The 143,613-nt window shown below is 48.4% G+C and overlaps 1 protein-coding gene and 2 long non-coding RNA genes across 4 annotated transcripts in view; 1 reads left to right on the top strand and 2 right to left on the bottom strand.

The window, feature by feature from the left end:
* Window positions 1-33,527: 33,527 nt before the first annotated feature.
* LOC132676292 (uncharacterized) lies at window positions 33,528-80,143 on the bottom strand. Its single transcript, XR_013550605.2, has 4 exons — window positions 79,321-80,143; window positions 48,518-48,646; window positions 48,349-48,411; window positions 33,528-34,079 (listed from the first exon to the last, which is right to left on the bottom strand). It is a non-coding gene; the product is annotated as an uncharacterized LOC132676292 (long non-coding RNA).
* Window positions 80,144-95,854: 15,711 nt separating this feature from the next.
* On the top strand, window positions 95,855-127,397 carry GLRX3 (glutaredoxin 3). Its single transcript, XM_060641179.2, has 11 exons — window positions 95,855-95,986; window positions 101,963-102,071; window positions 110,770-110,844; window positions 111,583-111,784; window positions 116,645-116,817; window positions 117,057-117,118; window positions 119,207-119,264; window positions 120,996-121,048; window positions 123,695-123,734; window positions 123,829-123,921; window positions 127,147-127,397. Exons 1-11 carry the CDS (start codon window positions 95,898-95,900, stop codon window positions 127,195-127,197), a joined length of 1,005 nt encoding a protein of 334 aa, XP_060497162.1. The 5' UTR covers window positions 95,855-95,897; the 3' UTR covers window positions 127,198-127,397.
* A 14,160-nt stretch (window positions 127,398-141,557) lies between these two features.
* The window catches only part of LOC132684744 (uncharacterized), a 3,888-nt gene continuing 1,832 nt past the window's right edge, over window positions 141,558-143,613 (bottom strand). Inside the window, exons 3-4 of one of the 2 annotated variants that reach the window (XR_014135407.1) lie at window positions 142,445-142,801; window positions 141,558-141,778 (exon numbers count right to left, since the gene is read on the bottom strand). This is a non-coding gene — a long non-coding RNA (uncharacterized LOC132684744). Of the gene's footprint in view, window positions 141,779-142,294; window positions 142,802-143,613 lie in introns of those variants that run through there. The other variant, XR_009612770.3, reaches the window with a different exon arrangement.

Raw genomic sequence — 143,613 nt, 5'->3', positions numbered from 1 at the left:
CACGTGCTGCTTTGGGCATTACAGGCATGACGCGGGGAATGAACCACAACTTCACACCCATCTGGGACAAAGGGGGCTGCTCTTTTTTTTTAATGTGTATTTATTTTTGAGAGAGGCAGAGACAGAATGCGAGTGGGTTGGGGCAGAGAGAGGGGGAGACACGGAATCCGAAGCAGGCTCCGGGCTCTGAGCTGTCAGCACAGAGCCCGACGCGGGGCTCGAACCCACAAGCTGTGAGATCCCGACCTGAGCTGAAGTCAGACGCTCCACCGACTGAGCCACCCAGGGGCCCCGGGGCTGCTCTTTTTAACAAACTTCCTGAATGGGGTTGAATAGTCCACCCAGAACCCTGGACTGTGACTTTACTTGGACACAGATCTTTGCAGGCGTATTTAGTTAAGACAAGGTTATGCCAGCTGAGGGTGGGCCCCAAATCTAGTGACTGGTGTCCTCACAAGGAGAGGAGAGGGCACAGAGAGAGAGGACAGAATGCACAGGGGCGATGGCGGATGCAGAGGTTAAAGGGCACGCAGCCACAGGCCAAGCAAGGCCAGCAAACACCACAAACCAGGGAAAGGCGGGGACCCCCTGGAGCCTGCGGAGCAAATACCCTGCCGGCACGTTGATCTCCGCCTTTCGGCCTCCACACCGCAGAAGGATACGTGTCTGTTGCTTTAAGCCATCCAAATCTGCAGTGATTTGGTAAGGCAGCCCAAGAAACTAAGGCAACGTCCATTCCAAGGAAAGAAGCCCCTTAGTCGGGTGGTCACCCTCTGCAGGGTCCCAGTGCCCACCCTGTGCTCTGGTCTGCTCTTTCCTACTGGCCGGCGGCTCCCTCGGCACAAAACCCTCTCTCCGCCTCATGCTTCACGGGCCTCTCGCCCTCCTGGAGAATCCCCTCTTGCCCTGGGGGGCCACCCGTGGGCCCCGAGAGCTCCTTCCTCAGGGTTCCCTGTGCCCACCCGGAAGGCCAGTCTTACGCTGATCTCAGAGGCTGCCTGTGTCTGCATCTGCCTCCCTCTCTGCAGCGAGCTCCAGGAGGCCACCCAGGGCCCCGGCCAACTCCGCGCCAGCCCGGAGAGGCACTTCATGAATGGATCGCCAAGTACGATCACTCCGTAGAGCCAAACCTTGAATGTACATAAAGAGGCAGCAGCTGGGGCTTTGCTGGCAAAGCAGGGATTTGAGAAACAATCGTTCCCATTGACCACTGGCTTGCCGTATATCAACACTGCACTGAACTCTTGTGGCCTGGACGGATTCATTTCTCCTCACAGCACCCATGGGGATATGCTCGGATCTTACCGGATGGGTGAGGTGACTGGGGGCACTGCGTCCACGGGTGGCCGGCATCCCCGTGTCGCACCCCTGACTCTCCGGGGGCACCCCTGCCCACTCGGGCACACGAAGGATGAGGCCAATAGCGGTTTCCTCTCTGAAGTATCCAAGTCGCCACCAGAACCCCCCTCGCTGTGCCAGTGGGCAGCTGGCCACGGCCACTCACACCTACGATGTCCAGCGTTTGGATGTAAACCCAATTTCCCCAAATGCAGACAACTGAGCATCATATCTGTGGAGTGCAGTCAGCTAGAACAGGACCAACTTGTGCTCACGTTGGGAATTCCTGCTCCGCTGGTGGAGGACGCACGTGAGGTATCCACAAGCTCACTTTTCTATCCATTGCACTAAGGTTGCAAGCCGTCTTCTACAGATAGTGACCAACGCAAACTGACCCTTGGGGTGTCCGCAGAAAGCATCAGGGACGTCCCATGCCCACCGGCATGGTCACCTGACACCACCTCCAGGACCGTGAGAGCACCTCACGTGTTTGTCTCCTGCCGACAAGCCCAGGCAAATGGCCTTGCTCCCTGGAGCCCCGGTTCCACCACCTGTGAACAGGAGCTCACCTCGGGTCTCGCAAGGCGCCGTCAGGATCAAAGTTGGGTGGGGAGAGCCCTGGTGGCGTGGCTGGCACACATGTGGCCCTCAGAACAGGGTCACTGGTTATGCTCCCTGTCTCAGAGTGATGGAAGCCTCTCTTCTAGGGATCGATGACCGAACCAAAGCAGAAAACTTCACCGAAATTCAAGCCAGTAGGAAGAGCGAGTTATGGGTGGAAATGGGTCCCCTTAAATTTCACAGGGTGAAGCCCTAACCCTCATGGGGCTATCTTTGGAAACAGGGTGATTCAAGTTATAGGAGGCCATTAGAATGGGCCCTGATCCCATGGGACTGGAGTCCTCACGAGAGAGACTCCAGAGATGCGGGTGCACAGAAAACAGACCGTGGGGGACACGGAGAGCAGACGGCCATCTGCAAAGCAAGGAGAGAAGCCTCAGAAAAGCCAGCCCTGCTGATATCTTGACCTTGGGCTTCCAGCCTCCACCAGAACTACAAGAAGACAAGTTTCTGGCTAAGGCCTCCAGACCTCCTGTACTTTGTTACAGCTGCCCTAGCAGACAAATACAGCAGGCATCCCTCCCCTCATTTATTGGTCCTTAAAATTCCATTTTCAAACTTGACTCGTTCATTGGTACCCTGCCATGTTCCAAGATGGACACAGGGTCTCAGAATCTATGTTTCCAGGTGAGTGGGCCCCGTGAGCGTATCCGGGGGGCCACCCGCTAAGCTGTGAGGACAATTTGGTCACATTTATAGGTATGTGGTTCTGCAAGCTCACGTTCCGCCGGGTGATCTCACAGAGTTAACCGTACTGGTTTGCAGCACTGATGATGACCTTGCCGGTGGGAAGAGGCCGTGACATGTTTGCTGGGCAGGACACTGGTGCTGTGTCCAGAGCCTTGTCAGTGTTTCCACCCTTCACGCCGCTTGGTGCGAGGTGGTCGGTTTCCACACTTCACGCTTGGCAATGCTAAAGAGGGTGCCAACCTCTGAGCTCTTCAGACCCTTCTCCCAGAGCATTTGGGACACACCCATGTGTCTCAGCAGAATATTCTATGCTGGACAGATTCAAGGGATGTTCAGAGGATTTTTTCCTCTCTTTTAAAATGCATTTAGGAATGACTATACTGGTGAGGTTGGGGATTCCAAGTACTCCCAATTACTGGAATGTTCTCCCTAATTTGAAATGTTTTCCTTGCACGGCTCCCAAAAATTTGCACAAACGATCCCACTGTTCGGGTTTGGATCAGAGCTCCGGCGCTGGCTGTTGTGGGAAGGAGTGGAGCAGGCAATTTAGACACCCCATTAAGGCGATAAAAACCTCTCTCTGCATACTGAAATATATAAAAGGAGCAGGGAGCCGGCAGTCGGCAGCATGAAAGCATTTGCTTGTGGGGCACCAACGAGGAACAAGTCCAACGGTTGGTCCAACGGATGAACCAAAGTGGTTGGGCGGGTGACCTCAGGGAGTCTGGACTCTGTGGGAGAGCCACTGGGCCCCCTACCTATCCGGCCAACCTGCTGGGCACCAAGAACAGTGCCTGGGGACTTCCCCACTTCTGATGTTTGTTGGCCATAAAGGAGGTTCTATGAATCCTGAAACCACTGAGGAGGAACAGGTGTCCATGGCCAGGAATCCAGGCCCAAGGTGCTTCAGGCAGTAGAGCCCTCTGCGAGCAGCCACATGGGGGCAAGAGGCTGTCGGTGCTGTGACGTCGGCCAAACACCGCTCCATAGGCTGTGCCCCCGAGCACCAGAAGCAAATGAGTGAGCCCTCACTAATGGCTCCCAGGCCCCGAGGGTCCTGAGTCCTGAAAACAACTGCATTTTCATGGCAACAGCCGTCTCCTCTTAGGGCCAGATGCTTCGGGCACTCTCCACCGTGCACATGTCACCATCTGCCTTGACAAGCAGCAGAAATGATGACCCCAGACCAAAGACTGGGACTCTACCTCCCCACTGACGTGCCAGGAACTCCCTTCCTCGGGCAGCCCGGACTGTGCTCCGCTGGGCTCTGTGGCCATCGATGGCGGTGCTGTGAGTGTGGGCAGCACCCCCGGGAACTCAGGCTGGTCGGTCCAGCCCAAGGGCAGCACCCCAGCTCACTGGCACTGCCCTCCATCCCTCCCAGACACACGGCCTGGTGGGAGTGAGAAGAGGGCTCTGGGCAAGTCCTTGCCAGCTAGACATGGTCTCCTGGGAGCGGTGGCCTCCACCCAGCCTGGGGAACCAGAGGAGGACAGAGGCGGGGACACTCCCTGTGGACAGGCCGAGCCAGTGCGTGGGCCCAGAGTCCACACAGCCACCTCCTGAGGCCTGGGTGACTGCAGGGTGCTGAGGGGCTGCGGCCACCGACGAGCCCCTGCCTCGACGGTACTTATCACAGCAGGTGTGATGCCCCAGGCAGAGCCCATCTCAGGGCCTGGGCCCGCGCCCAGCAGGGGACTGACACAGAAGGCCAGGCCAGCCTCCGGGAGGTTGAGGGGAGACCACTCATGTCTCAGGAGTGTCACCGGGCCAGAACGAGTGCAGAGGAGCATAAGAAGGAAGCCAGTGTGATTCCCGGTGTCCCCCTGCTGTCAGCTGCTGCTTTTGCCAGGCGCTCCCTGGAGTCTTTGAGCATCTGCTTCTGGTTGTAATAGCTCAAAGGACCGACACACTGAGCCTGGTGTGGTATTGGTGGCCTGGAGCTGCCACAACAAACTCTCACCGACCGGGTGACTTAACACAACAGAAGTGGACCCTCTCACTGCGCTGGAGGTCGGAGGTCCGGATCAGGGTGTCGGCAGGGGTTTGGTTCCTTTGGGAGGCTCCAAGGGAGAGTCCACCCTAGGACGCCCTCCCGGCCTCTGGTAGCTTTGCCCACAATCCTCAGTGTCCTATACTTACAGATCCTTCCCTCCAACCTCTGCCTCCGTCTGTCGCCGTGTCCCTACTTTTGTTTCGTAACAACCCTCCCATTGGGTTTAGAGCCTGCCTTGGTCATGATCTCATCTCGATCCTTGATTACATCTGCAAAGACCTTTTTTCCAAATAAGGCTGAATGAATTCTGAGGTCCGGAGTGCACATGATGTTTTAGGGGCCACTATCCAAACCACTACAGTGGGTATGGGGACTGGCTGGTCCAGTCAGCTGTGAACAGTACGGACATCGCTGTCCACACGAATTCGGGGCTGGGGGAGGGAGGCCCAGGAGGAAACTGATTCGGCCTCTCCTTCAAGACAGACTTTCCCTTTATTTTATAACCTCCTTCAATTTTATTTTAATTAAGTCCAATTACTGTAACAACCCCAGTGAATTGAAATCAAGGGTTTTATTAGTTTTCTATTGCTGGTGTAATAAATGACCACAAACTTAGAGGCTTAAACCAACCCACACCATTGTACAGTTCTGTAGGTCAGAAGGCCAACGCGGGTGTCAATGGCCTCAAGTCAAAGTGTGCCCGCGGAGCTGAGTTCCTTTCAGGAGGCTCCAGGGGAGAATCCATGTTTTTGCCTTTCTTTGGCTTCTCGAGGCTGCCCGTGTCCCTGGGCAGTGGCTCCTCCCTCCATCCCCAAGGCCAGGAACGGCAGGCTGAGTCCTTCACTCTTTCTCTTCGGCCTCCTTTTTCCGCTTAGGACCCTGGTGATGACGCTGGGCCACTGAGGCAATCCAGGATCGTCCCCCTGTCCTAAGGTCAGCACATTAGCAGCCTCAACTCAATCTGTAATCGACATTCCACTTTTCACTTAACGTGTATTCACAGGTTCCAGGGATTGTGATATGGACACCGTGTCCAGGGGTGGGGGATTTATACATTATTCTGTTTACCACAGGGCTTTTCCTAGATATCTTCCTGCTGTTGGGATCTGACCTAATTCCATACTTGTCAGTGTACGTTTCCTGCATTAATTCAATTTTTTTTAATCTAGGAAGACTTGTTATGTGGCCCAGCATGTGGCAATCCACCTTGCAGAACATACCACATACTCTGAAGTTGCAGGAATGGTGTAGGTATTGATTAGGTCAAGGCAGTTGACAACGTTTTCATAGTACTTATGTTTTCATAGTACTTATGTTTTAACTCTATGTCTATCAATTGTTCAGCAATGGCTATTAAAGTCTCTAAGATCATAGAATATCTACTTCTTATTAGGTGGGTATACATTTATAATTATTACATTTTCCTGATGAATTGACCCTTTTATTATTACGAAATGCCTCTCTTTTATCTTTTTTAATGCTCTCTCTCTGGAGGTCTACTTTGTCTGGTATTAATGTAACCATTCCAGCTTTCTTATGCTTACTGGTTGCATGATATACCCTTTTCTATGTATTTATGCTCAGCCTATCTGGGTTTTCATATTTAAAGTTATTATTTATTTATTTATATTTTTATTTATTTTTTTAAATTTTTTTAACGTTTATTTATTTTTGAGAGAGAGAGAGAGAGAGAGAGAGAGAGAGAGAGACAGAGCATGAACGGGGGAGGGGCAGAGAGAGAGGGAGACACAGAATTGGAAGCAGGCTCCAGGCTCCGAGCCATCAGCCCAGAGTCTGACACGGGGCTTGAACTCACGGACCACGAGATCGTGACCTGAGCTGAAGTCGGACACTTAACCGACTGAGCCACCCAGGCGCCCCTATATTTTTATTTTTTAGAGAGAAAGAGTGTGCAAGGAAGAAGTGGGGGGAGAGAGAGGGAGACAATCTTCAGCGGGCTCCTCGTTCAGCACAGAGCCCAACACGGCACTGATCAACCAACGGTTGATCCCACAACCTTGGGATCACGACCTGAGCCAAAATCCAGAGTTGGATGCTCAACCAACTGAGTCACCCAGGTGCCCCTAGAGTAACATATTTAAAAAATAACTATTGCAGCTGGGTCTTGCTATTTTTAATTTTCATTTTTAACTGTGGTAAAATATGCATAAAATTTACCATCTTAAATGTACCATTACCATCTCAAATGTAATTTACCATTTTTAAATGTACAGCCCAATCATGCTAAATATATTCACACTGTTATACAACCAATCTCCAGAACGTGCTTATCTTGCAAAACCGAAATTCTATACCACTAAGCAACTCCCGTTTCTCTGCGCCCATCACCACCTCCAGCCCCTTGGATCTATCTGTTTACTCTCATCTCTGTGAGTCTGACTATCCTAGGTACCTCACATAAGTGGAATCATCCAGTATTTATCTTTTTGTGACAGGCTGGCTTATTTTACCAGGCATAATATCTTCAAGCTTCATATATATTATAGCTAGTTTCAGAATTTCCTTCCTGTTTTAGGGCTAATATTCTATTGAATATATTTACCACATTTTGTTTAACCATTCATCATTCACTGATGGCCACCTGGGTTTCTGCCATTTCTGGCTACTGTGAATAATGCTGTTATGAACAAATGTCTGTTCATGTCTTCGCTGTCTTTTTTGCTTGCTTTCTCTTTTGGTATGTACTCAGAAGAGGAAGTTTATTTTTTTATTTTTTAATTTTTGAGGAATTGCCATACTGTTTTACATACGAACTGTACCATTTTACATTCCCTCTAACAGTGTGCAAGGGTTCCAATTTCTCCACACCTTTGCCAACACATGTCATTTTCTGTTTTTTTTTTTTTTTATAGCCTCCTAATGAGTAATGGTGTGGGTCTTGCTTTTCAAAATCCATTTTGACAATCTGTGCCTTGTAAGTGGAATACTCAGTTCAATACCGTTTAATGTAATTTTTGAGATGGCTGGATTCAGATATGCTAATTTATTATTTGTTTTCTGTTTGTTCCCTCTGTTTCATGTTCCTCTGTTCCTCATTTTCTGCCTTCTTCTGGATTATTTGAATATGGTTTAAAATTCCATTTTTATTAATCTATTGTATTTTAGCTGTATCTCTTTACATTACACTATTAGTAGCTGCTTAGGGGTTAAAATAATTATACAACTATTAGTTATTAATTATTGTTATTAATGATAATAAAATATTAATAAAATATTAATAATTGTTAGTTATCAACTATTAAGCAAATAATTATTACTTATTAAATTAATTAATTAATAACTAAAATAATATACAACTTTAGCTTTTCAGTTTACTTAGAGTTAATATTGTTCCATCATATATAAAACATAGAAACCTTATAACTGTGTAGGTCCATATGCCTCTGAGTCCTTTAGGCTATAGTTGTCATGGGTATTATATCCACATACATAATAAATTCCAAAAGACAATGTTGTAATTTTTTGCTTTAAACAGTCTTTCATATTTTAAAGAAATTAAGATTTTAAAAGTCTTTTATATTTGCCCACACATTTCATTAATTCCCTAAACTCTGAACTTCCAACTGGTATCCGTTCCCTTCAAATAAGTTCCTTTAGCATTTCTCATGAATAGCAACAAATTTTCTACATGTTCTTTAATCTGAAAATATTTTCACTGTTGAAGGATACTGTCCCTGACGGTAGACTCCTAGGAGGACAGGCTTTTCTTCAAGCACTCTGAAGACATTGTTCCACTGCCTTCTGGGCTCCATAGTTTTGGATGAGAAATCTGCAGTATTTCCAAATCATCTTCTTCCAGTATAGTGGGTATAGTTTTTCTCTGGCTACTTCAGAGATTTTCTCTTTCTTTTGACTTTCAGCAGTTTGATCATGATGCTCAGATGTGGTTTTATTTATATTTATACTGTTTAGGGTTCACTGAGCGTTTGCAACTCAAATTTACGTGTTCACCAAGTTTAGGAAACTTGTTGGCCTCTATACCTTTAGACACTTTTTCTGCTACGTTCTCTGTTGCTTCTCTTGGGACTCAAGTTGCATACGTGTTAGACTTTCTGGTATTGTCCCTGAATCTCTGTTTGTCATTTTCAATGTTCTTTCTTTTCTCTTCTTCAGATTGGATCATTGATACTCATTTATATTCAAGTCTGCTGACTCTTATCTGTGATCTCCATTCTTATAAGAACCCGATCCACTGAATTATTTTGTTTGAGATATTGCACTTTTTTTCAGTTCTAGAGTTTCAATTTCTATTTTTCTGGAAAACCTCCAAAAGCATGGAGGTTAAAGAACACCCTACTAACGAATGAGTGGGTCAACCAGGCAATTAGAGAAGAAATTAAAACATATATGGAAACAAACGAAAATGAAAATACAACAATCCAAACGCTCTGGGATGCAGCGAAGGCAGTCCTGAGAGGAAAATACATTGCAATCCAGGCCTATCTCAAGAAACAAGAAAAATCCCAAATACAAAATCTAACAGCACACCTAAAGGAAATAGAAGCAGAACAGCAAAGGCAGCCTAAACCCAGCAGAAGAAGAGAAATAATAAAGATCAGAGCAGAAATAAACAATATAGAATCTAAAAAAACTGTAGAGCAGATCAACGAAACCAAGAGTTGGTTTTTTGAAAAAATAAACAAAATTGACAAACCTCTAGCCAGGCTTCTCAAAAAGAAAAGGGAGATGACCCAAATAGATAAAATCATGAATGAAAATGGAATGATTACAACCAATCCCTCAGAGATACAAACAATTATCAGGGAATACTATGAAAAATTATATGCCAGCAAATTGGACAACCTGGAAGAAATGGACAAATTTCTAAACACCCACACTCTTCCAAAACTCAATCAGGAGGAAATAGAAAGCTTGAACAGACCCATAACCAGCGAAGAAATTGAATCGGTTATCAAAAATCTCCCAACAAATAAGAGTCCAGGACCAGATGGCTTCCCAGGGGAGTTCTACCAGACATTTAAAGCAGAGATAATACCTATCCTTCTCAAGCTATTCCAAGAAATAGAAAGGGAAGGAAAACTTCCAGACTCATTCTATGAAGCCAGTATTACTTTGATTCCTAAACCAGACAGAGACCCAGTAAAAAAAGAGAACTACAGGCCAATATCCCTGATGAATATGGATGCAAAAATTCTTAATAAGATACTAGCAAATCGAATTCAACAGCATATAAAAAGAATTATTCACCATGATCAAGTGGGATTCATTCCTGGGATGCAGGGCTGGTTCAACATTCGCAAATCGATCAACGTGATACATCACATTAACAAAAAAAAAGAGAAGAACCATATGATCCTGTCAATCGATGCAGAAAAGGCCTTTGACAAAATCCAGCACCCTTTCTTAATAAAAACCCTTGAGAAAGTCGGGATAGAAGGAACATACTTAAAGATCATAAAGGCCATTTATGAAAAGCCCACAGCTAACATCATCCTCAACGGGGAAAAACTGAGAGCTTTTTCCCTGAGATCAGGAACACGACAGGGATGCCCACTGTCACCGCTGCTGTTTAATATAGTGCTGGAAGTTCTAGCATCAGCAATCAGACAACAAAAGGAAATCAAAGGCATCAAAATTGGCAAAGATGAAGTCAAGCTTTCGCTTTTTGCAGATGACATGATATTATACATGGAAAATCCGATAGACTCCACCAAAAGTCTGCTAGAACTGATACATGAATTCAGCAAAGTTGCAGGATACAAAATCAATGTGCAGAAATCAGTTGCATTCTTATACACTAACAATGAAGCAACAGAAAGACAAATGAAGAAACTGATCCCATTCACAATTTTCATAATTTTTCTACGACGTCGTAGTGCTTCTTTCACTGCTGGCATATTTTACTTCATTGAATACAGTTACAGTAGCTCCTTTAAAGTCCTTGTCTTCTAATTCCAACATCTTGAGATCATCTAGGGTTGTTCTCAGTTAACTTTCTTCCTGAGGCTGGATCATATTTTCAAGCAAGTTTAGATCGTATCCTGGAATGTCATGTATTGGGAATGCGATGCTGCAGAGATTCTGGGCTCTTTCAATCCTCCAGATAATGTTGACTTTTTGTTTAGTAGCCAATTAATATGACTGACCTTAAACTGTCTCTTCTGTGTCAGGTCAAATCACGGTTCAGATCTTATTATCTTTTAACTGCTGTGAGTCCTGCCTAAAAGCATGTGTAGTTCAGGGCTTTGCCAGAGACTTGGGTAGAGTTGGTTTCTGTTTGGTTGTTTGTTTTCGTACAGAGTTTGTAGTTTTTACGTCTAAGAGGGCTAGGTCCATAGGAATTTACTTGGCCACACCCTTATGCTTGTTTCTAACACACTAGTGCTTTTCCCACCTGTCACAAAGCCAGGAGGCCTCTGAACAGGTGACTTGGTGACAGATAAAAACACCTTCAGAAGAGACTGAGGAATAAAAGGCCACCTGTCCTAGGCTGAAGGCAGAGGCAGCTGTGGGCAAGCCTGCCTTCATTTGTCTGCTCAGGCTGCCATAACAAAATACCATAGACTCTGTGGTCTAAGCAACAGAAATCTATATCTCACAGCTTTGGAAGTCCAAAATCCAGTCGTCAACACATTTGGTTTCTTCTGAGGCCTCTCTCTCCTTGGTATGCAGGTGGCCACTCTTGCCCTGTGTCTGTGCCCTGATCTCCTATTCTAATAAGGACAACAGTCATATTGGATTCGGGCCCACCCCATCACCTCATTTAACCTTAATTACCTTTAAAGACTCTGTCTGCAAATACAGTCACATTCAGAGGTATGAGAGGTTAGGACTCCAACATAGGAATTTGGGAGGAAAACCATTCACCCTGTAACACGGCCCTGTACAGGCTGAGGGCTGCCCTCTCTTCAAGGCTAGCATTCATCATTGGATCCACTCCGTGGCACCCATGTAATTACCATATTCTGATGAGAGACCTGAGGCTCGCACAGTCACAGGGCCAGTGAGCAACGTGTCTGATGCCCCCTCCTACGTCAGGCCCATCTGACCAGGAGCCCGCTTGGGCCTCGGGCTCTGGTCTTCCAAGCCCAACAGGTCATGGGCACCACTCACAGACCCTAGGACCTCCCATCACAGGACCAGAAGCACCAGTGAGGGCAATGATCACGTTGCACGGAAGGCACTAGATGATTTTGGTGGGCCCGGTCAGTTGCTCAGCACCGGCTCCTGGCAGCCGCAGGAGCCTGGCCCTCAGGTAGACGCTTTTCTCTCCAGGCCCCCCGACGCCCCACCTAGCACCCCACCTGAGGGGCACCCCTTTCTCATCATCAGCTTCCTCATGGCTGCATGTTGCTGCAGATACCCCACATTTCAATGGCCTCTGGTTTGACGAAGGGCGAAGCAGACACTGCTCCATAAGTGGGGTAAATCATGAAAGAACGTGTTCGGAGTCCCCCACGTACAGCACGGCTGCAGAACAGGCGTGCGGCCCACCTGAGTATGCACTGCCATGCGGTTCCTCTCCAAGTGGAGGGCAGGGGTCCCGGGGGACGATGGCGCCTAGCAGTCTACAGTCCCATCCCGGAGCACCCAGCATCCCACGCTTGCCTCTCTCCACTGGGCGCCACCCGGGAAATGGAAACTTCTGCAGAGATGCGTCCCATATGAAACGGGTGGGCTCTTCCGAGGTGCAGCCAGAGGAAGGAAGCAGCACCCCGAGTGAACAGAATTGAAATGGCCTGGAAAATATGGCTTCGGTGTCATTTTAGAATGCAGGGGATACTGAAGAGTGTGCGTGGAACCGCCCTGGGGCCATCAGAGCGTCTGGGTGGAAATAGGAGGGGGTGTGCCGGGCAGGGCGATGCCCCCTGCACCATGGGAGGGGGTGACAGACAGAGAGGCTGCTGGCCATTACGTCGCTGGCTCAGTGGCAGTTCACGTGTCAAAGACTTTTACCCAAGCACTGCTACTTTCCCTCTGCTTCATTCATGCCATTATACTCATGCAGTATATTCACGTAATCTGCCTCAATTACACTGTCTGGGGAACCACTTGGCAGCCATTAATCCCCTGGCAAAGTATTTGACAAGCAAACAAATTCAGAGAAGGATGGCTGACGATCCTGAATTTCAGCAGCTCCCCTTCTGCAAAAGGTGTCAGAGCACTTGACCTCCCGGGGAAAAGCAGGTGGCTCGGGTCTCTGTCCTGTGTTCTGAGAACTCGCCCTTCCCACCGTCCAGCCGCTGGCGGTTCGTCCCCCAACCCCCCGCCCCTGCCTCGGGGAGACACCACAGCACGGTGGGCGTGCCCCGCAGAGGAGGGGCGGCACATCTAGCCATCAGGTAAGTGTGCTCCCCACGCTGCCCAGTGTAGGGCCACAACAGGAAGATGTGCAATTACAGGGACAAAAATACCCCGAGGAAATCAACACGGGACTTATTAATATCAGATCCATAGGTGACAACTGTCAGACAATCGGTCAACAAGGCCCCGTGTCTCTGTGATCCTGGCTAACCCATTACGATCTTTATGAAGTGTCCTTGCGGGGGGTCCGGATCTTCAGATATGAGGGGAAGCCCCTGCCCTTTTATTAGCAGCTAAGCTCTTTATACTTTGACCATATTGCAGCAGGTTAGATGTCTAAGCTTTATTGTCTTATGTTATTGAAAATCCAGATTCGGGCAGGCTTCTCCCTCAGGTCATGCTTTGTCTGCGAATACATCCTCATTTCTCCATGTACAGAGACCGTCTGGAGAGAGGCAGAAAAAGATTATGACTGTAATATACTTAAATCCAATTTATTTGCCTGGCCAGAAACTTCCACCCTCCACGATAGCTTCCTACCCGAGATGCTGTCCTTAATTCTTTGGTGACAGGGAGGAACCCACGGCACTGGCTTCCAGCAGGTATGGGCACGGAGGGCAGGCGTGGGTCCCCGGGCGTCCAGGCCAGTGGGTGGTGGCAGTGCCCCCGTCCAGCACGGACTCAAGTTTCTGGCTCAGAACCTCTCATTTGTCTATTGGGAATAAATCCTCAGCTGCATGCTGCCCCGGAAGAGAAAGACATCCGGTGGAGAACAACAGTCTAGGAAAGGTCCCTGGCCCCTCGACTTTTGCCACAGGTCCCACTTCTGTTCCAAGATCCATCTGTTGGCTGCCAGCTCCTGCCCAGGCTTCGGCCCCTTCAGGCTGGTCCTTACAGCCACAGTTAGGGTCTTTATTAGCCTGTGTTAACATTTCCTCCAGACTCTGCCTCTGGACGGAGTCTTGCAGCCTTTGAGGAAAATAATTTGGGGGAGGGGAGGGTTGTTTTCTTAATTAGTATTTGCTCGATTTTATTTTTTCTTTTTTTTTTTTCTTTTTTTTTTTTTTTTTGCCTTTTTATTTTTTTTTCAATATATGAAATTTATTGTCAAATTGGTTTCCATACAACACCCAGGGCTCATCCCAAAAGGTGCCCTCCTCAACACCCATCACCCACCCTTCCCCCCCCACTTTTTCTTTTTTTAATGTTTATTTATTTTTCAGAGAGAGAGAGAGAGAGAGAGAGAGAGAGGGAGATACAGAATCCAAAGTGGGCTCTAGGCTTCGAGCTGTCAGCACAGAGCCCGATGTGGGGCTTGAACCCATGAACTGTGAGATCATGACCTGAGCCGAAGTCGGACGCTCCACCAACTGAGCCACCCAGACACTCCAGTATTTGCTCAATTTAAATGATGGGATGCGGAGACCAGCCAGGGCAGACAGGGGATATGGGCAGGGTCCACTGCCTGGAGGGTGCCAACCACAGCCCTACTCCCTTCCCACCCCTGCCCTGGCAAGGCAGCGCTGGTGCCTGCCTTGGCCTCGAACTGCCCACTTCATAAATTTGGCATGGGCTGCCCTCCTGCTTATCACGTGCAGGCCTTGCCCACGGCCCCAGTCCATGTGCCCTGGAACATGACCAGTGGGCATCAGCTGTGTGTGCTCGTCCGGGACAGGCCTTGACAGAGGGAGGAGGCAGGGACGGCAACCCAGGATGAAGCGATGAACTGGACGGGTCTGAGCTTGGGGCAGGGACGTGGGGCCTGGAGACAGGGTCCCAGTCGGCACGGAGGACCCAGGAGTAGCCAGAGAGGCTGTGCGGAGTGATGAACGGCTGCCAGCTAGCCTGGAATGTTCCCACGTTAGCGCTGAAAATCACACGTCCCAGGAAACCCTGCATCACAGGAAAATGGGGCTAGCTGGTCCCCCTAGCAGCCAGGAATGGTGATGTGCTGCTCTGTCCCCTCTGGGTGACCCCGCAGGTCAGCTTACAATTTGGGCCTGTGGTTCATTCGTAATCCACAGATGATAAGGATGCCTTTTTACCTCCAGAAACCTGTGGCTTCTCATATACGCCTTTGTTTGGGTCCAGGCACTTCGGATGACCGTGAATTTGCTGTTCCCAGAGCTAATGGCACGATCCATTTAAAGACGTGGCAAACTCCAGAGCATGGATGGCAGAGGGTTTGGGATAAGAAAGCGGCCTGGCCGGGAAGCCGGCTCCAAAGTCAGCAGCGGTCCTGCGTCCAGCCTCCTGACAGTGGGGGTGCTCCATGAAGGGGCCCCTGTCCTCTGCCGCTCTCCCCTTCCCTGGGATGACTGTGAGAGTGGATGCATCCGTGGGGACGCTAGGAATGCTGGGAAGTCTGGCTGTCAGCAGCACCAGCAGGCTCGGGTCCACAGGCCCCAGACCCCACGCCCTACTGGGCTCAAGATGCCCCCGGGCCAGCCAGTGGTTGCCAAGCCGACCACAAAGAGTTCCTGGAACCGCATCATAACATCTGGTCTCTGCTGTGCAAGGCACCTGTGAACATTTGACCCTCTCCAAGGCGAAGGCCACATCAAGGCTCCTCTGGCAAAGCACCTGAGGAAGTGGGTCATTCGGTTCACGGACGCTGAGGACTGGTGTCAAATTCTTCCCCCTTCCCAGAAATGAGACAGCAGGGAAAGTCTTGGGGAATCTCTCCCGCCGCGCCGCGCCCTGCCTGCCTGCTGCCGTGAGCACCTTCCTCAAAAGAACAGAATGAAGAGGCCGCCGTGGTGGGGCAGGAGGCCCAGCGACAGGGGGCACCAGGGGCTGTGGGGGCTCTGGGAAACCGCACGGGCCTCCTTGCTCAGGGGACCACTCCTGGGCCCTAGCGAGGCCCCCACTGCCACCCCCAGACCCGCTGAGGCGGGTGGGAGGTGCTGTGCGGCCCCAAACGGGATCACCTCCTTCCGGTCACTGCAGGGCAGTCTGTGACGTTTGCTTCACGTGGAAGGAGACAGAGCTCCAGAACGGACGTCGCGCCGGGGCGAAGCTGTGTTAGAGACAGAGCGTGATGCAGCACACACCTAGGTACTGGTGCTTTCGCTCCTGAGACACAGGGCTCCACAGACTTAAGTCTTTAAGGGGATCAGTTTCCATATATGAAGTTTGAGCCGGGAAGGGAGAGAAGACAGTGGTGTTTTTAGTAGGTCCAGGGAGCAAGGCTCAAAATGCACTTTTGGGCATAAATCTAAGCACAGAATCAATTCTCAGGAAAGCAGCTAATTAACCAAAGAGCGGAAACATTTTACACGTTAATAGGTTTTGCCAAACTGTCTTCCAAAATGACTGTGACACTTTTTACAGCTACCAAGAGTGAGTGCATACTTTTTTCCACATCTTCACCAGCACCGAGTATTACGCCTTTAAAAAATTCTTGCCAAACCGACCGTAAACTACCTAGGTCAGATTTGCATATTCTCACTTACGAATTTTAGCATTTTTCCTGTAGCAAAAATCCAAGAGCAACCCAAGTGTCTACCAATAGCATGCTGGCTGTGTGATCTTAACATGACTTTAACAGGATGATCCGGGTCTGTGCCTGTGAGTTATGTTCACAGGAAAGGCCTCCAGGACATGGTGAGTGAAATGAAAGTTGCAAGGCCTTTGTGTATAAGTTTAACAGGCTTTCCCCACACACTCATATGCATACCTGTGCACGTGCACACTCACACACACACACCGACACCCAGGCAGAGTGTTGTGGGCAGGGGGGTGGCGAGATTGGGGAGACAGGAGACGGAGGCACTTCCTGGGTTTGGGGGCTGGGCCTGGGTTGGGGTAAATCAGACACGGCGACGCCTCCAGGTAGATGGAAAGATCATTCTGCAAGTGTTAGCCACTCTGGACAGTCTGGATGGAACTAAATTAACTGACCAAGGAAATATTAGAAAACAAAAAATCTGCTAATCGGATTGAATTTACACTCTTAGCAGAGTTTATAAATGGGTATGAGCTTTCTTTAGCTCATCTGTCCAGGACAACACTGCGATCCACTTTACTCTGCATTTTCTAGAATAGTCTTGGACCTGTGTGTCTCGGGGCTGATGTGTTTCAGGCTGAAACGGAGCTTCTTGGAGCTTCTCCCTGCAGCTGCCCGAGCCACCGAAACCAGCCCGTCCGTGCCCGCCCCTCCGCTCTCCCCTTGGCCGTGCTGCCCCCTCACCTCAAATGCCTGAATTCATTCTCTGTTCTGTATCTACTCCTGTGTCCTCAGACCCATAACTACCCAGAGCCACATGCCGTCTTCGTCCTTCTGACCAAAGTTAGAAAGCCTACGTCTGGCTGGGGTGACAGGCACCGGAGGGAGGGAAAGAAGGTCTCGGAAGGAAGGCGGGCCTCGTCACCTGAGGAAAAGTCACCTGAAGGGGTGTCGGATGACATTAGGGAGTCACTGTTCTGTAAACGACGATAAAAGTGATGCCGAGATGCCTCACCTGCTACAGGCACGTGCAGGAGTATTTTCAGATGACGTGAAACAGGGCCTTGGTTTTGCTCAGTACACCTCAGGACAAAAGTCCTCAGAGGGCGAGGAACAGCAAGACTGGCGGAGAGTTCATACTTGATAGAGGCTGGCGGCATGCAGGGACGCCTCATCTCCTGGTCTGAATACTTTTGAGCACGTTTGAATTTCCCCCAGCGCTAAGTTTCTGTAAGCGCCTACCGATAGTAAAGAAATAAGAAGAACAAGGGAGTTGAGGGGCCAATATACTTAAAATCGGTTATCATTATTTACAAACATGTTGGTATTAGCAAATCCAGGAGAATTAATTTGTTCAAACATTAAAAGCTAATGGGAAGGTTTGTCAGCTGGCCAGATCGAACATAACTATGGAGATCTAAAACTCCTCCCAAAAACCAGCCATGGGAAACACCACCGGAAAAGATTTTTTTAAATGTTTATTTATTTTGGAGAGAGACAGAGAGAGCATGAGCAGGGGAGGGGCAGAGAGAGAAGGAGAGAGAGAATCCCAAGTAGGCTCCACGCTGTCAGAGCAGAGCCCGGAAGTGGGGCTCGAACTCATGAACCGTGAGATTGTGACCTGAGCCGAAATCGAGAGTTGGATGTTTAACCGACTCAGCCACCCAGGTGCCCCTGGAAAACAGGTTTTTTTAAATACGCCATTTATAATAACTGCCCACTATCAAGACAGTGCTGGGTCTCGTGTGCGGGTAGGAGAAAGCCCCCCACCCCTGCGTTGCCCTTTGCCTTCTGGGTCCCTAAGCAGCTGAGCCATGGCATTCTCCCCACAGTGCTTCTGATCTCCCAGAAGATGCCGCGTCTCCTTGCCTCAGGGGGTGCTTGAGTCCTGCCTCTGCATAACCAGGGCATCCTACCCACTGGTTAAATAAAAATGATGGACCGCCGGCCCCGGGGCAGTGCAGAGCTCGGCCCCCTACAGGTGGGTCCTGCTTGCAGCTTGTAGATGGCAGGGAACCTTCTAGTTCACACGTGATGGACTTGAAACTCTGAGGTTTGGGGCTCAGCCTGGGTACCTGGGCAGTGCCCGGTGGGCCCTCACAGTCCATAGCATCCAAGGGCACATCAGCCGCGTGAGGGGCAGAGCCCCTGGGGCCTCCCCTGACCAGCACCTCTCAGCCTGCAGACTCCAGGCGCAGGGATCTTACCTGCGACGCTCCACCCTCAAGAGCCTGAGCCTAGTGCGAGATGGCCACACCCGCTGAGATGGGCACTTCCCCACAGCCGTGCCCAGGGACTATGGGCCCCTGCAGGTGAATGAGACCCAGGGAGTTTGGTTTTCCTGGAGGGCAGGGACCAGATTCCGGGGGGCTGTGCAGGTGTTTCCCGGCCGGGCAGGCTCTGGGGGAGGCATCGGGCCATGAGGCAGGCACTCCCAGCTTCTTCCCTCTTGCCGGGGAGGCTACGCTGTGGTCTGCTCTTGCCATGCCCATCAGATGACTTCCATCCAAAATCGCCACACCTGTTACCGGCTGCCACAACTTTCAAGAACAGAACGGGAAATCTACACGTGTCAGTTGTGCTCAGTCTGACACCGGCAGGTGAAGTGCGCACCCCAAGACCGGGCCAGCGCAGCCCCCGAGCCCGGGATTTGGCATTTCTGCAGCCGCCGCTGGGCCGGGCACCCTCGTCTAGAGGCCACAGCGCTGTGCTCGGCCCTTCGTTCCAGACACACTGTTATCCTGCGGCATTTTTGCGTGAAGCAGAGGCCGCAAAGCCTCACAGACAAGAAATCGTCTTGAGGCGGCCGCGGCGTGGCCAGTCACACCCCACACTGACGGAGATGAAGCGGTGACTCGGAGGGTCACGTCCTGTCACACCCGCGTGGTGCGTCCGTCAGCCCAGAGGCGGGGATGCAAATTCGAGGCGGCCACCGTCCGCTCCCCTCGGACGCGCTCCCCGGGCCCCCGGGGCAGGCTGATCACTCAGCCTGACACGAGTAAGTCGTAGATTAGATTCCACACATACTCCCAGGAAACCCGACTGTGCCTACTTCGGTTTCCGGGCGGCATCCGTCACCTGTGACGGGACACGGGATGTGTGCAAGCTGTTTGCGCACGAGCCGGTGAGATCCCGGCGGACGCGGGCGGGAGGAGGCTGCCCTGGGGACCGGGCAGGGGGGCGGCCCAGGGAGGGCGCGCGGAGGTCCCGTCCGGGCTGGCCGGCCTGTCCCCTCCACCTGGTGCCCTCCCGGCCAGGACCCGCTCCGGAGCGCCCGCCCGCGGTCCACGCGCGGGAAGGCGGGTGTTTGGTGGCTCTTGTCGCAATTCGTTTTAATTATGTGCGTCATAAAAAGACCACCTGTGGATGAGGCAACGCCGCCGTAAGAGGCTCAAGGTTGCAGCAGGGAATGCTTCATCACCGAAGTGTGTTTTCCCCGAGGAGTTCTACGACCATTTGATTTAATTTTTAATTTTTACATTTTAATCAAAAATAGCTCAAATGGTGGTGGTCTCTCCGGGGAAACATACTTCAGATAGGAAGCCGGCCACGCTCCTCTCAAATATGTAAAGCTGCCATCTCTGCGTGAGTCACGGGTGGCCCCGCTGCCAGCCGCCCCTGCTGGGGGCCCGGCGCGTTTCTGGAGGTGCGAGGCCGGCAGGCGGCTCCCGGGCTCCAGCCCCTCGTGAGCTCTGAACGACGGACCCCGCGTGCATTTCACACAGGTGCCTCCGCACCGCACGGGGCCCAGGTCTCCCCGCACGGCAGGCCCATCCCCCGGGGGGTCCCCTTACCTCTGCAGGGTGGGGACGGGGGCAGTGTGGGGTGCGGCTCAGGTGCGTGCGTCTGTACGTCCGTGCACAGTTGCCTCTAATGCTCTGCTCCGTAAACAGCCAGCAGGGTAACCGCTGGGTCACAAGGAAAGGCACATGCGTCCTCATCCAGGCGCCTGCACAGAAGACGGCCCCCCGGCTCGTCACCGCGGGACTCGGGGTCCGCCCCGGCTCCTGCTGAGGTCCGGGTGGGCTCTGAAAGCAGCCGCTGTGTGACCCCAGGTGGCGTGCCTTGTGCCTTCTGCAGCAGCTTCTCTGGCTTGGTGTTCCCATCTGTGAAGTGGGGACGAGGCCGGGCTGAGCCCCGGGTGCAGTCGTGGGGACCAGGAGTCCGTCGAAGAAACATGTCGGAAAATCCTGGCTGCACAGAAGTGGCCGCTGTTATTTTGTCCACGTCATACTGTTGCACGGGGACGAGAGGCAATCTGCTGTCTCATCATCCAGAGAGGTCTGAGGGTCTGAGGCATGAGGCTCTGGGCGCGTGGTGGGGAAGCAGCCAGGGATGGAGACCCGGGGCCTCCAGGAGCCCTGCCCCTGCAGAGACAGCACCCGCAGCTCTGCCAGCTGCCCTCTATCCCAAGGACTCTGATCTCCCCTCAACGAGCAACCCAGGCATCCAGGCGCCCCCACTACAAAGCCAGCAGATCCCACAAAGTTGGGGGAGGGGCTAGGGGAGCAGAGGGAGAGCCATCCACTTTCTCTGACTCCCGTCCCTACCTCGGCTGAGATGGCTGACACCTCGGCCACATCCATGTGGCTCCTGGAGACACGCCTTCACACGTTTATAGTACAACCGTTGCCTCGGCCTCTGGTGCCCCGAGTGGGGGATGTTCCCCACCTCCCATCAATGACGTTTACATAAAGACCCACTGGAAGGATTCTTTCTGATCTGGCTCCGGGGAAATAATGCAATTTCTCTCCAAGAAAAAGTGTGCTGCTTCCTTTCTCCAGGCCACGGGGATATACATCAGTCTGTCCTTGTTGTTGCCTTAGAAGTTCAGAGAAGTGTGTGCTCAAATCTGGCGGCTGGCTTTTTGGTCTCGCCGCCTCTCCTCCAGCGCAACATAATTTGTTTCTCCTCCACCCCTGGCTCATCACTGACATGCTCTGCAGGGAGCTGCCCAGCTCCCTCTCCGCGCTGTGGGACAGTGGGGCTAGGGAAGGGCTGCAACGGCCATGTTCCCTCCCTGGACCCACCCACTGAGGCCGAGGGTGGAGGATGAGCCCGTGGGCACCTTACCCACCAGCCAGGGGCCAGTGGGGCAGAGACCCAGCTGGCGGGGGCTCCCTTTCCTCCCCACTCTGTCTTGTCTTCGCTTTCTTCCTTCCCATGTGCAGAGCACACCCTCCGGGGCAGGGCTGTGACTCCCTGAGCATGGTGTGCGACACAGTGGGCAGGTCCTGATCTCCCACGTGGGGGCCAGGGGACCCTGCCCAGGGATCTGCTATTCCCCAGCTCCTGGGAGGTGCTCAGGCACCCTGTGGTCGCGGCTGGAGGCTCCCTGCAGAGGCAGCCAGGCTCAGGCTGTCACCAAGGACAGTTTCTGACTCCGCAGTCATCCTTCGTGGCTTGGTGCTTGTGCTGCCAGAGTGACAAGTCTTTCTCAGGTAACACGCAGTAAGTGCCTCTTTCAGTTCTGGGAGGGAGGGCCTCCCTCTGGCTGGGCTGAGTCTGGGGTTTAGACCTTGAGGACTTCTCTAAAGTAACACAGAGAATCTGAAAGTCGTAAGAAACGTTTAAAATGTTAAATGAAAAATTCAAGATACTCAGTTGTGTGCTGCTCAGCACCAAAGCTGAGAAACAGAGAAACACATTAGAAACCGACTACTATCATTGGTGATAAAATCGGGGGCGGGGGGGGGGGGTTCAAATGTCATGGGAGGTGTTCTGTGGTCTCTCAACATGCACGTGTGTCTTTCACAGAGGAGAGGGGTCATCAGGACACGGGAGACACGGCTCAGGGCAGGTTCAGAAACAGGGAGCAGGTGGTGGACTCTGACCTGGGAGAGATACAAGCTGGGGGCACAGGTCCAAGGAGCCAGAAGGGTCCCTCAGACCCTCACACGCCTCGCAGAGCTGTCTTGGCTGAGCACACCGCAGGCCTCACGGTGTGGGGGCCTCATGGTGGCCAGAGCTCCTGAAGCTCTCCAGGCCACTCTCAAGGGTCATTAAAATCAGCTCAAAGTGACCCTGTGGGTGCCAGGGTGCCCCTGCCCAGCTCTGGGCACCACTGAGCAAAGCCCATCCCTGCCTCCTGCTCAAGCCCAGCACAGACCTCGCTTGGCTACACCATTCAGTTTTATGAGCCACACTTTCTCATCTCCAAAATGGATGGCGGCACCTTTCTCAGGGCCATGGGGGCGGGGGGGAACGATCAACGGAGCTACGGGTGTGTGGGATGGAGTCCTGGCCCGCCAAGGCCGGCCTCCCCCAGGGTGTCCGGGAGAAAGACGTGCGTAGACAAGGGCCTGATCCCACGGGAGCTCGAGCGTGCTCTAGCACCTGCAGGTGAGGGAGAGGGGGTCTGTGGACCCCACACAGGTCAGTCGTTGGCTCGGAGCTGCCCATGGGAGGCAGGAGCACCAGCCAAAGCCCCCAACATTCAGTGCCTCCACAGGATAGTCAGTGGAAGGAGACAACGCCTTGGAGGAAGCGACCAGGACAAGTCGGATGGAGCCGGGGCTCCAGGCCTGGCCTGGCTGCAAGGAGGCCCCGAGCGAGTGGCCTCAGGTCTGCACTGTCTCATCACAGATACCTCTCCCTATTCCAATATGAGGAGCATTCTTACAAGGATACAGGATTACAGTAGGAGTTTAGACCAGGTCACCTGAGGATCAGAAGGGTCACCACAGCCTCATGGACAAATTAAGCATCGGCAGAGCATTTGACAATTCCTGCACTAACTTGGAGAAAAAAATACATGTACTAAGAATCTTTTCCAAACACGCCTGTTTGTGCCAGTCCGGTATCGGTGGAGCTCGTTTGTGTCACAAACATCCACCAGCAAATCCGAACACCGTGTCTGGGGGCAAATCAGAAGATCTTACAATCTGAACGAGTTGTATCAATATGTCATTTTCTGTTAAGACCCAAAGGTTCCTGGACTGATGCACAGCATGACAGCAGGTAAATGCTGGTCCGCTGCTGTGGGACTTCTGAAGTCTGCAGAGGCCACAACTGCCGTTCTTGGGGGTTTTCGGGGACAGTGAGTCAGATTTTCTTGGTCTAGCCTCTCTGTCCAGGGTGGTGTTCTCCAGGATAAAAGCCAGGACATGCCGGGGCCTCCTGGGGGCACGTCCACCCTGTCAGGACTTTGCTGTGGGACAAATGGCTCACTGCAGGAATCTGCGGTCTGGGCGGGACAGCAGCCAGCATGGGCATCTCTGAAGCCTCAACTCCGGGCTCACAGGTCCTGAGCGCATCTATCAATTACCCGGATGCCAGCGAAACTGTGCTGTAAGTGGAACCACGTGGGGAGACAAAGGGTCCTTGTGAGGAGTCTCCCCCTCCTCTGTTGTCATGGTGTTTCCCTAACCTCCCTGGCTGTGGCGGGTAGCAGAACAGCCTCCAGTGGTAGCCATAGAACAGAGGACCCTCCCAGGGGAGCGGCAGCATCTGGACCCAAAGGGAGAGACCGAGAGCGAGCACAACCCTCTCTCCCAAGCGCTCCTGCTGCAACAGGTCAGTGTGTGTTTGTTAATTTTACTGTGGTTAGATACTTACCACGAGATCTAGCCTCTCGGATCTTCAGGTGTGCAATACGGTACAACATCTACAGCGTGTTCATCTTGCATAGCTGGAGCTGTACCCCATGGGCAACAACCCCTCACGTCCAACCACCATTTTATTCTTTGCTTCTATGAGTCTATTTTAGATACCTCACTTAAGCGGAACCGTGCACCATTTATCCTTCTGTGACTGGCTTGTTCACTCAGCATAGTGTCTTCCAGGTTTATCCATGTCGTTGGATAATGCAGGATTTCCTTCTTTTCTAAGGCTGAATAATATTCCACTGTATGTGTATACAGTATTTTCTTTGCCCGTTTATCTGCTGATGGACATTAGGACTGTTTACGTCTCGGCTCTTGCGAATAATATTGCTATGTATGTGGGTGTGCTAAAATCATTTCAAACTCCTGATTTCAACTCTTCTGGGTATATACCCAGAATCGGAGCTGCCAGATCACATAGTAGCTGTATTTTTAATTTTTTGAGAAACTTCCGTACTGTCTTCCACAGGAGCCGCACCAGTTTGCGTTCCCACCAACAGTATATAAGGGTTCCAATTTCTCCGCACACTCGCTATCCCTTGTAGTCTCTTGGTTTTTTAGTAACAGCCATCCCAGCAGGTATGAGGTGGTATCTTGTTGTTTTGGTTTCTATTTCCCTGATGATGAGTGATGTTGAGCATCTTTTCGTGTACCTGCTGAAGCCATCATACTCCCTGACTTCGAAATATAGTACAAAGTGACAGAAACCAAAAAAGTATGCACTGCTATAAAGACAGACATATAGACCAGTGGAACTTCAGAATTGAGAGCCAGAAACAAACACATATACAGTCAAGTGATGTTCAACGAGGTGCCAAGAACACACAACAGGGATAGGAGAGTCTCTTCAGCAAATGGTGCTGGGAAAACCGACAGCCACATGCCGAACAATGAAACTGCTTACACCACACACAGAAATCAACTCCAAGTGGATTGAAAACCTACAGATAAGACCTGAAGTTCAAACTCCTAGAAGAGAACACAGAGGAAAAGCATCACGACATCGATTCTGGCCGCGATGTGATGTGGCGTGGACCAGACGCTGAAAGCATGGGCAGTAGAGGCAAACATAAACGAGGAGCACCACGTGGAACGAAGAAGCTTCCACACGGCAAAGGACGCCGTCAGCAAGGTGGAAAGGCATCGTGCAGAATGGCAGAAAGTATTTGCAAACCGTCTGTCTCATAAGAGTTGATTTCAAAAAATATATAAGGAACTCCTGTAACTCAACAGCACAAAAGCTAATAACTCCATTTAAAAACGGGCCAAGGACCAGAAGAGACACATCTCCAAAGGAGACACGCAAATGGCCACAAGTCCTTTTTCATGATCGACAACTTTCAGGGACTAGAAAAGACACTGATGACCCCAGAGGTGAAGTTTCTTGTGTTAATTCGAATTAATTATTAAGGAGCCTGTCAAGAACGTTTTTAAAAATTAAGAGATTTAGATCGTCACTGAACTGGGTTTCTTGAAACAGGAGTAATGGGCCTCACCACGAGAACGACCAAAAAGATCGCTTCAGTTGATGTATACGTTTATGTTGATGGCTACGTCTTTTCTTGTAATTTTATTCTTTTTTCTTTTTAAGTTTATTCATTTTGAGAGAAAGCACACAGAGGGGAGGGGCAGAGAGAGAGTTGAGACACAGAATCTGAAGCAGGCTCCACGCTGTCAGCACAGGGTCTGGTGCGGGGCTCGAACCCATGAATCCTGAGATCATGACCTGAGCCAAGATCAAGGGTCATATGGTCAACTGACTGAGCCACCCAGGAGCCCCAATTTTATTCCTTTTTACAGAGGTCATAACTAAACCTGATTTAAGTTTTTATTTGTGTAATTATTTTCATGTAAGTAAATTTAGATGCCAGTAAACAACTTGTCTGTTGTTGTCTGCCCTGAACTTCAGCTAAAAAGTCACTGTATTTTATAAATGTACAATTACCCCTTACTGGCCTGAGCAAGCCGTTCCGAGTGCTTGGGCTCCTGTCCCCGAACGAAGGCTGCTCCCCGCGCCCCCAAAGCTCCCCTCTCTCTCCTGTCTACCGGGATGAAGGAAGCAGGGGCGTGGAGAACCACACACATGCAGTTCGCACGCAGGAGCGTTTATCGCGGACACACTGGGCGCGGCACCTGAGCTGGCTCACGCCTGTGGCACTGGCTCTGGGAGGAGATGTAGACCCTGGAATGCAGGGCCCGGAAGGGATGGGCGGGCAGGACCCTCGGCCGAGTCCGCGAGAGCGGGAAGCGCAAACCCACCCTCTGCATCCGGCCCCAGCAGTCACCACAGAGGGACCCAGTCACCTGTCCCGGGCCCCCCACCCGCCCTGGTCATGCGCACGTGGCCTCCACCAGCCCAGCCCGGCCGTCCAGCTGCTCAGAAACGGCCGGTACATCAAGCCGACCCGCCGTCCGGTCCGGGCTCCGCTGGACATCGAGCTGTTTGCCCACGGGGGACTGGGAACTAAGGAGCTCAGCTTTGGAACGGATCCCGGCGCTCACCTAGAGGGCGTCACTGCTGAGGTCTTGAGCCAGACGGTTACTTACACTCGACACCAGCGGCAGGGCCCGGTGGCAGGGGGCGGGTCTAAGACGAAACATTAGGCGTCCGAGGAGACTCCTTCCTAGCAGAAATGTACACGGAGCTCAGCGCTCCGAGTGGACTTTCCATTTTGTCTTCATTTGATCGGCCGTGCCCTGTGCCGTTCCCGCGTGTCACGGAGGGAAGGGCCAACCTGACCCACGCCGCTGCTGCCTGTGACCCTCCCCTGCGGCACGATACAGCACACCCCTGTGTGACGGGCATCACTGGGTCACTGCCACTGCCCCTGCCATCCAGCCAGCCTCCCCCAGTAACCCCTGCAGGACGTCGCAGTACGGCCAGGAGGAGTGGTGCCCGTCCAAACCCCCGTCAGGGCTGTGTGCCCCCAAACGTGGGGATGAAAGAGTCAGCCCAGCTCTCTGTACCGATAGGACTGAGGATGAGGGCTTGTCCAGTCCCCAGGTCACCCCAGGGTCCTCAGCGGCTGGAGGAGGAAGAGGAAGTAGGAAGTGAGGGACTGGGGTTTGGAGCACCACAGCTGATGACTCATGGGAGAGAAGAAATGCCTCCATGTCTCACAGAGAAGAAAAAGACTGAGTCATTGTAAGTCTTGACTGGATTTGTTTTATTGTGTAAAATACACAACACATAAATTGGACTGTTTTAAGTGTGCATTTCAGCCGCATGAAGCACGTTCACCCTGCTGGGCATGCATCACCTCCATCCATCTCCAGAACCGTTTTCTCTTCTCCAGCGGAAATTCTGTCCCTGCTAAGCAACTCCCCGCCTGTCCCTCTGCACCCTACTAAGTTTGCGCCAGACGGCCCTGTCTTCCTGCCAGGCTGCTGAAGTGATCATGTAAGGTGGCTGGCTGGCAATCCTCCCCAGATATGCATGTGTACTGCTAAGGAACCGACGGGCCAGACGTTTCCCAAGGTGCTAAAGTGCACGCAGAAATCACGAGTCCTGGTCATGAGCTGGCAGCAGGTCCTGGGATGACGTCTGGAATCGCGGTCTCCACGCGGCCTGCCACCGGGGGGGAGGGGCCTTCACCACAGTTTCGAAGTCAAAGGCAGAGAGAGCGAGGCTTTTCAGCTCTGTCGCTGACATCCTGGGACCCGGGGCGTTGGGCTCCAAGGCCCCACGCATGTGTACGCAATCACGGTCACGAGTGCCAGGCCCCGTGCAAAGCACCTAATACGTCATGCCATCGCTCACTGCCCACCGCGAGTTAGGAGGTGGGCGCTGTTGTTGTCCCCATTTTCCAGATGAGGAGGCTGAGGCACAGGGTCAGAGTCGGAAGCAGCAGGGGAACCCCAGGCAGGTGCCCACCCCAGGCCCTGAGACGCGCCAGACACCACTACTTCCGGTAGTGGGCTTGCGGGCTGCCTAGTCCGGCGAAGTAGACTATTCGACTTATTCCAGAACACTGGAGAGACTTTCCACATAGCACAGAGGAGCCGTCTGCCCCAAAGTTCCCATGTCCCAACCTAAATGACTCAGGTATGCCCAGATTTCCGGAACGTGGCGGGCGGCATTTCCTGGGAGCTACGGAAATGCAGAACGCGGGGACCCTCCCCAGACCTGGTGTCTGCATCTGGACAAGACCGCCCCACCCCTGGGATCCACGTGCAGCCTGAGGAGCTGGGGTCTGGAGGGGCCCGATTCGGACCACAGTCTGGCCGTGGGTGACTGACTGGGCCTTGCTCAGCCGCTGTCCTTATTAGTACAGTGAGGGTACTCGTTTCCTCAAAGGGTTTTGGATTATTAAAAACGATCACTCACTACACTGTTTCTTTCCCATTGCACTTGGGGGAAAAAAACTGCACTATTCAGTTTTAAACAGCCAGTTTCCAGGAAATGATCTGGTAAGACAGTTATAATCAGAAAATTTAATGGGAAAAAAAAAAAAAAAGATACCCAGGGTTGAGTTTAAAGTACAAGACCTGTGCTAACAAAACAAAAACCAAGAACAGGGAGAAAAGGAAGCACGTACACACACAAGAGTGGTGATCGTGGCACAATGCCGTGCCTCTGAGCAGAAGTCTCAATACCGGAAAGTGGCTGCTTATCCTGCAATTAATAGCAAATTCAGCAGAAATCCAACTGATGTCTCATGTGGCTTTTATTTGTGAAGTCTGACCAAATGATTCTGAAGTCGGTCTAGACGAATAAGCACACAAGAACAGTCAGCAGCATTCCGACAAATGACAGGCGGTGACGGAGAAGTAGCCCGTGCCCAGGAGAATGGGACCCAGGCCTGGGTCCTGGCTTTGTCACCTTTCTGCACGTGTTATGTCTCAATAACAAAAGTCACACACACACACACACACACACGCACCCCCCCCCCCCCAAGCACACGATGCCACAGCCAGCAGATGAGAAAGATCAAAGAACAAGACAAAGCACACAAGCAACCCCACACATAGTAGAAATGGAATTTATAGTCAGTGGAGGCAAATGTGGTTAGAACAAATGGTTGATGTCAGGGAAGAAATCAAGGTAGATATATCACCCTTTGTGCAACCCCCCCCCCCCCCAAATTTTTAGCTACAGCAAAGTTTTAAATGTTACAATGACAGGAGAGTCATGCAAAGCTGTAGACGCATGATGTGCGTATCAATTCAGATAATGTACAGAATTTGGGAGAAATGAAGGCCTCACTTGAATGACTCTCAGGCTAGAAACCAGAGGAAAAGAGGCTGACAGATATGACCATTAAGTCTTCCGTGTAGCAGCAAATGGTACCATAAGCATCAGTGAAAAGAAACTGAAAAATTATCAAGTGGGAAAAGTATTTGTAATATATGAGAGAAAAACAGACCTACTAGCCTTAGTATATGAAGAATTCTTAAAAATAAATAAGACACGGGTCCCAGTAGAAATATGGGCAAAGATGGAAAGTTCACAAAATAAGTGGCACATGGCCACTAAATGGAAAGCAGGACAAAGACCAGAAAGGCAAGGATCAAAAAAGAAATTCTGGGGGTGCCTGAGTGGCTCAGTCGGTTAAGCGTCTGACTTTGGCTCAGGTCATGATCTTGCAGTTTGTGGGTTTGAGCCCTGAGTCGGGCTCTGTGCTGACAGCTCAGAGCCTGGGTTAAGCTTCAGATTCTGTGTCTCCTTCTCTCTCTCTCGCTCTCTATCCCTCCCCCACTCATGCTCTGTCTCTTAAAAATGAATAAACATTAAAAAAAAAAAAAGAACTTCTGCCAAAAAATCAAAATCAAATCTGATCAAGCCTTGGGATCATCTACCAACTTGCAGGAGATACAGAGGTCAGAGGAGCAAGTGAAAACATGACTCACAATTAGCAAAATCTCAACACAAGCGCGACAAACAAACCAGCTTCTTGAAAATACAGTCCAAGGGGGAACAAAGGAAGGGAGACCCTCGATCAGAAAAAACAGAACTCATCAACCGGCCGGACACGTGGACCTTATTTGGATCCCAACTCAGACAAGCCGTAAAAAAACAGACAAAACAGAAACAAACGTTTATGAAATTGATAAAGCATGCAGAAATGTAACCAGAGACTAGAGATTTCCTAATCTGTTTGAGGAGGAACCATCATAGTGTGGCTCTGCTTTTTAAACATCCCTGGGGAGGCTGTATGGAAACTATTACAGGTGAATGGATACCTGGGACCTGCTTCCAGTCAGTGCGTGGGGAAGGGGCGGGCAGGCAGAGCAGGCTGGGGGCTGACCTCTGCTGGGCATGGAGGGCTGAGGATGTCCCTTGTACTGTTTCTTCTGCCGACTCCTGGGTGTGTGCATAATGTCCCGAGTTCAAAAACAGAGTAGGCTCTGCCCAGTATCGGTCAAAGAGAAGGAAGTCGGCTCTTGGGACCAACCTGCCAGAGGGCACAAAACCAGAATGTACCCTCTGACTCACCGATTCAACTTACAGAATGTTCTCTTTTTTAAATTTTTTTTTTTTTTTCAACGTTTTTTATTTATTTTTGGGACAGAGAGAGACAGAGCATGAACGGGGGAGGGGCAGAGAGAGAGGGAGACACAGAATCGGAAACAGGCTCCAGGCTCCGAGCCATCAGCCCAGAGCCTGACGCGGGGCTCGAACTCACAGACCGCGAGATCGTGACCTGGCTGAAGTCGGACGCTTAACCGACTGCGCCACCCAGGCGCCCCCAGAATGTTCTCTTATGAACATAAATGGGAAACCTTATAAAAATGTGTGAGAATGGTTATCTGGCAATTTTTGTAATAGCAAGTAGATAAATGAGTAAATGAATAAATGAATTAACTTACACAGGCAGTACAGAGGGACCGGACAAAGGCACTGTGGCATTATCCACCCAATGGGACATTGTGCAGACATTTAAGGACGTGACCCAGTACACATTTACTGACGTGAAAAGATGGACGTGACGTTAACATCAAAGGGCGCGTCTGTGGGAGTGTATGCTTATGGAGCAAAGGTTTTACAAGGATAGTCATAGAAATGCTAACATCAGTCATGGTATGGGAATGATGGGATTCTGGGAGACTTTTATATTTGTATTTCATTTTATCTATAACATTAGTTTTCTTCTGTACTAAGGAGGGAATTGATGTATAATTTTCAATGTTTTAGAAAGAAATTTATAAATAAACCATATTTTAAAAGGAGGCAAGACATTTCAAATGATGCTACTCTCTTTGTTAACCATTTCCCTTGCTTTTGAATTTTCTGAAAGTTGTATAATCTGTTGGTTTAGAAGCCACTATAAACTTATTTTGTGAGACGATAAGAGGTATTTTTGTCCCCACACAAAATATAAACAATGACAGTGATTAAGGGATACACTGACAATGTGTCTAATGGGAATGCACATACATACAGGCCCAGCCTGCTTCCTCGGGGTGTAAGGGAACCTCCGCCCGCCCCCACCGCCACCCCGACAGGAAAACAAAGACGAAGCAGTCTACAGGGATAGCCACGTTTCACGCTCGTCACGGGGTGTCAAATGCCCAGCTTTAGTGGGATCTGTGCGGGTTTTGCCTATTAGCTAATGTGCTTCAGTACCTGCAGTGCTGACTTGACGGGGGGCAGCCAGCGGGGGCTGGCCAGGGGGTGGTGACCAGGCGGGGAGCCGCCAGAGGGGGCTGGAGGGGCGGGGAGTGGCCGCAGTGGGGTGCAGGCGGCACCGGGAGCTCTTCCCGGGAAGAGCTTCCAGCAGGCCGAGCGGCCGTGCCCCGGGCCCGTCAAGCCGCACATCCTGGCCCAGACTTCATTTTGCAAACGTTAAAAAGACCTCCCCACACTTACCTACAGGCTTTAAAAACAACCTGTCCCAACAAAACGGGCACATCGTGCCCGAGCTGTCCCGACGACAGCCTGTGCCTTCCAGGATGGAGTACCCTGTCACCTTCACGAGGACGTGTTCCTGCAGGGACGGGGACGCGGCCCCCACGCAGCACACGGTGAGCCGTGAAGGGAAGCCCGCGTCCGGCAGGCCGACAGCGGCCACCTGGGTGAGTGGTTTCTGGGCTCCTGCCTTCGCTGCCCACCTTCTTGTACGATGAACACGCATTACTTCTGTGGTCATGCAGCAGCCAATAAGAAGCAAAGCCTTACTTGGACACTTCACAAGCTGCAGGGCCCCAAACGAGGGGACCGGGCAGGGGCAGGGGCCTGCTCAGAGCCGAGGGGGAGGCCAGAGGCCAGGTTGGAGTGCGGTGGCCGGTCGGGGGAGGCTGGGCTAGGGCGGGTCCGGGGATGGGGACCAAGATGGCTCTGGAAGCCCGGGACCCCACAGCATTCTACTCTGGGACGTGAATGGGGAGGATGCACTGAAACCACCCCTCCCAAGCGCCCTGCCGACAGGCTTTTCCGCGGTGAGCACTCCCTCCGCCATCTAAGATCTACAGGGACTCGTGACAAAACTGCCGGTCGGCACCACCCCGGCCTCTGTCATTCGCACTGCCACTCTGTGCTCTCGTGCCCTTCTGCTTTTCCAGAGGAGAGGGCCTCTCTGGGGTTGGAGGGCTGTGCAGTGGGGCACAAGAAGGACACCGTGAGGTCACCACAGCCGTCTGTGCACGCCCGTGCTTCATGTTCCCGCCACCCCGCACAGAGGGACGGGGAGGATGAGGCTCCAGGACGCTGCTGACTGGCTCACGAGGCCAGACGCCACGGGGGACGGGGAACCTGCACCCAGTGTGTCTGCTCTGAACAGAGCTGCTTTCCACCAGGCAGGAGGATGCTCGGGGCTTAGCGTCCACAGAAAAAGCTTTTGGTTCACGTCAAGAGCTGGGGTGATGTGTGGGCGACGGGTAATTACCAAAACAAGGAGTAACTAAGTGGCCACCTCCTGTCCCCGTGAATCTGGGAGAAGGTCAAGCTCACCCACCAGAAAGGTGAACCAAAGGACTCCAGAACTCCCACTGTTTCCCTGGGAGCTCAGATGCGTCTCACTCTGAAGACAGGAGTGCGAGAAAGGTCCTCAGAAGCAAGTATTCTAAGGCCACAAATCTCAGCCTCACGGCTCTCAGCCCTGGCTGTCTGGTGAGGACTGCGGTCTCGTCTCAGGCCAGGTATGTGCCCTGACCCAGGGCTGAATGACTGGTGACCTCCAAGCCGCCAGGGGCAGAACAGTCCGATCTCTTCCCCGTGACACAGCGGTGCGCCTGAGATTCTGGGTAAGCCACGTCACCACGGGTACTGGCCTCGTCTCCTCCCAACGCCCAGTCTTCTGCCCTTCTGTGCAACACCAAGTCCCTCCACGACCACACACGGGACTGTGGACCGGCTCTTTGGAATGTCAGTGCTGGGGCGGGCACCGGCACAGAACACGGCCGGTGGGGGTGACCGATGAAAACGGAGGGTGCAGGGACGCCGTCCCGCTCGGGCTTTGGGAGGGCAAAGAGCCAGAGTCGTCCTATAACCCAGTAGTTTCGAGAGGACCTTGCCTACTAAGTACGAGAACGTGTCAGGAAGCCCTCAGACCCAGGGAAAATGACGCCAGTGTGCACACTCCGACGATGCATTGAAAACCCAAGAGAAATAAGAAATTTCACTTTAATATAAAGGAAGCCCTGTGCCTGACAACTTCGGTTGGGGAATTACATGGAACAGATTGGATACCAGCATTTAGTAAAATCCAGGTTAAGATTATAGAGTATTTTAAATATAAAAATAAGTCTTTTAGTTAAAAAAGAGCACAAGCAGCCCTGGACACACCCACAAAACAACTGGAAAGCCTGACGGAAGAGCCCGGACGAAGCTCCATGAGCCACTGGGCCCTCAAACCTCATAGGGAATCTGACACTGAATCTTTTTTTAACTTTGACATGATGCAAACGATACATCTGAAAGGAGGCTGTGGCAGGTAACAACGGTCCGAAGGCTCCTCTGAGGGGACGGGGTCCTCCTGGCTCTGGCGTGGTGGGCACGGGGGTCACCCGAGCGAGAGGACAACGGGCTGCAGCGTGAACAGGTGGGCGCCCACGTCCATTCAGGACACGACACTCGCTGGCACGTGGATGGCTGGAACCCAGACCGGAGCCTTCCCGCTTGCACCTTCTAATAGTTCTCCGTGTGGCTAAGATGTCCCTACGATGACACAAAAGTACACCGTGGGAAGTAATTTGCTGCGGCTGTCTGTCCACTGACACAAAGCACTGCGTTTAGAACGACAGGGCGCACACTTGTACGAATGTTTTATTTCTGAGGTGAATCTACATTTACAGAGTATCCAGAACATATAATAAAACATATTTAGGGCACTTCCTACGGTGCCTGTTACATAGAATGTTCTCAAATAAACATTTTTCTTCTTTCCTACATGCTATGAAGGAAAACAAAGAGACTGAAAATATAACTTATATATTCATAAAATAGAATTATTTTTTTATGTTTATTTATTTGAGAGAGAGCAATAGAGTGCGAGCAGGGGAGGGGCAGAGAGAGAGGGAGACAGAGGATTCACAGCAGGCTCCACACTGTCAGCAGCACAGAGCCCGGCGCGGGGCTCGAGCTCCTATACTGTGAGATCATGACCTGAGCCGAAGTCAAGAGTTGGATGCTCAACTGACTGAGCCAACCAGGCATCCCGTGAAATAGAATTTTTTCAAACGATGTTGACTAAATACTGAATAGGAACCCAACACAGAGAAGCTGTAGTGGTTCCTGTCGGGGGAAGTAACCCCAGTTGGTAACAGTCCAGGGCTTCTGCCCATCCCACCTGAGGCCTCCTCGCCTTTGCCCGCAGAAATAACTGGGAAGGACCAGATGGCTAGGGGCAGACAGGTGGCCCGACACTGTACCACAGTGAAGTGAGAGGTCTTGTCCAGAGTCTAGAAACCTTCGTCCCAGTTGGTCACCATCCCAGCAGAGAGCAGTGTGGATCCGTGGCCCAATGACAGCAGCTGGCAGGGGAGCCCTGCTCTCCAAGACCACATCACGATGCCAGTGGCTCCTTGGGTTTGTGGAGGCCAGGAAGGGTGGGCTGGGCCAGGCAGTGGAGGGGACAAAGTGGTCTGGTCCACGATGGTGTCCATTTCCTCGAAGGTATGTATTGCCCTGAGCCACAGGGACCCAACACGAAAGACCTGGGACTGGCACACGGCAGGGGAAGTGGCACCCAGGCTTGTGAGCATGTTTCACAAGGATGGATCATCCCGGCAGATTGGAATAAGATGCTCTGGAGATCTCAGATTCTACCCAAGGAGCAGTCAGCAAAGGCTTTACACAGGACAGGTATTTTAGTGGACCAAGAAGGCAGAACACAATCTTACAAGGTGAGAGGGCTCACTGGCAGTGAGAACAGATCAGAATGTTCCAGAACCAGGAGTGCCTGGGTGGCACAGTTGGTTAAGCATCTGACTTCAGCTCAGATCATGATCTTGCAGTCCATGAGTTCAAGCCCTCGTCAGGCTCTGCGCTGACAGCTCAGAGCCTGGAGCCTGCTTCGGATTCTGTGTCTCCCTCTTTCTCTGCCCCTCCCCAGCTCGTGCTCTCTCTCTCTCTCAAAACTAAACATTAAAAAAAAAATTAAAAATAAAAAAAATAAAAAAGAATGTCCCAGAACTAGGGAAGTCATCTGTGATGACTGAAGCTAGGGTTCACAGCACACACAGGCAGGGACAGGGGATCTATCTGGAATGCCATGCTGTGCCCAGATTGTGAAATTTATAGGTGTTGAATTTATTCAACAGGCCTGTTTCCCAAAATAGCCTCTGCACTGCATGTGTAACAAGCATCCCTTTATAAAAGGACATTTAAACAAGAGTCTTTACTGTGGTTCTTGGGCTCTTTAATCACCTACTACCCATCAACTCTCCAAAAGGTGGGGAAAGGACATAGCACTTCCCCAACTTCTCTGGCCAGGAAGCTCTTGTCCTGAGCCCCTCAGCAGCAGGAGCCTGGGCGAGGAAGCACTGCCCCAGGCACAGGAAGTGGCAGAGATGGGGTCACACAGAGCTTGGGAAACTCACTCTGAGATGCTCTGGGAGAGGGAGTGCAGTGGACAGGGCCAGGAGGCAAGACTCCAGGGAAGATGGGGCCTCTCTTGAGGGAGGGACATCCCGGGGGGAGGGGACTAGATCAGGCTCTTTAATTCACCATCATCATCATCATCATCATCATATCATCATATCATCATTACTGCTGCCAATAGCACCACCAAATACCAAAATTTTTTTAAAAAAATATTTTGCTGAGAGGTCTCCCTCCAGCCCCCAGCTGCCCCCTTTCCACTGGATGGGGTTATCTGAAGATGTGTTGGAGGCAGAATGGACAAGACTCGGGACAATGAGACAGATGGAGCCACATCAATATGAAGGCCGAGTCCAGAATCTTAAATTTTTTTTTAACGTTTATTTATTTTTGAGACAGAGAGAGACAGAGCATGAACGGGGGAGGGGCAGAGAGAGACGGAGACACAGAATCGGAAGCAGGCTCCAGGCTCTGAGCCATCAGCCCAGAGCCTGACGCGGGGCTCGAACTCACGGACTGCAAGATCATGACCTGAGCTGAAGTCGGATGCCCAACCCGACTGAGCCACCCAGGCGCCCAACCGAGTCCAGAATCTTAAACACAGAAACTGCTCCTTTAAGCCTTTCACCAATGCTCGGAGTTCCTGCTTCGTTCCATTCCCTCTCCTCAATTCGTTCCACTTGGTCAATGTCCCTCTTGGAGCATAGAGCCACAGGTACACCCAAAAAGGAGCCTGTCCTATCACCAATCTAGAAGCAAGGTCCTAGTCCTCTGACTCTGCAACACCCTGTGGCTGACAGGGGAGATCTGGGTGCTAAGTCTCCAACATGACAGGCAGGAAGAGGGTGTTGTGCCTTACCTGTGAGTGTCATGCTGACTGACCACACCTTATGGCCTGACTGGGCTTAAAAAGTAATCTTATAAGAAACAGGGGGAATATACCACTTTTGATAAAATATAACTCCAATGTATTTCCACCAAGAGAGAGATGTTTTAGAAGAGAGCTTTTATTCGTTTCTAATATTGGGAGGGCCTCAGACCCAAAGACGTCCAGACTTGGACACAGCAGAATAACACTGTCAAAACTCAAATCCTCCTGAAGGCAGAGAGGGAGAGGGACCCTCCAGAAAGTTAACAGCTGACTTCTCATCAGAAATACAGAAGTCAGAAGGCAGTGACAGTGTGTATTCAAAGTGCTAAAAGACCGTCAATCAAGAATTCTATATCCAGCCAAACTATCCTGCAGAAATGAATGGGCTATGTAAATATCTCTGGATAAACAGAGAAAATCTGTTGCAGCTAGACCTACCCTACAAGAAATACTGAAGGGCATCCTTCAGGTTGAATTTAAAGGATATTGGACAGTAAGTCAAATCCAGACTTTAGGAAGCCTAAATCGTTTCTTAAAGTGCTAACTTGCCTTTTAATGCACTTCACCGTCTCCTCAGAGTGGAACAGATTTTACTCTTTAAGAAGTTCTTGTTCTGTCCTTCTAGTCATCCAAGGGCTTGATGCTTCTCACATCCAGAAGAAATAATACGAGTGTGATTTGTTTCCTAATTATTACTGCTAAGAGTTTCTCTCTCTCTCTCCTTCCATCCAAGCTTCCTTAACAGTGTACCCACCACCTTGGGCCTCATGTTCCAGAGGAACCTCCCCAGCCCATCCTGGCTATACCTCTCCATGGGGTAAGGAATCCACGGGGCCAACGGGATGTTCCCACCCTGCTCCGCTTCCAGAGCCTATTTCCTGGGCCTGGGACTGCCTTTTCTGCAGGTACATTCTGCTGAGGACAGACCACAGCACTACCACACTACAGCACCCTTGTTTGCTGGAGAGGGGTATGGTGAGGTGGGAGGGGATGAGGGTGGAACCTGGACGTGCCCTTCCAGTGTGCCCCGGGCCCTGTGCCGTGCAGGACAGAGCCTGCACTGAGCAGCAGGGAGGCGCACGCCCAGGAGTGAGCTCTCCCTCATCCCACCAGGTCCCAGCACGAACTGCTAAGAAATTCAGGAATGCTGTATTTGAACTTTCCACCTCCTTACGAAGATAAAGTGCCAGTATGAGTCTGAGTCGTTGAGGACAGTGGGGCCCACATGAAGGCAAAGAAGCCCCAATTCCTGAAATCATGTTCTGCCTCTGCTCCAGCTTTTCCAGAGCTCTCAGGCGTTGGAACGCGCCCTGGCCTACCCAATGAAGACCCTTGCAGGGGGTGGGAGTGGGCAATAGGAACAGAGCTCAGCACTCAGCAGTACTCAGTAGTACACAGCAGTACTCAGCAACAGCTTCTAATGATCAACTCAGAACAGTAATGAGCAAACGGTTTATAATCCTCCCCACCGATTGTCTGTGACAAGATCAAGTTTGGGAAGCAGTGCACTTAGACCAGGGGGAAAGGACACATGGGCAGAACTGAAGTCGGGGTGGCGTCCCACAACCTCCTCCCCCTTCCGAGGCTGAGTCAGGGGCTCCTGCTGGGGAAAAGAAGATGGAGACTGAACAGGCAGAGGCTGCTCCACCTGCCAGAGCAAGGAGACTCACGGTACTCACGTCCATGGGGAACGGGGCTGAGGGGAACACAGAGGAACATTGCTGAGCTCGAGACAGACTGTATTTTACAAATAGGGAATATGGAGGGGGGTGCCTGGGTGGCTTGGGTGGCTAGGTGTCCGACTTCAGCTCAGGTCATGATCTCTCACTGTTTCTGAGTTCAAGCCCCTGTCGGGCTCTGTGCTGACAGCTTGGAGCTTGGAGCTTGGAGCCTGGAGCTGCTTTTGATTCTGTGTCCCCCTCTCTCTCTGCCCCTCCTCTGCTCACACTCTCTCTTGCTCTCAAAAATAATAAACATTAAAAAAAATAGGGAATGTGGAGGAAGGTACATTATAGGAAAAGCCTTGAGTTTAAAGCTAAAAACAAAACTGTACACACAGCTTTCGTGGACTTCAAAAGCAGGCACTAAGGACAGACTCTCCAAAATCCGGCTATCATCATAAAATTGTTTTCTCTCAAGCTCACGGGCATGGGCTCTAGGGAAGGGGCATCTGACACCTCGAGGCGATGCTCTGATCTCAAGCAGGCTGCCTTGTGAGGAGTCTGAGGACTTTAAAGAATCCACTTACCCGCTGCTGCTGCTGTTGCTGTCTTTTAAAATTTTTGTTTCCATTTCACCTTTTGATCCCTTTCACCCATTTCTCCAGCTCCCTACCCTGGGCATCCACCAGCCTGTTCTCAGTATGTATTAGCCGCTTTTGTTTTTAAATAAAAGATCCGACGCGGTAGTGGGACTGCACGGTATGTCTCTTTCTGACTTACCCCACTCAGCGTAACACCCCCGAGGTTTATCCACGTTGTTGCAAATGGCAGAAGTTCATTCTTTTTTATGGCTGGGTAACATTCCATGGAGTGTGTCTACAGCTTCTCTATCCATTCATCTATCCTGTTTGAGTGTTCATCTTCTATCCAACAAGTGCGATGAGTATCAGTTTTAGCACTTTATCTGTGACTTCTCTTGGATCTCCTATGTGGGTAATTGTATCATCTGAAATAAAAACTTATCTTTTCCTTTCCAATTGTTACACCACTGCTTCTTTTCTCCCATCTCACGGTGTCCAAAATGGAAGCATTACCCCTCCCTGGGTAGTCAGGGAGCGAGCGACAGCAGCAAACTTGTGTTTCCCTCTTCATCAACGGAAATGCTTCCACCCAGTGTGACGAACCCTAAACCTTCCCAGGATAGACACTTCTAGTTCTGGTTTGCTGAGTTCTTCCCATCAGTGGGATCTGGAGCCTGCATTTATTTAGATTTGGATGATCGTTGGTTTCTGTCCTCTGATCAATGCAGTAGGTTTTCTAATGTTAACTCATGCTTCTGTTACTTCAAGTAGGACTTTTTTAACCTAAGAAGCCATCTGCGATGGTAGCTTTTTGCTAACTTTCCCAATTTGTTTCACTGTTACTGGTCTGTTTACATTGTCTCTTCTGCCATCCCCGCTGCGCTGGCCATCCTAGCCTCGTGCTTAGTACAGCCAGCCCACATGTCCACAAAGGACCTGTCCTCTGAGCGTGTCAAAGACACTATTCTAAAGTCTCCTGGTGTCTGTTTTCACCACCAAGAGGTCTGTGGTCAAAGCATGACCCCTCCTTGCCTCCTAAGCAGCTCCATGAGAGATGTGCTGACAGGTCATGCGCAAGGCCTACCCACCATGATTTCAGGAACACAAGAAAGGTATAGACACAAACAGACCCACCCTCACGAAGCACCACATGGCTTGGGAGACAGGGCATGACAGATACAACTTGAACACCCTGTACATCCTGAGCCCTCACTCCCTAAGGAGAAACGAACTTGTCATCCTGAACCTGAAGTTTCTCATTCTCAGGAATGTCTTCTTTCAGTTAATATCAATGTTTTACAAGTTTAAAATTGTATCTAAATGGCATCATTCTATACACATCCTTCTGTAGTTTCCTTAAGTTCATCCATTTTTACCGTGATACTTTGTCAAATTCATATACCCAAACTCACCTACCCACTGTCCCACAGGACAGTCGGGTTTCTGGCTGTTTGCTCGGCAAACAATGCAACTACAATTACCTTGTGTGCATTCCTCCCAGGAAAGAATCTTCTGGGTCACAGGGAATGCCCACCACCCTCCCTAGCAGGGATCTGCTCTCCCTTTCACTGTGTCAACGTGCACGGCCTCGAATGAGGTGGGCAGAGCCTTTCACCCCACACCCCGCCCTCACTTCTGTCGTCGGCTTCTAATGAGTGACTCGGAACAACTTTCCTGATCAGTCTCCTACCGATCATCTCGACAGGGATCAAGTTTGGGAAACCTTCCCATCTAAGCCAGGGGAAAGGGTAAGGAGGTAGGACCGAAGTCAGGGGAGGAGGACTAGCGGAATGGACGTCCCATTCCCTTCTCCACACTTCTGAGGTTTGCTATTATCGTTGTTATTATTTGCCAATTTGGTGCTTAAATTTGATACCCTTAATTACTAGCAAGGCTTAACATCTGTTTATGTTTACTGGCTAATTGGGTTTCCTCTTCTCTCAATTGCCAATTCATACACTTTGTCCATTTATCTGCGAGTCTCTGTTTGGCATGTCACAAATGTCTTCCCTGCTTTATGGGATCTTCTTCAACAGTGTGGAGGGATTTTGGCATGCGACGTAGCTTATGTTCATAGCCAAATATACCAGTCCTTCCCCTGTGAGTTTGTTAGATTGTACAATTCTGTGTGGACATTTAGGGTCTTTAACCTTCCCCCCACCTCCCAGGATTGATTTCTGTGAGGCAGAGATCTGCTCTTACCTTTCCTCATGTAGATGGCCACGTAAGTTGGCACAGTTGAGAGACCTTGTCCTTCCCGCCTGACTTGCCGTTGAGTCTCTACACTGTTGTCAGTTGCCGTATATGCAAGTTTAACGCTCTCCCTTTTATCTCACTGGTCTATTTCTCTATCCCTGGGCCAGCACTGTCTTAACCCTTATCACTCTGTAATGGATCTTGACATCTGACAGGTGACCTTCGTCACCTTGTTCTTTTGCTTCAAGACTGTCTGGCGACACATGTCTTTCCTTTAATTCTGGAAAATTCTCAGCTACTATCTTTCCAAAAGCCATGAATCTTTTCAAGTTGGGTCATTTCATTATTTTTTCCTCCTCTTCTCTAAACTCCTTCCTTCTGGATTTCCTGATGGGGTTTCCATTCTTTCCTCAGACTCTGCATCACACCTTCTATACTTTCTGTCTCTTTATAATCTCGTGAGGTGCTTTGGATGACTTCTCCAGACAAAGCTAGTTCACGAATTCTGTCTTTAACTACATCTAACTTCAGTGGCCATGTCACTCACTTTTAGGTTAGTTTTTTCAACCTTCCAATTCTCGTTTTACACTATACTCACCTTTGATCATGGCTCTATTTCCTCTTTAATCATTTTTAAATTTAAAACAATCAGTCTTACAGCAAATTTCAAGTTCTTTTCTATTTCAGAGTCTTGGGGGTTTGTATTCTCGTTATAATTCCTGATGTGTCCCCAACACCCCCCTCACCCCAGCTATAGATCTATGGGTGTCATTTGTATTGTTCTGACAATTGTTCTGGCATCCTCAGTGCAGACTGTCTGACCTCTGCAGCCTGTGTGCTCTGGATGGTGGAGGTGTGCCCGCAGGACGATTCTGCATTTGCCACTATCCAGGGCCTTAATGGACTTCGAGAGTCTGTATCTATTTCTATGTTCATGCTTTGCTTTTGGTTCCTGTACCACTGAGAAAGAGAACCAGCCTGGGGCCCAGACACCCGTGTATGGCCTGGTGTTTTAATTTCTAGTCCCCTTAAGGGACAAGTAGATCTTCCAGGCTCGGAACTTTAGGCAAGGGTCCAGGTTCTAGCTCCCACACCTCCACTGGCCAAAGTCACATCTATCTGCCTCTGGACATCAGAATTCTAGTCCCCCAGCCTCCCCACCCCCCAGTTCCCCCGGCCTACTCTAGGACCAAACTCAACAAAGGTGGGGACTTAGTAACTGCCACCAGGGATGTGTATCTATTGTTCTCCTTTTGTTTTCTCTCTCTTCACTTATTACACGTTAACTACGCATTTCATGCTTTTATCTGTACCAGAAGGTGGATACAGTTGCATCAGCGCACCTAACATGCCCCTAGCAAGTCTAAATTACATCTTTCTTAAAGTGTTTTAAATCCATTCACCATCTCCTCACAGTTTAACTTATTTTATTTGCAAGAAAGAAATGTTTGTTTGGTTTTTCTAGTTATCTGAAGGCTCTGATCTCAATAACATAGTTAAAAAAAACAAAACAGGGGCGCCTGGGTGGCTCAGTCGGTTGGGCGTCCGACTTCGGCTCAGGTCACGATCTCACGGTCCGTGGGTTCGAGCCCCGCGTCGGGCTCTGTGCTGACAGCTCAGAGCCTGGAGCCCATTTCACATTCTGTGTCTCCCTCTCTCTGCCCCTCCCTGTTCATGCTCTGTCTCTCTCTGTCTCAAAAATAAATAAACATTAAAAAAAATTAAAAAAAAAAACAACAAACAATTTTCCTGGTTGCTGTATTCTAGAGAAAACATTTACTGTCAGAAGCTAAATCTGAAGTTTTGGTAAGAAGTCTATCCAAACTCATCTGTTCTGGGATTCACACTTGGCTGTACTGACACAGCCAAACTCTCTTCTCAGCCAGCGTGTTCATCCAGTTTGAATAATTCAGCGCTGTGTCTGAGCCCAGACGCTCTCCTGGCATCTGGGAGTGATGTCCACAAGGACACCTCTCTCTCTCTCACTCACTCACTCACTCACTGCAGCACCTCTCAGCAGGTGAGAGCTGATCTCTGCGGCCATGTGCGGGGTTGAGGGGCTGGTGAGGCTGGCACGCGGGCTGTAAACACACACAAAGACCAGCCGAGAGGAGCGGGCAGAGGGGCGGGCTGCGGTGACCGCTGGAGCCCGCCTGCCCGCCCACCATGGTGGACCCCGTTCTCCTCAAGCATGAATGCACGAGGTTCAACAAACTCTTGCATCCTTGGCCAAGCTGGGGAAATGCACAAGCATGATTTGATTCTCACGGAATAATCGATGAAATTTCCCTTGAACCCACCTGATTGTGTTTTTCTCTCTCAGGACATAAGAATGAAGGACTGACCAGAAGCAGCTAGTGCTGAAACGGGGCACAAAGAGCAAACAGCTGCTCATCGATCATCCTTCGTCTGCGTCAGAACACCACGTTTTCATCCCGGCCTCGTCCCCGCTAGACGCCTGGACCACTAAGCCTGGCCACAGCCATCCTCCTGCTGCGACGCAGGCCAGGAGAAAGGCAGGCTCTCTGCACCCTGGGCCCTGGGTTGGTTCCTGTCTCAGCCCAGTATTTAGAGATGCCACAGATGTAGGAAGCACTTACCAATCAGACAGGTGGGTAAATAACACAAAACAAATATTTTAAAGGTCACGCATTTGGAGATAAAAAGTACAAAGAAAACAAGAATATCCATTCAGAATCAGAGTAACCATACTTGGGCTGCTGCAGCCGGGAGGCTGGACAACAGGCTGGACCACACACCCCACGCCCCGCCCGCCTCTCCTTCTCCCGCCCCTCCCCTGCACTGTCAGGCAAGGGACTTCAGTGTTAGCGTGGGAACAGCACAGAGGCTTATTAGGTCTACTCCCCTTAGTACCTGCCCTCATCACTAATGAACAGGCTGTTATCTAAAATCAACTTGTTGGGGTGTGTGTGTGTGTGGGGGGGGGATCCATAAAACCAAAACATCGTGGTTTGTACATCGGCTTTTATGTGGCAATTCAGCACCAGTTTAGGTAATAAAACCCAGCTCACCCCAGATAACAGAACAAACACCACCAGTGATGAGCAATATTAAAGGGCCTGATTCTTTCGATTTAATGCCTGGGCTCACCACATCGCCCAGGCAGCTCCGGGCTGGGGCAGGCTCTGCCCGTGCTGCAAAACGCCACGCTTGCTGAACCACACCCTGAGGCCTGAGGGTGGGCAACAGAGACCCAGAGGCCCGTGTTTAAAACTGCAATCTTTTTTTTTTTTTTTTTTTTTGTCCAAGAGGACTGGTCTACTCTTCAGGCAATTAGGTAGGATACAGTTCAGAAACGAATGCAGGTATTTCACGCAGGGAATTTAATATGGCTTCAACCGCTCACGGAAGAGCAGAGAAGCCCCGCAGGGGAGGTCAAGGCAAGCCCACGCCCCCACGCAGACAGCCACAGGCCCCGGCACGGAACACAAGCGGAAGCAAAATGACCACAGAGCCCGGAAGCCCGTGCCACCTGGCAGGAGCTGGGGGCAAGCAGGCTAACTCTACAGGAGCTGGCATCTTGGAGGGAGGGGCTGAGAGGCTGCCTTGGGGGTGAGGTGGGGGGAGAGAGGTGCCCTGGCTTCCACCCCACCCTCCCTCCAGACTCCAGGGTCCAGGGTCAGAAACCAGAAGCCAAGGAGTCTAGAAGCACAGTCTCCATAACACAGAGCAGAGCAAAGGTGGGGCACAGAGCTGAGAAAAACCGGGCAGGCGACCATCATGCAGACCCAATACAATCTGAAGGTGGCCCTGCCCCTGCAGGGCTCATGCACTGGGGAGCTAGGGTGACGGGGACCGGATGCCACTTGGAAAACTGGTGCCAGGACACAGCACCTCAACGAACAAGGGAGATCTGCTTTTCCTACAATTTCCTGCCTTACGGTGCCCCCACCCCCACACCACGTACCTTCATTTGACTGCCCTACAGACCTTCCACGGCCCTATTGGGTTTCATCGAACGGATTAGAATTTGCAAAGGATGGCACGGTTTCCACGGTCCACTCGGCCACCGTGGGCCCTGCACCCAGCGGGCTAAGCTGACCCGAGAAAGGAGGCGTCGTGGCCAGGCTGTGGCCCAGTCCTGGAACCGCCCACGAAGGAGAGGTCATCAGCAATGGTGGCCACTGGCACTGCCTCCAGGTTCACAGCCCCGGACGGGGCTGCAGACAGGGGGCACCCCGGCCTGGGGAAGGGTGGACTCCCCAAAGGACAGAACGCCACGTCCCACCGCAAGGACAGGGGCCGCTTTCACTGCAGCCGTCGGTCACCCGAGCAGGACGAAGCAGGGCTAAGAGAAGGTGCCTCCAAGGAACAGCACGCACGACAGCAGAGACCCCGCGGCAAGGCCCAAATGGCGATCGCTGCAAGGGGAGCCAGAACAGACCGCACAGGGAGGAGACCACGCGCCAGCCTGGGCGACAAGGCGGATGGAGAAGGGCAACCAAAAAGTCCCCGCATACGCGAGAAGCCAAGACCCTGCATTCATGAGAAATGATTCGTGCTAAAAACCAAGAGCTCAGGAGTAGAATGACAGCAGAAACTCAGGCTCCGAGCTGCGACAGCTGCCTGAGGACTCAGGGCAGGACCGGCCGATCAGGTGAGGTCCCGCCAAGCCAGAACCACACCAGAAAACAAGGCACAAAGGAGGTTGTGGGGGGAGGCGGGGAGCACCAAAGAAGGGGCGTTTCCGTTCAGGGCCCCACAGACTCCCCGGTGCACCCTGTGCTTCTCTGTGACCCAAGGTCACCACCCTGGCTCCACTACGGGAACAGTGGTACAGAAGGGGCACACTTGTGTGCACGGGCACACGTCTGTGGATGGAGTCGTGTGTCTAATGAAGTCTTCTGAAAGTCGGACTTGCTGTCTGTTGGTGATTTCCTGGTAAGCACTGCTCCCTGGGATCTCACATTTCTAAAAATACTATTTGCTTTTTATTTAACACTGAACCTTTTGATGTTCCAGAATACAAAAATAGCGTCTTATTATTTTAAAAGCTTAGGAGAGAAACTAGCCGTATTATTAGAAAAAGAAGATATACGCAGCTATAGTCTGTTCAAATATCAAGAGGTGTGACTTTTCAAATTCACATTTCAATCTTTATTTACATAAGACTTTTAGAAACAGTGGGTGTAAATATTAAATCACCCAAGCCTGGGTAAAGTTTTATTGAGAATGACTACAGATAAAGGGAAACTGATTTTTTAAAGTCGGCTTCTGAAATTTAGATGAAAAGAATATCGAGCACTAACGAAAAAATGATGTATTTACATATCAATATAGGTTCTCTGCTCACAGATTCATTTCCTATGAAACATAACAGAGGCAAGCCTGGGGAGTTACAAAGGAAGGAAAAATCCTAATCAAATAGATACTGTTGTTCAAACAGAATATTAGCTAAAATGATCCAATCAGCTGTTTGAGCCAAATTTTTTTTCTTTAAGCCATTCATGCCAGAACACAACCTCTTAGAGCAGTAAGAATCCATACTACGTTCCAAGTATTTGCCCAACAGACGGGGGGATTTGAGAGATACATTCCATGGAAATGGGACGAGGACAAGGAAGGTCACCATCTAGTCACCAGCACTTACACAATTTACTCACAATGGGGCCGTGTCTCTCCAGGTAAACATCACGTATTTGTATCCAGCGCAGGTGCAGCTGTTGTACGAACCAACCTAAAGTACAGTAAGTTCCGACCGCTGGGTCTCTGACTCCGCCCTTGTTCAAGGACTACGCCAGGGAATGAAGCACAACGCGCAGGAATTCTCCTGACGAAAAGACCACAGAAAGTCGAAAAGCAGGGCGCCTGGATGGCTCAGGAAACCATCAACCAGTTGAGCGTCCAACTTGGGCTCAGGCCACGAACTCACAGTCGTGAGTTCGAGCCCCCTCCCCCCCCGCCCCCTGCCGTGGGCTCTGTGCTGACAGCTCAGAGCCTAGAGCCTGCTTAGGATTCTGTGTCTCCCTCTCTCTCTCTCTGCCCCTCCCCTGCTCATGCTCTCTCTCTTTCTCTCAAAAATAAATAAACATTAAAAACAAAATCGAAAAGCACACCTTTACAAAGCAAGTCAAACACTGAGCCTGGTTTCTATTTCTCCAATGACTTCAGGGACCAGAGGTTCACACGGGCGACAGCCGACACTTAGGTCTGCACTAAAAACAAAACCATTGCTTCTCACTGGAAAATACAGTAGCCTGCAATATGTCCACTGAAAATCTTATAATTTATTGACTCAATCTTTTGCTTATCAGAAACAGAGCAATACATTTCTCTAAAAATCTGTAGGGGAAATCTAAGAAATACTCACATACACACAGATACACACACACACACACACACACTCTCTCTCTCTCTCTCTCTCTCTCCTGGTTTCTATGTGTCAATTAAACGTAATTCCATTTTATTGTGATATTACAATTCTAAATTTAAAAATAAAAAAACCCCAAGAATTACAGAGGTTATCAAAAGACATATTAACTTGTTCTTAGAGTAAGTCCAAAATTAATAACAAAGATATGATGCTAGTGTCCAACCTTACGATATCCTGCCCGATACAGGAGATGGGGAATGTGACTCTGGCTATGTTAGGCCTCCTTTAACTTTGATTTAACGGTGGGAATACTGCGTTTCTCCCTCTGAAATCTGTGGTTTCTGTAAAGTTTACAGAAACACGAAAGAAAGCTTAAGCAGGGAAAAGAGAAAACAATGTCCATCCCTATTCGGATAATTAAATGAGGTCAGGGGCTTTCCTCCAAGACGTCCTCAAATGATCTCTATTAAATGCATCCAGTGGCCTGTTCCCTTCCCTGAACTCTGTGTTAAGAAAAAATTTTAAGCGTATTTTCATTTCTGTTTCCAAGCTGAAGCTAGAAACAAATCAGTTTGCACCCCAGCAGAATGCCAAGAAAAGCTTAAATCAATCTGCACCTTTTTATTTACATCCCTCATTCCTTAGAAATGTAATTGCCGTTTTTATTAACTTTGTTTTATGGATCTAATATTTAAGAACAAGTCTGTCTTTTATGTCACAGCGAGAAGGTTAATGCACTTACAGATTCCCCCGCAATACATCTCGGGCAAGGCTGGGCCGAGTTCCTTCCACCGTTGTGAGGAATCTATTTAACAAATCACAGCCGCAGATGTATCAGAACAGTGATTATTTACAATTTTTATTAAGATATTTAAATGGGTCACAGCTGGATTGGTGGGAATGGAACCTACCCCCGCGCGTGGCCACCGCTGGCCGCTGTCAGGGAGCCCCTCGCCGCTCCAGGACATGGGGGCGCTCACCTTCACCGGGGGGCAGCCTCGCTCCTGCCCAGCCGCCTCGAGTCTCCTGCACACCCGCTTCTGAAAAACACCAAATGTCACTTCAGAGAGCCTCCTAGAGCACACGACGCTAACTGGATTTGCTTTCGGAAAATGTCAGCTGCGAATACAGACCCTGCGGAGCCCGGCAAGTTTACAGGGCGTTCGGGGGGTGACTTTAAACGTCGTCTTTCAGGAACCCATTCCATCAGTTACATTTAACCTCATTACTTGTAGCACTGTTTGGTGTTTACTTAGCTTTATAGATTTAAAGTAGCCATCTGCAACAATTTTGGGCGAAACTCTTATAATAAACTATTGTGACTGGTTTACTGATATTGAAAATATACAAAACCTATCAATTTTGTTCCAGAAACTAGTTATGTGCTTCAACACACTTTGCCTGGTTTCGAGTTACAGACTTTCTTAATACGAGATGAATAATTCACAGGTGAGTAATTCTTTATGGTCTTGCTGACACTGAGGAGCAAATTAATCGTACTTATTTTCAAGTTGCACACATGCTCTGTAACTGATAAGCTTTGGGAAAGTCAGCACTTGGCTTCTGCTTCCCCAGGAACTGAAGAAGGCCAACCGCGAAAGCAATCCTCCGACACTAAAGGAAAAACGCATTCACTCTCAAGATCCCAAGACTGAGCCTTCTGAAGGGCCACCCCGTTTCCAGTGATGCCCAGCTGACAAGCGACAGGACCCCTGCGTGTGGCGGTGAAGCCCGACCTCGGCCCGGGGCCGGCATCCGGCCCCGCTGCTACACCAACTCCCACCTGCTCAGCGGACCTGAGCTCACGCCGCGGCCCCCTCGGCCGCCTGGCCTCTGGCAAACCATCACCAAGGTTCGTACCACGTTTCTATCGTCTGTGCTAATACCTGTCTGTACTTTCTAATTCGACTTTATTTTTTTACTCAGTGGATTTACTCAGGATAGAAACCTTATATCATGGGTTTAGAGTGCTAGTTTTACTGACCTCTAACATGCCTTACAGGCTAAATGGAAATTGGAGATTAAACTGGAAAATGTCGAACTCCAAGCCCCTTAACCCACTGAGAAGACTTTCTCGGGGTAAGTGCTCGACCTCCAGGTGGCCAAAGACAAGGCTGGCTACGAGCCATGACTTCCCTACGGCTCCCCTAACCAAACTACGAGTCTACTCAAGACCACACTGCGGGACGATGTGAAGACAGAGAACGTGAACGACGGAAAACAGGGTGAGAGACAGAAAAGCCCGCAGGTGCCAGTGCGGGGCGCCTCGTGCTCCCAGCTCACACCTGCACCTCCCGACGTGAGCTCTGGTGAGCGGGGGCACAAGGAAGAAGCACAGGACACAGGGCAGTACCAGCAAAGGGGTGAGCAAGTCCAGTACAAACACAAAAGAGCTACCAAGTGCCTGAGCAGAGAGCCTGGGTCAGGGAAGGGGCTGAAGGTGCACACATGTGGCAGAAGGGGACAGACACCATTTATAGGGGCATCGGCAAAACTCCGAGCTTCTGGGGAAGAAAACAGGAAAAAGGCAGGGAGAAGCACCCTTTGGCAACTGAGTGTAAAGCTAAAAAGAAAGAGGCAGAGTGTAGGGTCCTATGGGCAAAAAGGAAATATGAGATTCAACCCGCCCATCCTCACCAAAACCAAGCAGCCAGCCAACAGCGGCCGAGGCACCTGCACTTGGGCCAAATTAACCGCAGAGGCTGCCGTCAGACTAGAAATCTTTTAAAAATACTCAATACCGTAAAGAGTTACTCCTGAAAACCACCATGAGTCAAAAGAAAATTGGAATTTACACCCTAAAATCATAAACATATTCAAACATTTGAGGACAGGAAAGACTACCCTGAATCAGAAATATAAAATTAAAAACAGAAAAGAACCAAAACAGGGAGAAAGTGACGTGAGCAGATGCATCAAATAATGGAAGGAAAACAAAATTATCTCAGAAATGAGGAATGGGGGCGCCTGGGTGGCTCAGTAGGTTAAGCGTCCAACTCCTGATGTCAGCTCAAATCATGATCTCACGGTTCGTGGGATCGAGCCCCATGTGAGGCTCTGCGCTGAAGCATGGACCCTGCTTGGGATTCTCTCTCTCCCTCTCTCTCTGCCCCACCCCTGCTCTCTTTCTCTCTCTCTCACTCTCAAAACAAATATCAAAAAATCAAAAACAAAGAAAGAAATGAGGAATAAACTACAGAGCATCCAAGGAGAATAACTCCAAATGAAAAGTAACAAAGGCACCGAGGAAAGACAGGACACAAGGAGGACAGACGTAGCAGGGAGAGAACACGAAGCAGTGGCACCCGTGAGTCGGGCTTCCCGAAAGAGGAAAACAAAACAGAACCGCAAAGCCAGTATTTAACATGTAAGAACATTTCCAGTATAGAAAAAGGCCTGAATCTTCAAACCAAAGTTCTCACAGGGTACCTGGGAAAAATGACCCAGGATAATCAACTCTGAGACATGTCCTAATGAAGCTATGGGGTCTCAAAGGTAAGGACAAAGTCCTCGAGGCCCGCGAGCCCAGATTAATGAAGACGCAAAGGAAGTTGACTGGCACGGGCCTTACCAGGGACTTGGACGACAGTACCCCCAATCGGCCCTTCTGAAGGTCAGCTTTATCTGATCTAGTGATGACTGGGGGCTCCAGCAAAGGATTTATGAGGCACATTCAAAAATACGTAAGTGCGTATTTTAGACCAAAATAAAGGTGTAGTTAAGCTGAAAGGCAGATGTGCGAAAATTACATAGTGACAAAGCAGAAATAATTCAACTGAAAAACGTGAGGTGAAGGAAGAGGTAAAGGGCAAACACTCTGATTAATGGACAGGTCAGTGCTGTGTAAGCAACAGGTGTATTAAAGAATACGAGAAAGAAACAGGAAAGTGAGACAATAAAGAGTTTAATCACACAGGCTACTAAGGACGTAAAAATAGGTTCAAACACCCCCCTATTAAAAGAAAACAGTTTTTAACTGGGCTCACAGAACAAGCCCCACCTGTTGCTGCGTACAAGACACACACCTAAAATAGTCATTCAGAAAAGCCAAAAATTAAAAGGACGGACAAAGGTAAATAAAACAAAAAGAAAGAAGGAGACCGAGTAGGATTCAAGTCCCAAAGCAGTAAACACAAGAGGATGTACAATGTTAAATTGTTAACATTATGTTAAAAGCCACAGTCTGCAACAAAGACACAATGCTCATGAAATCTGTGCACCAAATAATACAACCACCACTTTTACGAAGCAGACACAACAGGAAATGCAAGGAGACGCAGGTAGGAACGTCCTCATAGTGGGAGATCCAGTACACCATCTCCGTACAAGACAGAGCAAGTGCAGAAGAGTAAGTAAGGAGACAGATCTCAGCAACACCATCAACCAAGGCAGATCTTGTGGATACGCAGTGAACCGCACACCCTGATAACCGAGAATATACATCTTCTCAAGAAACTATAGCACATTCACCACAAGTGATGGTGTATTTAGGTCACAAAGAAAACATCAACAATTTCCATAATGTAGAAACACTGCAGACAGTACCTTCTGATCACAATGCAATGTAAGTATACATCATTAACAACAACAACAAAACAGAAAGGCACTTCCACCGGGATATTCAAAAATCCTATTACTGACTCTTAGGTGAAAGAGGAAACACAAACTAAAAGAACAGAATTTTGAAAAAGTAATTACACAGAAAACACTACGTATCTGAACCTAGGGAATGCATTTAAAGCAGTAGTCAGAGAAAAATTCATTATATGAATATTTTTATCAATAAAAGTGAAAAAACAAAATTAATAAACCAACAAATTTCAGCTCATAAAAACTATAAAAATAACAACAGAGTAACCCAAAAGAAAATGCATGGAGAGAAACAATGGAGGGAAAAACTGATTAATGAGGTGGAGTTTTCCATTAAAACACTAGAGCTAAACAATAACTCTGAGTCTTGTTTGTGCGTGTGTGTGTGTGTGTGTGTGTGTGGCGGGGGGTGGTAAGTGACAAAACAGACAATCCACCAGCTAAGTTGCTCAAGAAAAAGGGGAGAAAGCACAAATACAGAAAATAAGAAATGACACAGGGAAAGTGACGAGGAAACAAGAAATTTTAAAAATCCCAAGAGACGGCTTTGCAGACAGACGTCTGTGCAAACAGACGTGAAAACGTAGCTGAGAAGGACAAGTTCCTAAGGACACTCGGATGACCGAGGCTGGCCCCACTGCAGCCGGAACGCGGGACAGATGACCGCAGGGAAGAAAAAGAGCCGGTTCCTGGGCAGGCAGGCACCCCACAGAAGCAGTGGACAGACAGCTTCAGGGGTTCGAGCAGACCTTCATCGCCAGACGGTTCCAACGCTCCATGTAAACTGCCCAGAGCACTGACAAGGCCGGAAAAAGCTCCCAAGTTCTTTAATGAAGCAAGTGTAACACTGACACACCAGGTAAAGAGCAATGAAGACGGACAGTCACAGGCCAGTACCCCTCATGAATATCAATGCAGAAATATTAAATAAAACATTAACAAACAGAATCTAATACCAGACCACACACCGTGACCAAGTAGGACTTTTTTCCAGAAATGAAAGTTGGGTTCAATATTAAGAAATCCAGTAGCATTCACTGTACTAATAAACCGAAGGAAAAAACCATATGGTTATCTATAGAGATGCTAAAAAACCCTTTGCCAAAATTTAAAACCCATCTATAAAAATCACAGAAAATAGAAATTGAGTTTTATATATATATATGTGTGTGTGTGTGTGTATATATATATATATATATATTTTTTTTTTTTTTTAATCACTTATTTGTGAGAGAGAGAGAGAGAGAGAGAGAGACAGAATCTAAAGCAGGCTCCAGGCTCCGAGCTGTCAGCACAGAGCCCAACGCGGGGCTCGAACTCACAAACTGTGAGATCATGACCTGAGAGTTATATTCTTAACATGATAAATATACATACACTATTCCTAATGCCAGTATCTTACTTAATGGGAAAAGGCTGGTGGCATTTCCACTAAAATGGAGGCAAGGATGCCCGATCTCCATTTGTGCTCACCAGTGCCCTACCCTAGAGGTATTATGTTACCCTGTACAGTTACAAAAGATACATCAAGCAGAGGCATAAGAATGGGTAAGGAAGTAAAACGATCTCTATTTGCAGACGATAGCATAATGTATATCTGGAACCCCCCAGAGAATCAATGGTAAAACTAACCCAAGCAATAAAACCATCCCTTGAATATTAGGATACAAAGTTAACCTACAAAAACTGCCTTCAAATATAATATAATAAAGTATTAGAGAAAAGCCCATTCTAAGTAATTACAACAAAGAGGGTCAAACGTTTTGGATTAAGTTTAATAAGAATTGTACAGAGCCTATACGAGGAAAACTCAAAACATTCTTGAAAGACACAAAAGTAGATATGAACAAATGAAAAGGCATCTTCTATTCTAGGTTAGGATGACTTAACGTTTGAAAGATGACAGTTAATTGATAAATGCAATGTAATGCCAGCAAAAACACCAACAGATTATTGTATGGACTTACACAGTTGCTACCAAAGGTCACATGGAAAAACAAACATGCAAGAATAGGCAGGAAAACCCTGAGGAACATACCAGACTCTATGGATTGGACTTAAAGCAGTAATCAGAGAAACATTCATTACATTAATATTTTTATCAATAAAAATGAAAAAATAAAATTAAACCACTGGATAGTAAACCGTACCATGAAGACTCTATAATTAAACTGGGTTGTACTGATGATAGACAAATAGGCAAATGGGACTGAATAAAAAGTCCAGAAATAAGGGGCCCCTGGGTGGCTCAGTTGGTTAAGCTCCACCTTCGGCTCAGGTCACGATCTCGCGGCTCATGGGTTCAAGCCCTGCGTTGGACTCTGTGCTGACAGCTCAGATCCTGGAGCCTGCTTCGGATTCTGTGTCTCCCTCTCGCTCTGCCCCTCCCCCACGGATACCACTTGGCATCCGTCAGACCGGCAGAACTTCCAAGTGTGACCCAGACTCTGCCAGGAAGGTTGTGGGAAACAGGCACCTATCTCCTGCGCTGCAAATTCTGCAGGAAACTTGCTGATACGGAAGGAGAGCTACAAACAGACTTTCTAACCCAGAAATTACACCTGTAGGAATCTACCCGCCAGGCACAGCTACAACAATGTGAAAAAAAGGCTGCACATGGTTACTCACCATAGCACTGGTTGAACCGCAAGCTACTGGAAACTGCTAACTAAGCACAGAGCTAACTAAGCAGGAGAGCTGCTGGGGGAGCGGGGCGTGCCCAAGCAGGGCAGCTCTTAGGCAGCCATAAAAACCAGGGGAAGACCTCTGTGCCCTGGCTTGCAGCGATTTCCTGGATATACTGTGAAGTGACAAACTGCAAAAGAAGATCTGCAATATGCTACCCCTGGGGTGCCTGGTGGCTCAGTCAGTTAAGTGTCCAGCCTTGGCTCAGGTCATGATCTTGCAGACTGTGGGTTCGAGCCCCACATCGGGCTCTGCGCTGAGAGCTCAGAGCCTGGAGCCTGTTTTGGATTCTGTGTCTCCCTCTCGCTCTGCGCCTCCCCTGCTCATGCTCTGTCTCTCAAAAATAAGTCAATGTTGAGGGAGGGGAGGGTGGGTGATGGGTATTGAGGAGGGCACCTTTTGGGATGAGCACTGGGTGTTGTATGGAAACCAATTTGACAATAAATTTCATATACTGAAAAAAAAATAAGTCAATGTTAAAAAAAATTACGAATCCATACATACATACATACATACCTACAGAAGCAATCTACCCTTCATGTAAGAAAGAAGGGGTATAAGAAAACATACCTGTCTGCTCGTCCATACAAAAGAAATACAGGGAGGCTGTACCAGAAACTAAGGAGACCGGATGCCCACAGGGAGTGGATGAGAAAAGGTAAAAAGGAGGGATGGCAGATGTAAGTGGGAGCAGACACTTCTCCACGCATGTTCTCTGAAGCTCTAGTCTTAGAACCACAGTGACATTTCACGTACCCCAAAATACCAAATTTAAAACAACTAGGGGGGCGCCTGGGTGGCTCAGTCGGTTAAGCTTCTGACTTAGGCTCAGGTCATGATCTCGCGGTTTGCGAGTTCGAGCCCTGCGTTGGGCTCTGTGCTGACAGATCGGAGACTGTAGCCTGCTTCGAATTCTGTGTCTCCCTCTCTCTCTGCCCCTCCCCTGCTCATACTCTCTCTCTGTCTCTCAAAATAAATAAATGTTTAAAAAATTTAAAAAAAAAATCAACCAGGACGTCAGAGAGAGAAGACCCAAATGAAACACAAATAATAACAAATGAAACTATTTTACAAACAAATAACGTAGCCACTACAGAACTATCCTCAGTAACTCTGGCAGATACTATTTAGGCTAGAAACTCTTAAGTCTAAGGGTAAAAAAAAACTGTAAGGAAACCATCAGCAAAACTAAAAGGCAACTGACAGATGGGAGAAGATATTTGCAAACGACATATCAGATATAGGGTTAGTATACAAAATCTAGAAAGAACTTATCAAACTCAACACCCAAAAAATAAATAATCCGGTGAAGAAATGGGCAAAAGACATGAATAGACACTTCTCCAAGGAAGACAGCCAGATGGCCAACCGACACATGAAAACATGCTCAACATCACTCATCCTCAGGGAAACACAAATCAAAACCACAGTGAGATACCACCTCACACCTGTCAGAATGGCTAACGTTAACAACTCAGGCAACAACAGATGTTGGCGAGGACGCGGAGAAAGAGGATCTCTTTTGCATTGTTGGCGGCAATACAAGCTGGTGCAGCCACTCTGGAAAACAGGATGGAGGTTCCTCAAAAAACTAAAAATAGAACTACCCTACGACCCAGCAATTGCACTACTAGGTATCTATCCAAGGGATACCGGTGTGCTGTTTCGAAGGGACACATGCACACCCATGTTTAGAGCAGCACCACTGACAATAACCAAAGTATGGAAAGAGCCCAAACGTCCATCTGTGGATGAATGGATAAAGAAGATGTGGTTTATATATACAATGGAGTATGACTCGGCAATCAAAAAGAATGAAATCTTGCCATTTGCAACTACATGGGTGGAACTGGAGGGTATTATGCTAAGTGAAATTAGTCAGAGAAAGACAAAAATCATATGACTTCACTCATATGAGGACTTTAAGAAACAAAACCGGTGAACGTAAGGGAAGGGAAGCAAAAATAATATAAAAACTGGGAGGGGGACAAAAGAGAAGAGACTCATAAATATGGAGAACAAACTGAGGGTTATGGGAGGGAGTGTGGGAGGGGGGATGGGCTAAATGGGTAAGGGGCACTAAGGAATCTACTCCTGAAATCATTGTGCTATATGCGAACTAATTTGGATGTAAATTTAAAAAAATAAAATTAAGTATTATGTTGAAAAAAAAAAAAACCCGTATGCAAATACTGACTACAGTTAGCAAATCTGTTTCTCACAGGGTTAGCAATTTTGAAACTATTTTATTGGCATCCTAGGATTGAATAAATAAGTAAACATATTGTAAATAATGAGAGCAAGGTTTCTCTGTTGCAGAAATAAGTTACATTTAAAGAAAGGGAAGGGCTCCTGGGTGGCTCCGTTGGTTGAGCATCTGACTCCTGGTTTTGGCTTGGGTCATGATCTCACGGCCTGTGAGATCGAGCCCCGTGTAAGGCTCTGTGCTGGTGGTGCAGAGCCTGCTTGGGATTCCCTCTCTCTCCCTCTCTCTGTCCCTTCACTACAGGTTCTCTTTCTCAAAATAATAAATAAACATTAAAAAAACAAAAACAAATAAAGAAAGGGAGAGGCTATGAAAGAACCTGGTGGTGCTGGATTAGACCCGGATGTGCTGTTTTTACATCCAGACAGAGACACAGAAGCACATACAGATGTGTGTAATGCACATACTACGAAGTGTAAACGATGCAAATACCTACACACTAGTGCACGCACATGCGCGCGCACACACACACACACACACACACACACAGACACCAATGCCTACATGTTCTAGTTGCGTCTGCTGATGACGGTGGCATCCTAGGAGTGGCAAGACTGCACCGAACAGGTGGGTGCTGCTTTCTAACTACCATTCTCCAGGAATGGTAGGAATTATTAAAGGAACCGAGACTCCAATGGAGAGGGACTGGGTCAGGCATACAACAGGGAAAGCATAAAAAGAGCCTGAGACATTCTGTGCCCCCCAAAATAAGGAAGTTTTTAAAAAAGGATGAGGACACATCAAAAAGACAAAAACACGCCACCTTGAAGGAGTTCCCAATGGCCACAGTTGGAACAACTGGATTGAAATCCAGAGAAAAAAGTAAATTCCTGTGAGTCTGACTGCGACATAAACAACTGAACAAACAACTCGGGGAGAAGAGATAGTGTTCCCCTTTCCAGATGACTTCTACTTAACTATGTAAAAGGAACAAGGAAAACACAAAGTCACCACGAAGTAAACGCCACGGTGAAAGTTACTTCCAACGAGATTGACCAATAGATGCTAAAATCTATGGGTAGAAGTTTAAGGAGAACCAGGATACTGGCACCGTCTCCAGGCCCCTCCTCCGAGGTTCTTATTAATCACAAAGAGAAAGATAGTGGCTTTACAGTGGATGAAATCACCTTCACCGAGTGACAAGATCAACATCAGCAGTAATGACTGACATCGTGAAGCCCTGACACGACGCACTGGGGTGTGATGTCACCTCTGCGGTCTTTGTGCCAAAAGTGCATGGCCTTCATCTACTCATAGAAGCCATGGGACAACCCAAACTGAGTGATATTCTACAAAATAACTGACCCCTCCTCATTAAAAGTGTCAAGGTCACGAGCGACTGAGGAAGTGCCACAGGCTGGAAGAGACCACAGAAGCACAACAACTCGGTGCAGTGTAGACACTGGATTCAATCAGGGTCAGAGAAGCCTGTCAGTGTGAGAACTGGGGAGGCGGGAGTAAGGTCTAGTCTAGTTAACACGCTGAACCGGTGCTAACTTCACGCTAGGCTCACAGTACTATGATCACATAAGCTGTTTAGCCGGAGGCTATACCGGAATTCTCTATACTATGTTTTTTGCAACCTTTCTGTAAATCTGTAACTATTTCGAAGTTTTTAAAAATGAAAAAAAAACCAACCATCTCTTATACCCCTGGTGGTATGTGCACCACACTTCTAGAAACACTGAGTTAAGCCAAACTGCTTTCCCATAATCTCAACCCACTGATTCTAATTTTTCCCTCTTGAGCAACATAAAACAAATATTCCCTCATGCATGAGATGCACATCCTTCCAGATGCTTGCAAATCCTGCTCAGGTACTTTTGAGGCTTCCTCTCTCCCGCCCACTATTCCTACTGCCTTTCACTAGCCCACACCTGAGATGTTTTCCGGACTTTTCCTATCCCAGACACCTTGCTCCAGAGTTTCTAAACCATCAGCACCCCTCTTAAACCACAACGAACACTTGCAAAGCCAAGCGGCCCCCACGGTGGATAGCAGAACGGCCACCTTCTAGGACTCGGCCAGTGTGTCTGATGCCTAGCTGAACAGGCAGCGGCCACATGGCGTGGCAGGTCCAAGGGAGGCGGACATCCTCCACTGTCCCTGAGTCTTCTCCACATGAAACAGCCCGATGCTGAGGGCTCCCCTTCGCAGCGAAGGGCTCCCCTCGGTGCCTTCGTTAAGTTTAATTTGACATCCGTGTTGCTTCCTAGTCTAGCAGAGGACATCCAATCCTCCTCGCGAAGGATCCTGCAGTAATCCTTCTTATTAACTTCATAACGTTTGCAAAAATGGGGCCTTCTGTGCCTCCGTCCAAGTCAGACGAAAGTACCGCAAAAGACAGGATCAAGGACTAGATCTCTGGTTATTCAGGACATGCTCGATCTTTACACCATAAGAAGAAGTATGATGGGTAAAACTGGTTTACTGCCAACTTCCCACAATCTGGGTTAAAGAGAAAAAGTGGAAAGGGTAAATGCGCCCCATGTCATTTTGTACACAGGCTTCGACTCGCCCCCATCGGTAACAATATCATTTCCCTGCTCCTTTCTGAATAACATCACACTTGCCAAAGGGGAAAGCCAAGGGGCACGGATAGGGGACTATGAGTCAGAACCCACACTTTCTGGATGAAATCTAAAACACCGGGGAAGCACATTCGAAACCATTTCTGTGTGGGGTCAAGTAACATTTGGCACATTAAGGTCAGTAGACTTGTGATCATGCGTGGTGACAAGCTGACATTCTTTAAGTGGCTCAGATGGTTGGGGAATTGGGCCCCCACACCCGGTGTCAGGCAAAAGGGGGACTCATGCTGGCACCTAGGTGGTCGGTAAGAGCTGGGCTCCCCTAGGGGACGTGCAGGTTACCTGCTTGGGAGCCCCCGGCCAGCTGAGTGGATTAAATTATTCATGTGTTCTGCTATTTACTGTGGATTATTGAGAGCTGACTGCATATGCTATTGACCTGTACACTTAGTTGGCAAATTGTCCAGTTATTATGGACGGGCCTGGACCAAAGGAAAATGAAGGCTGCAGAGGCATTTAACTCCGGGATGCTTGTGCTACACGGCTCCCTTTTACTCCCTCGTAGAGAGAATATGCCAGCCTTCATAAAGGCAGATGAAGATTTACTACCCAGCTAAGACACTTGCGCCGTATAAATGAAATTAAAATCCCGAGTGTACACAAAGACCCCGTTACTAAACAGTAACTGAGTATCAGCCGAACGGCAGCCTCACCAGAGAAGAGTTCACACAGGAACACGGCTGGCTAAGAGGAGACACTTAGAAGACGCAAGAATTAAAATATACAAAACGCGTCTCGGGTTACCCGATGACGGAACAAAGAAACCTGGCAGGTCTGGCAAAGACAAGCTGCGGTCCGCCGACTGCATGATCCCACCTGTGCTGTCACCGACCTGTCCCTTCATTGGGAGTGGTGGCGCCCAGCCTGCCGAGGGGGGCGCGGGGCAGGGACGCCGTGCCAGGCTCTGCGGAAGCCGGGCTGGGGACGTTCCCACGACGCCCCCGCGGACACGCTGGTGAGCCGGTGGATGGGGAATCCCGGCACACGGGGCACGGCCACCCGCCGAACCCGGACACGCGGCCAGCGCTGGACCCCGGCTCCTCGGCTCCACACGCCACAGGGATGCAGAGAAGCAAAGATGCCGACTTCCTGGGCCGTCTGAACAGAAACGCACCGTGTCTTCTCCTCAATCAGCACAGCAAGAAAACGGCACAGTCTTCAAGCACCAAACACCATGAATTGAGCATAGTTAATCAATACGCCAATACGCGGACCGAGCGCATCTGCTGTGAAGTGGACCACCAGTGCACACGGTTACAACTCAGGATGCGACTGATGGCTAAGTCTCTACGCACACGCCCACAGCCCTCGTCTTTCGTTCGGAAGGTACTGTGGGGACCGTTAGTGACGAACGGCCTTTTTCCTGAAGATCGTTTGTATTTGAAAAGTGTCACGCCAGCTGACGGAGGCCTAGTTACCGGAAGCGGTCTGCTGAGCGAGGCTGTTCAGCTCGGTAAAGAAAGTTGACTCCTGTTGGAGCAGCGGACGTGGATGGCCACCAGCCCCGAATACGGGACCGTGAGTGCTGGCAGCGAGATCCACAAGGCCCCGCAGACCGTCATTTAGAAAGAAAACACCGCTTCCGTCACGCGCGGATCCTGCTTCCGTGACACTGCCACTTGGAAAATGACCCTGCCGCCTCGGGAGGTTGGCTTTCTACGGGACCGTGCCACGTGACACGGAGTCAACCACGGACACCAGAAGCCAGGATTCCTGCTCTCCACCCCATGCCGCCAGGACATGCTGAAACTTTAACCACAGGGACCTCACAGGCTGGTGCTGTGCCCTCCTCGGCTGTGACCGCTGTCTGGACGACCCCTCGGATGACCACGCGTGGGCTTCCCGGGCTGCACGCCCGACCAGGTCTGGGGAAAGAGGGAGGCCGAGGGGACACGCGGCCCGAGGCAGCAGAGGCAGGACTGACAACTTACTTCTAGGAGAGGAAGACGACAGAGCAAGAAAAAAACCACACGTCCGCTTCCGGTTAGAGGAAAAACCACGGATGGGCACACTGGACTCACCAAGGACCCACTGCAGGTGTGCAAGATTACGAAGCCCACCACAGACCCAGGTTACGCCCCGGGTGACCATTAGGGATCTCGAGGAAAGCAGGCACACAGACTGAGCTACCCCGGCCGGGCCTGATGAACGTCGCTTGCAACGATCACAAGTACAGTTCGGGGGTGTTTCCACATTTGTCACTTCACAACAGGATCATTCGGCCCTCACGACAGCCGTATGACAGGAGGAATGTTTTTTCTACTTTGCAGATGAGAAACATGAAGCCCCAAACCCTCAACCAACTTGTCTGAGGTCTGGGGATCTGCAGTGATACAGCTGGGCCTTCAGGGAGTTTTCAGTCTAACTAGTCAGACAGGACTGAAAAATACAGCCAAAGATGCACTAAAAACCAAACAGTGTGTGAAAAAGATTTCAAAACTTAACATAACTGTCATAAAAACATACAATTATCAGGCCTCCTGGGTGGCTCAGTCGGTTGAGTGTCCGACTTCGGCTCAGGTCCTGATCTCATAGTTTGTGGGATCAAGTCCCCGCACTGGGCTCTGTGCTGACAGTGTGGGAGCCCGCTTGGGATTCTCTCCCTCTCTCTTCCCCTCCACCGCTCACTCTCTCCCTCTCTCTCTCTCAAAATAAATAAACTTTAAAAAAACTTTTAAAAAGCTACAATAATCAAGACAGTGTGGTACTGGCATAGGGATAAACATCTAGAACAGAACCGAGAATCCAGAAACAGACCCTGACATTTAGGGTGCCAAGACAATTCAGTAGGAAAAGCACGGTCTTCATAACAAATGGTGCTGGCATGACTCAACGTCCACACGCAAAAGGAGGAACTTTGGGCCCTGTCTATACACCATACACAAACATTAACGTAACATGGGTCAGAGATCTAAATGTAAGAGCTGAAAGCATAACATTTGTGGAGGGGAACATAGGGCAAGATCTCTCGATATGACACCAAATGCATGATCCATAAAGAAACAAATTGATAAACTGGACTTCATCGATATCCAAAACCTTGGGGCTTTAAAACGCACCATCAAAAAAATAAAAAGACAAGCCACATTCTTAGAGAAAACGTTTATACATCATGTATATGTTAAAAGATATGTGTCCAAATGATATAAAGAAATCTTGCAATGGAACAGGGCAAATAACATAATTTTTTAAGTGGACAAAGAATCTGAATAGTGATTTCTCCAACAAAGGTACACAAAAGGCCAATAAGCACATGAAAAAATATTTAACATCACTCGTCATTATTTTTTTTTTAATCTTTATTTTATTTTTGAGAGAGAGAGAGAGAGAGAGCGAGCACGAGCAGGGGAGGCGCAGAGAGAGGGAGACACAGAATCCGAAGCAGGCTCCAGGCTCTGGGCTGCAAGGACAGAGCCCGACGCGGGGCTCGAACCCACGAACCACAAGATCCTGACCTAAGCTGAAACCCGAAGGAGGCCAAGGCTGAACGCTTAACCGACCGAGCCACCCAGGTGCCCCAACATCATGTGTCATTAAAAAAGGCCGATCAGGGGGCGCCTGGGTGGCGCAGTCGGTTAAGCGTCCGACTTCAGCCAGGTCACGATCTCGCGGTCTGTGAGTTCGAGCCCTGCGTCAGGCTCTGGGCTGATGGCTCGGAGCCTGGAGCCTGTTTCCGATTCTGTGTCTCCCTCTCTCTCTGACCCTCCCCCGTTCATGCTCTGTCTCTCTCGTCCCAAAAATAAATAAAAAACGTTGAAAAAAAAATTTAAAAAAAAAAAAAAATGCCGATCAGAACCACAATGGGATGCCAGTTCCCACCCACTAGGATGGCTGTGATCACAGAGAGACAGTAACAGGTGTTGGGAGCGTGTGGCGACACCGGAACCCTCACTCACTGTTGGTGGGAGCGTGGGGGCAGCTGCTCTGGAAAAGAGTTTGGCAATTCCTCAAAACGTGAAGCGTCGTCAGGTTACCGTATGACCCAGCAATTCCACAATTAAGTATCCACCCAAGAGAAATGAAACCATTACGTCCATGCAAACACTTGTACGTGAACGTTCATAGCAGCATTACTTGCAAAATCCCAGGAGTACAAACCCAAATGCCATCAGCTGAGTAACAGATAAAACCTGGTGTGTCCACACAAGGTAGCACTTACCAACAGAAAGGAATTAGATACTGGTATCTGCTTCAACAGGGCTGAACCTCAAAAACATTATCAGGCCAAGTGAAAGAAGCTAGTCACAAAGGACCAAATACTGGGATTCCGTTTGTAAGAAATGTCCAGAAGAGACAAACTGATGGAGACAGACAGTCAATCAGCAGTTGCTAAGGGCTAGGGGAGGGTGATAGTGAGTGACTGCCTACAGGAACCAGCTTTCTTTTAGGGGTCATGAAAATGTTCTTTATGTAGATTATGGAGACATTTACACAGCTCTGTAAACATATTAAAACTACTGCCCTGTGTACTTCAAAAGAGTGAACTTTATGGTATGTAAATTACAAACAAGGCCATTTTTAAATATGAGCAAAAGATTTGAATAATTCACCAAAAAAGATACGAGTGATAAATAAGGACATGAAAAGATGTTCAACAGCAAGTCACTAGGGAAATGCAGATTAATACCACGGTGAGATGGCTAACTTCAGACCTACCAGGAGCGTGGACAAACTGGAGCCCTCTGTAGGTTGCCAGTGGGGGTGCAAACCGTGCCACTACTCTGGACGACAGCCTGGCAGTTTCTCAGGAAGGCAAACACACACTTGCCGTACAAACTAGCAGTTCCAGTCCCAGGTGTCTAAGAGAAATGTAAACGAGTGTATATACGACGATCTGCATGGGAGTTTCCCAAATTTCCAGCACTATTTGGGATTGCCAAAAAGGAAAACAACACAACGTCCACCAACAGGTGACTGGATAAACAAAGTGTGGTATATTCATACAATGGAGTATTATTTAGCAATAAAAAGAGCAAGCTACAGATACCTGCTTCATCATGGATGAGCCTGAAAAACATCACACTAAGTAAAAGAAGCCAGCTGCACACACACAAAAAACAACAACAACAACAACAACAACAACAAAACATATGATTCTGGTTATACAAAAATTCCAGAAAAGGTAAATCTGGAAAAACAAAAAGTAGATTAGCAACTGCCTGGAGCTGGGAGGGACGGACTTACCGCAAAACGGGTACACACGAGGTACCAGAAGCGACCCAACACTGGGGTGACGGCTGCACAATTGATTAGCCAAAAAAATCGCTTCATTGTGCACTTGAAAAACACCTAAACAACACTGTTCTGCTCATAAATGCAAGAAAGAAATTGAAAAGACAGGAACCGCAGTCACGACCTTGAGGGTGATGATGGCGCACACCGTTAGGGCTTTACCAGACGAATTAAAATTTTCCCTAAATAAATACCCTGAAAGCACCAAGGATTTCACGCATTAGTGTAATCCTCCCTCCGTTCCTTTGCACACACAACCCTCAACACGCCGATCAGCCAGAAAGTATTTGCTGAACGCCTACAATACGCCTCGCTCGGCTCGGGCATCTGACACCTGAAGATGCTGAAGCCACGTCACGGTCCCCCAGCGTGGCCGCTGAGCCCAACAGACCCCTGAGAGACCCCCAGCCAAGACTGACCGTTACCCCATTTTGACCTTGCTGTGTCATCTATCAGGAAATGTGCAAACAACTAGACGTGACCGGGCTCCGGGCAGGTGGCAGAGTCAAGGTGGCATCAGAGTTATAACCAAAGAGGAACTGTTACTGGCAAACTTCTCCTCCCCTGGATGGGAACGTGGCAGAATACGTTTAAACTGAGTAGAACAGACAGTGAAAGCAGCTCAACAGATTAGCTCAACCTTGAAATAAAAAAATGACCGAGAGAATGGAATAACCTGTTTCTTGAGGCACGGGCTGCAATCATTTTGATGGAAAGGGTGAGCACAGAAAGTCAGAGTGAAGGGCTTGGTCTGGGGTCGGCCCCACCGCTGGTGCTCACCAGGTTCTCACAGTTGGGATCTCGCTCAGCAGACGAGCTACAAAATCCACACCCTTCTGGGTGAAACACGCAAATTTAACTCTGAATTTTCTCTTTAGAAGGCAGACCCCCCCGTAGGGTTACTCAACTGGAGTTAAAGCCATAAACGTGTTTAAGTGGTTCTGCCGACAAAGACACCCAGCTTTACCGGATCATTTTTCAAGTGTTAGCAAAGGTAGGTCTAAAGTTCTCCACAGCGCAGAGTGGACAGAAACCATCCTCAGCCCTTGATTTTAGAGGCAGCTCTTCATAATACCAAGAACTGGTGAAAATGTAGATTGGAACTTTGTAATTTACTTTCATCTAAATTTCCACAGCTGCATGAAAAACATTCCAGGTTAAAACTCCAAATTACCGCCTGTTTTGAAAAGTTCAAGCTTGCTCATCCGTGGACTGAAGGCAAGACCCGTGTGCAGGCATAAAGGAAGGGAAAACCATGTCTGCCAATGTAACGCGCACAGCCCGCTGTCCAACCTGCAGGGAACAGCACAGCTCAACAAAGTCACACGCTGGGCTGGCAAACTAAATTCCGTGCAGAAAACATTCGCGTTGTTACCAGTTTTAGTTCGCCGTGGCATTCCTGCTGCCGTGTACGACCCACACACACTTAACCCAGTTGAAATCAAATAGGACAGAAAGCATTTATAATTACAACCTTAAACTTCATGAGGAGTCCCTCAAACTTAACCACATTGGGTTAAGTTTCAAGCTTTTTAAAAATTTTAAATCAATAATCTAACGAGCTCTTCAGGTGAAGATGGGGCAACGGGGCCCGGACTCACCCTCCTGCATGAAACATCCAAAAAGGGACAAAATAAATGAAACAACAGATTTCTAGACACTGACCAACGAGTTAAAAAGAAGAGTGACCCCCAAGATACAGAACACAAATGGGCTGGGCCCTACCTCTGCCCTACCTCACTGCCTGGAGGGTTCCCAGGCTACGGCACAGGGAGGGAAACCTGAGGCAGTGCCTGGGGGCCTCCCTGAGTTGAGAACACAATGCTGTGAGAGGTTCACAGGATAGAGCATTCTTGAGAGAAGGCAGCAACACAGAGAGAAATATGAAGATCTGCATGTACTCAGTAGAGTACTGGTCAGCATACAAATGTCAGGAAATTATCCAAGAGCAGGGAAAGAACCATCTGAAAGAATAACAGTGCTTGGTGCTCAGACAGAGCTGGGAATATGGCCTGACCCTACCATACCAAAGCAAATCGTGACACTGACAAAGAGAAAATTAAAAGTAGCCAGAGACAAAAGATACATTACATACTGAGGAACAAAGTCAGCGTGATGGCAGATTTCTTACTGGAAACAATCCAAGCAAGAAGACAGCACAGCAACATCTTTAATAATTGAGAGAAAAAACAGTCAACAGAATTCCATACGCAGTAGAAATATTTTTTTAAAATAAGGGTGAAATAAAGACTTTCTCAGACACACAAAAGTTCAAAACACATACCACCAATCGGCCTTTCCTAAAGAAATGTTAAAGGAATTCCTTCAGGCAGAAAAGAAAGGATACCGAATGGAAATATGCATCTACACAAAAGAATGAATTGCACGGGTAAATGGTTAACCGTGGGCAGATATGTTTTTTGTTCTTGTTACTGAACCCTCTTTAAAAAATGATTGATTGTTTACAGATATAGTAATAATACAGTACCAGATTTACAACACGTGTCAAAGTAAAATGTAGGACAATGAAAGCACAAAAGTTGAGAGGAACAATGAAATTGTACTATTGTACGTTTCTTATATATAAAGTGGCATAATATCACCTGAAGATAGACTATATTTTAAAGATGTACATTCTAAATCATAAAGCAAATAACAAAATACAGCGAATGAGCCAACAAAAGAAATAACATGAAATCATAAAAGTATGCCACTAAACTAGAAAGGGAAAAACAGCATAGCAAAGAGGACAAATAGAAAACAAAAATCAAGAAGCTAGGTTTTAATCTAACTATACCAACAATTACATTAAATTTAAACAGACCAAATATTCCAATGAAAAGGCAGAGACTGAATTAAAGAGAAAAAATACTCACTTATAGGCTGCATACAAGAAACTCCCTTTATTTTTAAGTTTATTTATTTATTTTGGGAGAGCACGTGCATGAGTGTGCAAGCTGGGTAGGAACAAAGAGAGAGGAAGAGAGAGAATCCCAAGCAGGCTCCATGCTGTCAGTGCAGAGCCTGATGTAAGGTTGGAACTCATGGACCGTGAGATCTTGACCTGAGCCAAAATCAAGAGCCAGACTCTCAACCAAGTGAGCCACCCAGGAGCCCCAAGAAACTCACTTTAAATGTAAAGATACAGATATAGAGGAGAATATTACAAGGGATACAAGAGGTAATTTGCTAATGTTAAAGGAGTTAATTCATCAAAAAGATATACAATTCATAAATGCATTTGCACCTAATAAGAGAACTTCCAAATACATGAAAGAAAACTAGAAGAAATGCAAGGAAAAAGACAAACATACAATTATATTCACAGGTTTCAATACTTTTTCACAAAAACAGATAGAACATGAAGAAAATCATTAAGAAAATAGAAGATTTAAACCAAACTAACAACCAACATGACTTATTAGACACTTGTAGAAAACTCAACACTGCACAATACACCTTTTCCAAGATGGACCATATCTTGAATCAAAAAAAATTGTTTCACATGGAAAACAGTATGAAGGCTCCTAAAAACAATTAAAAATAGAACTACCAAAAAAATTGCAATCAGGCTCTCAAAGAGATATCAACACTCCCATGTTCACTGCAGCACATATTCACAGTAGCAAAGATGTAGAAACAACCTAAATGTCCACTGACAGGTGAACAAAGAAAATATGGTATGTACATGCAGTGGAACTCTGTTCAACCTTAAAGAGAGGAAGGAATGTTATACAACATAAATGGACATTAAGGATCTTGGGCCAAATGCAGTAAGCCAGACACAGAAGGACACATAATGCATGATTCCACTTACATGAGGTATCTAGAAGAGTCAAATTCATAAAATTAAAGGGTGGGGGGGGGAGATGCTAGTTACCAAGCGTAGTGGGAAAGGGAAAATGGAGAATTATTCATCAATAGGTATCAAGTTTTGGTTAAGCAAAACGAATAAATTCTAGAGATCTGATGTATAACACTGTACCTACAGCCAATACTGATGTATTGTACACTTAAGACTTGTTAAGAGGCTAAACCTCATATTAAGTGTTCTTATCACAGCAAAAATTAAAAACTAAATTTTAGGAAAAGGAAAATAAATAAGTCTAAGTAAACTAAAAGGATTCTAGTCACACACAGTATGTTCCCTGAGCACAGTGAAATTAAATTAGAAATTCTTTGAAAAATTCTTAAATTAGAATTCGTTAAGAATAGAAGACACAAGTGAGATCTTACCACAGATTAAAAAAAAGAGTTGAAACAAGAATCAGAGATGAAGAATGCCATAAACGAGATTGGAAACAGGCTTGATGCAACGAACAGCAGCCTGGAAGAAGCAGAGGAACAAATTAATGACCTAGATCACAAAATAATAGTAAGTAATAAATCTGAACAAAAGAGAGAAAGTAGAATTATGCAACAAAAGAATAGACTTAGGGACCTCAGCGACTCCATTAAACATAATAGCATTTGTATCACAGAAGTCCCAGAAGAAGAGACAGAAAAGAGGTAGAAAATTTATTTGAGAAAATAATAGCTGAAAACTTCCCTAATTTGGGGAAGGAAACAGATATTCACATCCAGGAAGTACAGAGAACTCCTCTCAAAATAAACAAAAGGAGGCAACACCAAGACACATTGTAAGTAAATTTGCAAAATACAGTGATAAAATTTTTTTAAAGCAGCAAGACAAATAAGTTCTTAACTTACAAAGGAAAACCCATACAGCCAGCTGGAGATTTCTCAACAGAAACCTAAAAAGCCAGAAGGGAGTGACATGAGATATTCAAAGTGCTCGATGGGAAACATATGCAGCCATGAATACTCTATCCCGCAAGGCTTATCATTCAGAATATTGAGAGATAAAGAGTTTTCCAGACAAAAACTAAAGAAGTTCACGATCACCAAACCAGCCCTGCCTGCAAGAAATATTAAAGGGGACTCTGAGTGCAAAGGAGAGACCAAAAGTGACAAAGAGAAGAAAGGATCAGACAAATCTCCAGATAACAATGACAAAATAAGCAATAAGATGGCACTCAATACATATCTATCGATAACTATTTTGAATGTAAATGGACTAAATGCTCCAATCAAAAGACATCAGGTATCAGAATGGATGATAAGTTAAAAAAAAAAAAAAAAAAGACCCACCTACATGATGCCTACAAGAGACTCATTTTAGACCTAAAGACACCTGCAATTTGAAAGTGAGGGGGTGGAGAACCATTTATCATGCTAATGGACATCAAAAGAAAGCCAGAGTAGCAACACTTATAGCAGACAAACTAGACTTTAAAACAAAGACTGTAACAAGAGACAGACCAGGGCACTGTATCGTAATAAAGGGGATAATCCAACAAGAAGATATAACAATTGTAAATATTTATGCACCCAAACATGAAAGCACCCAAATATATAAAACAATTAATAACAAACATAAAGGAACAGATAATAATATAATAATAGTAGAGGACTTCAACACCCCACGTACATCAAAGGACAGATCATTGAAACAAAAACATCAAGGAAACAATGGCTAGACCAGATGGACTTAACAGATACATTCAGAACATTCCATCCTAAAACAGCAGAATACACATGGGACATTCTTCAGAACAGATCACATATTAGGTCACAAATCAGGCCTCAACAAATATAAAAAGACTGAAATTATACCATGTACCTTCTCTGACCACAATGCTGTGAACTAGAAGTCAACCACAAGAAAAAATCTGCAAAGACCACAAATACATGGAGGTTAAACAACATGCTACCAAACAATGAGTGGGTCAACCAGGAAATCAAAGAAGAAGTTTTAAAAATACATGGAAACAAATGAAAGTGAAAACACAAAGGTCTAAAAGCTTTGGGATGCAGCAAAAGCCGTCCTAAGGGGAAGTATAGAGCAATACAGGCCTACCTCAAGAAACAAGAAAAATCTGGGGTGTCTGGGTGGCTCAGTCAGTTGAATGTCTGACTTTGGCTCAGGTCACGATCTCATAGTTCGTGAATTCAATCCTCACTTCGGGCTCTCTGCTGTCAGCGTGGAGCCTGCTTGGGATTCTCGGTCTCCCTCTTTCTCTGCCCTATCCCCCGTTCACTCTCTCTCAAAAATAAACAAACATTAAAAAAGAAAAGGGGGGGGGGGCGCCTGGGAGGCTCAGTCAGTTAAGCGTCCGACTTCAGCTCAGGTCATGATCTCACAGTCCGTGAACTCAAGCCCCACTCGGGCTCTGTGCTGACAGCTTGGAGCTTGGAGCCTGGAGCCTGCTTCCGATTCTGTGTCTCCCTCTCTCTCTGCCCCTCCCCTGCTCATGCTCTGTCTCTGTCTGTCTCAAAAATAAATAAAAACATTTAAAAAAAAAAAAAAAAAAAGAAAAGAGGGAAGCAAGAAAAATCTCAAATAAACAACTGAACCTTAGAAAAGAGCTAGGAAAAGAACAAAAGAAGCCTAAAGCCAGCAGAAGGAAGGAAATAATAAAGATTAGGAAAAAAACATTAGAAAGCAATAGCAAAGATCTCTAGAAAACCCCCAAATATTGGGAAACTAACACATTTCTACATAACAAATGCATCAAAGAAGAAATCAAACTGAAAATTATGAAGTACATTGAACTAAAAAAAAATGAAAACAAAACATATCAAAATTTGCACTAAAGAAGTACTTGGGGGAAATGTTTAACATTAAATGCCTATGCAAGAAAAAATAAAAGGTCTCCACTCTATGACCTCAGCATCCACCTTAAATAACTAGAAACAAAAGAACAATTGAACCCAATGTAAAAAGAGGAAAGGAAATAATAAAGATCTCAGTGAAAAGTAATGCCACAGTAAATAGAAACAATAGAGAAAAACCAATGAAACTTAGATATCCCGTGTTCATACATCAGACACTATGCAGAGTGCAGTCAAGATGGGAACATTCCTCAAATTAATCCACAGATTCAATACAATCCCTATCAAAATTCCAGCCGGCTTCTTTGTAGGAATTGACAAGCTGATCCTAAAATTCACATGGACCTTCCAGGGACCCAAAATTGCTGAGACAGCGTTGAAAGCGAAGGTTGAAGGACCCACACTTGCAGGTTTCAATAGTTACTATAAACTACAGTCATCAAGACAGTGTGGTACCAACCTAGGACAGACAAACAGATCAAAGGAACCAAATTGAGAATTTAGGGAAAAACCCTCACATTTACAGTGAACTGATTTCCAACAAAGGTGCCATGGTAATTAAATGGAGAGAAAGAATAGTCTTTTCAACAAAAGGTGATTGGATACGTTAATACCCACATGCAAAAGAATGAGGTTAGAACCTTACCACATACTATAAGCAAAAATTAACGCAAAATGGAACATAGATCTAAATGTAAGAGCTAAAATTATGAGAGAGGTGGGTGGGGAGTGGGGGGAATTCTGCTCTGCAAATCCCATTTCTGGTAAGGGACTCATACTTGGAATATATAAAAACTATTACAACTCACCAAGCAAAAGACAACCTAATTTTAAAAATGGGCAAAGGACCTCATCAACACTCTTCCAAAGAAAATATACAAAGGGGCGAGAAGTACATAAAGATGCCCAACACTATTAGATATCAGGACAATGCAAGTCAAAACCACAGAGATGGCACTTCCCATCCACTTAGGATGGCTACAGTTAAAAAGACAAATAGCAAGCGTTGGAAAGATGTGGAGAAACCAGAACTCTCGAACAATGCTGCTGGGAATGTAAAATAGCATAGCTACTTTGGAAAACAATCTAGCAGTTCCTCCAATGGCTAAAGATAGTTAGCACAGGGGCGCCTGGGTGGCTCAGTCAGTTACGCGTCCGACTTCAGCTCAGGTCACGATCTCACAGTTCATGGGTTCGAGCCCCACATTGGGCTCTGTGCTGACAGCTCCGAGCCTGGAGCCTGCTTCGTATTCTGTGTCTCCCTCTCGCTTCAGATTCTGTGTCTCCTTCTCTCTCTGCCCCTCCCCCGCTTTCTCTCTCTTTCTCTGTCTCTCTCTCAAGAATGAATAAACATTAAAAAAATTTTTTAATTAAAAAAAAAGTTACCACATGACCCAGAAATCGCACAACTAGGTTTATGCCCAAGAGAAAGGAAAATATATGTCCTTACAAAAACTTGCACTTGGATGCTCATAAAAACATTATTTACAAAAGCCAAAAAGTCAAACTGTACACTTAAATATGTGCCATTGTTATAGTCCAATAATAGTATTTAAACCAAATCTAACAGTACATTTAAAAAATCATTCAGGGGCGCCTGGGTGGCTCAGTCGGTTAAGCGTCCGACTTCGGCTCAGGTCATGATCTCGTGGTCCGTGGGTTCGAGCCCCGCGTCGGGCTCTGTGCTGACAGCCCAGAGCCTAGAGCCTGTTTCAGATTCTGTGTCTCTCTCTTTCTCTGACCCTCCCCTGTTCATGCTCTCTATCTGTCTCAAAAATAAATAAATGTTAAAAAAAATTAAAAAAAAAAATCATTCATCTCAATCAAGTGAAATTTACTCTGGGGATCTAGGGTGGTTCAATATTCATAAATCAATCAATATGATTTATCACATTAACAAGAGAATGGATAAAAACCATATGATCATCTCAACAGATGCAGAAAAAGCACTTGACAAAGTACAACATCCATTCATGATAAAACTCTCAACAAAGTAGGTTTAAAGGGAACATACCTCAACATAATAAAGGCCACAAATGAAAAACCCACAGCTAACATCATCCTCCGTGGTGAAAAACTAAGTTTTCCTCTGAGATCAGGAATAAGACAGGGATGTCCGCTCTCGCCAATTTTACTCAACAGTGTATTGGAAGTCCTAGCCACAGCAATCAGACAACAAAAAGAAATAAAAGGCATCCAAACTGTTAAGGAAGAAGTAAAATTTCAACAATTTGCAGATGACATGACACTATATATAGAAAACCCTAAAGACTCCACCAAAAAACTACTAGAACTGACAAACGAATTCAGTAAAGTCTCAGGATACAAAATTAATAAAATCTGCTGCACTTCTGCACTAACAATGAAGTAGCAGAGAGAGAAATTATGAAAACAATCCAATGTATTTTTTTAATGTTTATTTTTGAGAGACAGAACAAGCCCAAGTGGGGGAGGGGCCAAGAGAGAGAGGGACAGAGCACCCGGAGCAGGCTCTGTGCGGCCAGCAGCAAGCCGGATATGGGGCTCCAACTCACCAACCATGAGATTACACCTGAGCTGAAGTTGGACGCTCGACCAACTGAGCAATCCAGGCGCCCCAGAAAACAATCCCATTTATAATTGGACCAAAAATAACAAAATATCTAGGGATAAATTTAAGCCAAGAGGTGAAAGACCCGTACTCTGAAAACCATGAAACATTGATGAAAGAAATTAAAGAGGACACAAATAAATGTAAAGATATTCCAAGCTCATGGACCAGAAGAACCAGTATCATTAAAACGTCTGTACTACCCAGAGCAATCTACAAATTTAATGCAATCCTGGCCAAAATGCCAACAACACTTTCACAGAACTAGAAACAAATAATATTAAAATTTGGATGGAACCACAAAAGACCCCAATGAGCCAAAACAATCTTGAGAAAGAACAAAGCTGGAGGTATCACAATCCCTGACTTCAAGATATTCTACAAAGCTGTAGTAATCAAAACAGCATGGTACTGGCACCAAAACAGACACATAGGTCAATGGAGCAGAATAAAGAGCCCAGAAACAAAACCAGTTATATGGTCAATCAATCTATGAGCAAGGAGGCAAGAATATGCAATGGGAAAAGAGAGCCTTTTCCACAAAAGGTTGGGAAAACCAGTAGCTACATGCAGAACAATGAAACTGGACCCCTTACTTACACCATACACAAAAATAAACTCAAAATGGATTAAAGACCTAAATGTGAGACCTGAAGCCATAAAAATCCTAGAAGAAAACACCGGCAGTAATTTCTTCTGACATCGGCCATAGCAACATTTTTCTCGATAGGTCTCAAAAACAAAAATAACCTATTGGGACTGCATCAAAAGTAAAAGCTTTACATAGCAAACTACCAATAAAAACAAAAAGGCAACCTATTGAATGGAATGGGAGAAGATATTGGCAAATGATACATAAGGGGTTAATATCATGGGTGAAGGGATGGGCTAAATAGGTAAGGGGGATTAGGGAGGACACTTGTTGGGATGAGCACTGAGTGTTATACGTAGGGGATGAATCACTGGAAATCTACTTCTGAAGTCATTATAGCACTATATGCTAACTAACTTGGATGTAAATGAATAAGTAAGTAAAAAGAAAAAAAGGGATTAATATCCAAAATACATAAAGAACTCATACAACTCAACACCAAGACACTCAAATAATCCGATGAAGATGGGAAGGACATGAATAGACATTTTTCCAAAGAGGACATTCAGATGGCCAACAGACACATGAAAAGATGCTTAATATCATTAATCAGCAGAATGGTGAAACTAAAAAACACAAGAAATAACAGGCGATGGTGAGGATGTGGAGAAAAAGAAACTCATGCACTGTTAGTGGGAATGCAAACTGGTGCAGCCACTGTGAAAAACAGTATAGAGGTTACTCAAAAAAATTAATATAGAATTAGCATATGATCCAGTAATTCCACAACTGGCTATTTACCCCAAGAAAAACACTAATTCAAAAAGATATTTGCACCCTGTGTTTATTGCAGCACTATCTACAATAGCCAAAGTATGGAAACAGCCCAAGTGTCCATCAACAGATGAATGGATAAAGATGTGGTATATACATACAGCAGAATATTACTCAACCATAAAGAAGAATGAGGTCTTGCCATTTGCCACGCAGATGGATTTAGAGGTTATTACACTAAGTGAAATAGGTCGGTCAGAAAAAGACAAATAACATATGCTTTCACGCAGAAGTGGAATTTAAGAAATAGAAGAAACAAAAACAAACAAAAAAAGACTCAAACACAGAGAACACCAGTGATTGCCACAAGGGAGGTGGGCGGGTGGGGGGATGGGTGAATGCAAGGGGATCAAGAGTACAGTAATCATGACGAGCGCAGAGTAATGTAATACAACTGTGGAATTATTACAGTGCATCCCTGAAACGATCACTGTACGTAGAGCATTCTTCAATTTTACTTTCTTACTTTATTTTTTTTAATGTTTGTTTTCGAGACAGACAAAGAGCGCGAGTGAGGGAGGGGCAGAGAGAGAGAGAGAGAGGGAGACACAGAAGCTGAAGTAGGCTCCAGGCTCTGAGCTGTCAGCACACAGCACAGAGCCCGACACGGGACTCAAACCCACAAACCATGAGATCATGACCTGAGCCGAAATCAGACACTTAACCGACTGAGCCACCCAGGAGCCCCTATACTTCAATTTTAAAAAATACATATCAACAAAGAAATATAAAGGTAAAAATTTTTAAAGAAAAAAACTAGTGATAAAAAAACGGTCAATAGCCAATTAATTTTTGCATCCTGATACGTTATTTCTACGGGTCACTGATAAAGAATGAAAATACATTGGAGGAAATGGTCACTAATCCCAGGATAAGCTGGAAAATGGGATCCTGGATCAACCGAGAGGAAGCTAGAAAAGATACCAATTGGAGGGTGAGCCCGGACACCTCGGGTGTCGCTTCCCTGGAGAATTTTTACAGAGGTCGTCAGGAAGGAGCACCTTCACGGACAGTAAAGGCTGAGTATGCATGAAGGTGGGCGTCTGGGCACACCCTCTTCTTCCGGAACATGTAGGGTGGTGAGGGTGCGGGGGGCAGGGGGGCTGAAGCAGCCAAGCGCTGGATGCCTCCAAGTCTCAGGGTCAATCTCGCCAGGATTTCACTTCTCTTTCCTTTCCGCAGAGCCCACAATAGTGCTTGCTGTTCAGCAGGCACCCTAACAGGAATGATGAACCCTACTCATCGTCCATGGCTACACGTGGCACCACACTGGGCGAGCTTCCCACAATCAGGACACCCAGGGGGTTACGGGAGGCACCTGTGGCTCGGCCGGAGAACACTTGTGGAGCTATTACAGCGATGGGTCCCGGCAGCTGCAGGGGTTTCTACAGCTCCACTGGTGGTTACAACGCACAGGGTGTAGACCCACTAGTCTGTGAACAGAGGTAGGACACGAGTTGCTCTTTGCACGTAACCAAACTCTGAGGAGGCCGGGGGGGGGGGGGGGGGCGTGTGTGTGAGAGAGAGAGAGTGAGAGAAAAGAGAATGGAAAACTTGGGACAAGGACTCAATCTGAATTATCGGATCAACGACTGAGGCACAATACAATACGAACAAGAACTTTATCAAATTAAGAGTCCACACACACCATGGCAATAAGACACCCAAGTCACCAATCCTTGGTAACAGGAAGTATTGCAGCCTCCAGCTGGGCACTTAATTTCAGCATCGCAATCTGCAAGATCATTCCAAGTTTCTCTTGTAAGCCTTTCTCGTTCTCTCTGATCAATAATGACCTCCAGTGCCTGGTCCCTGACAGCCTGTGGCATCACACCTTTCATCTCTGTATGGCCAATTCAGGGCTTTGTTGCAAGCCCCACATGGGAGGCTACAGACGTCTTAGGCTGTGACTAAGACGACAGGCTCTGGAGGCAGGTGGTGGGGTCAAAGACCTACGTCCACCGCTAGCTGTGTATCCTCAGACCAGCTGATTAACCTCCCTGTGCCTCCGTTTCTTCATTTGTAATATGGGAATAAAAACAGGTTGCTGTGAGAGTCAGACAACCCACCTGCTAAGTGCTCAATGACGAGCACTACCTGTGACAAACGTGCCCAAAGCGGAAAACGCAGTGACAAAACCAGAGCCGGTGTTCTCCTGCAGCTCCACACCAATCTTCTCCTGTAAGAGCACCATTGCCCAGCCAGGTGCTCAAGTCACAGCCCTGGGAGCCATCCTGGGCTCCTCCTCTCCCATGACCTTCCACGTCCACTCCACCAGCAAGACTAGTCCGTTCTTCCTCCGATACACACAGCCCTCTGTCTACATTCACTGTCCAAACCTGTAACCTCTCGTAATTTACACGCCCCTTGCCCCCCTCCTTAGCTCTGATCACCATCCCTCTCATTTTCCCCAGAGTTCCCAGAATAGGCTCTTAAAATGTCAGTATGATCATGTCACTCTACATTTACTTCCCACCATACGCAAGGTGAGCAGTGTAGTGATGACCTGGTGTTGACCTCATGTAAAAGGACACCACCAGGGAATGCAGGAAGCAGGTGACGGGAGGAACCTGGGTCCCTGGATGTCTCTGATCTGGGTAGCACCAGCCCCACCCTGTATTTAGGGCCCCCCCGGTCTGCTCACCTCTATACATTATGGACAGCAGGATCAAGCTTCCACCTCGTTGGAACCAATGTGGTTTGAAACCTGCAGTTACAGAAGCTTAATCTGTGCCCTAGTAACACGGTCCCTGGAAGTAGTGTGCTTCTGTGACAGGGTGTTAAGTGACACTGGCTTCGTGGCCAGGCAGTGGTGGGTGAGGAAACACATGCAGGGAAGGAAACTAGGCACTCTTGTTATGCTGTAAAATCATGCGAGAAAACTGTGCCTGCATGAACTCGGGAGACAGATCCCGTGCTCAGTAAGCCTGTGGGTCCAGAAGACACAGAACACTTCAGGTGCTGGGTATGTTGGCTGCTCGTTGGTGCTCTTAGCAAGGAACCATGAAATAAAGCAGGCGGGGTGAGACCAGCCAGTTCGCAAGCGGAGGTGGAAGTCACGGGGCGCTGCTCAGGGGCTCTGCCTTAACGTTCCAATCCGACGGTACTTGACTTCCAGTTCCCTAAAAGGCTAAGCAATCCCCTGCCTCCTATCCTGTTCCCCTTCCAGTCTCGTGCAGGCCCGATTACCCACCCGCGGATCTCGAGCAGGGCTGTTATCACCAGTCACGTCACCTGACCCTGCTCCCTCGGGTCAAAGTGCTCAATCCAGGTGTGTCTGCTCACCTGGCAGCCCCACCACACCCAGCCCAGCGCCTGCACGCTGAGGCCTGACTCAGGAGCAGCAGCGAGCAGACCGCGGGGCGCCACCTGACCCTCACCCCGAGTCCACCGAGTCTGCCAGGCCACACAGGGAGCCCGCGCTCCTGAGAGGGACCCAGGGTCCGGGGCCCCGCATCTCTGCGCAGGCGCGGCCGCGGGGAGGCGGAGTGCCAGAGTCGCGGCCTCGCCCCCGGTCCGCCCACCTTGGCAGGAGGGCGCCAGCGCTAGTCCGGCTAGATTTCCTCCCGGGCCGGCCCGCGGGGAGACACGAAGCCCAGTGGGCCCGCCCGGGGGCTCCGCCAACCCGTTCCTAACGCCCAGGCCCCGGGGGGGCTCACCGCGTCCCCCGGAACCTGCAGTTCCTCCGGCCTCCGCCGTCGCCACGGGCCCGGCACCATGGTATCCCTGCGGCCCCAAGCCCGAGTCCACGGGCCTCTCATGACCTACGGACTCCGGCCGCCCGCCCCAGCCACTGCGTCCACGCCTCTTTGCCCCCCCCCCTACGTGCCCCGAGGGCGCCAATGAGAGACGGGGGGCGGGGCGCCGCGAAGACGGCTGGGCCTTGCTTCGCGAGGGCAGCAGACAGGAGTAGCGGAGACCAGAGTCTTCTGGGCAAAAGGGGACTTCCGCCCAGGGTTGTCATTTCGCACAGAGGGCCAGCCTGTCACTTCTCCAGTCACTGAATCGACTGTGGGACTCCGAAGACCTTACTCCTTCAGGGTCCTGCCAGGCTTCGACTGCTGGTGGCGGATCGGCAGGGGGGAGCTCCCTCCTCTTCGCTCTTGTGATTGGTCATCGAGCGCCGTCAGCAACCGTCTTCCTGTGGCTGGTCGGTCGATGGATGGCGCAGCGAGCCAATCCGCGTGGGCGAGCTGCCCTGGAGGGTGTGTCTGGGAGCTGTAGTCTCGGGAAGGGGGCCTCACTTCCGGGCGGGCGTGGCTGGGGGCGGTACGGTGATCGCCCAACCGGGTGTGGCCCTGGGCGGGGAGCTTCTCTGCGGGCTGTGCAGAGGAGGAACGGGGGCCTGGCGGGCCGCGCAGGCTGCCCTCTGCGCTCGCACCCTAGGGGAGCTGGCAGCCCCCGTAAAGGCCGAGGCGCCCAGCCCCGTACTCTGATTAAGTAACACGTGTCCGAGCCGGGCCTCTGCCGGGTATCTGCTAGCGGTGGGCAGGGCCGGAGCTCTGCGCAGTGGCAGTAAACTAGGTCTGCGAGGGCGGGGCTCCGGGACAGAGTTTCCCGTCTGTGGTAAATGGATGGATGGGCGGGGGCTGCGTTCTTTCCAGCTATTGTTGCGGTCGTTTCCCGCCGAAGTGTGAGCTTCCCGGAGCTGCTGCAACCTTCCTGCCACCATGAGGGGCGGCTGGCGGAAAACCTGGTGAAAAGTGCGACAGCACCTAGGCCGAAACGCCTTGAGTTCCGCACCAATCCACAACTACATGCCTGCCAGCCTCCAGGCTTTTTGTTGCATTTCAATTATTTGAGGGCTGAGTTTACCATTCTGCTGCAGGCAAAGGCATCTTTTTTGTTGCAAAGCCTGGTTCTTACCCGTTAAGGTGAAATGCGTGACTCTTCCACTCCGTTGGGCGTCTGGCTGCATGATCTTCAGCAAGCTAGGTAGCTAATCTATATCAGTTTTGTTATTTATTTAAGATAATGATGAATCAGGGCATTATGAAGATTAAGTGAGGTGTATACATATAATATACTTAGAACAACGACTGACACAAACTACTCAATAAATGGTATATTACTATTACTAGTCTTCCTATACTAACACTCCTGCTCCTAGTTGACAATCCTATATCAAAACCCTGGACTTAACAGTTGTGAGCGAAAGTTAACAATACTGTATATTTGAAAGTTGTTAAGAGACTCCATGTTGAAAGTTCTCACCATAAAAAAAATAAACTGTGTAAGGTGATAAATGTGCTAACCGATCTTATGGTAATCATTTTGCAATGTAAACATGTCAAATCATTCCAGTTGTACGATGTCCTATGCCAGTTATATCTCAATAAAGTTCGGGGTGGGACCTTGGGGCTGGCTGTGTTTTGGAATTCAAAATCTTTAGGATTTTTTTGTTTTGAAGCGCTATATATATATATATATTACATATCTAGTATGAAACGCCTTCAGTAGGGCCTGGGACAACACCCTATGATCAGACATAATATTTATGTGGCAAAATGTGTGAATGTTCAGAAATATTCACCTTAAGTGGGATATATAACTGCTTTAAATAGTCTCATATCCGTTCAAATGTGTTTGCTTGAAACTTAGGAAGAACTGATTTTTAGAACTGTTGGATTTCAGAGTTGAAAATAAGGTGCTATCGAGAACCTGTACTACTGCCCCTACTTTAAAAACTTTGTGGTTTTTTGGCCTTGCAGTTTACCTTAAATGATGTGCTGTGTGGTCCAGTGTCAGTATCACTGGCCTTTGGACTTGGGGCTGCTCTTTCAGGCACTTGAACCAACCATTGAGTAATGGGGGAACGCTTAGCCCACAGGCTGGTGACAGCTATTCTCCTTGACCAAACTCTTCCCAGGCTCCCCTGAACTCTTCTCAACTAGTCCCTGACTCTGGGGTTTCCATGTTAGTCTCTGCATTGTCCAGGTTTAGCAAGAGTCTCCCACCCTTGCTCTCTGATCAGCCTCAATGTCTGATGGGGTTCCTCATTCCCCACATTCCCCCAGGTGATGTCTGATCACCCCGGCCTGCCTTCAGCAAGAATCCTGTTGGGTTGATTTAGAAAGAATTGTCCCTCACCCCAGATGTTTCCTTCTAGGGTTTTTCACCCACTGACCTCCCCCTACCCGTATCACACTCCTAGGCTATGAATTCCCACTCTTCTTTGTGTTGGGAGTTAATCCCACTCTTCCTCTCCTACTGCAAAACCCCGTTATAATAGTCTCTGTATCTGTCACAATGGACCCCCTGAATAAAGTCTGCCTTACCACTCATGTCAAGTGTCATGCATTTTTTTTCTTTAACACTATGTACAGCGATAGGTATATTTAATACATTGCAATTTAGTGTGATACGCTAGTTACCAAACAACAGTCAATTGGATACAATTATGATGTATACAAAACTCTGCTACTACTTAGTTTATTTAAATTAAAATCATATATTTTTCAAACTCTAAAAATAATATAAGACATCTGTTAAATGATATTTATAGTACTCATTATTTCAATATGTTAAAACAAATACATTAGTTATTAGGAAAAAAAACTGGAAAATTCTCAGGACGTTGGATTCTTGCATATGACATCAAAAGCATAGTCAACAGCAACAACAAAAGTGGATAAATTGGACTATATCAAAATTAAAAACTTACGTGCATCAAATAACACTATTAATACAGTGATAAGGCAACCCAAAAAATGGACTAAATATTTGTAAATCACGTCTGTGATAAGGAGTTAATACCTAGACTACATAAAGAATGTCTACAACTCAACATCAGGGAAAGAACCTGATTAAAAAATGGACAAAGGACTAGAATAGACATCTCTCCAAAGATGATTCCAAACAGCCAATAACCACATGAAACGATACACAACATCAACTACTCATTAGGGAAATACAAATCAAATCCACATTGAGATGCCACCTCACATCCATTAGGAGGTGCATTATAAGAAAACAAGTGTTGACCAGAATGTGGAGAAGTTAGGACCCTTGAGCGTTGCTGGGGAGACTACAAAATGGTGCAGCACTATTAAAAACAGTATGACATTTCCTCAAAAAATTAAGAATAAAATTATGATCCACAACCCTACTTGTGGGTGTATAACACAAGATAACTGAAAGCATGGAGCTCGAATGCCCATGTTCATTGCACACTAGACGCAGCAGCCAAAAGATGGAAAGAACCTAAGTGTTCATAGACAGATGAATGGATAAATAAAATATGGTCCATCCATACGGTGGAATATCATTCTGCCTTAAGGAAAGAAACTCCGACGCCAGCTACGACATGGAACCCTGAGGGCGTTATGTGAAATGAAATAAGGCAGTCACAAAAGGATAAAGTATAATTCCAGTTACATGAAATACTGGAAAAATCAAACTCCTAGAGACAGATAGAATGGTGGTTTCCAGGGGCTGGGGAGGAGAATGGGGAGTTAGTGTCTAATGGGTATAGACTTTCACTTTGGGAAGGCATGAAGAGTTCCAGACATGGATGGTGATGATGGTCACTTAATACCATTGAACTATACACTTAAAAATGTTCAAAATGAATTACCCTATGACCCAGCAATGGCACTACTAGGTATTTATCCAAAGGATACAAAAATGCTGATTCAAAGGGGCACATGCACCCCAGTGTTTATAGCAGTGCTATCAACAATAGTCAAAGTATGGAAAGAGCCCAAATGTCCATGACTGATGAATAGGTAAAGAAGATGTGGTACGTATATACAATGGAGTATAACTTGGCAATCAAAAAGAATGAAATCTTGCCATTTGCAACAATGTGGATGGAACTAGAGTGTATTATGCTAAGCGAAATAAGTCAATCAGAGAAAGACAAATACATGATTTCACTCACATGTGGAATGTGAGAAACAAAACAGGTGAACATAGGGGAAGAGAAGGAAAGAATAAGATAAAAACAGAGAGGGAGGCAAACCATAAGAGACTCTTAAACACAGAGAACAAACTGAGGGTTGCTGGAGGGGAAGTGGGGGGGGGGGGGGATGGGCTAGATGGGTGATGGGCTTTAAGGAGGACACTTGTTGGGATGAGCCCTGGGTGTCATATGTAAGAGATGAATCACTGGGCTCTACTCCTGAAGCCAATACTACACGGTATGTTAATGAACTTGAATTTAAACTAAAAAAAAAGGTAAGACAGAAATAAATAAACAAATAAACAAATAAATAAAATAAAATGCCAAGAAGTCTTTAATAAGAAAAAAATGTTTAACATGGTGAATTTTACGTATATTTTACCACAATAAATATTAATTATTTACCACAAATAAATGAATACATTAAATATTAAAAGAAAAGCATTTCTCTGCACACCATTTACCATCCCTTGCACGCCACCTTCCAGGGAAACGGCTCTCAGGTGACCTGAGGTCCGGTTCCACCCTGCCGATGTCCAGCTCCCAAGTGAGCTTCTTTAACCTCTCACCCCCTGCCCCTCTCAGCGTAGAAGTTCGGGGTGTTAATAGCGATGTCTGCCTCAGCGCGGTCCTGTGCGTCTTCCGCGAGATACCGTCTGTACCGTGGCGAGCCTGACGTGCGGTACTCGGTCACTGTAGCTGCCCGACCATCTCTAGTCTGTCCCCATCTGAGCCCTGGACCATTCGGAGTCCAGGCGGTTTCTGGAGGTTCAGTTGGCATATGGCTGTCAAACCTAACTAGTGATGTTCACTGGGGCAAGCATTCATTTCTAAGCCTCAGTTTCCTCATCTGTACAATAGGAATGAAATAGCCTGCTCCTGTCACCTGCCTTCCAGGAAAGAGGGAGCTTCAAAGAGTAGCCTGCAGATGGCCTCGGAAACCATGTACAGTTCAGCCCGGTCAAGGGAGATCGCACGTGTGTTGTAGGGAGGGGGATGAGTGACAGTTCTGTTCAACTTTTGCAAAGCTAGGAGTAGTTTTTCATGAACTTAAACACCCCCCTTTCACTCTCCAACGACTTCTTTTAAAACTTGCTACCTCTTCTTGTTGGGATGCGAAAGAGACAATACATCCACAACCTCCAGTCCAGAGACTGGCACACAGTAGGTGTTTAATGAATGCCCCTTCTTTTCCTTCTTGCCCTCTTATTGAAAGAAATTCTCAGCACTTTCTTTGGGCACAAGCATAAGGATACCTTTCTTTCTTTGAAATTCTCAGCTTTCAGACACTATCATAGTGATAAGGGTCATCATCTTTGCCTGGAAACACTTCCCCCTGCTCTGCAACAGCTTGCTTCTTCTTGTTCAGATGTTGGCGGTCCCGCCCCTCCTCAGAGAGGCCAAGCTGACCCGCTGACCTAGAGCAGCCATCTACACGCACCTCAGCCGTGGCCTGACTCCAGTCCTCCAGGACACCCAGCTCAGGGGTCAGTTTTCCTTCTTGCCAACCGACGTCCCGTAGGCCCCACCGAGGGCTGGTTCCCCACTGGCTGGGACTGGGCCTGCCGTCCATCAGGCGTCGGAGCTGGAGCCGTCAGCTTCGCGTCCCTGGTGTCAGTGAAGCCACGGCAGAGGTGTCTTTGTGTTCAGATACCAGAAACAGGCTCAGAGGCCTTACCTGTGGAGCCCAGGGCTGCGGGAGGACCGGCTGGCCGACCCGAATTCCCTCACAGCTCCGTTGGGACCTCTCACCACTTTTGCTGCCCTGTAGCCCTTCCTGCCTGTGGAGAGCCTCCCGATTAGGCTGCAGGTGTTGCTGGAAACCGGGCAAGTTTGCTCACCCCAGCAAACAAACACCAGCAACAGCTCAGGTCTGCCATTGGCCCCAACGGCCTTCGTCTCACAGGCCGAGTTTGCAGGCGCCCCGCTGGAAAGCGCGGAACCGGCATCGTCCCTCGCGAGGTGACCGTCTGTCGTGCGCCGGCACGAGTAGTCTATCCTGCACACTGCCCTCTGTGCCGGAAGTGGCTCCTGCCCAGGAGTGGGCGGTCGAGGGCCTTCTCCTCCCTGAGAACCGGCCCGTCTCTGCCTCCCTGGGTACGGCCTCACCTAGCTGCCTGTGTCCGCCCGCTGCCTTCCCTGACCAGGAGCCCTGTGCCTGTCTGGCCTCTCTCTTCCCACCTCTCTCTTTCACCTCGGGGCTCAAGGTCCAGCCAACGTCCAGCTCGCCCATGGGACCTCCCTTCCGTGGCTCTGACGGCCCTGCGGTCCTCCGCAGGAGCCACCCTCTGTCTGTCATGCTGTATCTTCCCACGTGGGCCCGTCTGGACTGGCCAAGTAACCTGTGCCAGGGGCCCCCGACTCCAATGTTTTCTGCATCGAGCTGGCATACGACGCATGCCCTTTATTGGCGAGTTAACGTGGAACGTGTGCTGCCTACGAAAGCCTCGGCACGGTGCTTTCCTTTCCGTCGTGACGAGAAGCCAGCCGACAAGTGAGACCACCTTCAGACACAGCGCCAAGTCAGGACTGGAAGGGCAGCGCTTCACGCGCTGATGGGGAAACTGAGGCTCGCTTGCCCGCCCACTCACTCATTCCAAAACATTCCGTTGCCTGGAACGTGGAAGGTTCTCTGAGTGGGAGTAGGTCTGTGGTCCATGAACGCAGGGTCCAGCCTGCCACTCCCTGGAAGCTCCGTGAGCATGTTTATCTGTGTCCCCAGCTCCCAGCACGGGCAGGGCCCAGGGCGGGCACTCAGCGCAAGGCCAGTGAATGAATGAGTGCAGCACTGTTATCTGTGAGGCATCGGCTCCAGCCACAGCCTGGGGGGCCTTCAGGAGGGTGCCCTGCCCTCTGGCCTCTGGGCTGCCAGCGGTAAGGACCTCTCTTCTCGCCGGGCTGGTGAGTGGGAACGTAAGCTCTGCTATCTCTGGGCTCGCATCGTTAGCCTTGGTCTTCAGCAGCTTGTGAGGCCCTCGCCCTGCGGACAGACTGCTTCATCCCCAGAGGATCCGAATCTGAGGCACACACACGTCTCTCTCTAGAAGGGAGACGTTTGTTTCCCCGAGGGTCACGGTTCGTTCAATGCCATTTTAGTCCGGGCTATATTTTCCTTTATGGAAAGAGTTGGTATAAGATTTTTCTACATGTGATCTTGATAATGCTCCAGGAAGAGTTCGTTGAGGCCAAACATAGCCCAGCACGTTTCACCTTTCAAAATGCTATCTCTCCGTGGAGACGTCTCTGATCTAAGCCAGCTCCCTACATTATTTCCTGACACTGTAAGTGTACTCTTTGGGAATGACCAGCAGTAGATGATTATTTAATACTGAAAGACTTTGGGGGCGCCTGGGTGGCTCAGTTGGTTGAGCGTCCGACTTCGGCTCAGGTCATGATCTCAAGGTTCCCGAGTTCGAGCCCCGCGTTGGGCTCTGTGCTGACAGCTCGGAGCCCGGAGCCTGCTTCGGATCCTGTGTCTCCCTCTCTCTCTGCCCCTCCCCCACTCATGCTCTGTCTCTCTCTCTCTCTCTCTGTCAAAAATAAATAAACATTACAAAAAATTTTTAAAAAATACTGAAAGACTTTGTGACCAGTACAAATTAGAGATATACATGAGATGACATAGCACACAATGTGCGTGCCCCAACCCATCCCATAACGTCTGCGTAAACACTTGTTACATACAGAAGGCAAGCTTTTCATGGTTCATCGTTTTGCATTTTCTTCACAGGCGCCGTAAATAAATAAAAATATTAATAAACCACAACTGTGCCGCCTAAAATCAATAATAGCTTTATGTTTGAATGGAGGGATTAATTGGGTCTCCTTCTGACCTCTCTCTGCTTCTAATCACTCGGTAGTATTTGTCAAATGCCAGACACAGGTGTACTTTCTATGCTATGCTGTGTTTTCAACAATAGATTGAGATTTTAGCACGATGTTTTATATTTCATCCTAAATTTTTTTTATTTGCAAGTGTATGAAGTCACATTGGTTATGTTTGATAATCCATTTTTGGCATGTATTTTCATATAAATGATAGGGTGTTTGGGCCTCTCGGCTCTCACAACATAGTAAGGAGGACCCCTGCATGTGGAAATATGGCTGTGTGTGGGTTGGAAATAATAAGGATTATAAATGACTCACTAGGTATAGAAAATAAAGGAGAAGACTTATCGGGGAGAAGTAAAGAACCTTGCTCTCTTTATGCACCGCCAAAGAAGCCACCACGAAAGATATATTACTGTTTCCCTTCTTGTTATTTCTAAGGGGGGTTTTATTAACCCCTTTTTATCAATCAAAATAAATTGATTGCCAGTGAACGCAATATTTCCTGACTATATATAATTTGAAATTATAAAAGAAAAGCAAAGATGTGCAAGCTCATATACTACATCTCAGGTAAAGAAGAGACAAACCCCCTCCAAAGAGACTGCTAAATAGTGTTAAAGATTTGTGCAGCCAGCCCTTAGAACATTCTCTCTAAGGATATGATCAGGCCTGGGGAGTCTTCGGGAATCTGGCTTCCTTCTGCCGTGTCAGTGGCCAGGTGTCCCAGAACACTGCCATTTCATATTTATGCCCCATCATAAAAGGACATATTTCTGCAGGGTAAATATAGGGACGGTCAATAAAAACTCGGTCCTGGGTGAGGAAGGATGATTCAAGCGGGGAGAAAAGTGAGTGGCCGGAAACCCACTGTGCATCATGAAGAGGGGACCAGTCACTGCTTGTGATTCAGGGACCAAAAATGCATGGAAAGCTAGAAAATTAGGATTTCATCCAAACAGTGGAAAGCATCCCTCCTGGTCCGTGCCAGGCTGGTGAGAAGGCGGGAGGGTCCAGGACGATAGGAGTAAAACACAGCAGGATGGAACGGGGGCCCAGCGGGGCTTCCCACACGGAGGGGCTTGGGCTGCTGGCTGGCGGAGACCTCGCTGAACCAGGAGGCTCTTTGCCTCTCCCACCACAGGCCCTGGGGCGATCCAGCCCCACCTGCTGGGCTCGGCACCTGCCAGAGCCTTCCTGTGGGGTCTGTGGGACCCACCCTCTCCCTCAGACCCTTCCAGGGTCCCACACATTTGCCTCTTCACATAGGAAGGAGACTCTTCCCCTCCATCTCCGACTACTCATTGAACTGAGGAAAGAAAGAATGGTTGGAAAGTCAAAAGGGAATGTTAGCATTGACATTTTTAAGTGAGATACTTCTTTCGATTACAATAAGGCGTATTTCATATGAATGAGTGAATAATAGATACTAACTTAAACGTAGGCTAATAATGGAGTTACCACCAAGTTTTGCTTTACTCTGATGGAAGGGACACATCCATGGAGGTCTAAACTTCAGCTACTTTATCATGAGAATGTGAAATAGTGACTTATTTATTTTATATACATGCTACAGAGCAATAGGACCCAGGCATCATTTAAAAATCAGCGGTTTGCCAGACACCTTGGGGGGCTTGGTCAGTGAAGCATCTGACCCTTGATTTCAGCTCAGACCATGATCTTATGATTCATGGGTTCGAGCCCCATGTTGGGCTCTGTGCTGACAGTGTGGAGTCTGCTTAGGATTCTCTCTTTCTGCCTCTCCCCGTGCTCTCTTCCTCTCTCTCTGTCAAAATAAATAAATAAACTTAAAAAAAAAAAATCAGTGGTTTGCTCTTTTTTTTCCTTTCTTTTTTGTTTGTTTGGTTCTGGAGGAAGGAATTTTTTTCCTTAATGTTTATTTTTGAGAGAAAGAGAGAAAGAGAGAAAGAGAGAAAGAGAGAAAGAGAGAGAGAGAGAGAGAGAGACAATGCAAGTGAAAGAGGGGCAGAGACAGACACACAGAATCTGAAGCAGATTCCAGGCTCTGAGCTGTCAGCACAAAGCCCAACTCAGGACTCGAACCCACCAACCGCAAGATCGTGCATGACCTGAGCTGAAGTTGGATGCTTAACCCACTGAGCCACCCAGGTGCCCCCAGAGCAAGGAATTTGAAGGCAGCAGCTATTTTACAGGAAAACCGCCCCAACCGTGAAAACCCAAAATGAGTGAGCCAGTTTGGAGACCATCTGAACTGAGAATCCTTTCTGGATTTGAAGCAAATCCAAATTTGTTCCCAGCACCAAGAGTTAGTATTTTGCCAAATCCCTGACATTGCCCCTGAACTTCCTGGAGGGCAGCTACTGGGAACGGGCACAGAGGCTCCCGAGCTGGCTGAGTAGAGGTGCCTTGAACGTCATGCATTTTGCCCTATCCTGCCCACTGGACTCCAGCGGGGGCGCCGTGGCGCTGGGCCAACGTTCACACAGCAACTCTGGAAAAGGTTCAAGAAGACAGATTCCAGAGGATTAAAATAAAAATCCTGGCCTACCTTAGTCCTGCCCCTGTGCAGGAAGCTGTTGTGGGTGTGGCGGACTTTCGAGGAATTTAGGCAAGTGTAAGACCACTGTGGTCATTGATTTAACCAAAGTCGAACCAGTCAGCTTCCCGGGTTGGGATGGCCTCTGCTGTGCACTGAGAACCGATGATTGGCTGTTAGCGGTGGGTCGCTGAGCTGTGTCTCTAAGGAATGTGTGTGTTTGCAGTGTTTCGCAGACCTCTGTGCCCTGAATCCCTTCCACAGACAGGAAGGGCCAGCTTCACTCATAGTGCCTATTGGACACCCCAGGTGTCCACTCCGTGTGGCGACCTCTCCATGCCAGAGCAGACTGTGAGAGGGCGCCAAGGTCAGCGGGACAAAGGCCCATGCATTCAAATGAGACAACATGGATGGAGAGCCAGGGTCTGTAAGGGTCCCTGTTGAGACGTGAGCTGCTGGGGCCACACAGCCTGAAGGTGCTTCCCTGGTTAAAACTTCTCAGCTCTCTTAAAGATTTTTTTTAATGTTTATTTTGAGAGAGAGAGAGAGAGCGAGCACAAGTTGGGGAGGGACAGAGAGAGAGGAAGACGCAGAATCTGAGGCAGGCTCCAGGCTCTGAGCTGTCAGCACAGAGCCCAACGCGGGGCTCAAACTCGTGAACTGTGAGGTTGTGACCTGAGCTGAAGCCGGACGCTCAACCGACAGAGCCACCCGGGCGCCCCTAAAACTTCTCAGCTCTCTTAAGAATGACTTCTGATTGACAAGGGATCTTGTTTGTGACACCAAGTCAAGTTCATCTGTGTCCTTAGTTCCTCAAAACCGATGCAGGAATTATAACCAGGAGCAGAGAATTAGCACCAAAAGGACTTAGAGAAGACAGAGTCACACATGGGCGTGCACGCAATATGGTCTCCCTGTGAAAGGTTGACACAAGACAACGAGCAGCTGCATAGAAACACACACAGCAGTCACAAACACTCGTGGCCAACCAAGCGTCCTGTATCTGCAATGATCACACCCCGGGACCTGGACCTTCAGGTAAACAAACACGCACGTGCGAGTGTGCGTGTAGTGACAACATGCGGAGTTGTCCTCACCACCACCCTTCCCCCAGCCCCGTACTGACATGCCTTCACAGCACAGTTCAGACTTGGTAAATGTCACAGGATGTCAAGTGCTGAGAAGGGCAGGAGAAGGTACTAGAAGTTGGCAGGTTGGGGAAAAAAGTACCCATTTGGTGGATCAGCAGAGCCTCTACAGACTCAGAATCAGTATTTGAGGCCAATCTGAATTCTGGCCTCTCTAGGTGGAATAAAGAAACCACTCAACAAAGGATGCTCCTTCCCCAGCCTGAGGAGGTGGCTAATGCCACCTACCGCCCGGAGACTGGTTCTGCAGCCGGTTCCGGCCACCCCGTCTGGTCCTCGGTGGAAGAGAGATTAGGATTTATGCCAGGGATGGAAAATGGGCTGTCACCTCTCAGGACGGTGATACATTGTAGGGAATTAAAAATTAATTTAAAAATTATCTGGCTAAAGTGTTTTTGGAGATCGCAATAAATTGGATTAAGATTCGTGGACTACATTTCTTATAAATACATTTCTTCTGCAGGGCACCTTATGAGGTACGTTCATATTTTTTTCGTGGGTAGCAACCCCAAAAGCTTCATCCCAATTCTAGATTAGGTTATTGGGTACATGCTTACCTGCATAGTCGTATCTTAGGAGAAACTGGATTGCTGTGGAACCATCAGATAACACACATTTCTGAAAAGAAATGGAATGTATTTTTATTGGCACAGCCAAGATGAAGTATGTCTTGAAATCTGTTTTACAAATAAACTTGCACATAAATTGTCCATTCACTGCTTTGAAATCTTTTTTCACGTTTGAGGAGCTGTCAGAGGTCCCTAATAAACATGAGTCTTATTTAGTTTACTGGATATGTAATTCTTCTTTTCTTTGAAAATAATTATTTTTCAAGCAAGTGCAGCAAAAATACAACCAATAAAAATCTAGCTATGACAGCATAAACAACCTTTATAGCCAGCATATACATAGAGTTCTTCCAATAAAAGCAGTTTCTAGTAGGGAAAGGAACACGGAAAATTGGCCGACCGGTCGGAGATCAAGGTCTGGGCTCCTAAGGGTCGACAGCCTGTTTCTACTTCTCCATTGGGATAATCCCTGGCTATCGGGGACATTTGGGGCATCCCAACTGCTGGTATATTTCAACGTGGTTCGTGAGACACCCGCCCCAGGGCCCATTCTTGGGGCCACCAAAGCTGATGGACGGTAGGGTGAAGGTCCCCAGAGGGCTCCGGAGGGCAGGATGCAGACCCTCTACCTTTTGCATCCGGCCCTGCGGTCTCTCAGGAGGGTGGTGCCAGGATGCCAAGGTGAGTGGGCAGGGCTGGGGCAGGGGGACTAGGGTCCATTTAGCAGAATCTGGTCCAAGGATTCTACTCTGGATTTTGGTCACCTCCAACTCCGACTAGTCAGGGCTCCCTTCCAGGTGTGTTGTTTGGGCCCTTCCCAGCCCTGCGTCCTGGGGTGGTCTCACTGTGCCCTGATCATGATCCTTGGCCACCAGCACGTGTGGACAGAGCATGAACCCTGCAGCTGAAGGCTCCTGGGCGTCCCCAGCCAGGTGCAGACTCTTCCCGGGAAGCTCCGTGTTGGCAAGTTCTCAGCAGACATGCGGGTGCTCATTTATGCTTTTTATAGAGCTCCAGAAGATGTTATCGCAGCTTGAGAACAGAAATTAAAATATGTATCCTTCAGGTGCAAATCTACTGTACTTACAGTTTTACTGTTTCTCTGCAGGGGGGCTCCATTAATCTTGTAACAGTGAAATTCCTAAGGAAATTAATTCCCTCCAGTTGGGGTTATTCTCAACTGGTCTTCGGGGGCGGAGTAATTGGAATTTAAGAGTCTCTCTTAAAAGAAACATTGGCCATTTTACTTGAATAACAACACTTTTTAATGCCATGCCTTGCCCATTAAAAACGCTGGTTCGTTCTCTCCCCACCCTCCCCCCCCCCCCCCCGGACTCCTGTGTCTCTCAGATCCTTGGGGTGAGGTTTACAGAAACCCCCTCCAGGTGGGGACTTAATTCCAAGTCCTCACCTAGAGTGACCAGGTATTCCTGTCCGCCATGACTTATTTGTGTCTGCCTAGCTCCTCAGCACTGTGCCCTGCCAGGGAGTAAGTGACACTCGGCCCCAGGAAGGAATGATGTGTCATTAAAAATGCAGGGCGAAAATATTTCCTTGCCTATTTAGGAGCAGTTAATGTTAGCTGTCGTTACCTGGAAAAATAATGACCCCTCAGTCTCTCTCTCACACTCAACCCTCTTTAAAATGGGGTCCATTCACAGATGCAGGGTGGGGGGGCTGCTTTGCTGCCAGGAAGGCCTCCCGCAGCTCTGTCTGGAGCTTTGGTTCTCCCAGGCCAAGACTTCACAACGCGGGGTCCTGGCCTCCAGATCCCTGTGCTGTGGGTCCCTGAGACGCAGCACAGCACCCGTGGAGAAACCTAACTGTCCTGTCCTTTTCAGGGCTGGGCCGCTGTCCCAGGAGAGCTGAGCTGCGCCTGGTTTCTGACTGAGCAGGGTCTGGGAGCCCGGGAGAGGCCCCTGCTCAGGGGACACTTAAGGTGAAATGTCACTGGCTTCCCTAAGGGGGCGCCGGGAGGGAATAGAACATGGCTAAATGATGCTTCTGTATGGGGTCAGCAGAAGGTCAGTGCCTGGGATGAACACACATCGGTACATAGGCCGAAAACAGCCCCAGTATATTACTTTCCTGTGTTTTTAAGCTCTTCAACACTAACGGGCCGGAGGGAAAGCCAAGTCCAGAGTATTCTGTAACCGGCCAAACCAGTTTACTAGGATAATGAGCTTTTCCCTTTGGGTGCAACAAGCTTAGAGATGACAGCGTACTCACATGGGAGGGATGGGGTGCAGTGGGGTACATGAGACGGGCAGGAGGTGTAAAGAGAAGGCCTAGTGTGATCTTGGTGTTGGTCCTTCCCTGCCGAGGGTCTGGGTGTTTCCTTAGCTATGAAGCGTAGGTAGGTGGTGACGTTTTCACCTCAGCAGCCGGAGGAGCATTGAGTGATAAACACAGACTCTTTTGTGAGGGCTTCGGAAGGCTGACAAGCACTTTATACGTGTATATATGCTTATGTACCTGTAACTCAGATGCAACAGCCTCCCACATGTGGCTTGGGCTCAGGGCTGAGGGGAGTGGTCTTTTGTTGCCAAAGTCAGAGCATTTTATTTTTTTATTTGAGACAGAGAGAGAGAGAGAGAGAGAGAGAGAGAGGGAGCCAGCAGGGGAGAGAGACAGAGAATCCCAAGCAGGCTCCACGCTCAGCACGGAGTCCAACTCTGGGCTCAATCCCACGACCCTGGGATCATGACCTGAGTCAAAATCAAGAGTTGGACACTCAACCAACTGAGCCACCCAGGCGCCCCCAAAGTCAGAGCATTTTAAAGCTCAGAGGTCAGCTGCTAACCATTATGCCTGTGTCTAATGCCTATCACGCACTATGTCGATGGTGATAGCGGCAGAAAGAGCATGAGTGACAAGTGGTAATATAATCTGGGAGTTTTCCTTTTTTTTTTTTTGTAAGTAGAGAGCATGTTCTGTAGCTGGTGTGTGCTACTATCAGCAAATTCCATTTGAAGGGGAAATCAGGATTTTTAAAACAGCCACATTCAGAAGGGGTGATTACTACTGCTTTTTGAAAAAGAATCACTATTGCACAATTCCCTTGTGCATTACAATTTCATTATTTTTAAAATTACAAAGACAGTCCATGTTCTTTGAAAAAATGCAAATGACACTAAGAAGTACATAATGTGAAAAATGAAGGTCTTCCCTTTCACTCTGCTCTTTTGCGGGGGCAAGCTCTCCTAACACTTTGGGGCACATCCTTCTGAAGAACTTTTTCTATGCTGTGTTCAGCTATAGGTAGTTATGTCATTTAATTTCTTATATTCCTGTTTAATATGGCCATCAGAGTGGGGTACCTGGGTGGCTCAGTCAGATAAGTGTTGGATTCTGGATTTTGGCTCAGGTCATGAGCTTATGGTCTGTGGGTTCGAGCCCTGCGTCCAGCTCTGCGTTGACAGCATGGAGCCTGCTTGGAGTTCTCTCTCTCTCTCTCTCTCTCTCTCAAAAATAAACATAAAAAAACTTTTTAAAAATGGCCATGGGAGTATACACCCTGTTTTGCAACATGGGGTTCCCCTCCTTCTATTGCATTTTTGCATAGTAATCTCTAGGTTTTATTTAAAAAAACTTTTTTTCATTGTAAAATAATTTTGTGCCACGTGCAGTTCTAGGAAATAATACAGAGAGATCCTGTGTACCTTCTCCCCCAAAGAGGACATCTTGCAAAAAACCATAGTACAAAACCACAACCGGGATGTCCATGATCACACAATCCGCCCCTTTTCTTCAGATTCCCCAGTTTTACTGGAATTCATTTGTGTGTGTATTTTGTCCTATGCAATTTTATGTTTAGGTTTGCATATGTAACTACAGTCAGGATACAAAACAGTTCCTCATGGCTCTCATTGCATTTTAAATAATGTAATTTTCCATTTTCAGTAACATCTATCCCATTCCATCCGCACCTTTTAGTTAATTTCATTTTAGATTAAAATGCTATCCTGTGGGACGTCCAGACCTGACTTCACCTGCAGTCGCGCACACACCCTCCTCCCGGCTGCTGTAGAACTGTCTGGAAGGTGCGGAGCCTCCGGGAGCGGGGGCCCAGCGAGGCCGGCGTCCGCGATGCCTGGAGCACGCGGGTCAGGCGCGCGGGCGCTCCCCCGGAAGCTCCGCCCCGGGTTCCGTGCTCGCCCTAAGCGCAGGCCCGGGGCGGCCCGGGGGCGGGGCTTCCGCGCGCAGTCGCCCGGAGGCCCCGCCCCCGCCGGCCGCCCGCGCTCGATTGCTCTTGTCTGGCGGCTGCAGCATGGCGGCGGGGGCGGCCGAGGCGGCGGCGGCCGTGGTGGAGGTCGGTTCAACCCGGCAGTTTGAGGAGCTGCTGCGCCTCACAGCCAAGTAAGCGGGGCGGCGGGCGGCGGGGCTGAGGGGACGCACGCGGGGGGGCGGCCTCCCGGGCGGCGGCCGGCGGCCCCCGGATCCCGAGCCTGGTCTCCGGGCCCGATCCCCGGCTCGGCCCGGACGCCCGGCCTGGCGGCCGCGGGGCGCGGCGGCGCGGCGAGTCGGCCCCGGGGCCGGGGGCGGGGCGCGGAGACCCCGCGGCCGCGTTGCCAGCAGCGGGCGGTTGAGGAGGGCCTAGCGGGTTAGGTGACTCTGCCTCCCTGGAGCCGAGCGGTCGAGACGTGTGGATACTCGGGTAGTGCTCGCGTGTTCCAGCTCACCTGCAGCCGCAGACGGGGATTTCCTGTTTGGGGAGCTGGCCGAGCCGGGGTCTGTGCTGGTTTGGCACACGCGCTCCTGGCCCTGGGGACGGCTCCAGAAGGGGACCCGCGGGGCTGCGCGGGATTAGGGGACACCGAACTGGGCGGGCGCGTACGAGCCAGGGCTTCCGGGGCCGCCCCGCGGCGCTCCTGCCGCCTCCCCCCGTGAGCCCTCCGGGGCCTGGGGGTTCTCTGAGCTTCGTACCGCTCTACTGCCGCCGGGTACGGTGGGGGCTCCAGGGCCGGATGGCCGGGGAGCCAGTCCCCAGCCCCGCCAGTACCTAGCCTTGTGACCCTGGGGCAGGCTTCATTACCGGGCCTCAGTTTCCTCGACGGCGAGATGGATTCTTAGAGTAGCGGCTCCCTAGGGTTGTGGGGGGTGAAGGAGGCGGTGCGTGTACCCCGCGACCTCGCCTGGCGCGCGGGATCGTCAGCCCGGAGTGTTTTCAGTATGGAACAGAGTACTTGCATGGCGTTCCCAGGCAGTAAGTGCCTGTGGACCCGATTCCGTGGGATTGACCCCCCCCCCCCCCCGATTTGATTTAGGGGCAGGTAGTGCCCTGCTTGGGAGAGCAAGTGAGACGGGGGAGTTAGGTGCCTGTGTTGGAAATGGAGCAGGGTGAGAATTCCTGCCTGAACTCGTGGCTGGTCATGGGCTGGGGACGTGGCGGGGTCCAAGGTATTGGCCAGAACAGCTCTTTTGACTTTTGAGGCTTGCTTGGAAAATTGTTTGGGGTGGGGAGGAAGTTCAGATTACCGAGGACAGCCAAGGTGGACTCTTCCTGAAAGGACCAGGGCCTGCGCGGGCCTGCCCTCCGGACGTGTTTGAACTTACTATCACCTGAAAGACTGTTTTGCTCTGTGTGTTGCACAATTTGGTTTTTAGGTTTCATTTTTTATTCATAAAAATCCTTAAAATAACACAGTCCAGACCATACCACGTATTCTTGCCGCTGGCCGGTACTTAAACTGATCCAGGAGACAAGACACCTTTTCCATAGCGATTAAACAGGCACCTGGGCAATGATGCATGGCATCCAGGAAAGGAATAAATCTGCCGGTTTCGGTGAAAATGGAAGCATTTACATTATTAAGTAGGGGCGCCTGGGTGGCTCAGTTGGGCCTCAGACGCTTGATCTCCTCTCAGGTCTTGATCTCGGGGCTGTGGGTTTGGGCCTGCGTTGGGCTCCGCGCTGGGCGTGAAGCCTACTTAAAAAAAAATTAAATAGTACTTGGCATTGTAGTCATTTAAAAATCTGCTTTGTAAACATCACTTCTCAATTTTAAAATTTTACGTGAATTGAACTTTTTGCTTGCGTCACGTCAGGTGTTTGTAGATCGCTGACACCTCAGCTGGTCTGTGCTGGGCGGAATGTTAACACCCATCTGCAGAGTAATTGAGATTTTGCCCGTGTGTAAAATACTTACGAGTCGAGTATAGGTGGTATTTAATAAGGGGTAGCTGGTGTTAATCTGCAGATGAGGAACTGCAGGAGCAGAACACCTAACGAGAGAGAAACTGCTATTTATCGAGCACCATTTATCCTGCTGATGAAGAACCAAGGTCTGTTACGTTGTCCAAAGTCACGTTAGTTGGGATTTGAACCTGGTCCTCAAACGGCACACCATGCACGCTGGATTACAGACAGAGTACTCTTACCTATAACCTAAGAGGGGGCGGTGGCAGCGTAATGTTTGTTTCAGGTTTATATCCTCATGCTACCAGACCCGGCGTACTTAATTAGAAAGCTAAGCATCTAAATATGAGAATATTGTGGGTGATGTAAAATAACTATTGATACTGTCATACTTCTGTGTTTTCAAAACGTCTTCATATTTTTGTTTGATCTTCCCAACATTCCAGGGTCTTAGTTATTGCTCTTTTATAATTGGGAAGTTAAGATTCCATGATTAAGACCTAAATTACTCTTCAAAGCCATGTCAGTGATAATGGAATTTAAGTTGTGTAGGTGTACTTTTTTCGTTTTTTTAATTCTTAGAGTATAATTGACACAGTATATTAGTTTCAGGTGTATTATTTATTTATTTTTGCATAGATCAGTTCATACTATTATAAAGTTTGGTAACATTTTAATTAAGTTATTTTTTAATGTTTATTTGGGGGGGAGAGAGAGAGAGACAGACAGACACAGCACGGGTGGGGGAGGGGCAGAGAGAGAGGGAGACACAGAATCCAAAGCGGGTTCCAGGCTCTCAGCTGTCAGCACAGAGCCCAATGTGGGGCTCGAACCCACGAACCGTGAGATCATGACCCAAGCCGAAGTTGGACGCTTAACCAACTGAGCACCCAGGCGCCCCTTAATTTTTAAAAATACAATCATATTGTGAGCAATTTTCCATGTCGTCAAGATTCCTTGAAAAATGATTCTTAATGTCTTGATAGTATTTTATTGTATGACCATTAAAAAAACTATAGTATTGTTGAAGAATTGGTTTTTCTAGTTATTTTCTATAAGATAATGGAAAAGTATTCATATACATAAATCTTGGTCTCTTTAATTACCTCCTTAGGATAGATTCTTGACTGTGTAGGAAATTTCTGAAAGGTTGCAGTTTAATTTTTATCAGCAGGATATGGAAATGCTTGGCTCTCTCCATCTTTTTGGTTGTGGAATATTATTTAAAAAATCCCTTTCAATTTAGTAGAAAATGGTATCCCAGTTTTTTAAAAATGAGGTATTAACATACACACCATGTAAAATGCACAGATCTTAATAGTTAGGTATGATGAATTTTTATAGTTGTACATACACAAGCAATCACCATTCACAACAGTCTCGAGCCCCAGAATGTTCTTTAGCTCCTTTCCAGTAATCCCCACCGCTGATCCACTTTCTGTCAGTGTAGATTAGTTCTGCCTGTTCTTGGTACTTTATGTAAATGGAGTCTACAGCTGCTGGTTTTTTATGTCTGGGTTGTTTTGCCCAGCATGTTTTCGAGATGCATGTTGCTGCATGGATCTGTCATTAGTTCCTTCTTACTGCTGAGGACTATTTTAGTACATGAGTAGACAACAGTTTCTCCAGTTTGTAGACATTTGGGTCATTTCAGTTTTTGGCTATCGTGTCTGAGGCTGTTGTGAACATTCGTGTGCAGGTCCTTTTGTGCGCCTCTTTTCTTTCTCCCCGTCCCCTTAGGCTTTGGAGCCTCCCCAGCATCCTCTGCAGAGGCTCATTCAGAGGTTTTTGAGGGGCAGGTAGATCACTTATGGCCTGCGTCACACTGGCCAGAGCTCAGTTCTGGGGCCCCAGACAGCTGCAAGTGTAGTCAGGCTGTATGCCCAGGAGGAGAAGGAAACCACACTTGGTGAAACACAGCATAGTCTCTGCCATAGGCCCTGAGGCCCACCTACCCACACGTTGGAGCTTCTGAGTTCTGCTGGACACAAGCGATAACCTATTGGTTAGGGACCTACAGTATGTCCTTTCCAGCCTTAGGTGGGTCTTGAGAACATGCTGCTTTCCTCTTGTGTGCCCCCGGGGCAGCTCTCCCTTCTGCCTCAGTGCTGTCTGGGACTCAGACCTCCATTTTCCTTTGTTTCAGCAAATGACTCTTCCTACCTGGGAAAACAGCATCTCCCCAACTCTCCTTCTACTCTCCCCTCCCCCAACATCTAACATTTATTCGTAGCTTTACCCATTCTGGATTGCTTCACTCCTGACCTGGAGCAGACTGCCCCTTATCTCAAGATGAATTCTTCTCTGCTCTTAGGTTCCCCTCCCCTGCCGCCCCGAGACTTTGCATCCTTAGAAGGCTCTTTTGCCTTCAGCCTTTTCCTCTCCACTTGCACTACCCCCTCACAAGATAAACGTGAAGATTTTCTTGTATTAAAAAAAACAGGGGCGCCTGGGTGGCTCAGTCAGTTAAGCGTCCAGTTTAGGCTCAGGTCATGATCTCACAGTTTGTGGGTTTGAGCCCTGCATCTGGCTCTGCGCTGACAGTGTGGAGCCTGCTTGGGATTCTCTCTTCACGCTCTCTGCCCCTCCCCCGGTCACATTTTTTCTCTCTCTCGTAGTAAATAAATAAACTAAAAAAAAAAAAAAAAGCCAATCCCTCGAGCCTGTCTTTGCCTCTGCCTGGGACTCCCCCTGTTTACAGACAGATCTCTTATTAAAGTGTAGATTTCTAGCAACCTGCTTCCTCCTCTTAGGTTCAGTCCCCCGCATGCTGCAGTCCGACTTGTGCTTCTGCCGTCCGGCGTTGCTGGTGCCCTGCCACCTGCATCAGATGGTTGTCATTCCTTCCTCCTCCTTCTCTTGACTTCTGTGAGGCCCTTTAAACCTTTGAGGGGCACAACAGAATCGAGCCCCAGAATGTTCCATTTAGGCTCCATTTTCTGGTCTACTGCCGGGTTCCTTTTCCTTTGTCTGTCCCAACTCCTGTTGGTGAGTCCAGAGGCTCTGACCTCTGTGTTTTTGGAGAGCTTGTGCCAGCTCTGTTTCTTGATTCCCAAGTCTGTCTGCAGATGAAGCACAGACTTCTTTCCTGAGTTTGAGACCATCGCTAGCAGCCCACCAGGTTTCCTCTCCTCTCAGGTTAGCGGCTAGTATATGTGACCCATGCCTGCTGCCACTGCTGGTCATCCATCAGTCACTGAAACTTGGAGTTGCTCTAGCCCTTGCTTCTAAGGTCACCAACCAAATCCTGCCCCTCCTACCTCTGAAATCCCTTTCGTTCTGTTCTCTGACGCTGGATGGGAGGCTCACTCTTCTCTCAGCCGTACTGTTTCACTGGTTTTACAGGTTGCCACTCCTTTGCTTACCCACAGGTTAGTTGTCCTTACTTCCTTTCTCTGTGTAACATTTTTTTAAAAATTGTGTTTTTTTCCTGCTTTTTCACACCTTTTCTGGTTGGGGGTGGTTATATTTTAACTTAGAATTCTGTGGAAGGGTGTTTAAGTTCAGTATGAGGATAGACTTAAAAGATATCTTTGCCAAGACAATTTTGTATGAAAATAGTTGATAAATATACACTGAGATGCCTAAGAACTTAGTGAACAATTTATTAATCCACTGTCCTGTCTGTTCATACTATCAATTTTTAGAAAGTATTTTGTAGTATAATGTAAAAAAAGGATGTCGTTGTAAAAAGTAGTTTCTTTTTTTCCCCTTGTTTTCTGCCTGCGTGCCTTCATTTTCGACATTTTATTCCTGTTCCTGTGGTCACAACTATACCTCTGCCTCCACAGTACTGTGCTTAGGAAGTGAATCCTAGAATTTGTAGTGGCCATCTATGTGCAGTCCCTTTTCAGAGACATCGTGCAGACATCTAGTTTCCGCCTTTCCTAAGGATCTGAGAACATAATTGATTTATAGGACTGTGAGTTGAGATGGATGAATATTTAGAACCACTTCATATGAAGTAAGTCTTCACTCAAGAGATACCATTGACTTGAAAGTTCATCCGAAAGATTATCAAGACCTTGCAAGCCTTCCATTTCAGTCTTTGTTCAATACAACAAAATTGTAGCAGTACAAAAACAATTCAGGCAGTTCTTTACAGGTTTTTTGGTAATAGAATTGAATATATATACATATCTCCTTAATTTTAAAGACACTATAGCTTTAAAACATTGCGTTTTGTTGATTTCTAGGTCCCTCCTCGTGGTCCATTTTTGGGCGCCATGGGCTCCGCAGTGTGCTCAGATGAACGACGTGATGGCAGAGTTGGCCAAAGAGCACCCTCAAGTTTCATTTGTGAAGGTATTGTATTTCCAGTGTCGCATCTTTTGTGAGCTTAATTCTGACTTATGATGCAGACTGCATTTTACTAACGTAAGGGAGGAGGGGTGTGGGATTCTACATGTATAGTTGGTGCATTTGTTATTTTTGCAGTAGATTATTCTTAAAAATCTTAAAATTGTTTTGCATTTCTCAAGTACCGAGTAGTGTAACAATCACCATACTTTCCCTGACACATGCTTGGTAGATTGCAGGATGGGCAGCGGGGATGTTTGTGAACAGAAGCAGACTAGATCATTCAGTGTGGGCCATTGTGGTTTTAGTACGGTAAAAATACTAACAGAGCTTGCTTCATTGAAGAGCAAGGTGTGATGTGCCAAGTGATTGGAGAAAGGGTGTGTCAGGCGGCTGGGAACCCGGGGAACGGAAAGAAGCTGCTATCTGGGATCTGGGGTCAGGTAAATGCAGACCCATAGGAGAAACCGAAAGCTTTGCGGACCTGTTTAGGAAGCAGAGAAGGAAGGAATCTGGTGTCTCTCTGGCTTGCCTTGTTTTCACCCAGCTTTGCATGCTCTAGTTCCTAGTTTGTGTCTTGGGTGGGCACGTACTAGGAAGTGATAGTTGAGGCTGTGGATTAGCTACTTGGTTCAGCACATTTAATGCTGTCATTCAGGACTTAGTACTGGTTGAAACAACAAAGCCACAGTAGAGAAGCCGAGAATCTTAGAAATGAAACCCTGGTTTCAGAAACTTGAATCCTTCAGATTTAAAGAAACAAGAAAGACCAAAGCCTTATTTTATAAAACCAGAATTTGTGAGTTCAGAGGACATGTTTAGCAAATATACCCACATGTGGGGTTAAAAGTGACATCTCTATTTTCCGCTTTTTGTATCAACTGAAAACAGAATTCTGAAGGCTAATTCATCTGTGTAACAGGAGATAAAACTTTCAGGCAGTTTCTGTAGAGATACATGTGCTTTGAATGGTGTTGCAGTTAGATGTCTCAGAATCACAACAGCGTGAAAGGTGTACAACGTGAAGCTCCCCTGCACCTCCCCCCCCCCCCCCCCGCCCCCTGCTGTCCTGCCCTATAAAGAAGGGGCTGCCTCTGCCTGTGTTAATTTTGCATGAATCCTTTCAGTGTTTTCTTTTTTTTTTTTTTTTTTTTAATGAAGATAGAGCAAATGTAGAAGTAATAGCTAGCTTTTTAAAATTTAAGGACTTATTTAAAATTCCAATGAAATGTGTAAATGTAACCTTAGAATGTAACCCTAAAATGTCCAGTATAAATAATAGAAGGAGACATTAAAACTGCATGTTTGGTCAGTGATAAAAGATAATGATTACAAGTGGAATGAATGATTCAACATTTCAATCATAAGATTAATCAAGATGATGGTAATTGTTGCAAGTCTGCTTTTATGTGTATAATGTTACAGGTTTAGGTAACACATTGTTCTGAGCTGCCATCTGAACGGTTTATTTAAAGAGACTATAGAATTACTTCTCACATTGGTACCACACTTGGCGGTGAGATTTTAAGTTGTTCGCGTGCTTAAGTGTCTCGCCAGGCGTTGAAGTCCTGGTCTGCTGGGGATGCCTGAACCCTACTGCACCTGCCTCTCGGGGGTAGGGGGTGGCGCTAGGTGGGGCAGTTCTCCCAGGAGTCATTACTTTCTGAAAATTCACTCTGTGGAGTAGTTGGTGTTTAAATGGCAGGGATAACCTGCAGTGGACTTTGTAAGGTAGGTAATTTAAATGGTGAGCAAATAAGAAGTAAAATATTTGAGAGGTCTGTTGGCATTCCCCAGTAAGAGAGGGTGCAATTCATTCTAAAATAACTTTCTTTTGTTATTGAGAGCTTTTTGAACAGTCTAGGGAAGGGAACTGATGTTCTGCTCTGTGTCTTTTAATTTGATTTCTTAGTTTTTTTTGTTTTTTGACTGCCAACAGTCTGGCATTTTTGACTTGTGAATTATAGAGATCAGTCCATTTTATAACGTAGATTTCCAAAATCATCATGTAGGTGATCTCAAGCATAATGTTTTTAATACTTAATTTTTTTTTTTTTTTTTTTTTTACTGTTTGTTTATTTATTTTGAGAGACACACAGAGCATAAGCAGGGGAGGGGCAGAGGGAGGGAGATGCAGAATCTGAAGCAGGGTCCAGGCTCCAGGCTCCAGGCTCCAGGCTCCAGGCTCCAGGCTCCAGGCTCCGGGCTGTCAGCACAGAGCCCGACGCGGGGCTGGAACCCATGAACCGTGAGATGGTGACCTGAGTCAAAGTTGGACGCTTAACCGATTGAACCACCCAGGCGCCCCTTTAATACTTTGAGTGTAGAGTTTTGTGACCACCAACAGTTTCTTGTTTTGTAGACAATGGGAAAGTAATACCTGAGAAAAGTTAGCGTACGTTTTGGTCGAAATTAGTCTGTGCTCACTGGAACAGGTTGTTGAAAGGCAGGACTCTCACGTTTATTGCACGTGAACGAACACCCTCCTTCCTGTACTGATGGGCTGGTGATGAAGTGCACACACGCTCCTTGGCACCACGTCTATGCCCGTGCCTTGTGGTGACTCACTGTTGTGCATTGGCTGCCCCATCTAGCCCGGACCCAAGGCTCTGGGCCCCACAGGAGGTTCGCACACCTCCAAGGCCTTCGAGAAGACATAGGAGTCGCTCTTATTGCCCAAAGTCTTACTGAAAACTTAACATTTGTTCAGAGTAAAATTAAATGGTTAATTAAAATGTTACACGTCCTTGCTTTTCAAAATGTGTAAAGTCAGTTTGTTAGCTCTTTGCCTTTACATTTTTTAATTTGGTTTCTTTATTGTTTTTTTAATGTTTTTTATTTATTTTTGAGACAGAGACAGAGCATGAACAGGGGAGGGGCAGAGAGAGAGAGGGAGACACAGAATCCGAAGCAGGCTCCAGGCTCCAGGCTCCGAGCTGTCAGCACAGAGCCCGACGGGGGGAGGGGGCTCGAACCCACATACTGTGAGATCATGACCCGAGCCGAAGTCAGACGCTCAACCGACTGAGCCACCCAGGTGCCCCAACTCTTTGCCTTTAAAACGGGAATACACGTTTATTGTTTACTCCCTTGTTTGGTAGATAGAATCTTTCAAGGTCTAGGGTGTGGTAGTGGGGTGGGAAGGAGCGAGAACAGCATAAGGCTCCTTGTGATGGGGTAGTTGGGTACCAGTAGTTCTATTCGAGGTCCGAGTCAAATTCGTCTTTTCGTAGGAGTGGCTGTTCATTTTTTTTTATTTTACGTTTGATTTTATTGTGATTTAAATTATTAATTGAAATATTTTATTCAATTTGTTACATTAAATTTATTTTTTTTCTTCAAATGAGAATTGTATATTTTTAAGGTGTGCAACATGATGATTCAAATCAAATCCATTTTATATGAAGTCTCCCATGTACCTCTGTGGCTTTTTTTTTTTTTTTTTTTCCATCTCCAAACTTAGTCTGTGCCTATGGTTCAACGATTAGAGAATATCTTGTACTTTTGTCTGTTCTGTTGTTTAATTCCTGTTTTGTTTGGCTTCTTGAGTAGGTGGTGGGATATTTGAAGTAGAGATCTGCACCTTACCTTGTTTTCATTTTTTTATTGCTTTCCTTTGCGTATTGGCTTCCACCTCCTATGCCAGCCTCCCCCACCCCTCTTCCAGCTTGGTATTCTGATTCAATTAAGCCGTGGTACTCGTTTTACCATATAAGGCACTTTGGTACATAAAATCTCAAAGTCAAGCTTATTGGCCACCTGGTTGGTGAGGTTTTGTACTACTGTATTTCATTTAGTAGTAATCTGATTTGTATAGTTCCTGCCGAACTTGAATTTTATGTCCATTGTAACTTCAGATATGAAGGCAAAGGTATAGGAGTTAGATACTTAAATTTGTATTTTTTGATTCTTAAAAAATAGGAATTGTTATAATTTGATTCTTGAATGCACAAGCATCTTAAAATACAGCTCACAGTTCAGTTTCTAAGGGTCTCTAAAATCAGTATAGATAATTTCTATGTGGTTATAGAAATGTTCAATTCTAAATATCTGTTCAGTTAGTATTTGTAAACAGACAATGTAGGGTCATCTCCAGAAGGGTACCAGCCAGCTGTGTAACTAGGTACCACTTAGCTGAATTCCTGTTTTTCAGTGTCAGAGAATACTGACCAGTTTATTTGGCATCTTAGAGAACGTATGTAGGATTCCATTTTTGGAGAACTCTAAAAATGCCTCTCAGATAATTCCAGTAGAATTGCTAAATCTTAAAAATATCCTAGTTTTTATTTATGCTGTCTTGGTAATTAAAAAAAAAATTAACAATTAACTGTTCATTAGCTATTCCTGGGCTAAGTTTCGTAAAGGTCTTTTAAAAAGCTATCAAAAACATTAAAGATCTATTTGGACAAGGAATTTTACTTCGAAAGGTTTTCCTTTAATATCACAAGTCACAGAGTTAGAAAGAAGCCTCTTTTTGATGTTTAACAAAATACTCCTGAATGTCAGGTTTTAATTGTTCTCTCCTCAGCCTTGGGGATCAGTGCCACACTGGCCAGTGGTCACTCCCGTTGTTGGCTTAGCAATAGTGACCACCATTTATTCAGTATTGTGTCAAAATTTATTCACCCAACACTTACAGGCCACTACTATGCTAGTCACTGGGGGTACACAACAATAGGGTAATCGGGTAACATTATCAAGGTAATTTCAGAGAATAGTTCTGAAAGGAAAGAAATCGGGTGTGGAAGAAGAGAACCTGGGCTGATGGGTGCTTTATTCCGGTCTGGCTGGAGAGCTGCATCTAGTAAGAGAGCTGGAAAATGAAAAGGAGCTGTCCTTGGGAGAGCCAGGACAAACTTTTAGGCTGTGGATTAGCAAGTGAGTACTGCTGGAGGGCCTGGCCTGCATATGGGCCACCGGTGGGGCCAGTGAAGGGGGAGAGGGTATGGCAGGAGGCTGGAAGGGGAGGCAACAGCCACATGACCTGTGGGCACTGGTGGAGTTTGGGTTTTATTTTGGGTGCAGTGGAAGTGGCACATCAGTTTCTGGTTTTAAGCGCTTACCTGGCTGTCCTGTGGGGAGTGAGTTGAAGTGGCGGAAGGATGCAGACTGGAAGCAAGTACGCACGTTAGGAGGCTATTTCACAGGCCAGGTAAGAGATGCCTTGGACACTGGTGGCAAGGGAGCATCGAAATGACGTCATGGTCTGATTTGGCTTGTATTTTGGAGGGGGAACCCAGAAGACCTGTTAACGGATTGGATGTCGGGTGAGGGAAACGGAGTAATCAAAGTTGTCTTCCTTTTGATTGGATCACTGGCTGGATGAAAGAAGACCGAGATGCCCTGGGGAGGAACAGGCTTGGTGGGAAGTGCCTGGTAGAGATCCACGTGCAGATGTCAAGTGTGTAGTTTGGAGTGAGCGGGGAGGTCTGGCCTGGATACAACTTGGGCGTTGTCGCCATATTGGTGTTTCTTAGATGAGACCGCTCAGGGAGGATGAGCGTAAATAAGAGAACTGCACTCAGAACCAAGTCCTGGGATGTGCCAGCCGTGGAGAGGTTGGCCAGATGTGAGGGAAGGAGCCAAAGAGACTGAGTCATGAGAGTTATAGGAGAAACAAAACAAAACGTGGAAAGCCATGTGAAGGGTTTCATGAGAAGGTGGGTGTGGTCGTACTAATGATGCTGAAAGGTCAGTAACATGATGAACAAAGAGTAACCATTGGCTTTGGTGAAATGGTAGCTTGGCGGTGTAGAGAGGAGCTTGGCTCTGGAGCCACACTGCCCTCCTCCACTGCTCACCATTGTTGGAATCTTGGCTGAGTTACCTAACCTCCTTAAATTCCAGTTTCTTCTGTTAGTTAGGTGTAATGACAGCATCTGTTATCGTGCATATTAAATGACTCAGTATACAAACTGCACTTAGAACAGTGTCTGGCTTAGATTAATCATGGCTGTCAGCCATTACCATCATAGTGGTCTTTGGTGACCCTCTAGAGAGGGAGTTGCCTACCTCTGCAGTTAACCTTGCTGTGGTAACAGCTCCCTGCCTCTCCTCACCCGACTGCACACGGGAAGGGTCTGAGTTTGAGAGTCATGGTTCAGGAAGTGGATGGTTCCCAACAAAGGCATTCTGTCTGAAATTCCATTCTGGAAACGTTCGTGTTTGGTGAGGGCTAAAGTCATGTATAAATCCTATCTTTGAAATTTAATCTTTTTGATCGATAGAGTAGAAAAGGTTTACCATAGTATAGTGAAAAAAAAGCATGGGTTTTGTAGTCAGTCTTGGGTTTATTTCTCAGCTCTCCTACCCAGTGACTGTGTGTTTTGGGACAAGTTATATCTTTACGTAGCCCCCTGTAAGGTTGAGATGATAATGTACCATACGCTTTTCCAGGCGTTAAGTAGTTTAGGCAATTGAATGCAAAGAGCCTGTCGTGGTTTATGGCACCGAGTAGGTTTTCCATGAAAGATAGCTATTATTGACTGCCGTTGGTCTTTTCTGAATGCAGCTCACTTTTCAGTATTTATTTATTTTCTATTTTCATTGATAGAACTGTCATGTTGCTTTACATCCAATAAAAATGTTTCCAGAGAATTTTACTGCTGCAAAGGTTTTAGGGCCTCAGATAACCCTTGATGTTCTGGGAGAATGGCTGTGCCTTTAGTGACAGTCCTGGCCCCTGCTCTGGGAGGATTTGTTTGTCACCACTGCCTTTGTCTTACGAAGAAGATGTCATCTCGCTGGGAGCTATTTTGAGGAGAGGTGCTTGTGGTGATCCTCCTGGCTTTAGGAATTTCAAGAGGATGATTTGCTTCCTAGAAGAATTGTCACTAAGGGAGACCCTTGGAAACCAGCAGGAATATGAGAAGAGGTCAACTTTAAGCAGCACAGAGGAATGTGTTTTTATGATTCCCGATGTTGCCTGTTTTGGTTTGGTTTAAGACCATAGTATCTTGTTTTTGCTGAGTATTGCCCCCTTTCTTTTATTAAAAAAAATTTTTTTTTAATGTTTATTTTTGAGAGAGCTAGAGCATGAGCGGGTCAGGGGCAGAGACAGGGAGACACGGAATCAGAAGCAGTCGCCAGGCTCCCGGCTCGCAGAGCCCAACGTGGGCTCGAACTCACAGACTGTGAGATCATGACCTGAGCCAAAGTCGGACGCTCAACCTACTGAGTCACCCAGGTGCCCCTTAGTACTGCCCCTTTTTAAAATTTGTGTTATTTTGCTGTTAGAATCCAGTTGTACCAAAGACAGGGATTGTAACTGAGCCTCACCCAGTGCCAGTGTGTGCCGGGCACTCCAGGGGTATTATTTGCAAGAGAAAATAACGAGCTGCCCTAGTCATCGCCTTCTCTGCTGTTATTTGCTTTGAGTGTGCAATTGTATGAAAGAAAATGGCACAGAAGTTTTCAGAACTTTCAGAAAGCGTGTTCTACATAGTGGTCTCCAAATGCTTTGTCTTCTCTCTGTTCATTTTTTTTAGTTTATCGGACAGTTGATGTTGACTTGAAACGTATATAATTTTCACGTTAATACATTTTGAAAGATGAAGGTAATTAAAAATATTTGTCTAAAGGGCGTTTTAAAGAAATACAAATAAAGTAGTAAAAGAGCACCCGGGAATGTGTGAGACAGAAGATAGAAACCAAAGACAAATGACTGTGCCTCCCACTTACCGTCCAGGTTCATTTGGATAGATGGATGCTGGATTGGGGAAGGCTCTAGATAAGAATAGTGTTTCAAGCCCAGTGGAAACCTTCTCTTCCTGGAAAAATACAGGATATATATCTTTAACTCTTTTAACAGTATAATTTATCAATAAATTTTATTTCCTACAGGTATAATGTGAATTCAGATTTTTATTGGTTTTAAAAAGTTTATATTAAATTGAAAGTCCTGTGAGGGAAGGATACGATATTATGTCTTAGTTTTTCTCAAAGTGTATGGTTTACAAAATTCTGCACATAAATAGCTTGCAGGAACTGTGTTCTAATTATTTAGAAATTGAGTTGTGTAAAATTCATATGTCAGGTAACACATCGTGTCTCGTTGAGGGGCCTCAAGGAAATCATCAAGCAGAATGCAGTCATCTTATTTAAAATGCATTTAAATGTATGAATAGACCCAGAAGTAGATAACCTAGCAAGATCTCTGCCTAGTGTCCGGCAGCCTTGCAGGGGTTAAAAGTAAAATTTATCAGACATCAATAGTTTATTGAAGAAATACTCCTTTTTGCTTCATAATTTGCAGAAGGCTGCAACTGTCAGTCATGATGTACTGCCTCTTGAAATTAGTCAATAGAGCAAACAGCAAGAATTGCTGTGGGCAGAAAATAAGCACTGTAATCATGACATAACTGGGGTCAGTGATTTATGGATTTCAATATAGTAGTAGCTGCATATGATTGAAAATTTACTAGGTCACTAGTGCACCAAAAATTTTATTCACAGCCTCCAGGCATCTTTTGAAATGTGCAACAAAATAAAAACCTCTGAACCTGTTTTGACACTGCGGACTCAGTGGATGACACACCAGCCCAGTGAGTCTCATTTAAATGTAAATGTGTCATAAACTTTTGTACCAGACTCTTTAGAAACATCACCTACTTGAAGGGACGCTGCATGTGAATCTGGTAGACATATTGAAGTCGTAAAAAAGGACCTTTTCATAATCAAGCTTTATATTCTTTTGTTTTTAAAGTTGGAAGCTGAAGCCGTTCCTGAAGTATCTGAAAAATATGAAATTAGTTCTGTTCCCACCTTTCTGTTTTTCAAGGTAAGGATAAGGACGGCACAAGAGATCCCGCATCTGTGCGGGCCAGGGGGCTGAATCTTGGTTCCTTTACCCCTTTCCCTGATCCGTGAACGTTAGACACTCGGTTGTTCCTGGCTTTGCCCCGTCTTCTTGTGGTCTCCTTGTTTGCATTGATGCTAAAGCTTGGCCTGGGGCATCCTGCAGAAGTGATATGGGCCATGTAGAGGACCAGCAACCAGAATTGGAGCTTCTGGAGAACAATCCAGATACTTGGCTGTAGACCCAAAATGTCCCCTCCGTTGGGTAGAAGTTGGTTGCTTAGGGCATGTGCCTGGACATAATGGAACATCTGGCTGGTCCTGGTTTGATTAATGACTCTCTTAGGAAGCAGGTGCAAATCTGTGCTTCAGGGCACCCCCGAGTGTCCCCACAGTTCCTCCAAATACTGCATTTGTACTTAGTAACAGATTAATCCCCACGAGGGTGGAGGAAATCTTTTCTCTTTAAGGTTGGACTCTGATCTGGTTTGAGGTGTAGCGATGTTTTCCTAGTATGTTCCCAAAAAGGGGATGAAAGAAAACAGTTACATATTTCTAAAATGGAGATGCATTCCGCCAATTGGTAATCAGAGTTTTAAAAACTCACCTAATAGTAAGTAGCATTGACCTCTTTAACAATCAGCTAGAGCTGTGGATTCGTGCTTGTTATAATTTTGGAGCTTTGTGCCACACGTATTTTAAATGACTTTTTTAACTTCAGAATTCTCAGAAAATTGACCGATTAGATGGTGCACACGCCCCAGAGTTGACCAAAAAAGTTCAGCGACACGCATCTAGCGGCTCCTTCCCACCCAGCGGTAATGAGCATCCTAAAGAAGACCTCAACCTGCGCCTGAAGAAACTAACTCATGCTGCCCCTTGCATGTTGTTTATGAAGGGGACTCCTCAGGAGCCCCGCTGTGGTAAGAAGCTGCTTTCACACGGACGCGAGCAAAGTGGGCTCCACCGGCGTGGGGTGCGGCTGGGTGGGCGTGCTCTGGTCCTGTCGCACCGTCCCTCCTTCGCCTGTGTGGAGACGGCTTTAGGAGATCCGGAAGGTCCTGATTCCCGCTGACACTCTGTATTGAGGTGGTGAGAATCTGTTTTGCACCACAGACACAGAGAATTTCAGAACCCAGAGGCTTCTTAGAAGTCATCCAGTTGAAGATTTTTGTTTATGTAACAAGCATCCAGAGACGGAAAGCCACTCAGCTTACTGGGAGCAGAGTTGGGAGGGCATTGCTGTTGTGTGAATGGGCTTTGGTCTGTTCAGTTCTTTTTGCTGTTAATGGTTTCCTGTCTCTCTTGGGACTCTCTTTTTATTCACCTTGCCCAGATTGAGTGGTTTAAAACTTTCCAGAATTTTGGTGGTGGTTCTGTGTCTCCCCCTGTACTTTGGCCTTCCCTGTTGTCGCACATCGAATTATGCGACTAGTGTTCAACTACTGCTGTCATTTTCAGTTTATAGGTGCTCTTAGTTTCTGTGTATGTATACACCCACCCACCTACCCCCCCCCACATATACATGTATATATACGCTTGTAATTTTCTCCTGAAGTAAGTTTTAGGGTTTATTTGACCCCTCTGGTATTGGGTTTATGTTATTTTCTTTTTACTATGCCTAGTACAACATTATTATGCTTCATAATTGAGCATTTAATGCCTTTTGATGATGCTGTTGAGAATCCGTTTGTTTCAACTATACAGGGGGGAATTTTTTTCAGATAGGTGGCAGTAAAATTGAGTGTGCTGTTGATAAGATTACTGCATGTCCAGCGTGACTTTATAAAAATGACCTAGCTTCTAGCATAGCTTTAATTGTAAATTCTTCCCTATATGGTTAGCAAATGACATATTAGATTCTGAAAAAGTCCAGTTTTAAAGATAAAGTTTCATGTTGAGTCCTATCAGTCCTATCTTAAAACGATAAAAGGCTCCTTTAGCTCTCACTTCTCCTTGAGAAATTTCCTTGCTGGCATTTACATGTCCAAGGATGCTTGCTGTTTAGATATTGAAAAGCAAACTCTGTCTCTACCAGAGTTAACTCCAGGTAGCAAGAGTCAGTCTCTGTTGTGGTTGTTTGTTTTTAATAGAGGTTGTGGCTGGTTTACTTTCCCCTGTCAGGCAGGAGAATCCTTTCTGGTGCTTTCTGTGGTGACCTAATAACAAGGACTTACAACGTGAGCCTGACGGGGTTTATTCGGTGCCTTCACTGAAATGTGACGAGTAGCGGAACTGGCTGTCACGTGGATGCACCTGTATGACAGGTTCCCACGTAGGAAACCTGCAGTAAAGCCGATACCGTGCTCTCTTCTTTGGGTTCGAACAGGACCGTCCTCTCACTCTTTTCTGAGTGGCGACCTCACCAGATCGGCAGGTGGTAAAACCGCAGCTTGGGGAAGGTGTGCTGAGGCAGCAGGGGGAGGCACAGTGGCCGGGTGTCACAGCAGGGGGGCTGCAGCCCAGTGCCACCCTTGGTGACGTAGGTACAGGTCAGTGACCCTTTCTGTGCCTTTGGTCCTTCCTTTGGTGGCATTGGGGTTGGAGCCAGTCTTGGGGATCCTCTTCAAATCAGATGTTGTATGATAATTCAAATAAATTAGAATCACCCTGAGGAATAACCATTTTTCTGCTTACCTCTTCATTAGACTTGACTTATAATGCATTTCTAGTCACTTGTATGTTAACTGGCATTTAGAAGAGCGTATAAAAAGCAAGTGAGAGTAAAAAAGAAGCTTTCAAACATTTTGGAACAATCTGAAAAACATAATTACAGACATCTAGATAGTGAGAGATGTAATTGGGGAATTCAAACAAGATTTTTAGATAGATGTAATTTAACAGGTACAGTTTCATTTCAAACAAGTACTTGCTTTATTCTTTATAATTTTTATAACTATGTTTTTGACAAGTTTTTCTGTTTCCTGAGGTCTTGATTTGTGTAACAACATGTCTTTGTATCAAATATAGTAAGTAAGTGACGTATGGGAAATAGATCATTTTAGAATGTTGGTATTGTTGAATAAAACATCTATTCAAGGATCAGTTAGAAGGTGCCTTTCTTGTGCCTGTACCCTGCCACTTCCTTCATTGATGCTCCTCTGGCTCTGCGTCCCCCTTTGTGTGCCCTGCTACACGGACTCTTCATCTCGAAACTGTTCTCTTTCAGGAATGTACTCGACTTTCACCCTCTTCCTTTCTGAGCCCACTTAGTGGAAAATAGGTTTTGCTCTTGTGTTCGCACATCCGAGGTGAGGTACAAGCGGAGCCTCCTCTGTACAAGCAGTGACCGTCAATGCTCGCGAACGCCACTGGCTGGTATTTCCATATTTGGAAAGAATTCCCTCGGAAGGCCCTGCTGTCAGTGGCAGCCGGTACTCCCCGTGGGCCCCCTCTGTGGAGCGGAGCTGCGGTGGTGTTTGATTAGCCGACCCCACCTTGCTTTCGGGTAATCAGAAAACATGAATGTATAACACTTAAATTTTCTGTCAGGGAAACCTTGAGAGCCATTTCAGGGTCTGCCCTGGAGCCCCGCTTGATCTCAGCCCAGCCCTTTCACACTTCACACCCTGTCTTTGTGGCTCTCAGCTTTGGCTTCTCCCGGCAGAACTGGGTAGTGTGTTAGGAGCTGGACGTGGTGATAGGGTGTCGGTCGTCAAAGAACTAGATTATTCTTACTCTGTGCTCCTCAGGAGGACAGGAAAGAGAGGGCTCTCGTGTTTTAGGCAGATTTTCAAGACATACTGAGATGTACATCTTTTTAAACAGAATGTTAAATCCTTGAACATGCAGGTTAATTAAGTTATTCGGGAATTCTTGTATCCATTTCAGTTAACAAAGCTTTTAGCAAAGCAAAGGGTATTTGAACCACGGGACAGACCTTTCTTCTGCAGCAAAAGTCATCTAACAGGGTTTTCTTTTTAAATCCGACACAAACATTGTAGGTTGAGAAGTGGGCTTTAGGGTTTTATTGTTACTAGATGAAATGTCCCAGTCAGGCTTATTGTTCGTGCCTTCTGTCATGAGTAGAAATGACTGCAGACAGAAACGGTGGTTCTATGACAGCCAAGTGGTTCTTCTACTTTTAAATATTCGTGTTGCGTGCATACATTTTTCTTAAAAGTGTGTAAATATTTTGTTATTGGAATGAAGCCTTCTCACTGTTTTATCCTTAAGCATAACATTTCCAGTCTGCTCCTTTAACCCTTGAAAACTGAACATTCCCCATCAATCTTTCTAGTCTGCATGTAATTGCCTAAAGCTAAAAGAAAGCTTTTCCTCAGCCGGTTACAGTAGAAATGAGTTAATATATTGGTAACAGAATAACCATCAGCAATCAGCCGTTAGCTGTTTACTAATGAACTCCCAGATGAGCGAAAAAAATTTCAGAATCAGTGTTTTACTTCAGGCTGTACATGAACTTAACACTTCAGTTGTAGGGAAAGCAACTTGTATGCTGTACAAATACCAGTGCTTCATCTCAGTAAACTGTAGATTTGAAAATTGTTTGGAGCTCAGTAGTACATCCCCGTTTTCGTAGTAAAAGTGCTTTTGGAGGACACCAGGTGAAGCCTGTTCTTGCAGTTAATCTTACACTGAATTTTATGATTTGGTTTTATTTAAAAATACTTGCCGATGCTGTGAAATCCTATAGGAATTTTGCACCTGAAGAACAGGTCATTTTCCAGTGAATTATGACTGAAAAGAAGGATGGTGTGTGAAAAGAGTAAAGTGGTACAAAGTATTGAAAAACAATTGGGAAGAATTAGCTTATGGAAAGAAAAATACCCTCTTTTCAGACAAGACGAATAGATTTATAAAAGACTGGTATTCACACTCTTATTCTTCAGTACTAATGTCATAATAAGAAAATGATGTCAAAAAAGTACAGGACAGAAATGTGTCACAAAAGTATAATAAAATCACGGAACATAAGATTGCCACTACGGTGCAGTAAAAAAAAAAAAAAAAAAAAAAAAAAATCACATTACATACTTTGGGGAATGTAAATAGTTTTAAAAAGGAGACTGTCAGGTAACAGCACCAGATGAGAAAGACACTGTCAGCCTGTTGACAGTTCCTATGTACCAACACCAAAGACAGCTTTGAAACTCAGTGCACCCAGTGTCCACTAACAGAACCCATTCCTCCTCGACCTAGATACTTTATTCCGTTAAAGATCATATATAGGCTGAGAGCTCCTGAAATGGACACTCAGGAAGTACTTCCAGAGCAACAGAAACCAAACGGTTGGGATTCAGTATGCTCACGGAGTGGTTAAAAATGAATGTTGGGATTTTTTCCCCCCCATCCAGTGTTCATTCTCATAGACTCACAGACCGCAGGGCTGGGAGGGACCGTGGAGGCATCCGAATCCGTCCCCTGATTGATGGGGATGTGCGGGAAGGTGGGGTAGCCATCCAGGGCTCAACTGTTTGTCTCCTTGGTGGGTGGGGCAGGTTCTGGGGCTTTCTGGCCAGCCTTATTTCTCCTACAACAAAATCATGCCTAATACTGAAGAGGAACATTGATAAAGAGAGACTTTTTAAAAATTCACAAATGTGTTAAACTCTAAGCCCCACTTGAACACGTGGTTTACTTCAAGGTCAGATAAGGGGCTGTTGGAATTTGTTTTCTCTTTCCATGCTCTGTAGCCATGCTAATTAAATCACGGGTGAGATTGAGGCAGACATCTTTGTTCAGTAGCTAATGTGTGTTGTGAATTAATTTAAAATCATGTGTAAGAGAGAAGCTAAGTTCTTTATTTTCTTTTTCTTATGCAGGTTTCAGCAAGCAGATGGTGGAAATCCTTCACAAACACAACATTCAGTTTAGCAGTTTTGACATCTTCTCAGATGAAGAAGTTCGTCAGGGCCTCAAAACCTACTCCAACTGGCCTACCTATCCCCAGCTCTATGTGTCTGGGGAGCTCGTAGGAGGACTTGATATAATCAAGGTTAGAACTGAGAAGTCTGTACCTTGTAAAGAATGTTCATGTAGAGCACACTTTTATAAGTGCTGTAATAGATGTAAAGTATGAATTTCTTAAGAATCTCTACATTTACGAACATGGATGTGGAGTATATGCAAAGTATTTCTGATGACATGGTCGATTGATACTCTGTGTCAGGGCGCGACCAAGGAGAGTTGGCTTGTAGTGAACGTTTCTTAAACTTACGCATGTGTTTGTTTCAGGAGCTGGAAGCATCTGACGAACTAGATACAATTTGCCCCAGAGCTCCCAAGTTAGAAGAAAGGTAAGTGTTTAAAAGTGTCAAATAGTCTACCGTTTATTACTTTAAAAATATTTCCTAATTCTTGGTTTTTGCGTTGCTCTTTCCGTATAGAAACGAGGGATTTGTTTTCGTGTGCCGAGGTCATAAGAGTGTTGTTTGCAGTCAGACTAGTCGTGCGAACTTGGGAAGGTCTCGTTTGCACCGGAGACATTTTTGTGCCGATTTAATGAGCACGTGGAGGATATTCTTCGTTTTTGTAGAACGAAATGTCATTGTCTCAGTGGAATGACTAAGTTTTACTTACTTCTCTGCATCTCGGAGCCAGGCTCCAGCGGCCCCGGTGTTCAGCCTTCAGTAACAGCCCCTCCTCTGAGCATCATCCGGACGCGGGCTGTGAAGAGTGTCCGGTGTGAGGAGCGAGGGCTGCGCGTGTGGTACCCGCGGAAACACTTTGGGGGCCTCGTGCTGCCTTTCTAACCACGATAACTTAAAATTCAAGGAGATTTGGAGCTGTAAAAATCGGTCTTTGTTTTATGAAGGATCTCAATCAGCTTTTAAAGATCTTACCTTATGGAAATTTTGGACTTTGGCCTGTAGGGAGACTTACAGGGATTTTTATTGTAATAAATTTGAATTAATGTAGAGGTTTAAAGAAGAATTTATTTTGAAATACATCCGTGTGTCAGCCGTTCGTAGTTGGGGCTTGAGTCTGTAAGGCGAAACCTCCCCTTGTAGTTTTCTTGCCATTCAGCATTTTGAGATAAAAGTGTTTAATAGTAAGCACCTCATTTATCTGTCCTTGATTAATAAATAGTGTCCCATATGTGTCAAACTGACCTTTAAGTGCCACACTTTCTCAAATGATTTAGACCCTTTGCTGCCTTTTTGGTAGGACAGTGAGTCTCCTAGTGCCTGTGTTGACTCTGGGTCCCCAGTTGTGTTCTTTGCTGAATAACCTGGGTGGCTCACGAAGGCAAAGTGGGCCTCAGAAACCTGCTGTGCTTTGTGTGCGCTAGAATCTGCCTTCCTTCAGTCTGTCTTGCTGCTGTTTCTGTCCTCGTCTTCATCAGGCCTTCCGTCTCGTTTCCTAACGTGCTGTGTCTGTATTTCCTGTGGCCTCAGACTAGATAGCTGGAGTTACGTAGAGAGTTCTGTAGAGACACACTTGCATTTTGAGTAATCACTTGAAGTGCTCCCGGCAAGCACGGGGCCAGAGCCTGAGTTCCTGGCTCTGGCGACGTCTCTATGAGTCGGACGGAAGCACTTGTTCTGGTTTCCTGGGCCCAGATAGTCGGGTCGCTGCAGGTGACTGATGGCGATCAGCACCATATTCTTTATTTCTGAGCTTTTCTGGGAATCGCCCATCGTACTCTACCGGAAGTGTACGTGACGAAGCTCTGAGCAGGATTTGGGTGTTCCGTTTGTGATCACTTTGTTCTCTGAGGAGGTGTTGAGCTGTGAGTGACCCAGAGCACCGGTGGGAGGAGGATCCGGTGACGTGACCACCACAGGTTGTCCTGACGCCGACTGTCCTGGGATTTGTCACTGACCCTCAGGCGGCACGCAGACGGCTGCCGCTCCTGACAGCAAGTGGGGGATGGCCTTTGGAAGATCGTACAAAGTGTGAAACGCAAAGTTAAGACAGGGGCGTTTGATGTGAGCAGCTGGTGTTCTGGCACTTAGCACCTCCCGTTCCCGCTGTGACCTTGTGAACATCGGGGAGCGTGGGGCCGTGTGCCGCCTCGTGGCGGAGAAGGGAGCCCACAAGATGTAGTTCTGGAAATTGTGGGTGGGCTCAGGGTACAGGCCCCTTCCTGAACAATTCCTTACTGAATTGGCTATTATTATTTTTTTAGTGCTGTGAGTTGATGGGCTTGAATTGCAACTCGAAGGAACATGCGTTGCCTTAAAAGCCATATTGTGTTTTATGGTGGCTCAGGGAGAGAATGAAATAAAGGAAAATGTCAATGCATTTGCTTGTTTAATACCACTCAAAGCTGTGAACTATCATCCTGCTATCCCTCAAATATGCATGTTACTCCTGAAGCGGAGCAAAAGTGGTGTTTAATAATTGAGCTGAGCCATTTTATATCAATTTTCTCTCTTCAGGCTCAAAGTACTGACAAATAAAGCTTCTGTGATGCTCTTTATGAAAGGAAACAAACAGGTAAAGAACTCAAAAATGGTTTTATTTGTAATTTCTTTTGATGCTAACATCTGCAACTAGGGGACGCTTAAATCTTTCCTCCTGGCTGTGGCTGATGAAGCTACAGTGGCATCAGGAAGTTATCCAGGCCTTAATTGGTGCTTATGGAGATCAAACAAAGTAATCCACATCTTGCCTGACTTCATCATCAACATCTCAGCGGGGTGCATTTCTCTTTGCTGCCAAACTTGGTCGACACTGTTCACCCTCTCCTGGTTCTGTTAGTTGCTGTCTCGTCCCCACTTGAGTCCCTGGGCTCGTGTAGTGAGCAGTTTGGTCCACACGCGTCCCGGGCACAGGGAGCCTTGTCGCTCTCGGGGGCACCGGTTTGATGACTGAGTGAAAGTTTGGCAGTTCTTACTCGTAATGGGGTGGTTCCTGGAGCTTGTGGGATGAAGGAGCATACTGGTTGTGCATCGTTTTGAGGACCAAGTTAGATAAGAGCACTCCCACCGGCAGCTTGAGCAAAGCTGATTATCATTTGTATTTGGACTAGAACGGAGATCTCCAGAAACGGGGCTGTGTTCCCTTCCTTTATTCTCAGCCAGTGACAGAGGTAGGCAGGTGGGACAGAGTCTGGCTCGTGGCCCAGGGGAGGAGGTGAAAGCCCTGGGAGGCGAGGCTGGTGGAACGGGGGGACGGCAGTCCGTCTCTTCTGTCGTCCCGGGCTGCTTGCTTCACCTCCCAGGGCCTCACGGCCCCTTGTGTGAGTGGTCAGTGTGCTTCCCGGAGAACGAGGTTGTGATAGCGAGCGTGAAAGTTAACATAACCAATACAGTAAAACCAGCTAGTTAACGTAAGTCGTCAACGTAACTGTTACAGTGTAAGTAGTAACCGGGAAAATGGTGATACATGTCTCAGCATGCTGAGATCACAGATCAGGACCTAGATTCTTTGACTGGTTCACTAATTTCATTAAAACAAAATAGAGGAAGTTAATAATTCCCAGTAGTGGTAAAGTCATCTTTTTATATCTTCTTGGTGATTGTTTAAAGCAGGTTTTTATTCTCAAAAGAGTTTGTTTCTGGAAGTCAGCAAGTATTCATACATCTTGGGAGCAGAGTTACCTGCGCTGTTGAGGAATGCATGGGGTGCCGAGTCTTCCCTCCAGGGTCGCTAGGATTTGGGACCTGGCGGCCTGACAGAACCGTCTTGCCCTTCCATAACCTCAGAGAAGCCTGGCACTCTGTGACTCTATAACGTAAAGATACGTTTTAAAAACTGGGGAGTAAAAGTCCAGTTGGGAACAGGCAGGTGATGATCCCGCTCAGTGCACAAAGGTTAGGTGAGGCGAGGTCATCTGAGAGCGAGTGGAGAAGGAACTCGAGTCTTGGTAGAGCGGCAAGGTTCCCCTCTGAGGACCGTGTCACCACAGAGACTGTCAGGTACCAGGACACGTGTCATCCCCGGTGGGTAGAGCCTGAAGGAAGTCTGTGGGCTGGGAGTCCAGGGTCATGTCCGGATGGGTCAGGACTTGAAAGGGGGGTGGGGTGGGGATTGGTGGCCTCCTGAAATCCCAGCTGACCCACTGCTCTGTGATGCCAGAGGCACTGGGAGGCTCGTCACTAGAGTGCGCTGTGCCCACTGTGTCCCAGGGACAGAGCGTCCACAGGACCAGGCCAGTGGGCTGAGTAGGAAATGTAATCCATCTTTACATGTGTGTGTGTTTTTTTTTCCCCCTTCTAAATTTAGGAAGCAAAATGTGGATTCAGCAAACAGATTCTGGAGATACTAAATAGTACTGGGTAGGTAAATCTTGTTTTCAAATGGTGTGTTAAAGAAACTCCAATTTTCCGTCCTGCCACTGATGCCTTTCGGTTGTTGTGGCTCTATCTGTAAATGTTTATCTATTTGTTTTTGCTGTGGTGCTTTGTGAATGCTTTAACTTAGACCACAAGAGGATTTTTTGGACAGTATCAACTGATTGGTAACATAAAGGAGCTTCTTAGGCAGTTACTGGAATAACTATTTGTCTGCTTTCCCAGAGGAAAGTTAATAACTGAGTTCTTGAACACGCACAAAGATATTTTAGGGAAATGTATTAGAGGTTTTTAATTTCCTTAAAAACTATTCTAGTTTTCAACATTTTATCAAATGCATAGGGCCCATGTACAGGTCATTCTGTGCATCTTAGAAGCAGGGTAAATTGAAGGCTGTGTTCATGCTTTTGATCTGCTCAGTGGTAATGCTGCCAGGTAAGAAGATTGCAGTTGATTTTTTTCTGATTAGAAACAAACCACTTGTTTGGAGATCCTTTGCCCATATTCGGTAGAGTTTATCAAATGTGTTTGCTTATTATTATTATTATTTTACTTATTTCACAACGCTTTCTTTTTAATGTTCTTACTATGCTAGCCATAGCTTGCTTTATTTAGTTTTTAAGTTAATTTTTTAGCCATACTTTTAAAGAGATTAACCATTTCTTTGAAGTCGTGGGGTAGGTAATCTTTTGAAATATTTAGACATTCGTGGGCATGGTTGAAAGTAGTCAGTTGAGTAGCACAGGTTAAATACAACTCTGGGGACATGAAAAGCAAAGATTGATTTCTTCAAGTGATGGTGACATTTTACAGAGGAGAGTCTAAAGAGTCTTTTGTCATATGGTCTCTAGCCAGACCTTCCTCACCCTGCCCGAGGACAGAGCAGAGGCTGGCTTGCTTTTGGTCATCAGTTTTTATGGCCCCGTTCTCTGTCTTCTGTCACAGCTCCCCGGTGTGACACGCTCAGTCCACCTGTCTCTAGTGACAGCGTGTCCCCTCAGGGCGTTCCTCCACAAGGCCATGAGGCCGGGGCACAGGAGCATCGGGCCGTCTCAGCTCGTATGTTCGGTGGAAAGTCGCCCAATACCTGTCTGATCCTGTTTGGATTTGCAAGTACCTGCTCCCCAGAACAGAGGGGCTTCTTTGGAGACAAAGCGCTCCCAGCTGCAGACTTGCTGATGCAGTCGGCTCTGCGGTGAGCGGGGCCGTGGGGACCTTTGCCGCTCTTCACCTTGAACAGACTGTCCTCTTGCTGAGAGCTGTCAGTTTGTGGAGAAAGCTCTGGCTTTTTATTCCTTCCCCTCCGTTCTTACACCCCTCTTCGCCTTCTCTGCCCAAAGACACACGCCTCGAGGGGCCGTGTACCGAGCATACACTGAGGTACGGAGGTGCTCTGTGCACAGAACTTTCAGGAGATGCATCGGCTGTCGTGACTGCGCACACACCTGCGCGTGCGTGGGCCCGGTGCCTCTCAGCTCCCTTGTGGACCTGTAACTCGCGTTTATTGTACTGTTCAGACTAGGAGATCTGCCTCCTTTAGTTCAACCTGAAGGGAAACTTACATTGGGTCTTGTTTTGTTTTTTTTTTTAATCTTCTCTTGCTTTCAGACAGTCCTGTTGTTGGTACTTGGTGCTGATTTATCCTGTCATCTTGTTTTTTTGACTGTTTTCTGCACCATGAACGGTTTTCTTGGGAACTTGTTTACTGAGTGAGATTTCCCTGTGAAGGTGGTTTTGGTTTTATGGAACCCGAAATTTATCTTTTATGTGTGGCGTTTTCTTTGGCCGGTTTGTGGGACTGCACGTATCTCCGCAGTCTCCCTGCAGGAATTCAGTCCTACATTCATACTGATTCCTTGACCACCAAACAGTGAAGTCCTTCTGAGTAGATATGGCTGGATTTCCATGCAGCGATTTTTCATTCATTATAACAAGTAGAGTTCATTGTACAGCATGAATCCACACCACTCTCACGGGTTTGTGTGTATTGAAAACAGCATGCGTGTTCTGAAATAAGTTCGCTTTCATGTGGGAATGCACACCTCCGTAAGGTGGCGTCTGTTGGCAGCGTCATCGTCCTGGGCAGTGAGCGTCCGGCCCAGCCCTGGTGTCCGCGAGCGGTCAGACGTCAGAGCTGCTCCCCGCTCCCTGAGCAGCTTCCAGGACATCAGAAGCGGCGGCTCCGGGGGTGAGGGCTGGGAGCGGAGTGTTAAGGACAGACTCGTGTAAACTTGGGGTACAGGTCTAACCTGGGGTTGGCACACTGCAGCTGGCCGGCTACTTAAGTAAAGTTTTATTGGCACACGGCCACACCCACTCCTGTCTGCCCTGTGTGGTTGCCTCTGTGTGGTGCAGAGACTAGCCTACAGGACCTGCGTGTTTATGGCCTTGCCCTTTCAGAAAAAGTGTGCTGACCCCTGTCTAATCCAGTATTGTCTAGAGAAAAGACCAGATGAATTTGTACCTACCTGACAGATTGAGAGAAGTAAAGTCATTTCCATTTTTTATAGTGAATGTCATTAGCAACGAAACAATTTACTTTTCCTGACTGTTTTTTAAAACACCAAGTAGGCTTGATAATTTTTGTTTAATACAACTATTTCCTGTTAAAATGTTCTCTCCTTTTTGTAGTGTTGAATATGAGACATTTGATATATTGGAGGATGAAGAAGTAAGTTCTGTGTTTTATGTTTCTCACCCTTTGCCTTTAGTTTTACTCATTAGGGTCTAATAGTAAGGTTTCAGAGTTTCTCTTGTTTCCGTAGGTTCGGCAGGGGTTAAAAACTTTCTCGAATTGGCCCACGTATCCTCAGCTGTATGTGAAAGGGGAACTTGTTGGAGGTCTGGATATTGTTAAGGTAAGGTCGGAGTTCGTTTGGCATCCCAAAGATGGGAAATGTTGGCATGTTTGAAAATTACAATTTCATATTGAACAGAAACTTTGGAGCTTCCCTGACTCCTTTCCTTCCTGGCCTCCTGTCCAGTCACTTCTGGCTCACTTTTGATTACCATTTCTTTTAAAAAGTTTTTTTATTTTTATTTTTTTATTTACTTTTACTTTTTACATGTGTGTTTTTGAGAGAGAAAGCACGAGTGGGGGAGGGGCAGAGAGAGGGGGATAGAGAATCCCAGCAGGCTCCATGCTGTCAGCACAGAGCCCCATGCAGGGCTCCAAGTCACGAACCACGAGATCATGACCCGAGCTTAAGTCGGACGCTCAGCTGACTGAGCCACCCAGGCACTCGCCCCGTGTTACCATTTCTGTGTCCCTAGTACCTTGTCCTCCCACTGTCCCTGTTGGATCAGGCTGTGCTCACCCGTCCCCTGAGCCAGCCTAACCCCCTGCTGTGGGGCCTTCTTGCCTCCCCGGGTCTTCTGCACAACCTCCTTCCTCTCCCGAAGAGCTTCCGGCCAAGGCCAGAACTGTAACTTGGCCTTCCAAGATGCTCTGATTATGGCCAAGCTCGAAATGTGATTTTTACTCCCACACTACTAAATCTGATGGAACTGTCTTCCATGTTTTTAGCCTTTCTTTCCTCGTCCCCCCTCTGCTTTGGATATCTTGTGTTCCATAGTTACATGTGTTCTGTGCCCTCCAGGACCCTTGTTGTTGATGAATTGTGTATAGATTCTTGAAGCCAGAAATATTTCGCTCCTGTTCCTGAAGTTCTTCTGTCCTTTTATATTTACGTTGTATTGTGTTTTTGTGTTATTTTGCCTTATATGCACTGGGGTGATGGAGTGAAGAGCGCCGGGCTACGGGCAGGAGGCCTGACACCCAGTGCTGCCTGGTCCTGTCAGCTGTGTGACAGACCCGAGGCCCCTGACCCCGGCTTCCTAACAGAACTGTGCGAGGCTGCTGTGGGCCTTCCCCACGTCCAGCCTGGCCTCAGACGCTAGGAGATCGGTTAGCTCTGTCAGATCGTAAGCATGGTTAGAAACGATACCTTTTCTTATACACCCTTGACATCTTTGACCATTAATTTACTTGTTTGGTTTGCTTTCAGGAAACCCTCCGCGAATGCTCAGTGGGCAGGACTTTTCTTGGGGCGCTTACACCTGATAGTGCCTGTGTGTGCCACACGCTGTTTCTTAGCCTGGTCCCGCAGGGACGCTGCAGTGCTAACCCCCCGGGAGCAGCACTGCTCCTAGTTAGGTTTTAAAATAAGTTTTAACTCCTACTTTGGTCTTGTTGGGAGGACTCGAGCCCAGTGCTGAGTGACATCAGCTCTGTGGGCCCGGACGTGTGGCGAACATGGGGCAGGCGTGCCGTCTGCTGCGGAGTGCTGTTTGACATGGCGCTTCTGAAGGCAGCGAGTGAGGCATTTTTACGAGTAAAGTGTCTCATTCCTGGAGGAGGAGAACAGGCTTAACATAGTAGCTCTTGAATAGCCCTGAAGCAACAAAAATAGATCTGCATTTGTTATGTTATATATGTGTTTTATTTTTTTAAGACACAGTCTTCAAACCCAAATACTCCTGAGCCTGTTCTTGTCTGAATGTTTTATAGCCTGTACCTTAGCCATTGCTAACTCTTGGGAAGATAACAATCGATCAATCTCATTTAATTCTAAAGCCGAGCTGTGCGGGCAACTTCGTTTTAGGTATAAAACAGGATGTTACAGGACTCTTGATGTTCACCTGCTAAAAAGACACATCTGGACATTTGTGATATTGGTAACATTTTCTCCCGAGAAGATAACTGGGAACAGTTCTTAGGTTGCCATTTTAGTCCGTTTCCCACAGAGCACGGTTCTTCTGTCTTTAGTTCAGTGGAAACGTCCTAGTTGCCAGGTGGGTTAATTCTGGCTGGCCTTTGAGAGCACTGAGTGCTTTTTGTTGTTGAATGGTTAGATAAAGAACTTACTGGTAATTCAATGACTCAGTCAATCTAGTGTCTTGAGAAAAATAGCAACTAATTAGTACATATTCAGTGAGGTCACGTTATCACTACTGCAGAATGTTTGTTTACAGAGGGAATATTTAGATAAGGTCGGTGCACATTAGTGGTGATGATGATGGCGATCCCCGTGTGCCAGGCAGGCTGCCTTAGTGCTTAGGCCGTCCTCACAGCACCCTGAGTTCCTTGTCCTCAGTCGTCAGATGAGGGGACACGGATGAGAAGTTAGGTAATCTGCATGTGATGTCACAACTCGTGAGTCCTTGAGTCCAGATTCCACCTGCAGGCTTCTGGGCCTCTCTGTGAGCAGCATGGCCTCCTGCCCTCCAGGTCACGTGCTCAGAAAAGTCCTGCCTGGTCCTTTAGTGCAGTAGGATGTGTGCTTGTTAATGAGTTAATGTTGGAAGATCCCAGAACATCACTGAGAGTTGTCTGAGTTTATATGACAGAATCACACCTGATGGGTTTAACCAGAGATGAAGTCACATGGAATTTGTGTGTGTGTGTGTGTGTGTGTGTGTGTGTGTGTGTGTTTTAAGTAGGCACCATGCCCAACGTGGGGCTTGAATTTACTATCCTGAGATTGAGAGTCGCATGCTCTACCGACTGAGCCAGCGAGGTGCCCTGATTTTCGTGGTTTTATTGATGGATGTTCATGCTGCTTAGTAATAACCTGCAAATTTACATCAGATTAAATGTTTGTCTTAAGCTAGAAAATCTCATTCATCATTTATTGTCACATTTTAAATTTGATGGCTGTGTTCCAGATTTTAAATCTGCAAGATAGCACACAACATTTCTGGATTTGTATGTCTTTTTAGTGGTTTTTGGCCTTTACATGTACACTTTTACGCTCGTAGTACTGCGGCCTTTCCAGGCTGGGTTGAAACAGTGAAGCCTGTGTACCACCCGTGGGGCTATGGGTGTTTTGCTCTAATTGCTGTGTTTGTTAATGCTGATCAATCTTTGGTTTTGGAATGCCTTTTAAAACTTCAGTTCTGTAATCTGATAGTGTTTATGGCATAATAGTTAGTTTCAGCGTGTTGGTGAGCTAGAGTTTTAATCCAGTGAAGTGTTTCTTCTGGTCTCTGATAACGGATGCAACCTGTGATTGTTCTTCAGACGTTTCCATTTTTCATCTGTCCGCATACATGTTGTTTTTGCTTTCTGTTTTCGTCGTTAGGAACTGAAAGACAACGGTGAGCTGCTACCGGTACTGAAAGGAGAGAACTAGAGGCTTGTACGCTCAGCGCCCGACTGTTGCGGGAACCACTTGGCCACAGCTCCGTGCTCAGAGGTGGGCGAGGGGCAGAGACTGCGCCTCACCCCGTTACGCTCTGTGTATTTCACAAGCTTGTGCTAAATACATGTATGTGTTTTTTGTTTTTTCCACCAAACAGAATGCAATAAACATCTTCAAAATCCAATTAAAAATACTTGTGTAAAGAAGGTGTGTTTTTACGGTGATGTTAAATATGTAGTAATTAGCCTGCTTTAAATTTCTTTTTCGAAATACGTGGGCACCTTGTAGCAGTTCAGAAACGGCAGGTTTCAGGAGATTCAGAACTGTGAAGCTGTCTGAAATCCACGTTAATACTTAGAACAGCTCATAGACCAAACCAGTGGCTCCCCTCAATGGCCAAAGATCGCTTTACAGCTTGGAAAAATTCAACTGAAAATTTTCCTCTGACAGCATCCCTGTGTGAGGCGCTGGTGAGATCGCACAGGCCATGTAGGGCTCTGCAGACGTGGAGACTCGTTTCAGACAGCGCCGGCGGTGTGTTAGCGGGCGGCGGGCCAGAGGAAAGTGATTTCTCGTGAGCGCGTTGCCCTCACGTGCTCCAGAACAAGGAGAAGAACAGGGTAGGCCCGGGGATGACAGTCGTCAGTTTGTGTTAAGCACCACAGTTTATTTTAGTCATTATGCTGAAAGCATTGATTTAGCCCTTAAATAGGCTGAGAACATCCTGAGGTCCATGAAAATTTCAACAGTTTTGATCCTGACTCTCACATATTTAAAAAATAGTTGCTCTGTTAGGCCTTTGTTGGGCGTGCCTCAAACAGGTGGCTGAATTCACCTCCTGGGTTTGTAGATTGTGTTTGGTGCCCATGGCACATGTTTTCTTCATTAGATTTTCCCAGCTTGTTGGTCTGGGTGGTTGAGGCTCCACAGAAGTGTCTGGTGATCATAAGGAAAGGGTGCAAAGGTCAGCAGTTTACATGAGAAACCAGAGGAAGTGCACGAAGATCTAGTGAAGTTATTAGCCTTTCACCGGGACACGAGCACCCGGCTGTTTCCTTGCTCTCTCTGTGTAGAGGAGAGATCTGATGTCTGTTGTATGTCACAAAGGGCAAGTCTGCACAAAATCCTAAAGGTGGTCACGGCCCTCCTGTCGGAGGAGGACACCTGTTGTAGTGGGTTTCCTTGCCAGTGTGTGTAATTAGATGGGGCTCCTTTGGGCATTGGTGCATGAACTTCTTTTTTCTTTTTAAAACAGAAATCCTTGCATAAGCGAAACCTTTACAACGCAGATGGAAATGGAATTCTAACTGAAACTCTATGAAGCTTCAGGGATGCCGTGAACCACGGAGGAGTGCATAATTTTCTCATATCCGGTGTCCCGACACTGAAAGCCTTGCATACTGCTTTTGTGATTTTTTGCTCTGTCTGCAAAGTGCCACCTGTCAGCAAGCCACCTTTTAACTTCCCCTTATCCCAAGTGAGAACATCTATCTTTGTGGTCGCAGATTTGATAAGCTAGTTTTTTTCCTAATGCACATTTAACTAAAATGCGTAAATTTTAACGAATGCCCACCTGCCAATTTGGGAACCACTGATCTGGCCAAGGTGGCTGCTCGGGTAATGTGAGATGCTCATGCATCGTAGGATGACCTCCTCCTCCTGTGGGTGACTCTTGTGTGATGCAAAACTCTGATGGTGTCACCCGTGATTGAACATCATAGTTTGAGTCAGGGTGAGTGTTCAGTTTTTGGGGGACATGTCACTTTGTTAAATTCTGTCAGTTGTGGGCGCCATTGGCTCCAGGGATGGTGGAGGGGCGGTGGCGCATATTTCTGTTTTATAGGTGTTTCCAGCTAGACATTGGGAAGATCAGGGATCTCGTTCATACCAAGTGATTTAGTTGTTCCTAACCTAACTTTATTAGGTATGTTTTAGGAGCAAGGCAAGCGATTCTTGGGCCCACCTGATCTTGGGAGCTCCATAGGCAGTCCCAGATCCGGCTTTCTAATCAAAATGAGCCTACCCTTATAGGAGCGTTTTGTCAAAATGGAAATCCTCTCTGATCCACAAATCCTAGAGAAGGCTGTGCCCAGGGCTCGAGACACCATTCAGCTCACAGGGTTAGGTGACCGCGTCATTGGGATGCTGCCCTGTCCAAGCCGTGGTGGGAGCTTGTGGTGGGGGGCAGGGCTCACCTGGGTGCTGTCGGAGGGTTTTAGTGAGTCCCGGATGTTTTGGAGGAGCAGGGGCAGAGCTGAGCTGCTCTGCGCGCCGCCTAGCTCTGCCTGTTAGGCTGCCTCCCTGTGCTTGTGCTTCTCTGTAAAATGGAGCTCATCGTGGGGCCCTGAGGGGCTGGGGAGGGCGGTTAAGTCTCCAAGGGCAGCTGGCGCTGCTAGAGGCTCACGAGGGGTGGCTGCCATTGGGACTTGGCCTGTTCACCCCCACCCTCAGGGCCGGCCTTCCAGAAAGGCCTCCTCGAGGAAGGGCTGGTAACTCCTCCTGACTTGCGTGTCCAGGCAGGAGGTAACTTCCTTTCCAGGGAAGGGTTCTTAGGGAGTTAGCATCCACCTGGAGAGAGGAGCCTGCAGGAATGGATCCCCCTCCATTTTTTAAGCTCTGATTTTGTTTCATAACCAAAAATAGAAAAAATAAAACAAAAAGCCAACGAGAGGAGTTGGGAATTCTGTGCAGGGAGGAACTCTGTAAAGTCAAAACTTGCTCAAGAGTGCAGCTGTGGCCTCGGAGCTGGGAGTCCCGTTCAGGATTCGGTGACTCCCCAAGGCTGGGGCCCACTGCCACCACCAGGCTCCCCCGTGAAGGTGGGGGATCACGGTGCCTTTATGTGTGTGGGGAGGGGGGAGGGGCGCTCCCCCTGGAGCTGCCCACCCCTAGGTGCACCAGGTGACTCTCAAGTCTAAGGATTGACCTGCAGGAGGCCCGGTAGGTAGGTGTGTTGAAAGTTGCTGTAATAATGTCGATGTCCCTCGTGAAGATAACAGGATGGAGGGTTGGCTTTGCCCATGCGGCAGCTTACTAGACGTTTTTGTGTCACGTTGTGGGACAGCTGAGGCTTGTGGAACCACGCTTTTCCTGGCCTCCGTCAGGAACCCCAGGCCGTGTCCATCTTAACAGGTGGTTGACTTGCTCAAGAAGGGCGAAGACAATGATTTTCCATATTCAGTCTACAAGAATCTTACTGAGTTTCAAATTGAGATGGATTTTTTATTTATTGTATTTACTGAGATTGATTTTTAAAAACAGCATGTTTTGGGGCGCCTGGGTGGTCAAGTCAGTTGAATGTCCAACTTCGGCTCAGGTCATGATCTCGCATTTCGTGGGTTCGAGCCCCGTGTCGGGCTCTGCTGACAGCTCGGAGCCTGAAGCCTGCTTCGGATTCTGTGTCTCCCCCTCTCTCTGCCCACCGCCCCCCCCCCCCCCCCCCAGCTCATGCTCTGTCTCTCAATAATAAATCAACGTTAAAAAAATTTTAAATACAAATAGCATGTTTTTATAAATAGAAAATCTCATTTTAGCAAAACTACGTTGTAGTCATGAAAAGTTTAATTGCTCAGTAGAATAACTGCAATACATTTGAAGTGCCTGACTTCGGTCGCCATCCCTTTGTGTCCCTGGAAGGAATCATACAGACGTGTCCTGTGGTCAGAGAAGTTAAAAGCTTCAGATTAAAATAGGAAATAATATTTCTGATTTAGTTTTTAATTAAAATCCATTTTCTTAAAATGGACAGTTGGTTCTTGTTTTTCCTAAATAAAAGTAATTTGGTTCTTTGTAGATAAATTCATTTTTTTTAATGTGTTTCAAGTGTTGGGTTCTAGGAATGGGTAGAAGTTGAAATAACTTCCTGACGCCTCATAAACTGAAATGTATAGTTCCAAGCAAGACAAGGTTTCATAATTGGTCTCCCAACTCTGGTTTCAGAGTCTTGGCTTTTTTCTCCCATATAGCTTTGTCTGTTACCTATAGACGTTCACATTTGATAGACGGGAGTTCAGCTGGCCTCGGGGAAGGTCAGGGACCCGGGGAGGGGGGTGATAAGGCTCACCTGTGTGCTGGGCGTGTATCGGGGCTCACCATGTGCCGGCTCATCTAGGGCCGCAGCAGCCTTTGTGGAAGGACTCCTGGTGTGTTAAGTCACTGCCGGTTTCCAGGGCCAGGAGCTAGGATTTGAAGCAGGACCCTTGACCTCAGCTCCCCCGTGCTGTGCTTTGAGCAGGCCACGTGCGTGTAGGGCCTGAGCCCAGGGCCAGCCATGGAGTTCCCAAGGCCCGGTGCAAAATGCCATTGTGGGCCCCTTGTTCAAAAAGCAGGAAAAAAGTGCCCTTACAGGTGCTAAGGCCTAAAGCTGCTTTCTTGCACATTCTCTACCTGTCATGGTTTTTAAAATTTGCAATTTAATGTTCTAAGTAAAGTTAACAATGATTAGCACAAATCCATTTTTCTTTATGTCATGCAGTGATGCTTTTAAATGCAAATGTAGGAGCATTTGGCTTGTATGTGGAATACCTGACCCTAGTTTGGTTTTTTCACTGCTTCCGCCTGCGTATTTTGTTACCAGGACATCGCCAATGTGCACAGCGCCAGACTTCACCTCTCGCTCACTTCTCGATTGGTGCACATTCTCTCAACGTTCACCTTCAGCGCGTGGTGAGTGAGGAGGACTGGGTGCTCTCTCTTTCCTTCTGTCAGGTTCCCTGTAGGTGACTGGCTAGCACAGGGGGTGACAGAGTCAGAAGGGATAAGCATCGGTCATTTGTTTCTTAGACCGCTGTTGCCTTCGAAATTCCTGTGCACAAAACAAGTTGTGGTTTGAACAGAAAGCATGGTTGCTTGCGGCTGTGTGCTCCCTGCTTCTTGATCATACGTGTAACATGCTCACCTGTGCCGGCCTCGAGTCCCACTGACTTCCCACGCATCGGGGGCCGCTGGGATTCGGTGCTTACGGGGCATCAGGAATGCTGTGTGTGGACTGGAGCCCGTGGACCTGTGCACTACACGTGTCTCCTCACGTGCATGCTCCCCTATCCCACTACGCTTCCAGAACACTAGCACAAAGGTAAGATGATAAGGAGTTCCAAGTGCCAGAGCATGACACTCGTGTGGGCCCTTCGGAGGGCAGGCCTGTGGGACTGACTGTAAGGCCCATGAAGCTGGGCCTGCCTCAGAGGGTGCGGTCTGAGGAGGGACGGGTGGAGGTCAAGCCCTGGCCCCGGTGTTCTTTCCTAGACATTCTGTCAAAGAGCCAGGTCGTGAGTGGAACCACTACCGGCTAAGGAACCTCCTCTCTGAACTTGATCAGAACAGTTCACTAGTTGGTGCCTGGGTGGCTCAGTCGTTTAAGCAACCAACTCCTGATTGAAACTCAGGTCACGATCTCGTGGTTGGTGAGTTCGAGCCCCAAGTCGGACTCTGTTGGAACAGAGCCTGCTCGGGAATCTCTCTCTCTCTTTCTTTCTCTCTCTCTGTCCCTCCCCTATTCATGCTCTCTCTTTCAAATATAAATAAAAAAACCGTTTTCTAGAGAAATGTACACTTAACCCCAAATGCGGTTGCACTGTCCCCCGAATCCTCTGTGTGTGTGAATTCCTGTGTTAATGATTTAGTGAAACAACAGCTATCGCTTACGTGGTGTTAACCTGGAGTCAGGTACTGCCCTACATTCATTAAAACACTGAATTCTACATTGTCCACCCCATCTTAACAGATGGGGAAACTGACGTTAAACGAACTGAACCGGTCCGGGTCGCACAGTTCCAAGTAGACCTGGGATACGGTCCTTGGTCATGTGGTTCCAGGGTTCAGCCTACTGCTCGCGGAGCCCCTGAACAGGCTCGTCCCATCCCCCGTGAGTCGGGAGGCCGGAGGACCCTGGGCCACAAGCGGTGCTAATGCGCCGCGCTGGTACAGGAGGTCAGGTCAACGACCAGCGTCCTCTGCCTTCATCAGGAGGGAAAAACTGATCATCGCAGGAGCCGCCCTCTGTGGAAGGCCAGGTGCTGCTGGTCGCACGGCGGGTACTATTGAGAAGCTGCTACGGACCCAGCACAGTGTGTCACCGGCACCCTCTTTGCCTTGGGGAAACAGGTTCAGAAATATGCCCGAGCCGCTAACCAGAGAGCGGTCGGGCCAAGGTTCAACACAGCGAGGGGTCTTCCTCAGCAGGTGCTGCGCTCCGGCTGGCGTGGGGGGCGGGGCTCGCAGAGGGTAAGCCCCTGGCCCACGGCTGTACCAGCGCGTGTGGTCGGAGGGAGTCCCTCTGCTCAGGGCAAGCCCCCTCGCGCCTCGGTCTGGGTCCCGGGGCCCCAGAGGGGCGACTTGGTGCCCTGGGGTAGCCTGGGGAGCAGGCCGGCGCTCCGGGAGCTAACCTCCACTCCAGTGTGCCAACAGCGAAGTTCTAAATCAAGTGAACGAAACGTTACAATGTGTGCTGTCCTCTTATCTTGACAAATACAGCCCGCTAATGACCTGGAGGAGTACACTTGAATTTGGAGTAATCTGCCGGGAGGGCTCTTCTGGGTCCGCCCCCGCCCTTCCCGCCTTCAGTTTTCCTCCTCGCCTCCAGGGCCTGGCGCACAGGTGCGGCGCCCCAGCCCGACCGCCCGGGTCTGTGCGCAGGCTCCGGGTCCGCGCGGGGAGGGAGTGCGCAGGCTCCGGCGGCCCCCATCCCCCCCCCTCCGCGGAGTCTCGGTCCCCGCGCGCCAACTTTCTTGAAGGGCCGGCTCCGGGCACGCCCCACTTCTGGAGGGGAGGGTTCCAGTGCGAGCGCCTCCTGAGAGGTAAGTCCCAGTGCGTCCCCCTCCAGACGGGTCGGTGCCGGTGCGCCCCCCTCCCGAGGGGTGGGTGACGGTGGCCCCCTTCCCGAGGGGCTGAGGGTCTCGGGCGCGCGTGCGCCGGGCCCGCGGGCTCCTCGAGGGAAAGCGCGCCGCCGCGCGTGCCTGGAGGCAGATGCCAGGGTCGGAGCGGGTCGCGGGCCCTGCCCGTCTGGGTCCCTGTCCCCTGCATGCCGCGGTCGCGGCGTCTCCAGGGGAGCCCCTCTGGCTTTCACCTCCAGGGAGGGTGACTGCGGGCAGTGACGCTAAGCTCTCCAGCCCGCGCGGCCTGGTAGAGGCTCGGGGTGACCTCGGAGGGACCGGGCCGCGAACTGCCACGTCCGGAAAGAATCACACCAGAACGTCTCAAGCCTCAGTCCCTGCAAGTGCAAAACGGCCCCGGCCGGTGCTTCGACTCTCTGGCCGCTGCCGGATCGTAGGGGGTTGCGCCAGGTCGGCCCCCCGAGGGGCCTCCACGCCGGCCGGGGATCTCGGGCGGGCGGAGGCGGCGCACGTCCACGCGGGAGCGCTGCGCACCGCGTTTCGGATCGACCCGCGTCGCCTGCAGGGAGGCTGCCGGGCGCCAGGGGGCGCGCGAGGACCGAGGAGCGCTCAGGATCCGGCCTGCGGAGCCCGGAGCGCGTGCGCTCGGTGCAGTGAGCGCGCCGCGCCGTGTGCGCGTGCGCTCAGTGGCGACGGCGCACCTGCGGGACGGCGGTCCTGTGTCTCTCTTGCTTCCCGGGAGCGCGCCGCGAGCACCTGCGCGGAGGTCACCCCAGTGACTCACGTCGTCCGGTCCGCGAGTTCCAAGCGTTGGGGCCTCGTCTTCCGACCCGGGGTGTTCACGGTGCCTTCGCCGCGGCCGCCCCCTGCAGCCGGGCCCCGGGAGGCCTCGGGTGCGGGCCGCAGGGGACCCCGCAGGGCTGGCGCGGTGAGCGGTCCTCGCCGAGAGCTGGCGCCTCCGGACCTGGCCGCGGCGGGGGGCGGCCTCCAGCAGACGGCTCCCCGGGGAGGGCCCGGCCCCCGCGCTCCTGCCGCGCGCGCAGAGGTGGCCGCGCAGTGCCGGGGCTCAGTGCCCGGCGGCCTCCAGGCTGTGTGGTCAGCTCCGCGCGTGGGACTTCTTGTTATTGGGCCACAGTAAACCCTCAGTGTCCCGTTGAAGAGGGGAGACGGTCGCCGGGTGGGGGGGGGGTCCTGCCAGACAGTGGGAACCACGTGAGTTTAGAGTTTTTTAATTAGTGTTTATTTTCTAGACTAGTTTTAGATTACAGAAACATTAAGTCCGTGGTCCTGAGGGTGCCCATATACCCCCCACCCCGTGTCCCCAATTATGAGCATCTTACCTTAGTATGCTTCATTTCTTATAATTAACGAGCCGATATGGATACACTATTGTTAGCTAAAGTCCAGACTTTTTCAGATTCCCTTAGTTTCTACCTGATGTCTTTTGTTCCTGTCTCAGGATCCCAGAGAACACTTAGTTGTCATGTTTTCTTAGGCGCCTGTGTGACGGGTGCCTCAGACTGCCCTTGTTTTTGATAACCTTGGCCTCGGAAGAGGCGTGCTTGGGTACTTTGGAAGATGTCACTCTTTTGGGATCTGAGGTTTTTGCCATAATTAGATTGGGGCAGTGGGTTTGGGGAGGAGGTCTGCAAAGGTAAAGTGCCCTTCTCATCACCCTGTGGTGAGGGGCCATATTGTCAACATGACTTTCCACTGCTGACCTTCACCTTGATCTGGCTGAGGTCACGCTTGTCTCCACTGTCCGGATACTGTTTTTTGCCCCTGTCCATACCGACTGTCTTTGGAAGGAAGTCACACACTCAGCCCATGTGTAAGGGACCCTTCAGGGGGAATATCTAATACACCACCAGGAATTCTTTGACATGGAAGTTTTGGGAGATTTTTCTCTTCTTTCCATTTGTTTGTCCAGTCAGCTGTGTCCTATCAGTATGGACTCACAAAGTATTTATTTTATGCTTAAAAGGTAGGTCAGAGTAGGGCTTTAAGGTTGGGTAAGTCTGGAGGTGTATACATAGCTTTTGTTATATGGGTCCCTATTGTTGTCTGTGTTTGGAGTATTTCAAGCGAAGTGAAAAAAAAAAATAGGGTCAGGGCCATCGTTGAGGGCCTGAACCAAGCAGGTGGACTGTCAGTGTCCCCATGGCACCCCATGATGGGGAGGGCTAAGCCTGGATGGGTGGCCGCTCTGGCTGTTCTCTGCCCCTTCTCTCTGCCCTAGCTCCCTTCTAGGGTCACGTCCAGGGCTCCTGGGGCACAGGCCCAGCTCCCAGTGGAGAATGTCTGAAACCTGCCATATTCAGGTCAGGGCTCTTGCTCAGCTGACACAGACTGCGGGCAGGCCTCAGATGGGCCGGATCAGGGCCCTGTCCTCCCAGATGGCCTCCCTGGGGCACACGCACACTGCCTTTTACTGGACTGCAGTATTGTTGCCGTGGAGGAAAATGTGACTTTGAAAGTGCTGGGCTGGAGGGCATCTGTGGGCCCCCTGTTTCCCACAGGGATCTTCGGACAGAGTCACCATTTGTGTCCTAAATGGAACTCCTATCCCTGATTTTGGGCCACACCCCCAGCCAGAGGGAGGTGTGTCTGTGGGGGCCTGCTTGGACTGCATCCAGCCTGGGCTGATGGATGTGGGCTCATTATCTTGTCTGTCTTGGGGGATGGTATTAGCTTGGCAGTTAATAAAGGATTTTAATTAAAGAGGGAAGAATCATTTTGGCAAAGTAGCCTCATTCCCAAACTCAGATGACCTATCAAAGTTATAAGTTTGGTTTATTTCCATACGAGGCTCTGCTGTTTAGCAGGGAGTTTGGTGTGGAGCCTGGGGGAGATGCTGGGCACCCTGGTTGGGGGGGGGGAGCCTGCTTTCCCCTCTCTTCTCTGCTGTGGAAGCCCGGCAGCCCTCCCGATCCTTGTGTCTTCAGTCTGTCCCCTCTGGCCACCCCCAGGACCCCCAGCAGGTGTACATGTGCCCTCTGACTCTCTCTGTGTCTCTGCCTTGCAGGGTTTGGCTCTTGCAGGGGCTGCCTGGGGTCTGCAGGCCATTTGGGCTGTTGCAGCCTGTTCTGCGAGTGCTGGCCGGTGGGACCTTGACAAAACTTGAGATAATTGTAGGTTCACATGCAACTGTAAGAAACCACACAGAGAATCCCAGTACCGTCACCCGGCTCCCCGTAAGGGGCGTCATGCAGTGTGCTAACAGCACCTTGGTACCAATATGATGCACCGGCCGTGATCAGATTTCACCAGTTGTGTGTTAACCTGATTATCACAGCAGATCTCTGGTTTCCAGGGTCAGGTGACGATCCAGGCCACTGCCACCCTGTGCAGCCTGGCGATTTGGTAAGACTCCCTTCTTTCTGTGCGTGCTCAGCGTTAGTTGTTTTCATGTAAATAGGACGTTTATTCTCACTCTCTGCACCAACTTTGGCCACAGTAGCAGCACTGTCCCTTCTTCGCCTCTGGTCCTGTCCGGGCCTCCCTGTGTCTGCCACCATGTGGGGTTTGGGGGGGGGGGGTCTCATACACACGGGATATGTGGGCTTGGCTGGGGGCTGGCTGGCCTCTCCACCCAACACCCCCCCCCCCCCCCCCCCCCCCGCCCCGCCAGCCTAGGCTTGTTCTCACCATGTCGCAGTGTCCAGGAGAGGGAGTGGGCGTGTGCAGTGCCTCTGGGGCCCAGGCGAGAGCTAGAAGCCTGTCCTTTGCTCTGTGGCTGCAGCCAGCCCCAGTTCAGGGCCAGAGAGAGACTCTGCCTCTTCCGGGGGCTGCAGAGGGGCACTGAGAGGGGCCGGGTTGCAGGGAGGGATAGCTGGGGCTCTCCTGTCCTGGTGCAGCTAAGCTGCGGGGGCAGAGGCTGGTGCAGGTGTCCTGGTCAGTCTGGGAAGAGAGGCTGGCATGTGCTTGTGAGTGAGTGCCTGTGTGCTTGCTTGTATGTGTGTGCGCACACACGCACGTGTTCGGGAGGTACAAGCCCGTCTCCAGTGTGTCTTGTTTGTGTGCCTGTCAAAAACCCGGATGGTTTGTGGAAGGCCAGAGCCTGAGTCCAGATGGGGGCTAGGGCAGGAGCTCCGGCAGCGTGTGGTCCCGTCTGCTGTCCAGGACGGACCCTGAGATGCTTGCATGTGACCTTGCAGAGTGTTGCCAGGAGCACGTGTTAGTTCAGTCCCTGCTTCGGTGAGGCTGTTCTCCATGACAGGGTCCTGTGAAAGACCCGTGGGCACAGCAGGTCGCAGTGGGGCACCCAACCTCCCACTCATCGGAACGGCCACGGTCAGTGACTCACCGGCTGCAGCCACCCCATTGGAGGCTCCAGACTGAGGGAGGCCTGCGGGGCATATGGGCCGTGCCCTCCTGACCAGGGTGCCCCCTCCAGCTGTGGGGGTCCCATGGGCCCCGGAGAGGAGGGAAGTTTCCCAGCTTCCCACAGTCCCTTTCTGCTCCAAATCCTCTCTGTCGGCTAGACTCAGATTCGATGGACATTTCTTCTCCAGGTACGAAGTGCTGTGAACCAAGAGAATCTTTCTTTTATTAGGAGATAAAAACTGGGGACTGATTTCTTTTAGTGCTCAAGGCTGAGACCCTCAGCGCAGATTAGTCTGTAGGGAGAGGGCGAACGATGCCCCCGGGTTCTCCACAAACGCCAATGACCTACCTAACTGTTGTGTGTTGTCGTGCTGAATGGACGCCGTGCAGAAGCAGCGTGTGACAAAGGTACCAGCTGCTGGCACAGCCCTCTGGGCCCTGGGGTGGAGGGACATGCATGTCTCTCAAGCACCAGAGTCAACATGGTGACGGAGGCAAGCCGCTCAGTGACAGTTTTTCAGGGAACATGTTTGGCTGCCTGTGCAAACACGCGAATAATTGATTTCAAATACAGATCAGAATAGAAATTGTGAAAAAGACACCAAATGTTTGGCCAATAGAAATTAGTGTTTTCTCAGAGCCCTGGGATCTGTCTGAGGAACTTGTCCTGTTTTCTCCTCAAGCTGGAGGTGGGGAAGGGGATCCCACCTGGAGGTTTCACGGCGCAGCAGGCTGCATTGTAACAACAACCCTCCTCAGTCAATGCTGGTGAGGTGACTTTCCAGCAAAGGTCCTGCGGCTCTCAGTGCGGTCTGCGCTGCAGAACATCAAGAGAGCACTTTGGGCATGATTTTAAAGTACATTGTGCACGACAGACATAGACTCAGTCGGGGGACTGAGTGGAGGCACCTGTTCCTGGCAGGGCCACACCCCTGGCACTCTTCGTAAATGGAAATAGAGAAATCTGGTTGCTCCTAAAACCCCCCTCTAACTTGGACTCGTTATTTCCGGAAGCCCAGATGATGAGGCACCCCTGCCTCAGGACCAGCTTCCAGGTGGGGTCCTGGCTCGTGGTCTGACTGGGTGGCCCTGGCCTCCCCTGCCCAGCTCCGGAGGCTTTGTCCAGAGCAACGGTGGCTTCATCCTTGAAGCTTGCTTTAAAATGCACTGCTTTTTAGTGTAGACTTTGCTTAGAAATGAGTATAAAAGTCACATGCGTGGTCTGGAAGGATTTACAAGGGGGTGGCTGGAAGGTGGAAATCAGTGACACTTTGCTTTAATCAGATTTAGTTGCTTTGCGCCTAGAGGGAAGTCAGATTTCAAAGTACGGCTGGCCTATCTGAGATGCTAATCCTCTGCCCTCCCCTGGCGGCTCCCTCCCCCTGTTCCAGCAGGTGTCTGTGCTCCAGGCCGCCTCCAGGGGAATCTTGCCTACTTCTAGCTTGGCTCCCTGGGCTCCCCGCCTGCCTGAAGGAGGGTGGATGGCTGGGGGAAGAAGGAGCATGGTTTGGGGGATGGGGCGGCGGGTGAGGAAGGCAGACAGGGAAAGGGGACTGAACTAACACGATGAGTACTCCCCAGGTGGGTCCTGCTTGCGGGGGGTTGTCTCCCCGGGTGATGGTGGGTCTGCAGGAGGGGCCAGCCCTGGGTGATAGGGGGATGCCAGATGGCCAGTGCCGCTGGACCCTGGACATGAGGCTCCCCTGGGGTAGGGTGGGGATGCCCTCAGCGGGGCTGCGACCCTGCCCCCCACCATGCCCCCGTGTTTGGGCGTCATGCCACAGGGAGGCCCCAGGAGTGACAGATGAAACATGTTCCTGTGATTCAGAGAAAAGGCAGGAAGTGTTGTTTCTGGAATGTGTGCTCTGGGAGACTTGCCTGCACCCCACGCCCGTCTGCGAATGTGGACTTGCACAGGTTCGTCCTTGCCTGTGCTAACCTGGTGGTGGCCTGCCTCAGTTTGCTCATCTGTAAGTGGGGCTGGCAGGGAGGAGTGTGGTGGAGGCCCCACGTCCCAGGGGCCCGGTCTCAGGGTGGCCCTGTGCCAGCGGTGAGTCAGGGGCGCAGAAGGGGAGGTGAGTGCTGGAGGGAAGGAGGTGCCCGGCTGGGAAGGACAATGAGGTGGATGGGGGGTTGGGGCAGGGTGGGGGTGTTCCCAGGCAGAGGCAGCAGCAGCATGGCGCGTGGGGGATTCTGGGATCCGGGATGGAGGGGGGCAGGTCCCCGAGAGCTGCCGTCAGAGGGTGCTGTTGGGTGGGGGTAAGAACTGGCGAGGGTTGGGGGTTCTTGCGAGGGAGTGAGGGAGCCAGGGGCCTTGGCTGCTGGGCAGCAGGAACCAGCCAAGGAGTGGTGGGCAGGTGCCAGCGGAATGAGGCCAGCCTTGCTCTTTGGTGGCCAAGTGTGTGCTGAGCCCAGAGGGGCTGCTAGGGCCTCTGCAGTGAAATGGGGGCCCCTTCAAATGTGTCAGGGTGATGAGCCAGAAGCATGTGATGTGCAAAGGGGCAGGGTGTCCCCAGGGTTGGTGGCTCTCGTAGCCTCCTGTCTCCCTGGGGACCCAGCCTCCTCTGCCTTGTGCTGCCAGAGTCATTGTTCCCAGGATGATGGTGGAGCTGGGCCTTCTGTCTTCCTGCAGCTTTGCTCCTGGCTGCAGGAAGGGCGCAGAGGCCCCTTGTGCCCCAGAAGAGTGTGTGTTTTGCAGCCTCCTGCAGCCAGGCAGCTCACCCCCTGGAGGAGGTCCGGAGACCCTGGCACTGGGCAGAAGGGCTAGCCTGGGGGCACCTGGGGAACTCCGTCAACTGAGCGTCCAACTCTCGGTTTTGGCTCAGGTCATGATCTCATGGTTCATGAGTTCAAACCCCACGTCGGGCTCTGCACTGACAGTGCAGAGCCTGCTTGGGATTCTCTCTCTCTCTCGCTCTCGCTCTCGCTCTCTCGCTCTCTCTCTTTCTCTGCCCCTCCTCTGCTCACAGTCTCTCTCTCTCTCTCAAATACAAATAAACTTAAAAAAAAAAAAAAAAAGGCAGGGCCAGCTGGGAGGGCCCTGTGCCAGCTCCCCCGCCCCACCCGTTAGTGCCCGCCGAGCCACGTCCCTTGAGCCACACTGTTCCCTTTGGGAGGAGACGCAGGCGTGAGCTCCATATTTCAGAATTAACGTTTCCTTCAAGCGAACACTGGAAGTCCCATAATTTCATTAGGTGCAATCAAAAACTCCATTTGCTTTTATTAGTTTGAAAGCTGCTCGCAGAGTGGCCTCGAGGACAGGGTGGCTCGCAAGACAGGAGGAGGAGACTCCTCCCTGAAGGTCACCACGGCCGTGACCTGCAGCCTCTCTCATCCATGCTGCTGGCTGCGGGGCAGCCTCGGGGGCTGGGGCTGCTGTCCTTAAAGATCCCTTGTCTCCATGCAGTGGACTGTTACTGAACATTAAAAGGAAGGAATGCTGACACGGGCTGAGGCACGGGTGAGCCCTGGAGGACGTCACAGAACAAGTGCCCTGAGATTCCAGTCGCAGGAAGGATCACAAATAGTACAGACAGGGAGTTAGTTGAATGCACTTTCCAGGGGATGAGGAGAGTTAGCGTTTAGCAGGGGCAGAGTTTCCGTTGGGAAGACGAGCAGGTTCTGGAGACGATGGCTGGGACGGCTGCACCACGGTGCACAGGCATTTAATGCCACTGAACTGCGCGCCCCCAAGTGGTCGCTTTTATGTTCTGTGTATTTCACTACAATTCTCAAAGTGAAAAACGGGCGCCTGGGGGGCACAGTGGGTTAAGCGTCCGACTCCTGATTTCGGCTCAGGTCGTGATCTCACCTGAGATCAAGCCCCGCGTCAGGCTCTGCGCTGACGGCACAGAGCCTGCTTGGGACCCTCTCTCTCTCCCTCCCTCTCTGCCCCTCCCCCACTCACACTCACGCTCAAACTTAAAAAAATAAAAAGTAAAAAGATTATTATTATTTTGGCCTTGGTCAGCTTTGCGTTAACAAAGGCCCCTTGAGCCCTCAGTAAACCTGGGTCACCAGCCGCAGATAGTAGGCGAGTTGCCGTGGGCTCTGGGAGGTGGGGACTCATGTTGCAAACACACCCTGGTTGCTGGCTGTCCATGAATTTGGGGGTGACCCTCTGCCATTGCTTCTCTCTCTGTGAGTGGGGGCGGCACGGTCAGCGTCCTTCCTGGAAGTTGAACGCAGATGCTGAGCAGTGGTTGTGGTTGCATCGAATGAGTTTTCTACTCTAAGTCCTGGGGTGAGGTCACTGTAACTGGGAGGTGGCCACGTGTCCCGTCTCTGCTGGCTCATCTCCGTTCACGCCCGGCACGGTTATCAAGGCCCTCTGTCCGTTCTCCGGAGTGTCTCCTCCTGGGGTGATGCGTCCTGGGGCCATCCTTCCTAGAAGATGCCATGACGGGCCAGCTCCTCTTTGAGTGGGTTTATGCCCCCAGCTGTGGGAGAGCTGCCGTCAGGCCAGCCGTCTCTGAGAGCTTCCCTCAGCATGCCTGAGGTCATGCCCTTCCCTGGGGTATCGGCGGGGAGCATAAGGCCCGGCGCCCCTCTGGAGGGCATCCCCGTGGCAGAGCTGCATGGAGGGTGGGCTGAGGCCTTTGTGGAGACCGAAGGCAGCCTGCCTCACCCTCCGTCCGCCCGGCTGCTCCCCTCCCCTGGGGTGCAGGTGCTCAGAGGGTCCCTGATAACCCTCCTGCACACTAGTCTCCAAGTAAGGGTGGGCTCCCCCAGGGGTGGCCTCTGGAGGCAGACACTGAGGTGAGATTTGGGAGCTGGCAGTGAGGACCCACCTCTGGTGGTGGCGGCGTTGGGGTGGGGGGCACAGACAGGTGGGAACAGCGGACGTTCCAGAGAGAGCACCCTTGGCAGCAGCTAGAGCCCCCAGCCCCACAGCGGGGGCACAGGAAGCTTCAGCCAGGCAGAGCTCAGCCTTGGGAGGGGAAGATAAGGACCTGAGGTTCGGGAGGGGGTCCCGGAAGGTCTGGGAGGCTCTGATTCTGTGGCGGAAGGGGCCACGTCCTCCCACTGCCGGCTGGGGCTCCCCTTGCCTGAAAACAGTACAGACTCCTGTCCCAGGCCTCAGGCCCCCCTCTTGGACACAGGTCACAGCCTCTCCCCAAGTTGGGCCTGCGGAGGGCTCACGCCTAAAAAGGCCCTTGCCTCGGGCTCCAGGATGCGCTGGGGTGGGGCTGAGCCTCCGCGGTAGCACATCAGGGTAGGAAAGGGAATTTGTGACACATCCTCAGGGTTG

This window comes from Panthera onca, chromosome D2 (assembly GCF_046562875.1).
Source record: "Panthera onca isolate mPanOnc1 chromosome D2, mPanOnc1 haplotype 2, whole genome shotgun sequence".
Lineage (NCBI taxonomy): Eukaryota > Metazoa > Chordata > Mammalia > Carnivora > Felidae > Panthera > Panthera onca.
Note: the sequence above shows the minus strand (reverse complement) of the source record. Positions and strands in the feature narration are given on the sequence as shown.

What these genes read in the sequence shown, in the direction of transcription:
- GLRX3 (XM_060641179.2), top strand. Translation starts at nt 95,898, where the DNA reads ATGGCGGCGGGGGCGGCCGAGGCGGCGGCGGCCGTGGTGGAGGTCGGT. An exon ending in CCACCTTTCTGTTTTTCAAG is followed by an intron (nt 110,845 to 111,582) that starts GTAAGGATAAGG and finishes TTTTAACTTCAG; the next exon opens with AATTCTCAGAAAATTGACCG. An exon ending in GAGGACTTGATATAATCAAG is followed by an intron (nt 116,818 to 117,056) that starts GTTAGAACTGAG and finishes TGTTTGTTTCAG; the next exon opens with GAGCTGGAAGCATCTGACGA.